The following is a 127749-nucleotide window of genomic DNA, read 5'->3' as shown; positions in this document are numbered from 1 at the left end:
TTGATTTGCCAGTTGCAAAACGATGTTACTACAAACATTCATGAAAGAAGAAATAGCAATTGCTCTTTACATGAGAAAATGAAGTAAGTTTGACAGTCTTAACATCTGTGAGACAAACAGATGTTTGGCAGGGAGGAGAGACTTGAGAAGTACCAAACGGTAGGTTATGGTATATACTCAATGGCCACTTTATTAGGTACACCTGTTCAATTGTTTGTTAACACAAATAGCTAACTAGCCAATCGCATGCCAGCAACTTAATGCATTTAGGCATGTAGACGTGGTCAAGACAACTTGCTGAAGTTCAAACTGAGCATCAGAATAGGGAAGAAAGGGGATTTAAGTGACTTTAAACGTGGCATGCTTGTTGGTGCCAGACGGGCTGGTCTGAGTATTTCAGAAACTGCTGATCTACTGGAATTTTCATGCACAACCATCTCTAGGGTTTACACAAATGGTCCAAAAAAGAAAAAATATCCAGTGAGCGGCAGTTGTGTAGTTGTGTGTGCCTTGTTGATATCAGAGGAGAATGGGCAGACTAGTTCGAGATGACAGAAAGGCAACAGTAACTCGAATAACCACTCATTACAACCAAGGTATGCAGATTACCATCTCTGAACGCACAACACATCGAACCTTGAAGCAGATGGGCTACAGCAGCAGTGGCATAGTGGCACTGTGGCTAGCCGGAGCTTAGCTACACAGTACTAATATTGTCCTAAAAAGGACAATAAGTTGTCATAGCAGCCCACCCCAATCATCAGGCAGAACTAATATTGAGGTAGAAAACACAAACTCAGTTTATTTGGAACAAGCAAAGCTATTTATACCGGTATATAATTTATACATAATAACACATATATAAATATATAATCCCATCACTTCCAGACAGCCCAGTGCCTCCATACAGTTCTATAGCCAGCAATACCGATACGACACTATTTTGGGGGGATTCCAATATAGCGGCTTCAATCCCGGGTACCATTGAAGAGATCGGGGTCCGATGATGTTATGTTCCAAAAAGTGACTTTATCCAAAGTAGACGGGCCAGAGTTTTATAGCCGCAGCTGGGTAAACCCTGATCCTAAAGATGGGTAATAAAACCAGGGTTTCCAAATGATTTCCTTCTCCATAACAACCTTTGAGTGTTGTCCACGAGCATAGTGTAACCCCAAAAGAGCGACGTGGTGGGAGAACAGGTGTCGGTAACAACACTGTTCTAATTGTTGGCGAGCATCGACGCAGATCCTAGCCGCACAGTTCCATGGTTTTGCGGCTAGGTCTCGGTCAGGTGCATGAAGTGTTTCCAGCTATGCAGAGCCTCCATAGCCGGCTAGTCCATGGGAGTCTGGTTAGGGCAGACCAGATGGGTTTCCCCCCCCCCAATGAGCACAGGGTGACTTTGACATGAGGGGACTTGGCAGGCAGGGAAGAAGTCACTCCATGAATCCGTCATGGCCCCCCTCCCAAACTCAAACATACCCTAATGTCTCCTCAGCCTCAAAGGGTTTCCATGACAAGCAACATCTTCTAATCCAACTGGCATCTTTAATACAAGGTGACAATATATATCAGCAATCTTAACAGCAATTACGCACTTTTTAATGCAGTGTATGGAGACTGTGCTGCGCCTGCTCAGTTTAAATGGGCTAGTTGGGGAGATCTCCCTTGTAACCGGCCCAGGAAGCAGCAGCACACTAAGGGGCCTAGTCGGCCTAGGCCAGGATACATCACAATTTGCAAAAAGAAGCAGTTTTATTTTTTGTATCATACATTAAATATGTACCTTTGGCACTTGTTAGCCTATGTACTGCGTGTACTTTTCTAGAGTGGTTTTAACACCTGTGAGGCCTCTATCTATCATACTAAATTTGAAAAGCTTCTACTACAAATTACACTCTCCTTCAACTGAAGACATAGAGAAAAAGTCATTGGAAGAATTGAGGAATGATGTAGGTATAGAAATCATAATAATCAAACCAGCAGTAAAGGGGGAAGAGTGGTCACCATGTCCAAAGAAAATTATTTAACCCCTTAAGGACAATGGGCGGTCCCTAAACCTATTGAAAACAATGCATTTTGAGCCCGTATATGTACGGGCTTTGTCATTAAGGGGTTAAAAGGAGCCTACAGACAGCTTAATAATATTAATGTGTATATAGATTGATAATAACCCTACAAAAGATCAAAAGAGAAAGCTCTAAATGTATCTTGAAAAAGTAAAATGTCTGGTCCAGCTCTGGTATATTCAAATATATATTCAGATAGATTTCAAAATAGAAGGAATCAGATTAATACATGAGAATATTTTTTTGTTCAATGATGGATTTTTCTACAGAAACAGGTTACAGCCATGGGGACCAGGTTTGGTTCTAGCTATGAAAATGTACTAATAGCAGAGTGGGAAAATATAGTTTTTTGGTTTGAACATAGCCGGGGGCAAACTTTGTGTGCCTTGGATACATTGTTTTTTGTGTGTAAAGGGGATAAATTTAAACACTGTGGGGGGGCGTGGCTTGCCTGGCTCGAAGATGGCTGCTTGAGTCTTTAGCTCCGCGGCCGACTCACTACAATCTGCTTCCATCCGACCCTACAGAACACGATGGGCAAGCAGAAACGCTCGTCCCAGCGTCCTGACACCCCAGACACTCAGTCCCGGCCGGCTGGATCCTCGCTGCGGGCTTATTTCCAGACCCCTGCGGTCCTGGATACGCAGCCTCCATCGCCCAACATGGCGCCCTCTCCGGCGAGCACGACGACCTCGGATGAGGCCCCGCACTCACCTCCACCGGCTGCTACCGCACACTCATCCGCGGACCTGCAGGAGTTGTTCCGCTCTCTTCCCACAAAGGCGGACTTCAGTAACCTCATCGTGGAGGTCAAACGGGCCCTGCACGAGGAGGTAGCGGCTCTCCGGGCGGATATCACGGGAGTGGAGCAGCGCACTTCCCGTCTGGAAGATTCGCATGCCCAGGCTGCTCGACAGCTGCAAGACCTGCACCACTCCACACAACGCCTGACGGGCCTTGCGGCTGAGCTCCGCCGCTCCGTGGAAGACCTCGAGAACAGAGGTAGGAGGAACAACGTGAGGGTGAGGGGGCTGCAGGAATCAGAGGGCCCTGAAGATCTGCGGGCCTTGCTGCAACGGCTTTTTAATACTCTGCTGGGCCGCGCACCTGACGCTCCGGTGCGCCTGGATAGAGCACACCGCGCGCTGCGGCCCCGCGGGAGGCCCACGGATCCGCCTAGGGACGTAATATGCTGCTTTCAAGATTTTATTTTGAAGGAGGAAGTTATGTTTGCGGCGCGCAATATGCGCACTATTACGTTTGAAGGCCATTCTCTGGCGCTTTACCAGGATCTCTCCCCCATTACGCTACGTAGCCGGCGGGCGTTGAGACCGCTTACTTCCTTGCTCCAGGAGCGCAACATCAGATACTGTTGGGGTTTTCCCTTTCAACTGACAATCACGCATGCTGGCTCCACCTTTTCTGTGCGTAAGCACAGCGATGTTGCAGGAGTGGCTTCGGCCCTCGGGTTGCCTGTGCCGCAGGTGCCGGACTGGTCCCTTATGGAGGATGATTCGCAGTTCCTGCCCCGGGCGGTTCCTGCCCCGGCTCCTCGTGATGCTCCGTTGCCACGGCGTCCCCACCTGCGACGTGGAAGATCCACGGATGACGGGAGAACCACCGCGCAAATACGTGAGGAGTAGAAGACCACGCCCATCGACCGTCACTTGGACGCTGTGCCGTCATACTGCGATCCGTGAGGAGAGTTTTTCTGTTTTTTGGTTTTAGGTTTTTTTTTTTTATTATTTATTTTTTTATTTTTTTTTTATTTTTTTTCCGGCTGCCTACAAGTGGGACGACAATGTACCACGACGCAAAACAGAAAGTCACTACGTTTCTTAGCCCTGGAGGGCATGCTGGTCGGCCTGAGAGTTCATTTTCTACAGGACCTACTTGCTCTGTGCATCGGATTGCCGCTATGTGGACATTTCTGTGCTTCTGCAAGTGGGTTTGGCACGCTGCTGCACTTGCTGCTTTTCCCGAATGTGCCTTACTCTTCCTGAACACTCGGCGTGCTCGGAATCGTTACATTTGTTATTCTTGTTGCGCCACTTTTTTTTTTTTTTTCTCTCTCTTATGCATTATTATTTTTCTTCCGTTGCGTGTGCGCACTAGGTCTCCATGCCTGACTGTTACATTCATACTTTGCCGTTATTGTTATATATTTTTCAGACTACACTACTGTATAACTGCTACCTGTTTGGTCTCTCTCCTACACCATGGCGGCTATCTACGTTTACTAGCCCGGAGAGGGCACGCTGGCTGGCCCGGGTGCTTACTTCCTAACAACACTTTATACTCTGTGCATCTGATTGCCTTTGTGTGCCAACTTATGTGTTTATGCAAGTGTGTATAACAAGCGGTTGAACATATTGATTTTCAAGCGTGTGCCTTACTCTTCCTGTACATTCAATATGATTGGAGGCTTCCAAAGGCCGCTTTCATCTAGTGGGCTCACATTTATTTCTCGCGCTGCAGCATTGCATTAACACCCCCCCCTTTTTTTTTTTTTTTTCTCTTATGTATTATTATTTTTCTTCCGTTGCGTGTGCGCACTAGGTCTCCGTGCCTGACTGTTACATTCATACTTTGCCGTTATTGTTACATATTTTTCAGACTACACTACTGTATAACTGCTACCTGTTTGGCCTATTTCCTACATCATGGCAGCTATCTACGTTTACTAGCCCGGAGAGGGCACGCTGGTTGGCCCGGGCGCTTACTTCCTAACAACACTTTATACTCTGTGCATCTGATTGCCTTTGTGTGCCAACTTATGTGTTTATGCAAGTGTGTATAACAAGCTGTTGAACATATTGATTTTCAAGCATGTGCCTTACTCTTCCTGTACATTCAATGTGATTGGAGGCTCCCAAGGGAGGCGCTGCAGCACTGCATTAACACCCCCCCCTTTTTTTTTTTTCTTTTTTTTTTTTTCTTTTCCCCACTGCCTAGGGGGGTACGTTCCCTATGGTTGGTAGCCCAGAGGGGGCAGGCTGGGCGATTGCTTTACAAGGGATCTGTCTACTCTGTTTACCGAATTGCCGTTGTGTACAACCTTATGTGCTCATGCACGCGGGTATAGCTAGCTGTTGAACTTCTTGCTTTTCGCGGATGTGCCTTAATCTTCCTGCACACTTAGTGCGCTCGACAACGCTACATGGTAGCTTTCATTTAGTAGGCTCATAATTGTTATTATTCTGTGGGGGTTTCTTTATTTATTTATTTATTATTTAATTATTATTATTATTTTATTTTCATCTTTGTTTTTTTTTTTTTTTTGTTTGTTTTTTTTATATTCCTTTCCTCTTTCTTTTTTGTTTCTGCTCTCTCCCCTCTCTTTTCTTTATGACCGAGTGGCGGGTCGGGTGGTGGGAGGTGCTTGTGGTGTTCTTCACTAATATAGCCTATATTGTGGTTTGTGTTCTGTTCTGTTTACGGTTGGTTCAGCTAATTGATTCTGATTATGTGAGTAGCGGCTGCGGGGTAATGTGGAGTTCTTGTTACCTCTAGTTTTTGGTTTCTTCCGACTCATATTGGCTCTCTCCACCTTGCTGCCACTTTGGGCGGGGCTTCTACTACCCCCCTAGCAGGTCGGACTCCGTCTTGCTGGACGCCTGGCCTTGTTGCCGCCGTCCTTTCCGACAACTGCTGTTACGCGCTGCTTGCGCGGGTTCACGTTGGTGTTTTGTGTGTTTCTCCTCCCTGTGTTTCCCTGTGTTTCTCCTCCCTGTGTTGTGTGTTCCTCCCTGGTCTTTCTCTTTTGTTACCTGTCGTCTACCCCTTTTCTTTTTCGCGTCTTGCTCCCCCTCTCCCTCTTTACCTCCCTTTCTCCCACCTCCTTGTTGTTTTATTTTGTCTTTTTCTTTATTTGTTGGTACATTTTTTTTTTTTTCCTCTTTAATTTATTTATTTATTTATTTTTCTCCTCTCCCCCTTCCTCTTCTCTCTCCTCTTCCTCTCTTTCTCTCCCTTTCGCGTTTTTCCACGCTCCCGCTCCCTTTGCTAGCTTCTCATCATGCCCCGTCTCGCCTCCGCCTTTCGGGCAGTGGATTTGGTTGCTCTTAGCCTCAATGTTAGGGGCCTTAACTCGCCGGAGAAGCGGTCTAGGGTTTTCCGGACTCTATGCAAAGCTGCCCCTTCGGTGGTGTTCCTCCAGGAAACTCACTTTCGTGGTGGACATGCCCCAGTGTTTCGTCACCCGGCCTTCCCGCAGATATATACGAGTAATTTTGTGGATTCTAAGTCCCGCGGCACGGCTATCCTGCTCTCCCGTCGCATTCCCTTCCTTATGACTGCTCAACAGGAGGACCCTGGGGGCAGGTTCACGTTTGTCAAGGGCACTGTCCATGACCAGGTGTTCACCTTCGCATCGATATATCTCCCCAACAGGGGTCAGTGCTCCGCCCTGTCTCGTATCCTTCGTGCTCTTATGGGCTTCAAGGAGGGCATATTAATTGCGGGAGGGGACTTTAATGTAACGCCCGACCACAGCTTGGATTCGACAACGCGCTCGTCCCCTACTCCACCATCCCATGTCAAGCAGTTTAACTCCATTCTGCGCCGATACAGGCTTGTTGATTGTTGGCGAGCGTTTCACCCAGGTGAGCGGGATTTCACTTGTTATTCTCCTCCGCACCGGTCGTATTCTCGGATTGATTTGTTCTTGATGGAATACTATCATTTGGGTCAAGCTGAAGGGTGTTCTATCGGTGTTGCTGAGATATCAGATCATTCCCCAGTGACCCTGCGACTCCGGGCTCCCCTTTATAAGCCTTCCACTACTTCCTGGCGCCTTAATGACTCTCTCCTGACTAATGACGACGTGGTTCAGGCTGCTTCGGAGCTGCTGTCCCACTTTTTCCTAGATCATGCCGCATCGGAGGTGAGCTGCCCTGCAGTTTGGGAGGCTCACAAGTGCACGGTCCGGGGGCTCTTTATCAGTAAGGCATCTTACTTTAAGAAACTCCGCTCCCAGGAAATCTCCGATCTTTCTCAGCGCATCGCGGATGTGGACGCTCTCCACAAACGCACCTGCGACGATCGCACGTATCTCGAGCTGCTCGCCTTGAGGCAACGCTTGAATACTCTTCTCAACCACGATGTTCAGAGGTCATTCCTCCGCACTCGTTCCCTCTTTTATGAGCATGGCAACAAAAGTGGCCGTCTCCTCGCTAGGGCGCTGCGCTCCAAGCAGCAATCTCTATATGTTAGTAAGGTTAAATCTCCTGGGGGCCTGGTTTCCTGCTCTCCCACTGACATAGCGGACGCCTTTTGCCATTACTATCGCTCTTTATATAATCTCCCTGTTGGCTCCTCGGGTTCTGGACGGGACTCTCTCATACATGAATACTTAGGAAAACATATCCGTCGTACACTGACTGCGGATCAGTCGGCGGCCTTGGAGGAGGAGATTGGTGAGGAGGAGGCGTGGGCGGCGGTGAAGTCAATGTCGGCGGGAAAGGCTCCAGGGCCAGACGGCCTCCCCTTGCGGTATTATCGCATTTTCTGGGAGCAGTTGAAGGTCCCGTTTGTGACTCTTCTTAACGCTGTGCGGAAGGGAGACCTCTTGCACCCCCATTCGTTGATGGCGACGATTGCTGTGTTGCCTAAGGAGGGGAAAGACCCTTTGCTGTGTCAAAGCTATCGGCCCATATCTCTCCTGAACGCGGATTAAAAAATTTTTGCTAAGGTCCTGGCTTCTAGACTGCAGGGTGTGTTAGGCTCCTTGATTCATCCTGATCAATCGGGTTTTATCATTGGCAGGGAGGGGCGCGACGGGACCTATAGGGCATTGAATTCGATTCACTTTGCCCAAGCGACGGGACAAAAAATACTTCTATTGTCCACGGACGCCGAAAAGGCGTTCGACAGGGTGGCCTGGGACTTTCTGTTCCAGACTCTCCGGACCACGGGTTTCGGACGGTTTTGGCTTCACTGGGTCATGTCGTTGTACTCTGCCCCTTCTGCGCGCATTTGCCTGAATGGAGCCCTCACAGATTCCTTTCTGATCCGCAATGGCACCAGGCAGGGATGTCCTCTGTCGCCCCTCCTTTTTGCCATCGCTCTGGAGCCTTTCTTACAGGCGGTTCGGGATGACCCTGGCATCCACGGCCTGACTTGTTCTGGCCGCGAACTGAAGGTGTCGGCGTACGCTGACGATTTGCTTTTTGCGATCTCGCAACCGGTTGTCTCCCTCCCGCATTTGCATGGCGCGCTCAGGCTGTTTGGCTCCCTCTCCAACTTCAAAATCAACACGGACAAATCTGAGGTGATGGATGTTTCTTTGTCAGCAGCTGAATCCCGTGCTGTTGGTGCTTCCTATCCGTACCGATGGTGCCGTGGTTGTCTCAAATATTTGGGGGTCTGGATCCCTACGGACCTCTCCTCTATCTACAGGGTCAATTTCCCCGGCCTCTTACTACGCTTACGTCGCGACCTCCGGCGCTGGGATCTCTCCCACGTGTCCTGGCATGGGCGTGTTAATGTCATCAAAATGAATGTCCTGCCACGGCTGTTGTATCTCTTTCAGACGCTGCCGGTGACAATTCCGGGTTCCTTTTTTTCTGAGTTACGCACGCTCGTTACGGGCTATGTTTGGCGGGGGTCCCGCCCTAGGCTACGCTATGCGGTGCTTACGCTCTTGAAAGAAAGCGGGGGACTTTCCTTGCCTGACTTTTTCAAGTACTACTGTGCTACCCACTTATTGCGCATGTTGGAGTGGAAGTTTCAGCCGTCTTCTAAACTCTGGGTTGCTATGGAGCAGGCTGATACGCCTTTCTCCCTGCCTGGTAGCATGGGGCTCCGCCCTGAGTCCCTCCGTCTCTCCTCTTGCCCGAATCCTTTTGTGCGGGCTACTCTGGGGACTTGGCGTAGACGTCAAGTCGGTGGGGCGCTTTCTTCCTTCCCGTCCCCGTTGACCCCCGTTGCTGGGAACCCGGATTTCCCTCCGGGACTGGAGAGGGGTTACCTCGATTCTCTTACGCTGTCTCCGGACACTGCTCTGTCCGCCGTGTGGGATGGCGCTGCTGTCCTGCCTTTCGAACGGGCTGCTCCTGCCGCTGAGGGCACTTTGATGCAGCGCTTCCGCTACGCGCAGATCTCTCGTTATGTTCGATCGGTTCCGGGCAAGCATCATCTTTCTCGACCTCTTACCCCTTTTGAGCAACTTGTCCGGCGACCTTGTGTCCCCAGGGGGGGGATCTCCATCCTCTACCGCATGCTGTTAGCAGAAGATTCTCTGGTCCCTCCGGTGTTCATGGGACGCTGGGAGGCTGACCTGGGGGAACCGCTCTCGGAACCCCAGTGGTTGAAGGTTTGCGTCTTGGCCCACAAGTGCTCTGTTGCAACTCGCTACCAGGAGACGGCTTACAAGCTATTATCCCGATGGTATAGGACTCCGGTGGCGGTTAGTCGGGTTGTACCGGGGAGTGATCCCACCTGTTGGAGATGCGGGGTGGATAGCGGCACTTACCTGCACATGTGGTGGAGTTGTAGCACACTTCAGCCCTTCTGGTCTGGGGTTTTCCGGTGTTTGGAGGAGGTCACGGGTGAGGAGATTCGACCTTCCCCAGGCTTTGGGCTCCTCCTCCACTCTGAGAGGTCGTTGGGTAGTATGAAACGCTCCGTTCTCCGTCATCTTCTTAATGCGGCCCGTAGCCTCATACCGCTGTATTGGAAGCGCTCTGTGGCACCGCCCCTGCGCTTGTGGGTTTCGCGGGTGGAGGAGATCCGGACTTTGGAGGAGCTGATCCACCTGGCTTCTGACAGGATGGAGGCGTACACGATGACGTGGGCCTGCTGGCTCTCCTTTCTCTCCTCTCCTGTGCTTGTGTCGTTGCTTCAGTGATGACACTTGGCTTCCTGATATCTGTTTCTGCCTTACTGGCTCTTGGCTCTTTGCTTTTTCTTCTCTTTCTCTTACTTCCCTTCCCGCAATTAATATTTTTATATATTTTTTTTTTCTTTCTCTTCTCTCGTCCTTTTCCTGTCTCTCCTTTCTTCTTTCCTCCGTCTCCCCTCTCTTCGTGTGTGTTTAGGTGTTTCCCTCTCCATCACATGGTCTCGCGATAATTAGACTAACGGGCTTTGACTTTTGGCCTCCATTGCCTCTTACTCCACATTGCCTCGCGTTGCTTGCCATCTTTTGTGCTCCTCCTGGAGGAGGTTGCATTTGGAATGTATCTATTACTGCCAATATCTGCCTTGTTGTGTGCCTGACTCTTGGCCATGTCGCTGACACTGCATTATTCATGTGATGTTTCCTACTGTTATTGTGTTGTCCGTGTCCCTCAATCAATAAAATATTATTTACCTAAATTTAAACACTGTATATAGTCCAGAGATGGTTTAATTTCTTGACCTGGAAATTTATATCAATAACAATATAATCACTTTTAGACAGTAGACTTGAATAGTTTAATCAGTAAAGACAGTCATCGTTACCCACCATGGTTGGATGGTGTTCTGGGAAGTCAGGCCCTAAGATTAAGAAGAAAGTGTTCGGAGGAAAAAGTCATCGTACACGGGACGTGTGAAGCCACAATTTAGTGCCACTAATTCTTTTTAATACAATTGCCCCCCAGCCCAACCCGCCCCTAGTTGTATGTATACCTATTTGCTACATAATTTATTTTAAATGGTGCGCTCGTGTTCTCTCTCCCCTATGACATTGAATTGTGTCCTTTTTTTCTGCCAGCAATTCTTCTATTGGACCTAGTTCCTGAAAGGTCACTTCTGGTTTAGAAGACCAGCAAAGTATTTTTAAAACCATTTACAGACATTTGGAGTTTCATTTGCACACATTAAAAAGTTGAAGATTTACAGACTAAACACGTTGAGTGGTAGCTTATTAATTCATTCTGAGGACTGCCCCTGTTTCCCACATGAAACAGGCGGTTTTATTCCATTTGGATGAGTTTCACAACTTCAGACTTTTGGGACACTGTGATTTTCGTCCATACAGCTTCCAAGACGGCTTCATCTTTGCACTGAAGATGGGAGATTAACGTACAGTTGTGCTCTAAAGTTTGCATACCCTTTCAGGCCTCTCCCGAGACGATGCTGCTACACCACACGTCCTCCAGTTTGGGCTCCTATAAGAGGTCATTATCCATCCATCTAATTACAGCTGCCAATCCCTCGATTTTGGAAGCAAGCTAAGTCCCCTCCTGTCTCTGCATGGCTTCGGGAAAGTCAACTTCATCTGTCAGATGGAGGATCTAGTTATGACTTCCAGGGGACTCGGATATAAAAATGGCCCGAAGTGGCTGCCTTGGAGGGAGTTTCTGGCTTCTCCTACTTTTCAGACCGTCTTGGGTAGCTTTGTAGACACCCCCCTGACTTTGACGTGTGACGACCAGGACCCTAGCCCCCACTTCCCGCACGCATCCAGCCACCTGACTTCTCTGTTCTCCCACCGCACCGACCCTCCTCATGTAACCAATTAAACAGCGCTCCATCCATCCACCCATTTCCGTGCAATGTTATTATTTTATTTTGTTTCAGTTCTGTTGTTAATTTTGGCAAGTCTCCAGATCAGACCTAAGTGCTGTCTTATCCTGTAAGATTGTATTCTTGATCCTGATTGCATTGTAACTTTTATTGCCGTTTGACATTTCTAGATGCACTAGCAGTACACTGTGTATGTACGCCATCCTCATGCGAACTGTCTTTCTCTTATGTGTATCTCTCCTGATGTACATTATTTTCTTACAATGCCTGCTGTACAATTTTCTATGATCTTTGCAGTATTCCTTTCAATAAAAGGAGATTTGAAAAAAAAGTTTGCATACCCTGGTGGAAATTGTGACATTATGGCACTGATTTTGAAAAAAAATATATATAGTGATAATATTTATTATCATTTATTATCAAATAGTTGTTTGGCTCCTTTTTCATCATAATCTTAACAGAGATCACCCTAATGGCCCTCATCAAATGTTTACATACCCTTGGTACAGACACACAAAGTGACATACACTGGTTAAAATGGCAATTCATTTCCCACACCTGTGGCTTTTTAAATTGCAATTAGTGTCTGTGTATAAATTGGCAGTGAGTCTGTTAGCTCTCATGTTGATGGACTGAAAAGGTTAGATACTGAGCCATGGGGAGCAGAAAAGAACTTTCAAAAGACCTGCGTAACAAGGTAATGGAACTTTATAAAGATGGAAAGGGGTATAAAAAGATATCCAAAGCATTGAAAATGCCAGTCAGTACTGTTCAATCATTTATTAAGTGAAAAAATCTGGGGATCTCTTGATACCAAGCCAAGCTCAGGTAGACCACAAAAGATTTCAGCCACAACTGCCAGAATTGTTTGGAAAAAGACTGTGTGGCCGTTTCAAGGAGCACAATACAGCAATACTTACCAGAAAGAAGCTTTTATTGCACCAATGCCACAAAAAAAGCCCAGTTAGAATATGCCAGACAACACCTGACACACCTCACAGCTTCTGACACACTGTAACTTGGAGTGACGAGACCAAAATAGAGCTTTATGGTCACAACCATAAGCACTGTGTTTGGAGAGGGGTCAGCAAGGCCTATAGCGAAAAGAATACCATCCCTGCTGTGAAGCATGGTGATGGCTCAAGGATGTTTTTTTGGGGGGTTGGGCTCTAAAGGCACAGGGAATCTTGTGAAAATTGATGGCAAGATGAATGTACAGAAAATACTGGCAGACAGTTTGCATTTTTCCGCACAAAAGCTGCGCATAGGACATTATTGGACTTTCCAAGGCCAACTTGACTCTACAGTGGTTATACCTGGAAAAAGGTGAAGGTTCTGGAGTGGCCATCAGTCTTCTGACCTTAATGTCATCAAGCCACTAATTAACATCCGGTTTATGCAAGTCGAACAAAGACTTTGCATGACCTGGAGGCAATTTGCCATGAAGAATGAGCAGCTATACCATCTGAAAGAATTCTGATCAGACCTCAAATAGGTCTGACTATGAGACTAAGATCCAGATCCCCCGCAGCGATGCAGGGGACCTGGATCCTCCTGTGTTATGCCCCACCTCAAGTTACCGGTGCTTAGTCCGGGCAGCGTGTAGTGCTCGACGCGATTCGCGTAGAAAACTTCCGCTGCAGCAGAAGTTGTCTACGTGAATCGCGTAGAGTTCTACACGCTGCCCGGACTAAGCACCGGGGACTCAGATGCAGGGGACCTGGATGCTCCTGTGTTATGCCCCCCCCCCCGCAACTTACCGGTGCTTCTGAGTCCTCGGTGCTTAGTCCGGACAGTGTGTAGAGTGGAAGTTGTGTACACAAATCGCGTAGAGCTCTACACTCTGCCCGGACTAAGCACTGGAGACTCAGAAGCACCGGTAAGTTTGGAGGAGGGAGGGGGAGGGAGTGTTAAATGGGGAGCATAAGGCATTTCTGGAGGCAGAGTGCTCTGTGAAATGCCTTTTAACCCCCTTAATGCCACTCTGCCTCCAGAAATGCCTTTTAACCCTCTATACGCCACTCTGCCTCCTGAAATGCCTTTTAACCCTCTATATGCCACTCTGCCTCCTGAAATGCCTTATACCTCCCTATATGCCACTCTGCCCCATAATATGCCTTTTAACCCCCTAAATGCCAGAGTGGCATAAAGGGGTATAAGGCATATCGTGGGGCACAGTTGCATATAGAGGGTTAAAAGGAGTATCATGGGGCACAGTGGCATATAGAGGGTTAAAAGGCATATGATGGGGCACAGTGGCATATATGTGGTATAAGGCATTTCTGCGGCAGAGTGGCAAGCCTGAGGGCAGATGTGCATAATTGGGGGGGGCAGGTTGAAAAAAAAGGAAATAAAAACAAAATATTTTTCTCAATCGTAGCTTTTATTAACAAACAATTGTTCACATAATTTACATGAATTAACTTTTACTGGTAAAACTTTTTTCCTATAGGGTCGTATTATATTCAGGCTTTTTCTTTTTTTTAATAAATTAATATTCAGAGTTTGGGGGGGTCGTCTTATCAGGGTCGGCTTATAATCGAGCAAATACAGTGTATGTATATATATATATATATATATATATATATATATATATATATATATATATATAATTGCTGTATTCCTCATGCAGGGGAGGCTTGCCATGTATTTTGAGCCTGGACTTCTCTGATGGGACCAGTCTGATATTCTTATTGAGAGGTCTCCTCTGTAATGGTGAGCAAATAAACGGTGATGTCCCTCACAAGTGGGTATCTTACTAAAGGGCAGGCTATTTCAGCACTGTCTGTTCTCAGTGTCATTTTCCTGCCATTATATCCACAAATAAAGTTGGTGATACATCAATTGGTAGGTAGTTTGATAGTTATAGCTAGAAACTGGAAGGCAAATCAGACTCCATTATGGGAACTGATAAAAACTCAATTAATCTACCAGCTAAAACTAGAACTTGGAAGACAGAATATCTTGTCTATAAAATCAGCTCACACGAATATTTATGGATTAAAAAATATGACCTTATGACACAATTTTGTGGTACTAGTGTTTTTTTTTTTTTTTTCTCCATTAGAAGTATTAGTGATGGTGGTGATGGTATAGGTGCCAGTGGATGTAGGTGAAACAGTGTCATAGCTACACTGCTGCTGCTTCTGCAGAGCGGAAGGAGCAAAACATGTAACTCCCCCTCAAAATCCAGGTCATTGTCATCAACACCGTCAATGACCATATCATTTGTGCACAAGGAGTAAGTACTATTTCTGCTGCAGGGGTTGGCCTTCCCTTTTCCTCCTCACCTTCTTCTAGCCCAAACACAGATCTGCTTTCTGACAGTGCCCAAAGTGTTAGAAAGCTTCATGTGATGACAGTAGTTCTGGTGGCACTGCTAGTTGTTTTATTATGTGTCATAGTTGTTTTATTATCACCATAGAATAGCTTATTTGTGGTGACAGGAGGTCATAAAAGCAAAAGGGTGCTCTTCTAAGTACTAAAGATGCTTGCCATAAAGGGGTTGAATAATTTTGAGACTGGCTAAGTCATTATAAGTGGCATTTTCAGAACTTGGGGAAACCACTTGAAGCATTTGTTGTGTTGAGCTATTTTAATTGCTTTTGTTTCATTGGCAATGTGGGGGTGTAGAATAACTGTAAATGTGACAAATAAGCAAAAATACAAGAAATCTGGAGGGGGCAAATACTTTTTCACAGCATTGTATATACACCACTAAGTAAATTTCGAGATTACAACTCATTACATGACCCTCTTTGATCTGGCTTGCTTTCTCAACATTCTACTGTAGTGACCAGCAATTTACTTACTTCTAAATCCAAGTGTCATTACTCTTTGTTAGGCCTTCTGGACCTTTGATACTGTGGACCACGCTTCTTGAAAGTTTTGATCTATGTGACACTGTTTTTTTTTGGTTCTTATCTTTTTGATAACACTTTCAGTGTTTCCTTTTCCAGTAACTCATCTTTGTCCCCTCTCAGTTGGCATAGTTCCAGGAAGCCTTCTCACTTTGCAGTACCTAATTTTTGGCTTAAAGTACCACTTCTGCCTCACTTCTAAGTAGACTCCTGCACAATTCCTAAACCCAGTTTCTCTGAACTTTTTATCTTTCTTCCTTCCTATGTTATCATTCTTCCTTCCTATGCTATCATTCCTTTGACGGTTACCATCAATGTCAAGGAGGCTTACAGTTTAACATCCCTCTTCACACCAAGCATAAGTCCTGCTGTTGAGTATCTCCCACCATACCTTATTACTCTTCAGTCATTCTATACACATGACTACAGATATTATTTATGTAAACAATGGTTACACTGAGATACAGCTGTGTGGATGGCCTGTTTTAAATGTTTAATATACTTCCAGCCAATGTTCCATCTAATTTTTCTTAGTTGGTGTGCGCAGAAATTTTCTCTTGTGCAAAAAGTTTCACAGAGCAAAAATTTTGTGCCCACAATATCCGCGCCGCATAAAGTTTAAAAAAAATAATTATTTTTTTCTTTTTTTGGGAAAAACTGTTGTGCGCACAATTTTTGAACGTGTGCGCTCTCTAAAAAAGCAATGTGCGCGCGCACAAGCGCACAGCTTAGAGGGAACACTGCTTCCAGCCTTCTTATAGATGAGGCTGGGGGTATATTACAGTACCCTTTTTTATCTTTTGTTTCTGTAAATTCATTTTGTTATCTGATGCAATACTTTTGTCCTGCTTACTCATTGTTCACAGCTGGGGATTATGCTGGTGCTATATATATATTATACATGTATAAATACAATTAAAAAAATTACTAAAAATACTAATCCTGCATTGCACCATTTTTTTCTAAAACTGTTTCTCAGAGACTGAATCTCAATCTTTTTCCTGTGCATATTTTATCCAATTCTTCTTTTAAGTATGCATATGTAAAAGTGAGTCTGATTTCATTTGACAACTTTGTCCTAGATTACAGATATATAAACATGGCGTTGAGTGTAGTCATCTCAGTTAGTGCTGGGAAGCTCTCGTGTAATGGGGTACAAAAACTTTACTATGCTTATCTTTAACTCTGCACAATATATGGCATAAAATAAACTTCTTGTGTATGCTGCATATATATGGGCATTAAACTTGTGCTACTTAGCTGATGCAGTTTTTTTTTTTGTTGAAAAAAATCATTACAGCACCATCTAGTGGTCAATGAGTTATGTAGCATTGATTATTGTAGAATAGGCACGCCTCCCAAAGAATAAAACATATTAGATGAATCAGAACATACTGCCCCAATGCTATCTGCGTTTGGTGCCAGTTTTGCTGCTTCAAGACTTTAATCACTATCCATTGTATTTAGCTAACCTCAAGAAAACTTAAGTCAGCCAATGCTCGAGCTGGCTGGCGGTGAATATACTGGAACAGGGAAACACTGCAGATGCAATAGTGAAGCAGTCTCATAGGAAAAGTAGGTTGTAGAGGGTAATACAGTGAGGGAATGTAAACATGAATGGGATAGGCATATGACAATCATGAATATAAGGAAAAAACAAAGCAATTAAGTTTGAGTCTTGACTGCTTAGGCCCAGTGCTGCCATCGAGGGGGGGGGGTTCAAAAATAAGCACCCAACCACTAATTAGAAGGGGCTCGAGGAGCCCTAACTAGGATGAAGGATGTCTCAGCAAAACAGGGGATGACTTCTCAACCCTCCTGATTTGCTGGGAGTTGAAAAGCTCCTGATTGGCTGAGTCTCTCCACAATGTAAGCTGCAGCCAGCACATGGTAAGATACCCAGTGTATGTCTGTTTGTGGGACTGTGTGTGTGTGTAATGGAGGGGATAATTGTCTAAAGCTGCACATGTCTGGTAACGGAAGGGATTAATTGTCTAAACATCTGGTAATTAATGTATGTATAATATAAATACACAATGGTTAGCCATAACATTATGACCACTGACAGATGAAGTGATAATCTTGTTATCATGGTGCCTGTCAGTGGAAATATTAGGGAGCAAGCGAACATTTTGCCATCAAAGTTGATGTGTTAGAAGCTTTGACAAGAGCCAAATTGTGATGGCTAGATGACTGGATCAGAGCATCTCCAGAACTGCAGCTTTTGTGGAGTGTTTTCCCGGTCTGCAGTGGTCAGTATGACAGGGTCATGGGCGGCCAAGGCTTATTGATGCACGTGAAGGGCGAGGGCAACTGTAACTCAAATTGCTAAATAAGTTAATGCTGGTTCTGTTAGAAAGGTGTCAGAACACACAGTGCATCACAGTTTGTTGTGTATGGGGTGCAATAGCCACAGACCGGTCAGGGTGCCCATGCTAACGCTTATAATAGGCACACGAGCATAAGGACCATGGAGCAATGGAATAAGGTGGCCTAGTCTGATGAATCACATTTTCATTTACATCACGTGGATGGCCGGGTGCGTGTGCGTTACCTGGAAAACACATGGCACCAGGATGCACTATGGGAAAAATGCAAGCCAGCAGAGGCAGTGTGATGTTTTGGGCAATGTTCTTCTTAGAAACCTTGTGCCCTGCCATTCCTGTGGAGGTTACTTTGACACGTACCACCTACCTAAGAATTGTTGCAGACCATGTACACCCAATCGTGGACACAGTATTCCCTGATGGCATTGGCCTCTTTCAGCAGGATAATGCACACTGCCACAAAGCAAAATGGTTCAGAAGGAACACAACAACGAGCTCAAGATGTTGACCTGGCCAACTTCCCCAGATCTCAATCCAATAGAGCATTTGTGGGACGTGCTGGACAAACAAGTCCAATCAATGGAGGCCCCATATCCCAACTTACAGGACTTAAAAGGATCTGCTACTAAAGTTTTGGTGCCAGATACCAAATTCAGGGGTCTTGTGGAGCCCATACCTTGAGGGGTCGGGCTGTGTTGGTGCCAAAAAGGGGACCTACACAATATTGGGCAGGTGGTGAATCTGTGCATAGTGTAGGGCTCGTTTTCATTCAGGCCCAAAGACATTCAAGGCTGCAAAGGTTGCTGCAAGGCTTGTGATTTAGTTTATTTCCTGTCACCCCACTTCATCCCACCAGGCTGCAACAATATTGAAAGTCACCCACCAATAGAAATACCTCTTACTAATGGTGTGCTAGGCCAGCAGTCATGCCCCCCCCCCTTGCAATGTGTCCAGAGACCTCCTTCACAGCATAAATAATAGGATGAGTAGATGGTCCAAATGGTTCAATATCTATGTCTATCAGGATTACTGTGTAGTAGAAGAGTTTATAGGAAAACAGCAACCATTTATGACTGCAGAAGCCCTTCCACACAAAGGCCAATGTTGCCTCAGTCCTTTTAACAAACAAATCAGGAGGGTATGAGGATAAAGACAAGGAGTGTTCAGAACTTTGTAAAAAATGACAATGTATATGTAGGGGTACCGATAAGCCTCTTCTTTTTACCTCCTGCATCTCCTACGTACGTTAATAAAGTTGGCAACAAATATATAAACATAATATAAATGAGAGGTTTTGGTTATATGAATTGGCCAAAGCATAATTAAGCTCACCCGCCACGTCAAGGCACACTCTCAATAGGGTGAGAACCTACTCTCACCTCCTACATAGTGGGCACACAAAGCAGTTTATACTGCTACCAAAACCTTATTAATGTGTTGGGGGAGGTGCAATTAATTCTCACCCTATTGAGAGTGTGCCTTGACGTGGCGGGTGAGCTTAATTATGCTTTGGCCAATTCATATAACCAAAACCTCTCATTTATATTATGTTTATATATTTGTTGCCAACTTTATTAGGGTAAGAAGCGCAGACAGTTTTTGTTTCTTGTATACATTGTACAGCCAATACACTGTTTCTTGCAGCATGCTTACACCTGTTTGGTAGGCCTCGTATTACACATTTGTATTATTTGAGCCTGTGACTAGCTTAGCGCACCGACATTTTTTCTTTTCCCTGTTTGCACATATTTGAGGTTGTTGGCTCCTCATCAGTCTGGTTGCAGCTTGCTGTCCAGGGGTTAATAGGGAGGAGGTTTAATTGCACCTCCCCCAACACATTAATAAGGTTTTGGTAGCAGTATAAACTGCTTTGTGTGCCCACTATGTAGGAGGTGAGAGTAGGTTCTCTACCTATTGAGAGTGTGCCTTGACGTGGCGGGTGAGCTTAATTATGCTTTGGCCAATTCATATAACCAAAACCTATCATTTATATTATGTTTATATATTTGTTGCCAACTTTATTAGGGTAAGAAGCGCAGACAGTTTTTGTTTCTTGTATACATTGTACAGCCAATACGCTGTTTCTTGCAGCATGCTTACACCTGTTTGGTAGGCCTCGTATTATACATTTGTATTATTTGAGCCTGTGACTAGCTTAGCGCACCGACATTTTTTCTTTTCCCTGTTTGCACATATTTGAGGTTGTTGGCTCCTCATCAGTCTGGTTGCAGCTTGCTGTCCAGGGGTTAATAGGGAGGAGGTTTAATTGCACCTCCCCCAACACATTAATAAGGTTTTGGTAGCAGTATAAACTGCTTTGTGTGCCCACTATGTAGGAGGTGAGAGTAGGTTCTCTACCTATTGAGAGTGTGCCTTGACGTGGCGGGTGAGCTTAATTATGCTTTGGCCAATTCATATAACCAAAACCTCTCATTTATATTATGTTTATATATTTGTTGCCAACTTTATTAGGGTAAGAAGCGCAGACAGTTTTTGTTTCTTGTATACATTGTACAGCCAATACACTGTTTCTTGCAGCATGCTTACACCTGTTTGGTAGGCCTCGTATTACACATTTGTATTATTTGAGCCTGTGACTAGCTTAGCGCACCGACATTTTTTCTTCTCCTACGTACGTACCTACCTACCGAAAAATCTGAACTAGACAGGAGACAAACAGGGCTCCTGTTAACCCTTGCACCAGGAGAAGACTGACAGCTCAGCCAGTGGTGGAAGCTGAATGCAGTAGTTGCCTAGATTTACAAAGTTCAAACTTGCTTTTAAGGTTATTGGATTAGTAGAAATGCAAAACAGAAATGTTTGCAATTTATATTGTTTAATAATGTTAAAGCAGTTAACTAGACATGCCAAGTATCGCTGGCAAACCATAGGTAAGCTTCAGCTGGGCCTCTCTTGCAATGGCTGCACATCTCAATGGAGTAGTACATCAATCAATTTGTATTTCAGACTTTATGGAGAAGTTAATGAGTTTGTATAATTACCGGTAAGTTTGAACTAACTGTTTACTACAGGTTTTTGAATACTTGTGATGCTTGGATAGAAAAAGGCCCTGGCACTAGTCAGGAAGGTGACCCTTCAGCTTTACTATTCATTTCTGTAGAGTCAGAGTATTACTGGGCAAACAGCCAGTTCCTTTCATGGTTAAATTGAAAGTGGATCCATACTGTAGGGTCAGTAGCTGACATCACTGCTCTGAAGTTAATATGAGGGCTTCTGTTTGATTAATCCTTGCATGAATTCTAACTCAAGCATGCATTATATAAACTATAAGCGTTCAAGTTGGCAGTCTATTACCTTATGTGGAGTCGTCCACATAAATTGAGAGGCTCATCCTTTCCATGACATTCGATTACAACATCACGAAAACGTGTGGTTGGGTATGTGAATATCAAATAAACAAAAGAAAAGGGTGATCTCAGCACACATTGGAACACACACTCAATAATCATTTTGTAAAGCCTGTGTATCTGTGTAGATTCAGAGTTTGCAGTGCCTACATTGACATCACCCTTCTTATGAACATTTTGTTTCAAATGGAAAAAATGTAGTTTCCACAGTTAATCTGTGGAACATTAAAAGAGCATGTAAAATCAATCACATGGCTCTTTTATTTTTCTTTCTTTCTTTTACTCCCCCTTTGTTTCTATTAGTATGACCTAACAATATGAGTTTTTAATTGTTAAGGACAATCACATTTTAGCTATTTCAAGCATGTTTAGTAATTTATGTCTCTTTCTGCTGTGATACAGTGATTGTTTGCAATAGACCATCGCAGGGTGATGTCTGGTTCTATTTAGGAAAGGTTTACAGATGTAGCAGTTTAAGGACAGTGGAGATTATTCACTAAAGCATAGCAGACCCACGTCTTTGATGAATTTGGTTCTTGGTTTGCCTTTATTACCAAGATCAAGCATATCATGCTTCTCATGTGTTTTTAAGAGGGCCAAATCTTTTTGTTTGGTGGGTATTACAGTGTCCTACAGTCCTAACACACACATATATACATGCAATGTGTTAATATTTTTAGTAAGTAAAACAGTGTTCTTCATGCAAATGCCACAAAACAGCCATTAATAAGTTACGGCCGCACACGAAAAGCCCTGTTAAAGCCTTCACCCTGCCAATGCCTCTAACCACACTCCTTATATAAAAGTGAAATTAATTTAAATTGTTGGGAGGTATGCGAGTATCTTTCTTTGTGACTCATATCCTGCTGTCCCTCCTTCCGCCACTGGTGTTACAGGAGCTCAGGAAAGACCTACGTAATCTAAAGCACAAGCTATAGTTTAATAAATGAGGTTTTTTTATGGGAAAAGTGCATTGTGGCACTTCCCTTTTTAAGACATTTTAGTTAAATATTTGTTTCCAGATTATTTCCCGTGTTGTTGGGTGCTTGTTATAATGAAAAATCTAGTAAATATATTTATGCATGTCACCTTCATCAGAACATGCAATAAAACATAATGTCATATTTGTTTCCCGCCCATCACACCCTGTCTGTGTTACCATTTTATAACTCTATTTGGGCCTTGCAAGGTTTACCGCAGTCTGTAGAATAGGGACCCTGGAGAGCTGGCACCAGGCTTGTGTCAGATTGTTGGACTGAATCAGTTACATAGTCAGGATATATACCGTATTGGCCCGATTATAGGCTGTCACGCCAACCTGTCTAGTACATACACAGACTTGCTACCCGGTAGAGATGGTATGGCCAATTTCAGTATGAGAGGGGTTAATTCGATTGTATAGGCATGTGGTGTCTTTTGAAGCTCAGACTGCAACCAGGGCCCTCTTCAAGGTGTGAAATCTTACAGTGGAGGTGACTCTATGTCTACTTGATCCACCATATGCCTGTATCCCCTCATAGATACTGGATTCTTTGATATGCTAAGTGAACACTAGCAGTCTGGAAAACCATTTCATATCCAGGTCATATCCAACACATACATCAATAATAACCCATAGATTCATAATCATACCTCCTTTTGTGCATATCTAGAACGGGAAAAGCACACCCTACAAAAAGAATACAAATATGGCGGCGCAACTTAAACTGTTTGGAAGGAATTGTGAAGTTTGTGATATTCAGTCATAAGTAGCAAGTGAGACATATCTATGTGGGGGTGGTCACTTATGGTACACCTTCCCTCCGCTTATACCACCTCTGGGCCGACTTGGAAACTCGAGATGAACTGGAAAAAGTATTAAGTTAATGAGAGGAAATTGGTCAGGGTGCTTACTAGGGGCCAAGATCTAATTTTGAGTAAGTCGCCATTTTTTCTTGCCGGAGCCCTTTATCTAGTTTGAATTATCCTCTGGGTGACCAATGCATTACGCTTAAGTGATGCACAATATTGTTCATGGACATGCCAAAATTCTGGGTGTGATATTATACCTTCCACACATTGAACTAAAGAAAACTTCTCTTTTCATTGTTACCATATTTGTAATTAGGCAAGATAATTTCAAATTGTATATGGAATTTCCATTTCAATGTTAAGATCTTTACAAAGCTTTTAAATGATGTGTTCCCAAGGGTAGGTGTGCATTATGAACACGGAGCACAGGATAAACCTGCATCCTGTCCCACGTTTTCAGCTCCTACTGTACACAGAATGTGTAAGGTCAGGACAAGTTTAACCCTGCAAGGTTTGAGCATGCATGCATGCATTGCACAAGCAGGGTAAGAAGGACCGATTAACCAACTAACCTTTCACCAAACCAAACTAATCTACATACATTTCTATACAATAATATTTAGTCCCTTACACTTTACCGTTATATGAACTCTGGCAAGAGAAGTATGAGTGCTTCCTTTAGTACATGTTCATAATTAGGGTATAGTATGCATAAAAATACAATACCATATAGAATATTACTGGTTACATTGAGGTCACTAGTTTATTGCTGGAAGTACCAGTTTCACCGTGACTGAAATGCAATACAAGTCTGTCAAATTGTGCTGCTTAAATTTGGTCTTACATTTTTTACGCCGTTTTTAACCATGGCATTAATTTTTCATTGTTTACAGTATGGAATATGCGTAACTTCTTTACTATTGTCATCACCGAGCTATGCGCTAATTTTACATTTCCTGTTTGGTTCTCTATGACCCTGTTCCTACGCCATTTCCTCTTCCTTCTTGTAATGTGATCATTTAACCTGTAGTTAGTAGAGGAAGTTCTTGCTTTAACATGCTTTACACATCTCATCAGATTACCAAAATTTTTAATTTGTATGAATTCGAATGCAGAAGTGTACTATATATATATAGAAACCTGTGTATGTACATATATATATGTATATTCAGTTTGTCCGAAAATTTGGGGACATTTTTAATTCAGGAATGAAATTCCTTACCCACATTCACTCTCACTCACTCTCTCACACTGTCGCTCACTCTCCTATTCTCCTTAACTCTCTGCCTTCTCTGTCAACAACTTCTGCCGAACATTACTGCATCTTCTTCTGCTTCTTCTTCTTTCTTCTCCCTTCTCTATTCTATCTTCAAACCTTAATCTGGTATCTTCTTTCTTCATCCGCATCGCCGGCGACATAACCCACCAACTTCTGCCAAAATGGCGGCATTGCAGTGGCCTCCTCCCGGTCCTCCAATCAGGGAAGAGGACCTCACCGGAAGCGCCAAGTGAGGGCAATATGACGTCCTCCCTTTGGTCCTCCAAATGGGAGAGTGGACGTCACGCAAGTGTCATCATTTTGCCCTCAGGTGAACTGAGGGCCTGCGAAGGTTGGCCCGTGTGGTGAAATCCAACAGATGAGCTACTGTACCTTAAATTGCTGAAAAAAGTTAAAAGTTCTGATAGAAAAGTGTAAGAACACTGGTGCTGCATAGTTGTAGACTATGTAGACAGTCAGAGTACCCGTGCTGAAAGCGCCTACAATGGGCACATTAGCATAAAAACTGGGCCAGGGAGCAATGGAATATTGTGGCGTGGTCTGATGAATCATGTTTTCTTTTACATTACGTGGATGGCTAGGTGCATGTGCGTCGCTTACTTAAAGATCACATGGCACCAGGAAACACTATGGAAAGAGGGAGCGTAATGCTTTAGGGAATGTTCTGCTGGGAAACCTTAGGTCCTGCCATTCATGTGGATGTTACTTTGACAAGTACCACCCACCTAAGCATTATCACATACCATGTACACCCATTCATGGACACCGTATTCCCTGATTGCATTGGCCGTTTTCAGCAGGGTAATGCGCCCTGCCACAAAGCAAAATGGTTCATGAATGGTTTGAGGAACACAACAACGATTTCAAGGTGTTGACTAAGCCTTCAAATTCCTCAGATCCAATTGAGCATCTGGACTTCCTGGACAAACACGGCTGATCCATGGAGTTTCTAGCTTGCAACTTACAGCACTTAAGGGATCTGCAGCTAATGTCTTGGTGCCAGACACCTTCAGAGGTCTAGCGGGGTCCATGCCTCGACGGGTCAGGGCTGTTTTGGTGGCAAAAGGGGAACATACACAATATTAGGCAGGTGGTCAAAATGTTATGGATGATCGTTTTATACACACTTTAATACACTTTGGGAAAAGAAATATGCAAGTTATACCTTAACTGAGATTCTGTTAGGGAAATCATTATACGTAGATGCCAATAACCATAGACAATATTTGTCAACAGCCTTCAATGTCAGCAGTTGCAAGGGCAAGTAAGATATTAGGGTTTATTCCATAAAGAACTTACAGGAGAGTTGTGGTTTCAACTCCCTCATTTATCATTCATTATGAAGGACCAACAGTAGCAAGTTGTCCAGCATAATGCTGAGCTGACCCTGCATGATGCATAAGTCAAAAGGTAAATTAATCTCGCTGATTTAACTATACATTATACAGGACCAAACAAACTTGCCTTCCAGCAGAGGCTCACTTGAATTGGACTTTCGTAATGTGAAATCAAGCAGTTGAAACACAACTCTCCTGACAAATCTCTCTTTAGCAAATAGACCCCATTGTCACATATAGAAAGGAGTATTGACTCACATGTAAATATACATTTCCCTTTGTATAAGTCAATGGTAAGAACCTGTACAGTGCAAAGGACATTGCAAAGGACATTATCAATCTTGAAAAGCACAGATGTGTGCTACAAAATTAAAACAACAAATGAAACATCCTAGTTATGAAGAAAGGCTAGAAAAATATACTTAAGCTAGAAAAAATGTCATAGAGGAGATATGATATAATTATACAAATACCTACGGGACAAGATAATGTCTGGTGACCAGTTCTTTAATAAAAATGTACCAAGAACAAAAGATCATTCATTCAGATTTAAAAGAAAACCCAAAACATTTGCACCTAAAGCACTGAAAAGAGTTCTTTACAGAAAGAACAATAAGTATGTGAAATTTACTACCTACGGAGGTTGTGTTATGAAGTTTAATTAACGCTTTAAATATGGGCTGGGTGATTTTGTTTAGCAAATAGGCATATACAGGGATATCATATAACCGATTATAAGTACATGATTTGTTATAGCTTGTTGATCTAGTGAGAAATCAGATAACCATCTTGGAGTCAAGAAAGTTTTTTGGTTTTTTTTGAGGCACAATTTGAAATCACTTCAGTGTGAGGTTTTTGCCTTCTTATGGAACAAAAGAAGGGTTGAACTGGATGGACTTCCGTTTCATTTAATTTTTTTTAACATAAATGACTGTTTTGTCCGGTGTGCACCACAGTACCAAACTCCTAAAGAACCTTAAACAGAGTAGCTGCTTTTTGAAGATTTCTTGCATGCAAAATAATTTTGGGGTTTTGGGGAGTATGGGGTCAGGGTGGAAGTTCCAGATTTCAGCGACAAGGAGGCAAGAACCAATTATGTTTAATGGGAGTTTTACTAACCAAAATCTTAAAGTGTTTTCAGCTTTTATTTTTTAATGAATACATTTGCCTGTGACAGAGCAATTGCTATCTAGAATGTCAGTGAAATGTGTTGTGTTTATAAACATCAAACTTCTGTGCAATGCTTGTGCAGAAGGAGAAATTAAACAAGCTCCATCCTTAGGCTTTATCATTGCTTGGGAAGTGGGACAGGGTACCTCTGTGTAGCAGTATGTCAGCAACTGGAAGATTGACTCTCCTCTAAAGCGACACACACCGACAGAGTTTACAACACTGTTTACAAACTTTACCTTTGTATTTACTTAAAAGGCAAACCGGGATGCAAGCTTCATTGCCTTTTTGTTGTGTTTTCTCCTTTAGTTCATTGGGAAATATCCTGCTTTACTACTTTTCTTGATTTTCTACAGCACCTTAGGGACAGATATCCCACTGGCATAGGCATGTGCCTAGATTGCCATATTTTTAAGGGAGACACATTTTAACCTGTAGAGTACCAGTGCTGTGGTACGTAACTCTAACCTTTAGTACTTGACTGACATCTTATTACATAATACATATAAATGTATAAAAGATTGAGTACCTATGGTTAACAAGAAAGGGAGTCCAAACCTACTAGTATTTGCCATTTTTGTAAGATATTGTTCCATTAACATCTAGTAAAAAAAGTACACCGCACCAATCCAGGCAGAAGCAAAATAAATTTTACACAGAAATTGCTATTCAGTAAGTGTACACCAGAGGGTGCTACAATTCATTGCCTGACAAACGAGGTACTGTGCCATTCACACCCAGGTTTGATTTAACAGTAGAAATTTTGAGGCCTTATGCTAATTTATATCCTTTATTTAATTGAAAGCATAATAAGTGGGGATATTTTGAAATGCTGCCTTTCTATCAGTTTCCAATATACCGTTCGATCAATCTTCTTGGTCTAGGTTATTTTGTACCACGTGTTTCTCTCTCTGACCTCTCTTCTGTCAATGTCCATTTTCTTCACTGCCTCATATCCATTTCCCTCTACCATTTCTCCATGCACACAACCCAATCTAGTACCTCAGCCTTGAAATCTTCAAAAATGGCATGGCTCCAAAGTGTCCCTCTTTGGGGTTTTCTAATGAGCAATTAGCCTTTTAAACTTAAGCTTGGATTAGCGAACACAATTGCCATTGGAACTCAGGAGTGATGGTTGCTGATAAAGGGCCTCCGTACGCCTATGAAGATATTCCTTTAAAAATCGTTTCCAGCTAAAATAGCCGTTTACAACATTAACAATGTATACACTGTATTCCTGATCCATTTGATTTTACTTCAATGGACAAGATTTGCTTTTGCTATTGTTTAATTTATTATATGTGTCCTCTTGGAACTCTAGTAGCTTTTGCAAGTCAGCATTTACCTTATATAGAAATGAATCAAACAGCGAAAGGCACTGGATCGCAGTAAAATAAAAACCATGCTTTCATTATCCACAAAGTACTAATCTTGAATGATAGCAGAAAGTCAAACTGTATAATACAAAAAATAATAAAACAAAGTTCCAGTTACATTTATTTTATACAAATGAGCATAATGTCACAGATTTATTCTCACCGCTATACCCTGCAGCTTCAGGGGAAGGTTGGCATCTTTTTGGCACTGATACAGCCAAGTGAATCTCACCCCCTCCCCCATTTTAAAACAGCTCCTATCTATTCTTTTGCCTTACACTTCCTCACTCAGTCACACTATTTCCCAATGACAGCTCCATACCTCCATTGGCTCTGCTTGCTCAAGGTACGAGATGCTACACGGCCACCACTGGACCACGTCATCTTGTCTGTCTACCATAGTGCAGTCCACCCCTGCTTGGTTATGACTGTTTTGGACATTGCACTGGTTGCCGGTTCTTGCCTCAGGTTTCACAAAATTTAACACCTAATACTTCATGTGTACTTCAAACAGAGATCCATGTCCCTTTGTCCTAGATTCTTCCTCAATTGTCCAGCTTCTCTAAGGCAACAGAGGAAAAACTAGGAGAAAATATTGAAATGGTTAGATATATCAGTGTTCCATGCATATTGCATATCCAGCTGGTATGGTGCTGACTTGTCTATCCTGAAGCATCCTGTTAAACGCTCCTTTGTACTTTTGTCATAGAGTTCCAGACCAGGTAATCTTCACTGGATCCCTTGGCTACATGACAAGATGATTATCTTCAAGACAACTCCATGGATGTTCTAGAGTACATAGTAAATAAGTGATTGGAGGCATCCTGGCAGCCTTCCTCAGATGCAGCAAACAGGCTCAGTGTTAGCTGAGTAACTATAGAAGTTGGGATTCAACAAACTAATGGTGTTCTGGTATGCTGGGCATCATAGTTTGTTGTGACCACAATTATATTTAATAAAAAGAGTCAGGAGTGCCTACATACCCAACAACCTTACAATAAGTTGAAAAATGTGATTTAGATCCAATCATCTTATACTGTATAAGATCTAGGTTTAAGCAATGATCTATGCAAAATCAAGAATAGGAAGGTTAGGTAGAAGGGTTGAACTTGATGGATTTAGGTCTTTTATTCAACCTTATGAACTGTGTAACTTTGTAACTACGTTAAATAAAACCTAGTTTGGACAGGCTTACTCCCCAAACAAATGTAAAAATATATGGAACCATTCGCTCCATGCTCCATACCATGTTGTTGGTCCAGAGGTGACACATTCACGTGCCTTCTATTCTAGTTAGAGCTTACTGGGACATCAGCGCTATGGCACAGGATAATAAATATGCTTTTAGCAAATGAGAAAAATCTGTAGTATGATTGCATATGATTCATATTTAAGGTGAACTGAACCCCCAGACCATAATTTTGTTGTCATAGAGTATTGTCACGCTCTTGATTCCCATATCCTTCTACGTTTCATACACATATATTTCCTTACCTCTGCCTTGATAAATCATAAACCTTCCGCATTCATAGTGGTTGATGGTGAAGGTTAGGAGAACTGAAGTACCTATACCATACCAAACATACCAGGGGCAGACTTGGGAAGCAGTAGAGAGTAGGAACACTTTAATGCATATGAAAGGTGAATGGTGCCTTTAAATTTTCTGCAGAATCCCAAATGATTTTTTTTCCTTTTCCCACCCTCAGCTCATTGCCCTGCAGGAGATCCTTTTGGCCGAATGCTCCCTGCATGTGATGTACTCACCTCCCGTCAGATCCAGTGCTGGCTCTGCTAAACACTGCATGTTATTTTAGCATGGTAGTTTTTATTGTTTTGGATAAATGCATATTAATGGGCTCACAGGGTATGTTTTAATATGCATTTTTCTATAATAGGGGTGTCAGGGACACAAAACGGTTCCTTTAACTATAGGGATAGATTTGAAAACTGGTAGATAATCAATAATACTGGGCTGATGGGTGTGCTTTTTAACTAAGATAGAAAATGCCAGATATCTGTTGTGCATGACCCTACAACCTGACAATGAATCTCTTCTCTGATGAGTTCGGTCATTTCCTATTGCCAGTTTATTGTGGGTATCTATTATCCTGCTCATTGTTCTATGTTTATTCCTGTTTACCAACCTGACTTGTGAGGGAATCCACAAATTCCCTATCCACAGAGACCAGCTTAACTCTGGTGCTGCTTCCTTATCCTTATAACCTGTAACTACTACTTCCTGCATTTATTCCTGGCTTGTTGGACTAAGCATGAGCCCATCACCCTAACCTAGGTTTTCAGTCGTAAGGAAAGAATATACCCCTGGGCACCTGGTCCATTTTACAGTAAAGAAACTTGTTTAAATATAAATGCAACGAAAAAAAAACAGATGGCTGTCTGAAAATAAATATAATGTAAATTAAGCCAATTGAAATCTAGAGAAATAATAGTAGGATAGTCAATCTAAATTTGTCATACGTATGTTCTTCGCTTCTCCACAGGACACCTGAAATCCCTGCCAGGAAAGAAAACATCCTCTCTACTTGTGTAAAAATCTCATGAGTAAACTGCAACCCTTTTAATCTCTGAACTAGTCATTATGAAGAACACAGCAAGGAAAAAACCACAGAAATAATGGGTTAAGTGTGGCCTTAGTGTCACATTTACAAACTTCGTTTTTGAGGTTTTTTTTACGAAAATTGCACAAGCAAGTTTCTTTCCAGCTATATAGTTATTACGTTCTGAAAATGTTTTAAATGGAAATGTTTGTTTTATTCGCAGTGCAACACAAAGTTAGGGAGGTTTGCAGAATAACATATATTAGACAGCTTTCAGGTTATGCGCTTCTGTTTTGGTGAATGTACGTTGGACATGCCCGGAAAATGAACATTGAATACATTGCCTGCCAAACATTTCTGGCTGCTACATTACTAAAGTCACTCGGTTGGGCTTTCTGCCGGAGCTGACGGATGGCATCCCTTCTCTGTCCATGCCACATCATCACCAGTATGGTCTATCCATCAAATGCTTTCTGAGGGCCTATTACACAGTCCTGCAATCCATTTTACCTGCACACTAGCTTTCCCTCCTTAAATTCATCTAGGTCCCCTTATAGATGTGGTTTGCCAGGTGATAGTTTTTCCACCTGCGGATTCTGATAAATACTACATTTCCCATAGCTTTCTTTTATATAATAAATGTCACCACTAAAGGGATGGACCTCCCACTCCAAAGCATCCTATACATGGTTACATTGTCAGTAGCATGGGTTGTGCTGAGGGCAGTGACTTTAAGCATGACTGTCATAGGATGCCACCTTCATATCATTATGACATTTCTTCTCTAATAGGTCAACCTTGGGCCACTTTAAGTGATATTAATGCAAACTGGAATGGTCTATGAGTAACAACTGCTTAACCACAAAACAGTATACCACACACATAGTCAGTGTGGAGCTGCTGAGTGTTGAAGCACACAGAGCATAAAAATTGTCTGTTCTCTGTAGCATTACTCACTACAGAGTTTCAAACTGCTTCTGGAAGCAACATCAGCACAAGTAGGGGGCCTTCATGAAATGGGTTTCACAATGCAATGCCAAGCGTCAGCTGGAGTGGTATACAGGACTACTGCTCCAGAGTTCCTACTGGACTCTGGAGCAGTGGAAACATGTTCTATGGAGTGATGAATCACACTTCAATCACAATTATCTGGAAGTTGGATGGAAGAATCTGGGTTTGGTGGATGCCAGTAGAACACTTCCTACTGGAATGCATGGTACCATGGTAGAGTATGGATATTGGGCTGGGGCTGTTTTAGCAGGTGGCAGGAAAATGGAAATCCGTGTGCAACAGGTTAATGGCACCAAATAACGAAGGTCAAACTGAGAATTGAAGTAACTAGACTATATGTAAGGGCATCGGCCGAAGAAAGCAGCCAATATGCCTGACTGTTTTGAGCCAAAATCGAGAAAAAAAGCGCTTATGCGGGTCCCAGGCCTAGCAAAGGAAATGGAGGAGGACTCTGATACTTCACTGGGCGGCAAATCTACCTCTTCCATGAGGACTGCACACGAATCTCAAGAATCACAAATTCTTACTTCGCAAACCATGAAATCTCTTCTGCAGGAAATGCGAGAACAGCTTAAACAGGACATCCAAGACATCACATCTTCCCCAAAACGTGTCATTGACAGCCTGAGAGATAGAACGGACAACCTGGAGCTCAGGATGGAAGATTTTGTAGAAGTCCATAACGCTACTGCAGGAGAGGATAATATGATCAAATTCAGGTAAAGAGGGAATCGGAGGTCAAGTTGCAGCCAGAAACTCAAACAGCTAAGCACCTTGAGAAAGGCGCCAGTTGTTTAAATAGTCCCAGCCCACCTTCCAGTATTTTATAAATTTCCTTGACGCGGTCGATTTAAGACTTTTGTCTATTTGCACGTTCCCAACGAGGGAGGCTTTGACCCGATGGTTGCCAGGTAAATTTGTGTCCCGACAGCTCCCAACTTTGTGGCACCAGTTTGTGGAAAGTCCATTCCTGTTCCAGCATGACTGTGCCCCTATGCAGATATGGCAGTCCATAACGTGTTTGGTAAGGAGGAACTCAAGTGGCCTTCAACAGTGGAATACATATACATAGATTACTTACTAAGTATGTAATCAGAACATTTATTTGCTTGAAAAACGAAATATAAAATGGTCACGTTTTGTGCAGCTCTATTTCCTTCTTTCTACCCATCCATCCATCCTTCCTTTCATTCATCCTGACATCATCACACCACTTGGTGCATGAGTAGAAGTATCCTTAAAAAGACACTCCTGCCATCATCTGAACTTTAATGCATATGATGCTTGAATGGTCTCTATATTTCCAGGTACTGCCCATTGCGAATGCGCCATATGCATTTGCCTCTTTCCACACACCCCCCATCTACAGTATATACCATGTAGACAACATGTTACCACCAGCCAACTCCAGTGCTGTCTCAACATAGTGTTCTAGTTGGCTGCTTCACGCAGACAATCAGTGATGCAAAACACCATACCACAAAGGAAGCCTTCTGCCAAATTTCTGGTATTACAGCTTCTCCATAACCATACATATCTTTTTAAACTTTTTCAAAAAATGTTTATTGAAGTACTGTGAGACTGTCTAAAACATCAAACTGTCCCTTTAATTCCCTTGGTGGGCTCCATGCATTACTAAAAATAAAAATGGATATAATATTGCTATGTACAGGGATGCTGTGTGTTCAGCACACGTAAAATGTAAATCACCTCTAATGCACAAGTAGGGGAGAGCAGCAGAATGGTTCCAGCTAATGGCTTCTCAGGCCATTCTCATTAATATTGATGTACAGAGCAGACAAAGACAAGTGTCTGGAAACAAAAATATCCCATTGTCAGGTGCACTCTAGATTTCTTGTGCTGCAGCTGCATTTCTAAATTCATTTTATTGCTGACTTTTGCCATAGTGACCGAACAATTCAAGTTGTACTTTACTAAATAAGTCATACTAAAGATAGATTAAAGTTAAACCTTCTCAGCCATGGACTTTTGCCATGGATGGAGAAGTAACATTATAGTATAAAGTCAAGGACTAAGGTGACAAATCTATAGCATGGGTATATATAAATATATCTTTGCTATGTTGTTGCAATATTAATCCTGCTCAGTATGAGAGGAACTATGCATTCAGACATTTGGTATATTTGTTTGGTTGAGGAGCCAAATAGGAGGCCACCATCTGAAAGATTATGATTAAGGGTGTCTAAGTCAGAATCCTTCCTAAACATGACGATACCACAGCACCGCACAGCCTTGGTTTGTCATGGATAGTTGCCGGCGAGCAGAGTCACTCGTCTTGTGGACACAACAATGACAAAAAGTGGTTGCCTCTCTAATGTAACACATCGCAGGTTTGCCGGAAACCCAGTGCTATTTTAATGTGTAGACTCGTTGAAAGCTATGCCATCACATCTCATAACAATTTAGTAGCTCTTTTCCCATACTTGTATATATTTGTAAACACGAGCTATGCCATAATAGCGGTGCAGTTTGGGTATGCTCATGTTCAGTAGTGGCTAGATTAATGTGTTCAAGGAAATTCAGTGATGAAATATTAACGAGACATTTGTCTGGAAGAATGTGGGATACGAAAACAGTAAGACTACATTATGAACAGAACGTAGTCCGCTAAGTAAAGGGTGAAATGAGTGGGTGGGAGTAGACAGTTGTGATATGCCTCTGCAGACATGGCGGTGATAGGGTTACCGGAAAAAGGGATATTGAATGCTATGCTGTTCCCGGCACTGCAGATTTCTGTGATGTAGTGGGAGGTTTTGCAGAGGTCTCACTGCTGGCTCAGCGTCTAAGCGTGTGTGGCTGCCACGTGTGTGCAGCATTCTACACGAACACTCACCCTCTGAACATACTACATTCTGTTGCAATTCCAGCTCTTAATAGGCATAAATACCCTGAATGTACCATAGACCTTTTTTTCTAGTAAGCACCAATGCAAGCTGCATCTTTTGGTCCTGTGATATTTATTTTTCTATGCAGAGGGACACACAGTATTACGGCGTATACTAATTAACCACACATACAACGGAGCCGGCCTTAAGTGTTCTGGCGCCCTGTGCGGACTACTCCTCTGGCGCCCCCCATCCCCCCAAAAAAGAGAGGAAAAAAATCTGCCCCTTCTCACTATCTACCCCCTCTCCCTACTTCTCATTATCCTAACTTACCTTGTTGAGTCCTGCGCTGGGAGCGGGAGGTGTCTGTCACGGAGAGTGAGGGGCACCGAGCGGTTGCTGGAAACTTCACATTATAGCATTATATAGAAAGCATTCACAAATTTCATAGCAATTCTACATACCATTATATGGCATATTTCCTTAAAAGACGGTAGGTAATTTTTAATTTAATTTTTATTATGTTTTGTTTATATAGTGCTAACGATAACTTACAATCTAGAGATACATTAAGAAACTACAAAAATAAAGTAAAATGGGGCACTGTTCTATAGCGGTATACTTGCTTTTTTATGTGTTTAATGAAACTCTACATGAAGTATGGGAAACAAGAGAAAGGTATTTAAATCTCTACCCAACTGGGGACAATTAAGTTATTAAAAAGTTTTAAAAACTTAAAAAAGCTGCGTCAAATTAACCCATCCTGATAAGAACTGCAGATTCTAGTGACCTATCTTCTCAGTAGAGATCCTGGTATGAACTAGTAAGTCCTTTAACATTTTGTACATTAAAAGTTACAACAAATTCATTGCAAAGTACCTGGAGCCAACAAATTATCGTGTCTTTAGTGCTGGTTAAAAATACAACAAAAGAAAATAATTATAGTTGAAATGGACACCGACATATTTATGGAGGTGGCCTAAAAATCTGTATCAGGTATTTAATACTCACAATTGTTTTATTTTTTCTTCTTTCTTGGCCCTTCTACAGTTTTTATGTACATACAGTGATCAGATTAGGTACTCTGCTCAATATTGCATTAGAAATACCACCCTATTACTAATGAATGTTGAAGAAGAAGATTTTATCAAGTCAAATGTTTGTCCCGTTGTACAGCGCTATGGAATTTGATGGCGCTATATAAAACAATAATAATAATAATTCAAAATAATATAGTCATGTGCAACAGAAAAAAATGGTAGTTTTTAAGGCTAAGCAGCCATATTCCTAAGTGAAAATGCTGTCAGGTACCACCGCTGGGATGCATGGACACAGCTTGACATGACTGTTTACATTACATTTAATTTGTAGAACCCCCGGGAAGCTTAGTAGGGGAGAATAAGCAGGAAAGTGTCTGACAGAACAGGGGAGCGAATTCCAGGGAACAGGCAAGTAAAATCCTGTATACATGAATGTTAAGAATTTATTAACGGTTGAAGAGAGACACGTCAAGGGCAGAGCAAAGAGGGCACTTGGGAGAGTATTGGAGAGACGAGGAAAAAAATGTTGGGGCACAGGAGTTTGAATTTTACTTTGGAGGGTATGGGGAGCCAATGCTGGAACAGTGAAGCAGCAGAATGATGGGATAATTAGTCTGGTAAAGGTTCCTTTACAACTTTTGATGAAATCCTAAAATGACAGGTCTGCTTAAATCCATTTTACATGCATATTCAACGTTTTCGTTGAATCGGAACAGCATGTTTAAATATTATTGTTAAGTAATAGTACACATTTATGGTATACAAATCAATAGCTTTGAAAGATCCACCATTCCATGGAGTATTCCAGCTCCTTGACTACAAACAAACAACATTCTGCACTGTTCTTACCTCCCCTTTACACAAATGCCCCATTGTGTACTAATCACATCACCCCATCCTAACCCCAGCTTTGCTTTTGGCCACGGAGTATCCTGTCGTAAGACAGATAGCTTCTCGGTTTAATTACATTTTCTGTCTCTCTACTTCTAAAGTTACAGACAGGCTACACATCCTTTCAGCTCATATTCCTGTTCCGATTCACGTTCTTCTACGTACATCTGCTCTGCTGTTGTATCCTGCATTCTGTGTTATTCTGTAATGTAGTCTGCCTTTCCTAGATGTTCCTGCCAGGGCCCACACAGACATTTCCTATTTAACCCTTTGCTCACATTAACAAGAACCTGATCCGCTCATTGTTTTGCTAAACCTCCATGTTTACACTGCTAGTCGAGTATGACCCCCCTACAGACATTGGTGTCCTTTAACATAGTTCTGCTTGGTACAATGGTTCATGCTGCCGTTATGTCTGAATGTGTGCAGTTCTTCTAGTTTAAGGACCAAAAATTAATCAAAACAAGATTTAGATTACAGGTAATTTGCAACACAATCCTGGCAAGCATATGAAGTTTCTACAATATATTTCCTTTTTTTTTACATTGGCAACCTGGCCTGGGCTCTTTGCATGGATGGATACTCTGCAGAGTGAGGATAACTCTCAAAGCACGTTTTAAAGAATACTTAATACAATTCTATGGCATTAACTGAATACATTCTTGATGCTTGTCCTCAAAAGTCACAGATTTGTGTAAAATGGTGGATATTCACAGGATCGCTCAAACGAAACACAAAAAGCCCAGAATTAATAAAAAGCTTTTGTGAAAAATAAGGTTTTAGTATGCAGATTTTCCAGACCATTGAACAAGCTGCAATGTATTATGGGAGTTGTAGTTCTATGCCTGTCAGGCCATGTGTCGTCAGAACACTCACCTGACCTGGAGCTGGCTCAGCATCTCTGGTCCACAGGAGTGAGTCTAGCAGTAGATGCTTGTTTCCATAGAAACGAGGGCTGCAGCTCTGCAGTGTAAGAGAGAGAGAGATTGCGGGAGGGTGAAAAGAAGGCAAAAATATGGTAGCACTATGGAAGGAGTGATTCTTAGAGAGTTTTGTAAAGAGAGGGGGAGAAAGAGAAAAACAGAATGGGTGGAAGGGAGTAGAAAAAAAACTGTATCCAGTTTTACATGCTACAATTATGATATATACTGACGTGAGAGATTATCTATCTAGCTGTAAAATCTAATTAGCCTATATATATATATATATATACACACACACACATTTATATATATATATATATATATATATATATATATATATACATGATGTTACATAGGTATTTCTTTCATGATCTCACTGAAGACCAGGGTTTAGGTCAGTGGTGGGACTCTGTATGGCCCCCAACTGTTCTGAAAAGTGCGTAGGTTCCATTTAATGACATCATTTATGGAGCAGTTTGCTGCTCTCAAGCTGAGTTCTATACAGTGCTCCATGTTAGAAGCTGGATAACGTTACACTTCACTAAGCATATCGGCATTTGTCAGAGGTATCTAATTATTATTAATATGATCTGATACCGTTTATTGTTCCTTTACGGCAAAACCTCTCGCCATAAGCACGCAAATTCAGGGTGACCTCTGCTTTTCCTGCAGCCCTTAACGGTTAGTATTAGCGGTCACATGTTTGTGCCCCCATCCCCCACCACATGTTGATCTCTGACTTATCGTTGTCTAAAATGAAGGTGTCACAAGACAACAAACAGAGATCGTTGCCGCTCCATATCTCCATCATGTTTGTACACACTATGCATTCATACACTAAACATATTATTATTATTTCCAAACACAAACTTTAAAAATGAATTCCCCATTATCTTGAAAACTATCGCTTTAAATTCAACTGAATTAATTTATTAAGCATACTGATTGCTTGTGCTTTTTATTTAGTGATCACTATAACTGTTTTGGAGATGTATAGTTTAAAACTAAGGTTATAATGTATGGTTTAAAACTGAGCGACTATTTTACCACTAGAAAACTGAGATGTATCATAAAACTAGCATATTAGGCTTTATTCTAATTATTTCTCCCTTTTCCAAAGCATATTTCTTACAAAGGAAGTTTAATGCGAATGACTCAAGTTCCTCTACAGACTTTCGTAAGTCCGAGTGTCAGACTGGGCAATTAAGACCGAGACTCTCTGTGTTTATGTATTAATTACTACAGGCAGTATGATAAACAATTAGGGTGTTTGTCAATAATTTAAAAAAAAAAATGTACATTCCAAGTTAACATGTTGGTCCCATGATATGAAACGGTGCATTTTTAATACAGATATATACGCTACTTTAGCCTAAACAACAGTAAAATGCAAACTTTGGGAAAGTGACTGATCCACTTTAAATATTTATTAAGCTGCCAACAAACACACATAATACTTATTACAGAGTCTGGAATTAAACCATCTATGAAAATCTACTTTTAGCCATGTGGCACCCGCTGGATGGATTAAAATATATAACTATAGGAAATATTATACTATATGGCAAAAAAAATAATGACAAAATCAGTGGCACATTCACCACAGGGAACAGAATGTAACCTTAGAATTTAAAGTGAAAGCAGATGGTGTATAACCGTGCTGACCATAGGACCTCACTAGGAATCAAAAAGTCTCAAAAACAGCTTTATGGGAATCCAATAAAATGTATAAAACGAAAGATACCTTTTTGGAAACGACGCGGTGGTTGGGAACAGACTTTTTAAATAGCATCTAATTCCTTATATGTATCTTAAATGTACTTTTGGTTATGAAGTTGTCGGGAGCATTTAACTGACATTTAATTGATATTCCAGATTTACCCCAAACATCCTTTAGCAGCTGTTTTTATTAGCCCAAACACCTGTTGATAACAACATTGTGTATTGTTTCTTTATAATTGCAGTGAGTGTAGATTTGTATAAGATTCGGATAATACAGAGTGTAAAAACACAATACATTGCAATTAATAACATGTATAGAAGATAAGCGTTCAGCTCATAATCACAGCTAATCGTGTTCAAAGGGGAAAACATATAAGGCAGGGCACATATAGCATCCATCAGAACATGTGTGTAAACATAATATATATACCGATATATATATATATTATATATATATATTATATCACACATACATGTTGTAGAAGAACAGGGGCATTGCGTGTAAACGTGTTCCTAAATGAATGTCATAAGATACTTAGTCCTCCTCTTCCCATATTTCTCCCTCCCTTTATCTGGCTTTTTCTCTGTAGCTCCCCCTCCTCCATGTTCAGTCTCTCTCTGGAGCTCCGTCTCCTTTTTCATAGCATTTTCTCTCGCACCGTCACGCGTCCTTCTCGTTTTCGGTCTGTCTCTCCTCCTTTCCTCGTTCCCCCTCCTCTACTGTGGCTGTCTCTCTTCGTGTCCCCTCCTTCCCTCCCTCCTCCTCCCTCTCTCGCTCTCTCAGCATCCTCCGGGAGGTAGAGGAAGCAGAAAGCTGAGGGAGTGCCTTGTGCTCATGCACCGCTAGGACCAAAAAGGGGACGCATATGCCCTCCGGTGAGGGTCGGCACAGATCCGCCGGGAGTCATCTCGTTTGGGACTGTATATATTTTCCGTTCCGAAGAATATCTTTCGTTGCTTTCGTTCTCTCCGCGTCCTCTGCCTCCTTTAGCCCGTTTTGCTCCCGTCAGGCTTTCTCTCCATACTATTGATGCTCCTGTGATTTTTTCTCTGTCATTTCCATTATTCTTTTTTTTTTCACTGCACACGCCTCTGCTTTCCTTTTCGTTTCACCTACTGGTATTCTTCTGCTTACCCTCTAGCCTTTTACCATTTGCATTTATTCTGTCCTCCATTTTTCTTCCTCCTTTTCTTGTTGTAGAATTGTCTGTTCTTCACTCCTCTTTCTCTCATGCAGATTCCTCATCTTAATTGATTCCCCTATTCTTTATCCTTCCATAATTCATTTCCTGAATCTTTTCCTACTATTCCCCTTCTCCCCAGTACATATGTTTTATTTATAATCTTCCCTCCTACCCTATACCTCCTTTCTTCAGGGAGGGGAGGTGTGATGATGCAGAGAAAGGTGAAGCCCCCCTCAGGGGCTGGTCCAGGCCGCTCTGCGGAGCTCCGTGTCTTCCGTGGCCCTACTACTGCCGTACACGAATCACGCCTGCCTGGAGCTCCTTTGCGACGCCAACGGTCCCTAACCAATCTTTCTGTTTTGACTGATGCTGAGAAGAAGTTACGCCTTTGTGGCCCTGACTGGTGTGATGACTTATCTACTGTGGCTCCCCCTAGGAGCCACAATGCAGCGCCTGCTTCACCTGCCATGTCGCGGGCTCTGTCTCGTTCAGAACACTCATTACTCCAGCCCAAAACACCTAGCCGTATACCCCGGGGCCCATATGCAGAGGTCAAGCCTCTCAGCAAAGCACCAGAGACTGCGCCCAGCGGCCCTGGAGTGGATGATTCCAGTAAAGAGTCTGCTGATGACAAGAAGACATTTCTGAAGGTGGACCCAGAATTAGTGGTGACTGTACTGGGCGATTTGGAGCAACTGCTCTTCAGCCAGATGTTGGGTGAGATGGCAGACCTCATGGGCTGGGAACTAGGGTTGGGATGGGAACTTGGGATGGGGGGGGGGGAGGGAAAGTTTTCTGCATGACACACTGCATGGGGCATTAGGTGGCCCGAATTAAAAACAGTACCGAAAATAATTGCAGCGATTAAACATGCAGGAAATCTCAGTGATGATAAAAAGATTGATTATAAGATATAAGAGGTGAATTAAATGGGAAATGTGTGTAGTGAAATTGTGTTTTAGGCATTAGGTAAATCAGTGGAACAGATGCATTAAAGCTCTCTCTGGTATAAGTGAGATTGGAAGAATGGAGGTAGATGAGAGAAGCCACACAAATGATACTGTCTACTATATTAAATTAAACGGCTAGGATATCCTCATGTGTTCTATGGGTCCTTGACTACTTGCATTTGGTGAGAACCTGTAACTTGCTAACTGTGTAATTATTATATATATATAGTATGGTAATGGTACGATTGGCAGAGAAAAAAGAGAGCGTATGAGACGGGATGATACGAATGTTACTTTTTTAACTTTAGGCCAACAGACCAAAAGCTTTTGTTCCTATTAGTATGCCTGAAACCTCCACATCATGACTGAATAGGCCCTGAAATATTTAATTCATAACTATACTCAAATAATAGTGTTACCTCTAGGAATTATGGACAAGGCAGACATAGAGAATGAACATTAGTGGTATGCATATTAATCACTGTGTGATATACATTACTCAAATGTTGCATAAGAAGAAAAGGCCACATGGTGACCTACAGCTTGGGGCTATTCATGCTAAAAGGGTGGCATTGAGTCCTATTGTGGCTTTTAGAGATATTTTGTGCTGAAATATAAGTGACAATTACCTCTTTCTATCAGATGATGTGAAGTACATTTGTGAAGGACCTGAAATTGTTTAGTGTAAGTGATAACATGTTGTTAAGTGGTGCAATAATGCCATTTTGCCCATGCACAACTTGTCTGGTGAGAAATGGTGTGAACTGAGGATATAGCTGTATGTTAATCTGGGTTAAGGTGTTTCTTGGGGCACCACTGAAGTTACCATATCGTGCTAATTAAAAACAACAAATGTCTGGTTCACAGGGATATAGAAAGGATAATAACTTTTTGTAGAGCATGGACTCTACTTTGACCTATTCAAGTTTACAAGTTTTAACCCCCTTGCACAGTGGGCTACTTAGAAAATGAAATACGGAACAAGCCCTCAATGGGGTTAATGGTAAAACACTGATGGCAGAGCTGGACTGGCAGAGGCAAAGGAAGAGCAGATAAAACAGTGTGGCACAGTCATGAGAAGTGTGTATAGGTGCATGAATAACACAGCACACACTGCATGATGGAGGTGCAGAGCCAATGCTGTATGTGTGGGAGTGGTACTTCGCTGCTTATGACTGTAAAATCTCTTTGTTCACACGCGCACACTGCATTGCTGCAGGCACAAAAAATACTATACATTGTGTGAAGCAGGTAAAATAAGATAAATAAATATATATATATATATATATAACAGTCGGCATACAGCAAGGCATATCACAGCTTCCATGTCTGTAGACATGCATCAATCTTTTTTTAATATAGCAGAGTGTAGGCACTCTATTGGTATTTGCCATACTTTAATAATGCAACATGTTCATCACCTTTATAGTGACACATTTTGTATTGGGTGTAACGTGATCATTTTCTCTACACATGCTATCAACATAATACTGTGCAGTATCGTTTGTAATCATTTTGCGTGTCTCCTAGACATACGCTGCTGTTCATACGCTTAGCATGTGGACACTCTACATTGTTGAACCGTACGGAATGATGCTGGTCAGGCCACTGAAATATGGTAGAGGGTGTCCATTATCAATGTATGGATGTCAAGGGATGTTGCACAGAGCACAGTTGTTTACAGGATGGTCCCAGGGTCTGTATGTCATTTGACAGAACATAGCCTCCATCCTACAAGTATTTTATACAGAAGGGCTATTCATTACATTCTCTAGGCTTGACCTACAGATTACAGATACATAGCTTCAACATTGGTGGGGGTAGAACTTGTTAAGGAATCCTCAATTTGGGTCACAGAGTCATTGAGTTCACCCCCCAGCAAAAACATATCACTCAGTGTCTGATCGGCTCCCTCGCATGACTGTGCTAATAATAACCTTCTCCAAAGAGCAGGCACTCACAATCACGGCAAAATACAATGGCTTTGTATAAATAAATATTATATACTGTAAGTGACTGCTACAATGTAGCTAGCACAATGTTTGCTGCCTTTGTGTGTGTGTTCTGCGCTATAGTGTCCTTCAAATTATCCTTTTACTATTTGGGCAGGGTAGAATAGCGGATGCCAGGTGCTGTTAATATTTGTTCTGCCCAGAACAGCAATTTTAATTGTGTTTACAGTGCACATAGAGCAGATCATTGGTTGAGGGCTATTTGTTAGCGGCCTGTAAATGGTTTGGTCCCGTGGAGCAAGGATCTGTATACTCATGTGTGCATGAAGTGCGTTGATATAACAAGCATGGTGTAAAAGAGATCCTGAATGACCTTCAAGCTCAAAGCAACAATGATAACAGCGTGAGATGGTTTGGGTGCATGTACCTGTGACCCAACAAACTGCCAATTCAAAGACATGGCCAAATAACCCAAAATCTTACATGCATAATGCTTCTTCTGTGAACGAATCCCATTATTTATGAAATTAAGGCAAATCCACATAAATAAAATGAGCAATGTCAACATGTGTCTGTGTAAATGCACAATGAATGGGATTTGCCAAACACATTGTGCCTAGAGGCCAATTACATGTAAATTAGGCCCTATTCACACTGAAAAGGTGCCAAATTTGTCATAGTACTCTCCTTGCCAGGCATAGTGAATGCCATTTATATAAGCATATCAGAATAAAGACCATAGTCTGTAAAGATTCTGTATAGTACCATTGCTAGCGGAGCATTAGTAAACACTAAACAAGTCCACAGACTTGCTGTTCTCCACTGCATGGGACTATGGCTAGGCGTGAGCAAATTAGGTTAAGAATGATCACCTTTTTACCTCTATAACCACTATATACATTGACCCCCTCGGAGCAAATGTTCACTGTACTGAACAGGCTTTAAACAGAGCTGAAGCAATAAGCCAGTATCACAACCTCATGCTGATGAGCCCCATTAAGGATGAAACAGCTGTCCATGAATGTGATCTGGCTTTTGCATCTCAGTCCCGCGTGCATTTGCTCCAAGGGTTCCATATATAAAGTGAATATAGAGGCGAGTCTCTGGGCTTATCTGGTGGTTGCCTCTGCGACCCCCTTCGTTTTAAAAGGAGGGGTTTTCCTATCATCTTTACCCCACTACTTGCCCTATCTCTGATCACACTCATAGAGCTTATATTCTCCTACAAATGTCCAGCACCGGCCTGCTTCAGAGTTGCCTCACTGCTGACAAACACAGTTGTAGTCAGTTTACTTTCACACATGGTGTGAAAGATGTACTAAGATGAGTTGGAAAACTCTCACTCCCAAGGGAGCTCTCCAATTTCCCTCTTACCCTGTTGAGCCTGTGTAAGAAACTGTAAAGTCTCACAGAAACACAGATGGCAGATAAGGATCAATTGCCCATACAGTTGAAACACCATACTTTTTCTTCAAGCTTTTACTACCCCCATTGCACGGACAGTTAAGGTTACCAACACATTATCTAGAACGTTGACGTGTGAACTCTCTGTTCTCCAATTCATGCACATTTTCTAGTCTCCTCTCTCCTTTTTTTCTAATGTGTACATGTTAACTTCTTAAGTCACAGGGGAATTCTAATTTTAATTGTCCAAAATCATTATGTCTTCATAAGACCATGTGGTCAGTTCACTCAGGGCTACATTTACCTGACATGACCTAATAACTGACAATGCCCCCAAAAATTCACAAGGTAATGACTAACTTTTCTGCAAGGCAAACAGGGCCCAAGCCTGAAACAAAACTCATCTTTTTATTAAGCTTAGTCTGACTAGACCCTGGGAGGGGTACTAGGCTGTCTTCATGGTGTTTCCCATTATGGACCTTGCTTCTCCTTTATGCCGACACACAATACAGCGCTGTGATTTGATATTGCATACCTCCTAGTGTCACGATTTTCATTGGACAGTTTTTGGATGCTGTATCCGGTAGCTTTTTCAGGCAGTGGGGACCATGGGCCAGTTGGGGCAAAATCTCCTGTCAAGGCCACGGAGGCCTCATTGTAATGCTTTGGAACTGAGTGCTGTGATGTGGCTGTTTGGGTAAGGTGGGTGGAGTGGCTCCTCGCTCCTTCCACTTCTCCCACTATTATTTATTGTTATATATAGAGCCATCATATTCCGCAGCGTTGTACAATGAATGAACAGGGCATAACAAGTAGTGTATAAGAGAACAATTTGACTTACAAAAACAAGGGATCAAGAAGGACCTGCTTATACAAGCTTACAATCTAGAGGCACTGTTCCTGCCTCTCACAGCCTCTTGCCACATGTCAAGAATACTGTATGGAGTATTCGTGTCCCAAATACTGTATGGAGATGCCTAAGACAGTGTAGTCAATAATGGGGTTAATTCGTAGAGATCCATACAAGAGGAGCACAGTTTTCTGCTAGGCCACCACAGGAGAACCCCTAAAAAAATACCGGTAATTGAGGATGTCTTTGCTGGTCGGGGATATCACCTTTGGAAGGACGGGCCACACAAATACAATGTGCAATTTTGAACCGTGGCTATTTTTAGTGAGAAACTCAGGAAGCTGGCCTTTCCCCAAGCTGAGCTCATGAGGTGAGACTTCATTTAACCCTTAGAGCACCGGATACAGGTCAACCGAGCTCAGAATGCCCGCTACATAGTGGCTCTCATGTGTGTTCATCAGTTAATAATGACTATAAGTGATCATTAAAATAGCTTTTCTTTAATGTTGTGGGTCTGCTGTGGTGCAAAATCGTTGGCATACTTGTGGAACTGTGTGTGTTTTCTACCTATTATGTTTCTTTAGCATAACTATGAAATTTAAACTCACCTTAAGCATGCCTAAGTTGTGGTATGTTGTGTACGATCACCAAGAACAGACCCGGGTTAAAAAATGTCCCTTTAAGGCCAGCAGATTAATCACGTGTGCGCGGCTGTACTGAGGATACACGATGCCACTTTCAACAGTTTTACACCACTCAGGTAGACCTTTGCAGCATGTGGTCGGGCACCAAAGTGTTCTATTGCCAACAGTCCTGGCTTGACTGTCACCTACATGTGTTCAGTCTGCATGTATGTACAACCACAATTATTAGATACGTTTACTACTCTCTACTTATGAACCCATAGTATATTTTCCCTTGTGGAGTGTACACATGTGTACAGATGTCGGTGGCCAAGGACAATGTGTCAGGGCAGTTACATTTTCTGAGAGTAAGTAGTCTTCTACTTGCCCATGTACACCAACATTTCTTGGATCAGTGAATCATCCTGATTAGAGAACAAAGGCTAACATGTTAACTTTCTGGGCCCCTGTTTCTGAAGGACACAGGAGCAAAGAGTAGCTGTACATATGGATGGATGCTTTAAATCATGCATAGGCACAGTGAAATGTGAAGATAAAACCGAGTCCATCCATTAAATGTTTGGAGGTATTGACCAATAATGATCCCTGTATATATATATTGCCATTAAGAAAATGTGAAGCATAATTCAAGGCTCCTTTGATGGACAAGTTGGAGCCCCATCAATCTGTCAAGTGTGTTATAGAAACCATCAATTAAAAAAAATCTATTTCAGGGTTCCAGGATGAAAACAGTTTATAAGTAGACCTTGGCTAGAGGAAGACTGAAGAGATTGAGAGACACAGAGGGTTAATGCACAACAGAGAAAGAGAATATTCTGACATAAGGAGAGTGATAGGGGAGGGAGGACTGTGCAGCTGGGCTGCTTGTTATGCAGACAGGATGTGAGACACACATAGAGCCTGCTGTTCTACACAAACAGCATTTTACATACTCCGCCGTGCCTCTGTCACACTGCTGTATCATACTTTATGAGATCTGCTCTGTATCGGGAGTGAAAATGAATCATCACTTTGTCTCATGCGCATCACCGCATTAAGCATAGAATGCCGTACTCATTTGCACTTCAAGTATGTCTAGCATAAGAGCAAATTACTATACAATATAGCTCTTTTTTTTTTTTCTTTTTTTTTTTACCGGTGATACAATGACCAGTACCTCTAGGACTAGTGCAGTGGTACAGAGCTTGGCACCTTAGCAGCGATTTGACTTGCTTATCTTTCTGATGACTATGAATTAAATGAAATTGCTATGGCAACAGAGTCAGCCCAGCCAGCCTCTCGTCTCTATGGCAACAAAAGCCAAACCACCATGTAAAGGCTGTGTGGTGTATTTCATTATATACCTGCATGCACTCTCGCAGAATGAAGAAAGTGCAGCCATAGTGATGAGTTAGCTTATTATATATTGCTTTTCTTGTGAATGGTTTTGTGGTTTGTATACAGTGTAATAATGTCACATTTGTTTTTGAATTCATACTGTATATGTTATTATAGAACAGCTATATTAAAAAAATATTTAGAACATTTGAATAGTATGTTTTTATTTATATGAGCCTATATATATATATATATATATATATATATATATATATATATATATGCAGTGAAAGAACGGAGATCGTGGTGCACATATCAAAAAGCAACGCTACAGCTATTTTATCTTATTCTTAGGTGTCGCCGTATTAATAACAAAACACACCAAATACTTCTGGAAATGTTTTAAAACTGACTCCAGTCCAAGCCGAGAATTAAACCTGACAGACAGTGATTTCAGATTTGGTAGGCCCACCAGCTCGGGGACCCCGTGCCTGCAAACTTCCAATATTCCAACATTTTAAGAAAGCAAAGAAAGTTTGATTTTTTTTTAAAGGGGATTTCTCTTCCTGTCCACATGAAATCTATTAGGCACATGAAATCTTCTTGTCCACATGAAGTCTATTAGACACGCTAGTGTTGCCACATATTACAGCGCCCTAGCATTTAAGCGAAGGTATTTCGAAACACTTCCACCGATTCAAAATCAGAAAGCACAAGCGTTGGGTTTGTTTTGATGAATGAATTCAGATGCTCGAAGCTGTGAAGGCGATAGTTCCCCTTCGAATAAACGGCTAGATTTCAAAATTTTGAGTTCAGCACCGTGAAACTATTAAATCCAGATTGCAGATTAATTTAGTATAACCACACTACCTCTTGGGATATGCTTGTTTGCATGACTTCACCGTGGGGGCGTAATTATGATTGAGTGCTTTGCCGATAAGCCACATACTTTGCCGTTGAACCAAGTGATAGGGTTGAGGGTGAGCTATATAGAACAAAAAACTGTTTTTTTTCCCTGGTGAAAATCTTGGTATATTGGGTGGAGACATCAGGTAGTTTGTTGTGGAACTGCAGATCCCATGATGCACTCGTGCTGATCAGCCAGCTAGAGCAGAACAACTCAGGCTGGCTGAGCATTGGGGAGTTGAAGTTCTAAAATAGAGCAAAGAGCTACCTGTTGTCTGCCTGTTGTCTTATTTACATGATTAAATACACAATCAAACCATGACATTTGGTTTATTCTGTCATGATGAGGTACTAGTTCTGTTAGAAGGAACAGATTAAAAAAGAAATTGCAACATGAGGATGCTTGGAAAATTCGCAAATCAAAGTCGCTTATTAGGATCCTTATAATTTATAAAACCAGTGATTCAGTAACAATATACTTAGAAGTCATTCAGCATAATAACATATCATTTGATGGACCACTTGGCCCATCTGGTCTGCCTATTTTCCTGATGTAAAGACCTTAATCAGTCCTTGGTCTCACCTTCATTCAGGATAGTCATATGCCTATCTCATGCACTGTATTAGCCTCTACCCCTTCTGCTCAGAGGCTATTCCACTTACCTACAACCCTCTCGGTAAAACCTCCTTACATTACATCAAAGCTTCTGATCCTCTAGTTTTAGAGCATTTTAAGTGTGTGCTTACGACTACAAACGTGTCTGGATATGTGCCCTAATCTTAAATGGTGTTAATAATAATACTAGTTATATACTATATACTAGTTATTAGCCTGTTATTGTCGATTTAAATAATAAACATTATTATAATAAACATTATTTCATTGTAACTTAGTAAGTAAAATATTTGTGTGTTACTCCTGAAAAAAAAAAGACTGGTTATTATATAATTCATTTTTGTGGAACGGTCTGAGCGTTTTGCAAAAGTTCCTGCTAAAAGGAAAAAAGTTTTATGCCAACTGGTGCTGTATGCTAAAAACGAAATAGCAACCCCACCTTGGAAAGTCTGAGTAGTACAATGTTATAGAATAACATGCTCATTATCAGTTATATATGGTATCATTATCATGACCGGTTATTTATGTATGCTGCTCTGGCTAAACCTTCTTCATCCAAGGCCAAATTGTCTTTTACTCTTTGTCTTTGATTTTGAAGTCCCAAAAGATAATATACACTTTTTTTTACCCCTTCCGACCCATAGAGCCATAGAATATAATGGAACTTGCCCTGGCACCAGGAGCACGTTGAGCACCACGCTTCAGTGAGCTGAGGAATTCTGTTCCGCACGGTGCTGGCAAATTATATGTTAGCCGGAGGAATTCAAACTGTTTCAATAAACATGCGTATATTAGAAAGGGGCCCTACTCGCCTTCTTGCTAAGTCCCGATTACCAAATGTACAGCGCTGCAGCATAGGTTGGCGCTATCTAATTCAATCACGGTACTTGTAATAGTAAATCTGGTGCCAACTTTACATTGGGCTTGGATACTATTTTGATTTTTGTAAAAATGTATCATTTCTAGTCAGTACTCCCATTTTTCAGATAGCCGGACCCTCTGCCCATATAAAATATAATGCCCATATGTTTTGGTGTCTTTTGATCAAGATTTTATACTGAATTAATGGTCTGTCTTTGAAGGTATGTGTTATGATTAGGAATCCGTGTGTTTGTCTAGTAGAATAAATACGGTAAAAGATCTGAAATACATACACATGACTACTATGCAGCTGCTTGAAAACGCTGTGTTCTGTAAAAAATAGAAATGTTTTAAACCAGAAAAAAACAACCTAATACTTCTAAAAACGTGTTTTTAACGTGATATTACTAATAAAAAAATGATGAGCGTTTCCATTTCAATTCTGGACTAAGTGTTTTGACAACAGCCAAACACAAGAGCCTGTGTATTTTATTTTGTTTGTCAATTCTTGAGAATATAGGCTCACCCCCCCCAATAAAAAACTTAAGGCACCACACCCAATGTTTCTAGTTTTCCTTCCCAGAATATTTGGCACAAACCCTAGTTTTTCCCTTCATTGTCTAATATCGATAGTAGTCACGTACTAGGACTAATACAAGCCTTTACATGCTGTGATGGAAAATGTTTTTCAATGAAAACCAAATTCATACAAGCATTGCTGCTGGTCCATACAGCGGACCTGATCAGCAGAGCCATGGCCGCCTTGTAACATTGGGTTCCTGGGTAGCCTGGGTTCCCACATCAGAGATCCTTGGGTCTATATAATATTTCCATTGTCAGTATAGAATCCAGGCTATAATGGAAAACGAATCAAAATCATATTATCCTAAAGTAACAATTATTTTCAAAAAAACAATTCATGTATTCGCCTATGGATGCAATATCTGTCCTTCATGGTCCCTACAACTTTAGAAATCAGATTTATATAAGAGCTGGGTAGATCTAGGTCATAAACAAAGAAAGAAATGGGGTGTCATTGTTCAGAGTTTTGTGTCCAAGGATGTAGGGACCTACTGTATGGTTTCACAAAGTGTGCCAATCACTGGTAAGAAATGGAAATCTTTCAATATTCATTATGGGTTACAGAAAAAAAACAGATCAAAACAGGAAAATGGTGTACTGGTAACGGAAGAAGACTCCATAAATGGAGAGTTGGTCTGCTAGATGAAGCCAAATGTAGTTAATAAAATTATGTTTGGGGGCATTTAATTGGGAGCGGTATCAATCAACATATCTAAGGTTTTATACTGTAGATTGCACAATTGTCTTAGTCTGTCAGTTCTTACTTTGTCATAGCCTTTAACCCCTTAATGACAAAATGCATTGTTTTGAATGGGTTTAGGGACCGCCCATTGTCCTTAAGGGGCTAACTTAGTTGTAAGTACTGGAATAATTTTGAAAATTGTTGGCACTGTATAAATGAAAGATAATAATAATAATATTAATATAGAGAAATAATATCAGAGCAGCATAGATGTGGAAACGACGCTGGTTTGCGATCCAGGTAACGGGGACCAGGAGAAAGCAGCAATGTGTAGGGAGCATGGAACAGACATAAGATAGTGAGAGATTCACTGAGATGTGGAGGGTGGAATTAAGTAAAGTTTAAAAAGCTGTTAAAACAGTTATTTAATATATTAAAATCTTCTCGGACTGGTTTGCCTTATATACTTGTATCTCATTAATAGTTCTTGTTCACTACAACATTTCTAAACGAGACCCTACTGATTCACATTGAGTCAGTCAAGACATCTTTAACGCAGTTAAGAGAAATATTGAGTCATATCAAGACTATTTTAAAATAGGCATGCAGAAGGGCTGGAGTGATACATTTTGCAAACATGTTTACAGAAAATAGCTTGCTTACATTAGTAAGGTTCTCAGACTTGTTCATCTATATGCAGACTAACCACGGTATGTATTTCGTAATTCTGGCCCACTGGACTCGTGTTCTGCTTACTTTATGGACATCCGTGTTAAGATAGCATACACGTGATTGCTTGTCATTACACCCATTGACTTCAGAGGGAGCTCAGTTCCCTTTGAATAGAATGGGGCACTACTATGCATGTAGAAGAAGTGTACCTAAAAAGTATCCCTGCCTTTATTTTTTTAAATCTAACCAATAAAATGGTAAAATGCACCAGTGGGTACCAGTATCCATTTAACAATAAAGTAGTGCTGGACCTCAAACAATCTGGACCCATGCTTATAGAGTCAAAGCTATTGCTCTTACGACTGATATGCAGAATAAACATGCAATTCAGAGGAGATGTGAAGGGTAAATTTGAAACACAACACATGAGAAAGCATAGAATCACGCCTAGCATTTAACCTTTAATATATTCTACAAGGGTCATATACCACCTCCACAGACCGACCCTGATCTTTCTAACATTGTGGAAATACCAAGCATGATAATGAGAATGAATGGACAGAATAAAATGCGTTCTGTTGATTCATTTTCATTTGTTTCCATGTTTGGCCATTTTTGCGTTGAGAATTGCAAATTCCATAGGTAATAGGTAATAGGTAACCCACAGAAACACAGATAAAGTTTGCCTGGGTATTGTAAAGGCAGGGACGTAAGCATATGGTAAAAGATTAGCACACTCATGAGCATTTATTAAAAATAAGAATGAATCTACTGTACTGGTCTTCTCTAACATGAGTGCTCTGATCCTTTAATATTTACTATTTATTAATAAATTGGATAGAAAATAGTATTATGTTTCTTAATAGATACTACTTTAGTGTTTAAAGTGTTTTAGATCCTCCACCAGTAAGCAAGTCAAAGTAAACCATATCATTCATTACCGTGTTCCTAGCATTAGCAATACTCCTAGGTTGTATTGTAACTATACAAGTTATAATATACAAGGTGTAATAATGGTGAGCTGTGTATAATAATGAAGTAATTCTGGAAATATATTACATGGTAATGAACTAGTATTTCTTTCTATGGTATTGGAGATCTACTCACTCTTAATGGGTATGTTGTAGCGACCAGTGGTGAAACACATTATTATTTATAATGCCATCATGTAAGTAGTACATCACATAACAGCTTTAATTTATAGAAACAAAATGTGAGAAGAAACAAGCTTACAATCTAGGAGGAAGGGGTATGTAGGGAAAGTACAAACGGTTGAGGTGGCCCAGCCACCCATTTTTGTCCCAATGAGAACATTGTGTAAATAAACCCATAGAAGAGTAAGGCATAGTGGGACACCCGAGAGCTGGAGTGAGACTAGGAAAGATAAAACAGTGTGAGATTTACTGGCTAGTTAATAGGCTTCCCTGAGAAAGTGGAAAGATTTTTGAAGGACTGGAGACAAGGAGAGAGTCTCATAATCTTGTGTAGGTTATTTCATTGGATAATGTGTCATAATTTGTTTCTAATTAGCGAATCAAGTTAACTTCATCCTTAATAAGAGTTATGAGATTCATGTTGCATGTTCTCTTACAGATCCAGAGACTCAGCGCAAACGGACTGTTCAGAATGTTCTGGATCTCAGGCAGAACCTTGAAGAGACTATGTCCAGTCTACGTGGGTCACAGGTCACGCACAGGTAACTGTTGATTCTAAACCATCGTCTTTTTTATTTTGCTTGCATACACAATGGCAGTTGGAGACACGACATGCCTGGAGACACGACATGCCTGGAGATCCAGTTTGTCGATCCATTTCCTCCATTTGGAAAAACAGTGTTCACAGGGCTTCTCAAATTAATAATAATTATTTTATACACTTTGTGAATTACCTGAGATTCACGCATCCTTTTTACTGAGAATGATAGCAAAATCTGTGTGGTTAAATAGGTGGGCACAGTAAGCAATGGAAACATTTTTTTTGCATGTATGTCATCTGAAGCACTTATAGTTAGGCAGTATCGCTTATTGCAGTGTGCCACAAGAACGCATTATAAAGGGATCACGTTAGGCAAGGAATTTGTACTGATTAATAATAGATTAAACCTTGTCACACTGTGCCTTTGAAGCAATTGGACCTACTTGAACAGAGAGGCTTGTTACTCTGTGCACTCCAGGAGATGTTGAGGTCTTCCTGCATAGCTGCTTAGAGTCAGACGGGTCTTAACCTCCCAAGATATAGTTTTATATTTATACCATAACATCCTCACTGCTAGAAACACATTCATGTGTTGTTGTTGATGATAACAGTGTTTTTTTGTATTTCCTGTGTCCTTTCAGCTCCTTGGACATGCCATGTTATGACAGCGATGATGCCAACCCTCGAAGTATCTCCAGCATGTCTAACCGGTCATCTCCAGTGTCCTGGCGCTATGGGCAGGCTAGCCCAAGGCTACAGGCTGGAGAGGCTCCATCACTTGGTGGATGCCGCTCAGAGGGTGGTGGTGGAAGCTGGCAATTTTCTCACACAATGCCACTTAGAGGAGGAACCCGAATTTGCAGCATTACCCAGCGCCTAGAGCTGATGGAGGCTGGTGACAGAGATTTGAAATCTGGGTATGGGAGTGACAGTGACTGCCAGCTGGGCAAAGAGAGCACACATGAGGATGATGATATCATTACTAGGTAAGCAGTGCCAGGCATAAAAATGTAATGCCATCTGTGGTGATTAAAAGTTTAAGAAAATGCTTACTTCTCACATTATAGTGAAGTTAGGATATAAACTTAAATATCATAAGACAGTAATGGTACAGAAGGAGAAGAGGGAACGGAGAGCATTTACTACAGGCCCCCTGCCGCAAAACTTGGGTGATTGGGCTGAATGTGCCGATTACAAGGTAGCCCATTTTCACCATGTTGAGCTGACACAGGCTCCATACACTGGTCATGTCCTGATGCTCTGCAGAGAGGATGGCGGCTGTGGCCGCTAGCCTGGGTCAGGGCTTTGTGTAAGGTAGGAAGACCATAATTTAGTTGTAGAACATTTTTTCTTATATGTGATTGAAATATATATATAATATATATCCAACAAATTATGTATTTATAATATGGGATGCCAGGAAGGTTTAGTTCTTTTGACCAGGATAAGGTTAACTTCTTTAAGTGGCTTCTCTTCGTATCGCCTTTTGTGCGCTTCATTTCCTCTTTATGGTTTGTATAAAGCCAAGAATGAGGTATACAGTTTATCAGTGGTGCATGGTCTTGTGCTTAGATGTCATCCATGGCAACAGTGTTATACACTATAATTTTCCTTCTTTGAGGTGGGTAAGATGATCTATGCTTCTTATGTTAATTGGCTAGTCTATGAAACACAGTTGGAACATTGCGTCCCACTTTTTTATTGTCTTTTTTTGTATTAAAACCAACACATACGCATTTGGAGATTGACGGTCTATGAGTTCAAATAGATTTCTTACAGCTGGGGGTGTAGTATTTACCAGGTTTTCCTCGGCAGGAGACCTGCAAAGTGTTGCCATAATAATCAGTCTGACAAAGGAATTTCTCTGTTTTGTTATTTTAATCTTAGCTTTAAGAACATTTTCACGTCCGTTGGGAATTGTTTTAATGACAAGCTGTAGTGGCAATACATTCTCTGGAAATGGCTTAATAACGAAACAATCTTCTCCTTCAATAGTTATACCGCTAAATTAGCATTTAGTGCAGAGTTGTTCTGTAGACTTGAGGTATTCTAGCTTTGTCATGTAGATAAATATCAAACAGGAGAGCTGGAAAGGGATGATACCTTTTGTCCAGAGGACAAGTACAACCAAGTGGACCTCTGACAAGGCACAAATTGGTTTGGTTAGCATTATCTACAGCCAACGGGTCTTCGAAGGTGACAGGTGAGTGTTCCTTTAAAGTGGCCAAAATATTCAAACCTGGACAGGTGGGACACAGGGGACCACATGGACATGTAGGTGATCATGTTGTCACCAAGGAGGTCATGACATTGTGTCATGTGTTATGTGTTGGTGTGGGGCATAACTATAATCAACTATACGAAAACATGGTAGCTTATGTATAAAAACATATTAATATAACATATGACTGTGAGGTGTGGACAACTGCACTGCTGCTGTAGGATGCAACATATTGTGGGACCAAACTAAGCACTCACCTCCAAGAGCCAGCCCTGTGTTAAAGGTCACAGTTGGGACTGTTTCACAGAATTTGGTCCGACTCCCTCCTGGGCTCAATCAGCCCCTACAGAGTAATTAATAAATGTTGTTAACATTAGTTCACCTTAGAGGGAGTTAATTCATTTTGGGTTCTTATACATGAACTGTACCTGGACACCTGTATAGCTATATCTAAAAGGCTGGGAATGTGTGGAGCACCTCAAGACAGCATGCATGATTTAATAATATCCAATTTAAATTGATTCTCAGTAGATCTATGGCACTTTCCAATGTTTATTGGGTGATTTTCTGTTTTTCAGTATTTTTTCAACAAAAACACATAGAGCTAGAACCTGCAGCCGTCTAGCTGTCATCCTCCTCTGTGGTCTGACAATTCTTGCCTCCGACCAGTGGCGTGAAAGTGCTTGCATTAAAACAAATCTGAGCTTTTTCTACGCACGTGCATGGAGGGGGTCTGAGTAGATCCCCGTCCCACAGCGTTCCCAGAGTCAGTGGAACTGACTGAAAATGAATATATCAAATTTTTGGAGAATTGTTCAGCTGAACACTTCCCCTGCACAGAAAATAGCACATACATATAGGGGAATTTTTGAGGGACCATGCAGTTATCATATGCATTAAAGTACATATGATGGCTGGAATATACATTTAATGCCATTTAAATTGTGGTTCTATTGAAAAATACTTTCAGGTACAACATTTTGATATGCAACCATACATGGAATCGTGTAGCTCAGTAACTGTAATGATAACCCCCACAGCTATTGCTGTTCCAAGTTGCTCTATGGACATATTTAGTCATACTAGCAAATGTTATTGAATTGTGTTGCAGTGTCTGTTGATATAAAGTTGGATACTATGGATGCATCCACAGAGTAAATACCGGTATAATATTAAGCATTAATATTAAGCATTACCCATTGCTAAGGAGTCAGAGTCACTCCTGGTGTTTGTCCATCAGACTTCCAGATAGGGAAGCATGATTTATCACTCTGGAGAACATGTTTTCACGGCTCTAGAGTCTATGTTTTCACTGCTTCGTAGCTAAGCTGCTGTTACTCTTAGACACTTCCACTTCGCAATCGTAGCACTGACTTGTGGTAAAGGTGGCATCTTAGTTCCACGTTTAAAGTCACTGAGCTCTTCACTATGACCTATTCTAGTGCCAATGTTTGCCTGTAACTGAAACACCTATAATTTGCATATGTGTCCGCATACATTTGGTCATATAGTGTATCCCCAACGCATTTCACTTGTCTTCTTATTTTGACACTTGTTATGTCTGTCCCTAAGATTGTTTAGCCCAGCGGTCCCCAACCTTTTTGGCACCAGGGTCTGGTTTTGTGGAAGACAATTTTTCCACGGACCGGGGACGGGGTGTTTTGGGTTTGATTCAAGTGCATTACATTTATTGCACATTTTACTTCTATTATTATTAATATATTTATTATCTATTATTATTATATTTATTATTATTTATAATACTCCACTTTCATTATCTCACTCATTCTCACTCTTTATTTATTTATTTCAGTATTCTTACTACCCCCTTCTCACTATCTACCCCTTCTCACCGTCTACCCTCTCCCCCTTCTCACCGTCTCACTATCTACCATCTCCCCCCTTTCTCACTATCTACACCCCCTTTGTCACTATCTATACCCCCTTTCCTCCCCTTCTCACTATCTACCCTCTCCCCCTTTGAAGCTCACTTACCATCCAGGAGTCCTACGGTGGGAGCGAGAGGCCTCTGTCTCACTGCTCTGCCGGTGACGTCATATTCCGGCGCTCAGCATGAAATGCCGGCACCGCGACCGAGCTAGAGGCCTCACGGAGGCCTTCATGCTGAAAACTTCATGAGCGACCGCTTGGCGCCTCTCTCTCACCTCCGCGGTCCCCGGCCTGGTGGTTGGGGACCCCTGGTATAGCCTATACATTTTTTTAGCTAAGGGTTCTTCTAAAAACAGATCCAACATAGCATCAATGATTCGCAGTGATTTTATGTGCATTTGCATCGGATGTGGAAATTAGGTCAACATTTTAAATGATGCCTTGTAAAGCAGTTGCAGATTTCCCCTTCTTTAAACAATGATTATATCTGAAAAGATAAGGGATCTCAAAGCTCAGTCTTGGTCACTTGGACAAATTTGATGTTTTGGTTGCTAATATGTTTACATCTAGACAAGATTGCCAACTGCAATCCCCAGCATTTAAGGTTTATGCTTAAAGGGACAGTTTGAAGCTGTCAGTCAGTGGCAGGAAACTGCTCCTGTTGAAACCAATGGGAAGACTTTTCTCACATGTAGTGTTCTGTGAGCCAACGCTGCAGCTGACTGGAGATGAGTATATCACCTGCAGGGACATGTGTTGAACAAATCCCCGGGGGGGGCATTTAGCTGGGGGATGTTTAACGGGGCAAAGTATGTGCAAAACGTTTACTGGTTAATTACAAGTCAATTAGAGAAGCCCTAAATCTCTGTAGTGATCATTGCCTCAAGGACTTAACTGAATGGCAATTTCCCATGATATTCTTTAATAAATAGCATATTTGGTTACAGGATGTCGGTTGCAGTTTATTTGGTATCAGGAAGCCCATGTCTGCAAATATGGGTAGTAGAAAAGGGAACCTCTTTTTAACACTTTTGTTCCTACTAAATCGCCAGACAGAGGGTAATTACTGATACCTGTAAGATTATTGTTACTGATGAAGTGCAATCATTGATTTGGAACCAAGATGAAAATGAATGGAAAATGTAACCTCCACTGGACTTTAGAGAGTACATTAGAGAGTTTTGGATTATAGCCGCTGCCCTCGGACTGGAAGACTCCCATGCAGAAGGGGAAGTGTCTGCAGCTGGTGGTTTTGATGCCACTGTTATTTTAACTCATTTAATTTGTATAGTGCCATCCTTCTCAAAATGTCTTAATGCTTCCATAAGTAGTCAAGATGGAAGCTAACCCATAGAAAGTGGCGGCAGATAAGAACCATTCGGTCCATCGTCTGCCCAACACTGGTGAGGAACTGTGTGGAGCAAAAGGGAGCAAAAATTTGCAATGATGCTATCAGATGTGGGGACAGAATTGGCTACCATTACGGCTAATGACTGGTAAAGGTAGCAAACTTGTTGTTAAAGAGTAAAGTAGTATTTATGTATAAAGAGCAATTCTAGTGAACCTCTTAATAGTTGCCCAGTAACCATAACAACCAATTGAATGTTTACGGAATGCTTCAGTTTAACCACTTTAATTATTCTTTTTTAGAAACATTTGACTGTAGATAAGAGCCATTCAACCCATCTAGTCTGCCCATTCAACCCATCTAGTCTGCCCATTCAACCCATCTAGTCTGCCCATTCAACCCATCTAGTCTGCCCATTTTTCCTGATGTAAAGACTGAACCCTTAATCGGTCCTTGGCCTCGTCATAGGTTTAGGATAGCTTTTTGAATGTCCAATGCATGTTTTAATACTCTCACCAGTTCTACTGGGAGGCTGTTTACTGCCCTTTCATTAAAGTGAAACGTCCTTACATTACAAATAAGCCTCTAACCTTATATCCGATTTTAGATTCAGACTTTTTGTTCTAATATTTTTCTTTCTATGTAAGTATTTTAAGATCTCCAAATGTTTTTCTTTGTTTTTCATTGAGACATGGGGCAAGAAGCTCCTCAACAGTAAGAGGAATCTAAAGCATTGGCAGTCTTGTAGGCGAGGAGAATGTTGTCTGTTGAATTGTGGTTTAATGGGAATCCACAATATCAGTATTAGATGAGCAAATTTGCTTTGAGTGCGAAAAGTCAGAGGAATAGAATATAAAATAAGTTGCTGGTAAAAAAGGGTAATCAGTAGAATGCGGTATTTCATATACGGTCGCTTACACTGTTACATTTAATAGTTTGCTTACTATACGGACAATAATGAACAAATTGAGGCTCTGGCAGTTTGGGTAGACACTGCTGGAGCCGCTACAATCGGTAAGTGGCCGTGGGCAGCCGGAAGCGATCGGTGGTGGGTAAGCAAAGTTGCTTTTTTTTACTCCGATGCTATTTTATATGAGTAAGATCATTTTATTTGTTAAAACGTTGGCTAGAATACTGGCTAGAATGAGCCAGATAGCCATGGCTTCCAGAAATATACTGCTCATTTGGTCTTTTTTGTTACATATATAAATAATAATAATAAAAATAATAATAAAAAAAATAATAAATTATATTAGAACAATTTAGAACAAAATGTACCGTATATGTGGGAATGATGTAGAGACGGGAGAGTTGACTAAGGGGCATTAAACCCCCTGTTCTATCCCAGGCTAATGATTTTATACTGTTTTTGTCCAAGCAGCTTTTCAGTTCTGGATAGTTCCTTTCTGGCATTTTTCGGGGAAGCAGTGATAGCTGAATGTAGAAGAAAAGTATGTTGGTATTAGATATGTGATGTAATAACTCTAGGTCTTGTGGATAATAATAAAGAGTATGGGCCAATAGTATAATTTGAAGCATGTTATATAGAACAGTGGGAATATATAGAATCAGGCATGGGCAGCATTTATATGGAGCTTATAGGTGTGGTTACTTGGGGTATTACCAAAGCATAACAAGATATTGGCGGGCTTCAGAGTATTATCTGCTGCGCCCCATAAGCTGGCAGCTTAGGAGTCTGTTCCATGCCAGGGCCTGTGTCCCAGGAGCTGCCTAATGCCAGCAATTCAGGGGAGAGGTAGGCCGTCTGACATTGTGGTTTTTACCCTTTTGTCCCTGCAGTTATTTGTGTTTTTAAAAAAACTATTTATCAAATATGTTCAACTTATTTGGATGTAGGATTAACTACATCTTTTTTGGGGTAACTCACTGTGAATTGAAGCAAAAAACCTCCAAAGGAATGCGGAAATTGAACTGACACAAATTTGCCAGTATTTGGGTCATTTGTTGCCAGTGAAATAAACGACAGGCGAAAGATTTGGGTCTGTACGTCGCTGGCAGTGAAACTGTTAATGGATCAGGTTCCGCTTTGCAGATCACAAAAAAAAGGGATATTATTCCGCGTTGCTCTTCGACTCTGTTTGATGGCCAGATGTGCACAGCCTCTGCCTGTTAAGGGTTAATCGAGGATTGTTTTACAAGTCTCTGACAGAGAGATGGTTAATTAGGAAGAAGGGGGGAGTGTCCCAATCATGTGCAGGGTGTGGGGGGGTAGTAATCTCTTGGCTGGGTGCCTGGGTGACAGCTGGAGATGCAGAGCATTTCACATCTGTGTGCTCCGCAGCTCTGCGCAGAGTCTCTTCCCTTGCAGTCTCCCTGACTACATCCCCATTACCGAGCAGTGAACAATGAGCAGTGAGATTGTGACAGAGCCGCGTGGGGGACAGAGAAAGGTATTGTGTGGCCAGACACACCCCTCTGTGACACTATGTATGTGTGTACGAGTGCGGCACACTTGTGCTGTGTGCATGAGTGTGTGCTTGTATAACGAAATCTTATTTGTGTAGCACAGATTGCCAAGGTCTTTGTATATCCCATTATCACAATGAGCGTCTTCGTGATTTCTAGTCTGCAGATTTCATGTTTTTTTTCTCTCTTGGATTTGCTGCTGCCACATTTGCTGGATTTTCTTTGTGTGTGTAGGCTTGTATTTCATTGTATGTGTGTATTAGATTGTGTCTGCGAACGTTACTGCAGTCAGACTGTCGCATCTCTGTGCTGGGTTTGGGGCGTTGTGTAAAGGGGGGTAAAGATCTGCAGCGCTGCAGGGTTGGGGGGTGTGAATGGTTGCCATGACAATACCTCCAAGCCCTTAATGAGACTGCCGAGTCGAACGTGTGCACATGTATGCCTGGAATAGTAAAGACTGCGGTGACAGCTGACATTTCATACACGCTTCATATGGGAGTAACAGAATGCACTAAAATCTATACAGGAGTAACCATTTGTTTGGAATGGGAATGGCATGCAAAATAACGTACATTCCTAATACAGGAATGGCATACATAGATAAAAAAATACAGTTTGATGAAATAACAATGTATCATTGGATTATCGTCACAAAGCTATATGTGTGTATATATGTGTGTATATATATATGTATATATATATATATATAATATTTATTTGTGGGAAAGCAAGGCGTATAGATAGATCTGGGCACAGAGTGTGTTGACAGGCCTGTTAACGTAGCCGTGCATGTTAACACCTTGCATAATTTGCACCGATTGCAGGGAAACTTGACAAAGGTCCATCTCGAGATCACAACATTGCCACTATTTTGCATGATAGAACATGCAGCTATTTGTATCAGTTTATTCCTGTGGCAGCTGTGTGTGTGAGGACATGATCTGGGGATAAACGAAGTAAAAGAATAGTGATGGATTCAATGGCGCAACTGTGAGTGTAAATGGAAATGAATGAAGCTAATGTTTTAGCCCCCTCATCTTTACATATTCAAGTGTCTGTGGGATACAATTGGATAGTTACTCCAAGTTTGAAGAAATCAGATTCCCTTCTGAGGCAAGAAGTCATTTACATTTTGTAGCCCAGTGATGTTGGCCAGTACAGGACATACACACATGGAATTACACTATTATTCTGATGACCATGGGAATGTATCTGAGGTATCTGAGAACATGGGACTATTTAAACCGCTGAGCCCGTACACACTATGCCGCTGTGAGTCCCTCACACACATGCCGATGCCTGTGTATACAAAACACGACTGTGCTTTAAGAAAGCAGAAAGTATTGTGTTATGACTGTCTACCAGCTCTATAAACAGAGAGAGGAGGATAAGGCAGCTGCATCCTCACATCCAGATGGAGAGTGTCAGACTTACAAGAGTCCTAGTGAGTCACTGACACGGTCTGACCCTGTGCACCACAGACACAGCAAGGAGGGTCACTGCCGTCCTTATACTCGCTGTCGTGACAATCCCTTCCAGTATATGTAAATTAGAAAACCCGCAAATCAGTATACAACTGGGGGTAGTCATCTTAACCTTCTGTTCACAGAATTTGTATGATTTCTCCCCATTAAGTAAGTAAACCCCACCCCCCATTTAAGTGACCAGTATTGAGGATGACTTGGTATGGATTGGGAAGGTGAATAGAGATAATATCGATACAGGTTTTTAATATCCTTGTCCGGCCGTGTTTCACCCCAATTGTTTTATTCTACTCTGCTTGACTTCAGTGCTGTTTTAAAATACCTTGAACGTGATGGATATTTGGGGTTTTTTTTATCCTTAATATGTAGCGGATGAGTTCGCGAAAGGTGGACTTTGTGGAAAAGTTTGCAGTGTCATCTTGTGATCTCATCACATTACAAAGAGACATCATTGAAAAATGATTAAGCAGGGCTGGCTCAGCCTCTCATGTAGACACGTTTGCTATGAATTAGTCTGTCAAAAAGAAAACTTTCATTGTATCGTGGCACTGGAGTATAAGAAAGTATGTACTAAGATTAAACTTTGTGGGAGGTGTCGTGTCATGGCAAATGTCCAGCAGGCAATGGGGGCTTAATTATAAATATTTAAGGCTACCTGTTTTTTTCTTTCTCCTTGCAATTCCACATATAGCCACCAGGGCCACCAGTTTTTATAATTGTGCTTTTTGGGGGGCCAGGACTGGCCATTAAGGGTTTTATATGCAGATGTGTGTTTCTGCTCTCTTTACTAGGCCACATAGCTGAAATTGCTCACCCCAAATTCTCAAATTTGGTTTTTTTTTTAAAAAAAAATAGATTTAGCCTGCTTTGTTTTTGTTAGATTTCAGGTTTTTTTAAAGGGGCAGTCATGCGTTGGCCTTAATAATGCCTTTGGTTCAGGTTCATTCAAAAGCCACTTGTTGGCAGCCAGCACAATGACAAAGGCTAAATTGTCATGGAGCTAAAAGGTGCGGGTGGAATGTACGTGGAATCCCTTGTAAAGCCAGGAGCGGTTAATGTCGTTGTTCGTGTATATAGACAATGGGGTTAATGAACCGCTCATACGTGTATATCAAGAAAGGACATTTCGGAAAGGTTGCCGATTTGGTTCGGTTTCGCTTCCGTTGTCTGTTTTAGTGGAATCCCCCAAAGTTCTCGCTGCTGTCTCTTTAAGAGGCCGGCCGGGGCGTGTCTGAGGTGGGCGCGGGGCCGGCCTTTGAAGTGAGACTTGCGGTGTGCCGTGTCGCTGTCATTAGCAGGATGAGCTCGTTGCCGCGGAGACCCCGTAGAGTCGCTCACCTCGCCTACAGGTAAGGGGGGATAGCGCTCGGCTATCGCCACCGCCCTCGGGTGTGAAACCTTATACTTTCAGCCGTTAGCGGTGGGGAGGTGGCTCTGCTTCAGCGTCCCGCTCACCCTCCAACTAGGTTAACCCTGACGCTGCTGAGGGGGGATCACACCGTGTACATTGCGCGTTAACAACCTGCACGTATTCTGGTGGCTGATCCCCTGGAGGTACTTAATTGACTTTCGTATCCCGGGGGGATCGAGACGTCCGTTCTCTGCAGCGTGACTGATTTTTATCTTTGAGGCTCAGACAGGTTTGCATGAACGCTAACCTCAAATATGTAAACGATGACAATCAGTCCGAAGCGCAGGAAGCCCCAGCCGCATGAGTTTGCAGAGCCAGGTCTAGCTAACAGTTCTGTGATTCTACTCGCACGTCAATCAGCGTTAGCGCATTGGCTCTGCATCGTGATGGGTATAGCTGGGCAGCCAATAGCATTGCGATCAGCAAGGTATCGCTGAATGGGTTAAACAGTACTTCATGCACATAGTTCTAGACAGCATGCACATCATCAGACCACGGGAACCCATTTTAACACGATACCACATGCCCATCAGATGCCAGATACCCATGTGCTAGGGATAACGTAACTAATGAAGGTCATCATGCCGCTTAGAATGTTCCTTATTAATTCCAGCTAAAACGCACGCTACTGATTTTCAAATCGTGTGTGTGTTTGGTATTGTTTTACAATGTAGACTGTTGGCGAATACATGGGTTCATTGTCGGTGGAGATTTGCTTCATGGTACTCATTATTGTTATTTATGCCATACTGCACTGAATCAGGTACTTACTAAGGCGGAACGACAAATAAGTCAATGTCGAAGCGACCCAACCACGAGTTTATAATGTTGTTGGCGCGAAGAAGTGGCATTCGTGGTCCTGCGAGTGAAATAAGCGAGTGTCTTGAGAAAGGGTGGGATTCAGGAGATGGAGAGGTGGGCTTCCCTGAACTGGAGGCCAGGGGAATGTCTGAGGGAGTGAGTCTGGGAATTCCATAGATACTTGCATCATTATTGTGATGGCCAGACCTCTGGCTTTAACACAGAATGCTTATTTTAAAAAATGCATTCCGTAGAATGTCCTCAGAAAAAGCCCTGCAATCTGTGTATTTTTAAATAAGGGTGGAATATGTAAACACACTTGTTTAAATTGCATTAGAAACTGGGTTCATGCTACTTGGAAGATACCAAACTGGATCAATGTGCAAATGATCTTTGTTATCTGGAAAGACATAATTAACAGCTAACGTGTAATCCACACATTCATGCACATTATAACAGAAAACATTGGACTTTTCATTAATATGCTTTTATGTGGAACGCAGGAGCATAGCTGCCAAATGTCCTGCTTCTTGCAAAAAAAATAAATATATATATATACCGTATTGGCTCGAATATAGGCCGCACTTTTTTCCCCCACTTTAAGTCTTTAAAGTGGGGGTGCGGCCTATATTCGGGGTCTAGCGCCCGACGCCCGGGACATGCAGTCCCGGGCGCCGGGCAGGCAGCGGGGTTCGGATACAGATCCCCCGCAGCGGTGCAGGGGACCTGCATCCTACTCCCCGATACGCTCAGACAGCCTCCCCTGCCAGCACTTCCCACGGGGGGGGGGGGTGCCGGCACGGGAGGTTGTCTAAGCGCATCGTGCGGACCGTCCGCACGATGCGTTTTACCTCTGCCCACCCCCGACTTACCGGAGCAGACTCCCGGGTGTCTTGCGGGGCCGGCGGGAGACATCTACGCAATACGCGTATGCAACTTCCGGTACCGGCACCGGAAGTTGCATACGCGTATTGCGTAGATGTCCCCCGCCGGCCCCGCAAGACACCCGGGAGTCTGCTCCAGTAAGTCGAGGAGGGGGGGCAGAGGAGGACAGTGGCAGCATATCTCGGGGGGGGAGGGAGGACAGTGGCAGCATATCTCGGGGGGGGGGCAGAGTGGCAGCATGTTTTTTTTGGTGCTTTTTTAAAGAAAAAAACTGTGAATATACAGTGTGTGTATGTATATATGTGTGTGTATGGAGACGGAGTACAGATATAGGTATGTGAAAGGGGTAGCTGTGTAGTTGGGGCCCCTGCGGGCATTGGGACATGTAAAAGTTACATACGTGGCTGGCCCCTGCTGTGTTCACACGCAGTTTTTAAAAACGGAAATGTATCTTTTTACCGATCGTATGTAGGGTTGATTAGGCTTTTGTTGGTGTACATAACGGAACATGATCAGTATCAGCGTTTAGATGCTCAGCGTATGTCAGCGCAGTTTATATGCCATTAAATGGGAGATTGTTTTATGATCTTTATTTTGAATTCTGGCTCATGTAGGCTTATTACTTGTATCAGATTAAAAATATGTTTCCAAAAATACTGTGCAGCTTCCTTTTTTGTTTGTTTTTTAAGTTTACATTTTTACGTAATGTTTTCATTACTGCTTATTCAGCGATGTATTTACCTTGGGCAGTGCCCTAGGCCTGACACAGGGTAGCAACCCTAGTCGATCCCTCCACGGCGGTTGCCCTTGCCGCAGAGCGCCGGTGTATGATGTATGATGTGCCATCTCAGCACAGACTATAAAGTGTAAATGGACGGCTAGGGAGGTCCAAGGTCTCCCTTGTAACAGGCCCGTTGAGAAGCCGAATGCCACCATGCTTTTTATTACGCTGTGCATAAACATCATTATAATACCGGCTCGTGGCAAACAATAGAATGTTTGATTTGAATCACCCAGTCAGACAATCTGACTAACAGAAGTTTATGGGGGAACAAGTTTCTCAGTATGACTTGTGAGCAGGGAAAGTCACCCAAAATATCCCATGACAACCATGGCAGCATTCAGGTCTTAAGACATTTTGGCATACAGCAATACAGTTAATGCTACAGTGAATAAATAAATGGGACTTCTCCCATTAATACTCTACCACAACATAGAATTCAAGTTCATGTTGTTAAATTAGCTGTCGGGGTACCTGTCGCTTTTTGCACAGGTCATTTCCACCACAAAACGCGAAACGCTCAAAAGAAGAAACTGAAGCATGCTGGCGGCATGCCGTTATTTATTATTATCTTTTATTTATATAGCGCCAACAATCTTCAAACAATACATATATTGAAGGGGTACGACAGGAAGAGAATTCACAGGCTAAGCCAAAGTTAGGTGTCCTTCATCACAAAAGGAGTGTACATGAACAGGGTAATGGTTGCTCCATTACTATGCCCTTCAAGTCAATGTCCTTAAAGCAGGGGTTCGTGCAGACACTGTCCAATCCAAGGGGATGCGGTTGAAGGAGAGCTGTAGGTAGTTTTAATTAGAATATATATGCTAAAAGCTAGACTGGTGATGGTGAGTTTTTATTTGTTTATATATTGTAGATTTGTCGTTTGACCTCTACACATCATTCTTCTGCATAATAAATGTTATAGAGCACAGACACAACGCTGTATTTATAGACACAAACGCTTCTCCCGGCTACTTCACTTTGTTTACTCTGGAACTTGTGTAAGTAGACACAAGAGTAGAACACATTCTGACATTCACAGACTGCCTTGCGCTCACGCGGCATATACACACAGACACACACACCCCTGCACAATGTTTGAAGCACAACAGGCTGCATTTGATTTACGACATTATTGTAATAGTCATTTGGTGTGGGAAGAGTTCTGTTTGGTAGTTTCAGAAGGAAGAGAAAAAGGGCTCTCCATCAATATGTATGTTATATATATATATATATATAAGCCCATTGGCTGTAGAGCAAAGCCATGATTATTTGCAAACGACAGGGACAGAGTTAAGAGTCCAAAAGACAGAAGTGGTCAACATGAAATCTTTAATTGCCTGTATACAGCTTTTAAGCTTTTTACAGAGCCCAGTCACTCTATAATTTTACTAACTTCCTGTCTTTACGACTTGGAGAAACATAAAATGAACGCTTTCTGAATAAACGTGCACATGTTGTAAAGTGCACATGCGTGTAAAATGACTGCATACTGGGAAGTGACCTGTTTCTATATAACTCCCAGTGTAATTAAAAAGCTGTTATACCGTAAAGTGATAAAAGTAGAAAACATTACTACGCCGTGTTTCTGCCAATTTCTCCGTTTTTAGTGTTCTCCACCTATAATGCGTTGTAAGAAGAGCTGGTTACCGCCTGAGTACATAGTGCGGTAAGAGACCCTTATGTGAGCTGAGCATATCTTCACTTTAAGTCTCACATTTTCTCTTGTTTTTCGACGCTTCTCTCTCTTTATTTTTCAGTCCTTTTTTCCTTTCCTCCTTCCAGTCGTTTTCCTTTTCTTTCCTAGCATCTTCATTTTATGTCCAGTTAACTGTGAGGTCACCAAGTGTTACAATTATGAAACGGGCCCAATAAAAATCCTCTTGTAGGCAAAATATACTTTAGTGCTAGAGCTACTTTATTTCCTCTTTTCTCGCAGTAAACTAGATAATCCACATTATCTATTCTTAATATAGCATTGTTCATAACAAAAGCTATGATTATAGCGCTTGACCTATGACCTGAAAAGCTTCGTTTCAGATTAACCCCTACACCTGTAGTACTGGAAAACAGCTCAGCAAATACTAGTCTTCCCTTCCAGGGCAGCAAAAATGTAAATGTACCGAAATGAAATGTCTGGGCCGACAATTCAGCATTCGTTTGGCTGAAAATGAATAAAAATATATAAAAATAAATAAAAATAAATAAAATAAATAAATAAAATAAAAAAAATAAAAAAAAAAAAAAAAATAACCACATTCTAATAAAAAATCAATAACATATATTTTATTTATTGCTAACAGCAATCACACCCCTATCATGCCCAGGCATACCCAGATTCCAGCATGTACTAAGCATGATAGGAGTATGATTACTCCTTTACCGTGGGGGGGCATGTTACCTGTTGACAACTCCCCCCGCTCCAGAGCTTCCGCATACACCATCCTGCTCCCTGCGATTTGCAACCATTTGGCTGCTAGAAGCACTTAATCGGTGGCAGCAAAGCAGTTTAAATTGATGGGTGAACTTTTTGTGCATACAGTCGAGGGTCTGGAAATCTCATGTGAGCCAGCATTGGAGCTTACTGGGACTGCTTGAAGAAAGGCATAGATACCTGAGGGACCCGGGAAAGCGAGCAAACGTATAGCATGATACTGATGAATGCAAAAAGCTAATATATAAAATGCATGATGACTGGAGTGTATTTTTATTATCTATTGGCAATCTTGTCTGTCATCTGTTACGCGATCACCGTATCTTTACCTTGTACGCTCAGCCTCTCTCAAACAAGAGTAACCTATTGGTTAACCACATGACTTCTTAACGACAAAAAACAAAGCCTTTGTGATGTTTTATTATTCAAAGCAAATATATCACTAGGGATCTATTTATTATATATAACATAGCAGATTGCGTTTTGTTTTCTTTTATAATGAGGTAAGTCTGTGTTTCTTTTACTTGGGGAAATTAATGCTTGTTTGCCACACTAACATTGCCTTTCTTTTTAGGGGGTTTAGTCAAATGATAGACTGCTTTCAGTCCGTAGAGTTCTCCAGATGCCATCTCCGGTTGTTTAGACTCCAGTAGCCAAGGACGTGTTTGGTTTTCTAAGTGAAAAGAAGTTAACACACAGCTTCTGCAGCAAACAAACCCAAACTTGACGTATTTCTGCAGAGTTGAATGCGCAGTTACTATTGATGTGATGAATTTAACGAATTGGGAAGAAAACAAAATGCGCCATGTGCAAAAAGTTTGAACAGTCTATCAGTCGGTGTTTAGAAAGACCTCCCATGGCAAACATCATAGCCTTCAAAAGTGTTCTTGTCCCCGGCTTACAGCCTTTCTACTTATTTTCTTCTTGCTCTTTCTCAAAGACACCTTATTTGTAGCCAGAGAGATTTGAATACATTCGTTTGACCACAGCACGTGGTTCCAAAACACTGCTGGTTTACCGAAGTATTGTGGTGTATATTTCACACGTTGACTTTCGTAGATTATATTGTAAGGTTTCCTTCTGGTGACTCTTCCATGCTGAACATGTTTGGGCAAGTAATGCTGTACAGTGGGCTAGTGCACTTTGGCTCCTGGGCCAGCTAAGCGTTCCTGCAGGTCTTTTGCCATCATCTGGGGGTTTTGTTCTGCATTCCTGCCCAGTTTTGCCATTCTCAGAGATTTGTTTCACTTGGTCTTCCAAATCGTGTCTTGGTTTTAACGTCATCTCCTAACTGCTGTTTTCTTAATGACTTTACAAGAGGTTAAAATAGCAGGAAGAGCTGCGATCTTTGTATAGCTTTCCCTTTGCTTTTTAAGAGTCCATTATCGTTACTTTCTGATCAATATTGCTAGGGTATTTTTTGATGAGGACGCTATTGCCATGTGACACAAACGCAGGCGCTGATAGGTTGCAATAGAAAGTTCCTGTTTTTATGTGACTAAACATAGAATAAAGGAATGAATAAAATGGGGTTATTAGCCAGACCTACAGTGCAGTTTATGTGATATGAAACGGTGTGAAAATTTGCAGAAATATGGCAGAGGTCATGTTAACCCCTTAAGGACAATGGGCGGTCCCTAAACCCATTGAAAACAATGCATTTTGAGCCCGTACATGTATGGGCTTTGTCATTAAGGGGTCAATGTCCTTTTAACTTAGTAAATCAACAATGCGTAATTTGACAAGGGGTGCTGGAAATTTTGCACATAGCACCGATCGCCATGAGTCCGTAAATATGAATTTGAGAAGTGTGGAGACTATTGATATCTGCAGGAAAAAATCCTTTGTATTGATTGCATTTGCCTTTTACTTGATTTGTCGATTTCTCCTACGGTCTTCCACTGAGTGAGCACTACAGTCAATATATGTTCTTCCATATAGATGTGACTTGTAGCAATGTAAATGTCTGAAGCACAATTCATTAGCATTCTTTTTCTTTTAAAAGGCACCTGACTTCTTTTATAGCCTTTTCTGTGAAATTATACTTGAAGGCAGGCAAATTACTTAACTGTCCATGCAAATGTGTCGCTCTACGCTTACAATAGAAATGCAGTTAAACGCAAAGTTAAACAAAAAAATGACCTGACTTTGCATTTTAACCCCTTGACTGCTAACGACGGCATGGTGCCGTCGCTAGCAGTCCCAGTCAGGTGCTAACGACGGCACCATGCCGTCGCTAGCACTCTCCTACCTTGATGGGGGTCTGTGGACCCCCATCACCACCTACCCCGGCGATCTGCCCCTCATTTTGAAGGGCATCACTGGGACCACCCGATCCGGCCGGTGACGTCGCGCGTAATGACGCGATGACGTCACCGCGCAACTTTATTGAAAACTGACAATTGTCAGTTTTCACGGTATGGGGGCATGCTGCTACAGACCCCCAACATATACCGTTGGAAAGGTAATCGCCTCACCTTTCCAACGGTATAATGCTTGTCAAAAAATAATAAAAAATATTATGTTAAAAAAATAAAAATGTACAAAAAAGTAAAAAAAATGATTTGGGGGTCTCTAAAGGCAGATAAATAAAGATCAAAATTGCCTAGAGACCCCCAAATTAAATTATCTAAACATAAACTGGTTTAACTTTAAAAAAAAAAAAAAAGTTTAAGTATTCTAGCTAAATGATCACTGTGGTAGCCAATGTTACCACAGTGATCATTCAGCTATAAAAAGTCACATTCCCTTTTCAAAAATAGCCGATACTAAATTTTAACCCCATGATCCCTTTGATCGTGGGGTTAAATTTAGCCAATGGTAGAGGAAGGCAATTTTTGAAATCCAGATGAACTGCAAAAATCAGCCGTATAGCCTGTAGTACGTAAGTTAACCATGTCATCCCTGGAGCCCCTTGCATTTTTACTGCAAAACTTATTTTTGCTGTAAAAGTGATTTTTTTCTCCCTTTACGATCATCTCTTTGGGATTGTAAGGGGAAAGAATGGTGTGTGTGCTTCTGCGAGTGAATGTTCGGAAAGTATGGTGTGTGCTTCTGCGAGTGAATGGAGATATGAAAAGCGTGTGAATGGTCAGTAATTAGGGTTGAAGCCTTGACGTGGCATTACTGCTCACGTAAGAAGTTAAATTATGGCACAAAAAGTACATATTTTCAAAAACTACACCCCTCGGCGCATCAAATGAGGGGCTGCGTGTGTTTCTAGGACAAACCTGGAGTGCGCAAGACACAAATGAACATGTCGCTATGGTTAGAAAAAACATATTTTCTAGCCAAAGCGACATATTCCATCATTATTTGTGCACTCAACTTTTGTCCTAGAAATACATGTAACCCCTCATTTGAAGCTCCAAGGGGTGTAGTTTCTTGAAATGTGTACTTTATGTACCCTAATTTAACTTCCCAGATGTCTAGACCACCTTAACTTCAGATATGGCAGATTGGAGAATCTTGTTAAAAAATTGTCTTAAAACATTTAGGGGTGATGGCTGCATTTAGACAGCTCTAGACAGCTGGGAAGTTAAATTATGGCACATAAAGTATATATTTTCAGAAACTACACCCCTTGGCGCATCAAATGAGGGGCTGCATGTGTTTCTAGGACAAACCTGGAGTGCGGAAGACATAAATGAACTTGTCGCTTTTAATTTTATTTATTTTTTATTTTTATTTGTGTGATATTCACTTATTTGTTGTGCAAGTCAGATTTGTGATACAAATACAAATAAGACCTCATTTGCTGCGGCTGGAGGTGTAGTTTCTAAAAATATATAGTTTTGTTGGCATATTTTAACATCCTGGGCAGCTAGAGCTGTTTAATTGACGCAGCCATGCATTAAATTTAAAGATGAATTTTGTGATAGTCTAATAAATTTAACTTTTAGCAATAAAATATTAGAAAAACACAGTCTACTGTTCTCAGTTTCTGTTTATTTTAGAACGGTTACCTACTACAAATATTTAGCAACACAGGTTTTGATATTAGAGTTTAGAAAAATAACATTACAAACTAGTTTTTATTGAGTTGGAAGTGAAAAATTACACTTTTTTCCCATTTTTGGTTGTATTTTGCAAACCTAATGAGACATACACATATAAAAATGGTATATTTGGAATCTGCTGGGTGTGCTGAAAAAAACAATATATGGTTTGTATAGTTTATTCCCAAGAAATTTACTTGAAACACGTTTAAACGTGAGATGCACCAAAATGCCGAAAAATAGCTTAGCACCAGGGTGTGAAATGGCTTAGCAGCCAAGGGGTTAAACAGTAGTATGCCTTTTGTATGCCCTTTCAATGCAGTGTTTGAGAACTGGCTTGTATTTTCCCTTCAGTTTCTGTTTCCAATGTTCATGGCCTTTCTGAACTGGTGCACGCTGACTGTCCGTAGAAATCAATGAGTGCGTTAGTATTGCTAAATGCTAAGACTTTTTTTATTTTTGTATTGTATTTTTTTCCATACCACTTTTGTTATTGGAATAGAAGATGTAATGGGGTTGATTTAGCCTTTTTTTACGTTTGATGGTGATGGGAGATTGTTCTAGTTACCGTATAAATTGTATTGCTATGGTACATGTTGTTTTAAAGTGTGCTAGATTGAAACATTGCTACTGCATTATTTGGATGTGGTTTCCAATTTAGCGTTTTAAAGAAAAAAATACACATTAGTGGAATGGTAAAACAGTATTTTATCTAATGAACAGGAATACATGTATTTTAACATTTTTGTTATGTATTATGCAGTTAGCATGTGGTATATACAAGTTCACCAGCTGCCAGAGGGGAGGATCCAGCAGTGAACGTCTGCACGATGTGTGTAGACAGCCTCCGCTGCTGCCGGCACGTCTGCTGGGGCTTCTATGGTGGAGCACCGGAAGGTCATGCCGGCGCTCGGTCATAGAAGCCCCGGCAGAAGTGCTGGGCGGCAGCAGCAGGGGTTGCATTCAACCGCTGCGGGGAAACTGGAACGTAACTAAATGAAAGAGGAAAAAACCCACCTGCACGGCACCTGGAACTGTATGTCCCGGACGTTGGGCGATACGGATTGCACATCCCTACGCTAAACCCCAATTATGCCGCACCCCGCTTTAAAGACTTAAAATAGGGGGGGGGGATATTAAAATATTACATGCACTCACTGGCCACGTTATTAGGTACAACTGTTCAATTCATTGTTGACACAAATAGCTAATCAGCCAATCACATAGCAGTGACTCAATGCATTTAGGCATGTAGATGTGGTCAAGACAACTTGCTGAAGTTCAGACCGAGCATCAAAATGGGGAAGACAGGGGATTTAAGTGACTTTGAACGTGCCATGGTTGTTGGTCCAGACGGGCTGGTCTGAATACTTCAGAAACTGCTGATCTACTGGGATTTTCACGCACAACCATCTCTAGGGTTTACAGAGAATGGTCAGAAAAAGAGAAAATATCCAGTGATATCCAGTTCTGTGGATGGAAACGCCTTATTGATGTCAGAGGAGAATGTGCAGACTGGTTCGAGATGACAGAAAGACAACTCTAACTCAAATAACAACTCGTTACAACCAAGGTATGCAGAATACCTTCTCTGAACGCACAACACGTCAAACCATGAAGCAGATGGGCTCCAGCAGCAGAAGACCCCACCGGGTGCCACTCTTGACTGCAAAGAACAGGAAACTGAGGCTGCAACACGAAAGTCTGGATCCATCCTGCCTTGTATCAATGGTTCAGGCTGGTGGTGGTGTAGTGGTGTAAGGGACATTTTCTTGGAACACCAACTGAATGTTTCCAGCACCTTGTAGAAAGTATGCCATAAAGAATGAAGGCAAAAGTGGGTCCAACCCGGTACTAGCAAGGTGTACCTAATAATGTGGTGTGTGTGTATAAATATATATATGTTCTCACACAGTATAAAAAGCTGCCCTCTCTATACCTTGTATTATTTTAAAGCAGTAAAAACATAAAATTTCACAGCAAATGAAAACATTTCAGCCCATCTAGTCTGGTTGTTTGTTTATTTCCTTCTTTAAAGATACAAACCTTTATCAGTCTTTTCTGGTCTCGTCTTACATTCAGGATATATGCCTATCCCACACGTGTTTAAATTCCCTTCCTCTACAGTCACGCCCTCAGTGAAGTAAAACTTCTTTATGTTACATCTAACCCATTGACCCTCTAGCATTTCTTGTCGTTTTGAAATAAACTATATTTAAATGTTTCCGTCGCATCCCTCGTCTCTTCTCTCCTCCATGACCGTGTTACATTATGAATGGAGTGGGTTTTTGTTGTTGTTGAAAGGGGATTTACGTACAGTCTTTTGTAGACCTAGAGTTTCTAACGCAAACATCCTGACTGTTTCCAATTTCATTGGGCCCCTGTGGAGTTCGTGTGCCACGCACATCAATAACTGCCCCTGGCCCCAAACCTTTCCATCCACTCAATGGGGAAAATCCTTCTGAATTGTGCTTTTGGAATTTGGCTTTTAAGGGATTATCCAATTTGATTGTTGCCTCAATCCTTCATGCATCCTTATTGAAATCCCACACTCTGTCCTGCTTAGCCACATAAGTCTGTCCGTGATGGGTATAGCTGATCAGCTGTTTAAGCAGTTTAGTCAAAAGGATAAATAGAATTATTTGTGTGCCGATTATGACAGGGCTGTGCTTTATGGTCGTGTTTTCATTCCAGTTATTAGCCTTACTCTTCTAATGAGATCTCGGAACGCTGTATTAGATCATTGGGCGTTGTGTTGCTCACAGTTGTGGTGTGTATGCCGCTGTTTGAGGCTTAGGAAGTCTGCAGGGCACGGTGGGAGTTGTATGCAGATGGTGTGAGCTCTACGACCCCCTACCAAGGAGGCCGCTGCGTGAATAATTGCAGTGTAAGGGATTCAGAGCGGAAACGTCAGGGGAGAATCTGAGGCCGCTTAAGACCCCAAGGAGAAGGCAGTGAAGTAAGAGTATAGAATATACTGTTAACTCTTGGAATTCTGGATTGATCTTCTTCAGATAGATATTTCTTTCCTGCAGACTTCAACATCAGCCATGGAATCTGTAATGGTTTAAAAACAAACAAAAAAAACCCAGTACTTATTATTCAATCTGTATGTAAGTCTGTCTGGTCATTAAAAAAAAAATAAAAAATACAACGTCACTGGTGTGACCTTAGGAAATCTTCCCTTGATAATTTTTTTTTTTAAACTTTTTATTTGAAACCCTGTATGACGTAACCAATCATCACGTAGCTTACCAACTTTTAAAAAAGAATCTTCCCATTATACCAGAAAACAGCAGCAATATAACAGCTGGCTGGACAGCTGGCTCCAACTGAGCCTGGAAACCGAGATTCCAATTAGTTGGACATGTGGCGCTTTCACATAATAGGGGGTGTTCTGAATGCTTTTTAACCCTGTAATCCATAACATGGAGAGCACAGCCACTTCTCTTTCAGTATGTCTGAGAAGTCATTTCTTTATGTAATGAATAATGGGAGAGGCTAGTAGAATCTTGAGTTGCTGCTATTGACCCAATAATGAATACGGTCTAAAATATATGCATGTTTATTACTGCAATGAAATTCTGATTTTTATTTTTTTTTCCATTGATGACCCTAGCTTAACGTATCATGTTAAAATAATTTGTGACTATATTTTATCTACAGTTGGGACGAAAGTAGTTCAATAAGCAGCGGACTGAGCGATGCTTCTGGAAATCTCAGCTCCGAGGAATGTAACGCAAGCTCCTCACTCACCTCCCTGCCCTCCACACCAACAGCATCCCGACGGAGCTCCGCTATTGCAGTAAGATGCCGAGGGGGGGGGGTTGCGTAACATTAGTGATCCAGTTTGGCAGTTCAAAAGCTGTTAAAGGAATTGCAGTAGGCTTAAGACAAACTTGATAGAGTCTAGGGCAGCTAGATCATTTTTTTTCCCACAAATGTGGGAAAAATGGAGGCCTTTTAGAAAAGTCTAAATAACTTTTAAATTATTATAGGTTTAAAAATAATCCAAAGGGTTTAGAAGTAATGACGTGGAGAAATTCTAAAACTCTGCTGGGGTCAAGGTTAGGATGAGAAATTGTGGTACCTCTGTCCAAACACAATTTAAAAAGCTTATATTACCAAATGTTACGTAATGTCGGTACTTGTTGTAAAGGCTATTAAACTTCAAAAGGCTATCATACTTCTCTGTAGCTCCGGACAGACTCAGAAAAACGTTCACTGGCTGAGAGTGGGCTGAGCTGGCATAGCGAGCCAGAGGAAAGGCCACCCCGCAGAATGGAGTATGACAGTGGCAGCCTAAAGTCAGAACATGGGACATCTCGATGGCGGCGAGAGAGGAGTGATGAGCCCCCAAAATCAGAGGCCAAAAAACCTGTTACACTCGGGCAGCCCCTACGCAAGGGAAAAAACCCACCAGTTGGCATTACTTCTCCTATTACCCAGTCTGGATCGATAAACCTGAAGGGAGGAGGTATGGAATTGTCGTGAACTATACAGTGAATATAGATTTTATCAAGCATTTTCCTCATAATTGTATCCTGTTTTATTTGTAGGCAAATCTGAGCAGAAAGCAACTGACAAAGCCAAGCTTACCTTGAAGACAGCTGGGCTTCAGCGATCATCTTCTGATGCAAGCAGAGACCCACGTTCACCTGATGCAAAGAAGCCTCCCTCGGGTATTGCCCGTCCAGCTTCTTCTTTTGGCTACAAAAAACCTGCTGCTCCCTCTTCTCCGCTCACTGGGAACTCTGCCACACTAGGCAAAACTCCTAAGTCCTCAGGGATACCTGTCAAGCCCACATCTGGTCCGGCAGGAGGTAACCGCAAGACTAGCCTAGATGTTTCAGGATCAGCAGACCCTGGCTTCCTCTCTCCCTCTGCCCGCACTAACATTCAGTACCGTAGTCTCCCACGGCCTGCCAAATCTAGCTCCATGAGTGTAACTGGAAGTAGGAGTGCCGGCCGACCTCTAAGCAGCACTATTGATGTTAGCTTGGTACCTGTGCAAGGGAAAGCTGCAACACCCACGTCCCGTCTAAAGGAACCTTCCAAGGTAGGGTTAGGTCGATTAGGTGTCAACCAAACTGATCGTGAAAAGGAGAAGGCTCGTGCCAAAGCTGTGGCCCTGGACACAGAGGACAGAACAAATACTTCAAATCAATTGGAATCCCAAGTGGGCAAAGGCAAAGAAGGGACACCAACAACACCACACAGGTATGAGAATACATCCCCTTTATTACGTTAACATGCAGCAATGACATACACCATTTATCTAATGTATCCAGTTTTAATAGTTAGCACTTTCTTCTTGCTTTCCTCCCTATGTTTAGGGCAGTAACAAAGCAATTTACGAAGACTCCAACCCTGTCTAATTTGGATAAAGTTAATTCCAATAGCTTGGACTTTACTCCCTCCGTTCCAGAAGTGATACAGAGCAAACAACTAGACCTGCCACCAAGTGGTTCCTGTCTTACTCCAAGTCCAGCACCCATCTTGAACATCAACTCTGCCAGTTTCTCACAGGGACTAGGGGGTTTCAGGATGTACCCAAAATTGTCAGGGTTGCACCGCAGCATGGAGTCTCTTCCATTGTCTATCAGTGTCCCCCCTACACCCCCAATAGGGGGTGGCGAAAAGCACACACCAGACACCGGTTGGAATGATGTCACCCTTAAATCCCCTGCAATTGAAAAGTGAGATTTTTTTTTAAAATGGATGCATATGTATTTGTAGTGAATTGTAAACATGATTAGGGCTGAAACAACTAATCGATAAAATCGATAATGAAAATCGTTGTCAACGATTTTCATTATCTATTAGTCGAATCGATTTTTATATCAAACAGAGATCGGATTATAACACTAGAATCCAGATCCCCCGCAACGCTGCAGGGCACCTGGATTCCCCTCACTGTCGGCCGGTCTCTTACTTCCGTCTCTCACCCCCCTTCCATACACCCCTCTGACTCCTCCCCCCTCCCATACACCGCTCTGCCTCTCTCCCGACTCCCTGGTGTTTTGTGAACCTCCGTTGCTGACAGGCACTTTCACTGCAGCTTCATAGAAGCCTCAGCGTAAGTGAAGGTGAGTAACTGAGGCTGTCTGTGCGCATCGTGCAGACCCCCACCGGCTGACAGAGAATCGAGGTCTCCTGCAGAGGATCATCCTCTCTGTCAGCTGGTGGGGGTCTGCATCGCACAGACAGCCTCTGTTACTGCCCTTCACTTACGCTGAGGCTTCTATGAAGCTGCAGTGAAAGTGCCTGTCAGCAACGGAGGTTCACAAAATACCAGGGAGTCGGGAGAGAGGCAGAGTGGTGTATGGGAGGGGGGAGTCAGAGGGGTGTATGGGAGGGGGAGGAGACAGAGTGGAGTATGGGAGGGGGAGGAGGCAGAGTGGAGTATGGGAGGGGGGGAGGAGGCAGAGTGGAGTATGGGAGGGGGGGAGGAGGCAGAGTGGAGTATGGGGGGGGGGGAGGCAGAGTGGTGTATGGGAGGGGGGAGGAGGTGTATGGGTGAGTTATAGTGGTGTATGGGGGTATAATGAATTTCAGGGAGGCAGAATGGAATATCTGGGGGAGTTAAAGTGGTGTATAGGGGAGGTAGAGTGGTGTATGGGGGGGTATAATGAATTTCAGAGTGGCATATCTGGGGGAGGCAGAGTGGTGAATCGGGGAGAATTTCAGGGTGGTGCAGGGCATTTATGGGGAGCGGAGTGGCATATCAGGTTGCACAGTGGCATATAGGGAGGTATAAGGCATAAATGGGGGCGAGTGGCATATTTGAAGTTATAAGGCATATCAGGGGGGCATAAGACATATCTGGGGGTAAAAGGTATATCAGGGGGCTCAGTTGGATATCACTGGCATATAAGGAGTATAAGGCATATCAGGGGCACAGTGGAATCTCTGGCATATAAGAGGTACAAGGCATATATGGGGCAGAGTGGCAAGCTGGTGGTCAGATGTGCATAACTGGGGGCAGTTTGGTAAATAAAAGAAAATATAAACAAGGCTTTTTTCTCAGTTTTTATTAAATATGAAAAATAGTTAACATGAATTAATATTTACTAATAACTTTTTATTAAAACCTAGTTTGAGAAACACTGTGTTTGGGTTTTTGTAGCTTTTATTATTATGTCAGTAAAATAAGAAGGTGAATAGCGAGAGGCCATTGCAATAAAGAGATGAAAGTGTAAATTGTATGTTTTTTATTACATTATTTTAAATAAAAAAAGAAATTGCATTTTTATCCGATTAATCGAAAAAATAATCGGCCAACTAATCGATTATTAAAATAATCGTTAGTTGCAGCCCTAAACATGATATTTACAAGACCTTAATGTTTTTTTTTCCTTGTCCAACAGCACTATCCAGGACAGAAACACACTGCCAAAAAAAGGATTGAGGTATGTAACTGTAATTATTTCTTGGTATAGAATACACGTAAAAGATATGCTGTGTTTATTGAGGAATAATCTTTTTAGTATCCGTCTGTGATCCGGATTAAATGTGTAATTTATATAGTGATTAAAATGCACTAATCATTGTATGTTATTCTGCATAGTTCATACTTTTATAACCAATGCAGAATCATGGAAGCAATAGTAGAAAGCATGTCACAAAAAATGTATTTGAAGCAGAAGATGAGAAATATTTCTATATGCTGAAGAAGCAACAAAGTCATTCTATAATGTAAATTGTCTTGGTGCAGACAATTTCACGATAATTGATAACACATATGAGATGATTCAGAACTGTAAACCAGTAATAATAAACGCTAAAAAAAATGCAGGATAAAACAGTAGATGGTGTCGTATGTTTCCGATTTTAAAAGTCCTACTTCAAAACACAATCTCATCAGAACTTCCACAGATGGTTAATGTGGTTTGTGTACTACCTATACTGTAACTGTTCATCCAAGGTATCAGTCACATTCTCAGGATGAACCCAAGGAGAGGCGTCACTCACACACAATAGGAGGACTACAGGATGCGGAGGACCTGTCTCCTCTTCCCCCTCCGCTGCCTCTTACCAATGTGGGAAAGCCACCGCTGACCAACCTGGGTAAGCGTACCATTTCTTTCCTTCTGTGCTGTTCCTTTTCCCTTTTTTTACTACTGCGGTATATATCGTAAATAAAATTATTCTTTTTTTTTATTATTATTTAAATAACTTGTTGAGAACATTTCAGTGGGGTCTCTTAATCCTGTCTGTCTTCACTGCTCAGCCTGCCCATCCATGAGATCACAGAACGGACGTTACCAGGACCGGACTGGGATAGCTTATCTCGCGGTCAAGCTCTTGTACCCACATGTACCCCTTATACATACCCGAATCACATTATTTGCCATATAAATAACTATAAAACATTCTTTTTATCACGTTATTTGTATTAAAATGCCAGAAAGCAAAAGTGTTACAAGGCCCTAATAAATTAAATACATTACACATAATGGAATCAACATTTTGCTACTGCAAAGAAACTTTTTTTTCTTTATTAATTCATGTAAACAATTTTTTTTATATTTAAGAAAAAAGCTATGATTTGAGAAAAATATATATATTTATTTCCTTTTATTTGCCAACCTGCCCCCCCCAGTTATGCACATCTGCCCCCAGAAATGCCTTATTCCCCCCTATATGCCACGCTGCCTCCCTGATATGCCTTATACCCTCCTATATGCCACTCTGCCCCATGATATGCCTTCTACCCCCTATATGCCACTCTGCCTCCAGAAATGCCTTTTAACCCCCTATATGCCACTCTGCCTCCAGAAATGCCTTGCAAGTTGCAAGTGTCAACAAATCAACCTGTGCGTTATGGGTTCCAAAATAAATCCACATTCTTTGGAAAGTGAACAGCCCAGGTTATTTTACTTGCTACGTTTTAAACTCGTTTAACAGTGCCATTTTCTTTTTCTTTCGTTTTACTAATGCAGCAATTGTTCATGCAGTATATGTGCAGAAAAACACCCTAACATCTTCACAGCTACCTTACTATTTATTTCAGGTAGCCCATATACATATGCTTTTAGTTATAGGGCTTCTGTAAGAACACACCCATTCCACTTTGTAAAGTTGTCTTATTATTTGGTGATTAGGCATAAAAAGCTGGGTGAAACAATGGCCAGCAAGGAAGCAGAGCAGGGTAGATCTGTGCCTTCAATTCCTAGACTTCATCTTGGTCATCTAGACATTACATTTTGTTTCCTGTGTTTGGGATGAGGGCTATTTTTCTTGTGGTAGGCCCTTGTGTTGCTTTATCTTGTCAACAAAGCCCATTATCGCAAACTTTTCAACTTAAGGGTTTTTTGCCCTTATTTTCTTCTTTCACCTTTGAAAGAATTCTGTTTTTTAATCTGTCTTTTGCCTTTTCAGTGAGCCCGTCCTCTGCTCCCCGCATTGCTCGTTCTAGCAGCATTCCAGCTCAGGACACAACCTTTGAACTATTTGGCTCTACAAACCTGGGAAGTTCCTTGTCACTTGCTGACCGTCCAAAGGGAACCATGACCAGATCTGGCTCCTTCAGAGACCCTTCTGATGATGGTTAGTGTAGCAGTGTATGCTAAGCAAGGTTGGCGACTAATTCCTTGTGATTTGTTAATGGCTTTTTATTTTTAGTATTATATTAAAATCGAACAATGCATTTGAACTAGAAATCATCGTTTATGCTTAAAAAAAATCCAGCAATCACCAAGTCAGTGTGCAATATTTGGAAAAAAAGTTGCAACGTGGCTGCTTCTGATTATTTTTTCCTGACATTCATTTGGATGGTGTTTTTGCTTTGTGGTGTATTTCTAAGCTTTTGGTACAGCCACCAGACTTCTCCCCCCTTTTTAATAATCTGGTTTTATTTTGCATTGTCTTCAAATCATTGCATTCCATAAAAGTTCTCTTTTCCAGCTAATTAATACTCGGTCTCGAGTTCAAGTCTTTATCGAGCTCTTTGTTTGTTTTGCAGTTCATGGGTCCGTCCTGTCTCTTGCATCGAGTGCGTCGTCAACATATTCCTCTGTAAGAACCGATTATTTGGCGGGAAGGCTAGCATGGCTGTTTCATGTGCTGCATACATGATGTCTTTATGTAGCAGTGAGATTACTGAAACTGTGCTCTTGTGTATATATACTATGAAATTATTCTGTTTAAAAAAAAAAAAAAAAAAAAAAAAGGCAACCACTTCAGCTGCTTTCTCTGTAACCCTATTTTTTCTCTTTCTCTGGCATGCTACATTTTGTGTCTCAGGCTGAGGAGAGGATGCAGTCTGAGGTACTTTTCTCTCCTTTTTTTGCCTCTGTGTAAGGATGTTTCGTTGATCCAGCCCTTTTCTAAATTTGTAGTTATGACTAAACAGTCCAATGTGTTTTTTTTTTTTGTTTCCACACAGCAAATTCGTAAATTACGCCGTGAACTTGAGTCCTCCCAGGAGAAGGTAGCAGCTCTGACTTCGCAGTTATCAGCCAACGTGAGTGTGCGTAAATGATCAAACTCTAAAAACCCTACTTTAATAAAAGTTTTATGAATTGTATTAAATAAAGTGGCATTGTGGCCTGATGTCTAGAACCATTTATTTAGGCCGTGTTGTTGGATTTATCAAGAAACTACCATTTTAAATATGTTGCCTTTCTGAGCTCTCTGCACATTGACTCTGGGAAATCTATTTTAAAACACCCCCTGCTGTAAATCCAGATTCATCTGTAATTGTTCAGCCAAGCAGGAGCTGATATTGCATGGTTTGGTAACACCGGCGCATTGAAAGAAATGTTTTCTTTCTTTTTTTTCAATTCTGCTTGCTACTACTCCTCACTACTGCACTGGTTACTTGCAAAAAGCAGTTGTAAAGTGGTGCAATCAGTGGGAACATTTCATTGGTTGGCATGGCAACTGCTTTGTTCTTTAAGTAGCACCAAATATCTCTCCATGATATTTTCCATTTTTTATATTATGGGATCCATGCAAGAGAGGCCAGAGACATAGGCAGAACGCATAACATGACTCTTCCTTCAAAGTGGTGCTATAATCTGTATTTTAAATATCCAAACTTGGTTCCTTTGTTGCTTTGGTGCAATTTCCTGTTTTTATCCATGTCTATGGTTACTGAATGTCTTAGTACTGTTAAGAATATGCCAGTGATACATAGATACAGTGCTGTGCTAAATACAGTATTTTCCCCTTCCCGATTTTGTCTCTTTGTGCACATTTGTCACAATTAAATGTTGCAGTTCATCAAACTAAAACAAATATTAGACAAAAATTATTTGAAAACATAATTGCCCCCTTAGTATTAAATCAACCGTTTAATCAATCAATTAGTTCAATTTTACTAGACACACCAAGGATTGAATACTGCCAGCCCTGATGAATCTAAACATCAATAAAATAAAACCTGTCTAGCAAAGTGAAAGGTCTCCAAAAAGCAGCATCTGATGCAGCGAGCCAAATACATTCAAGTACAGATGAGAAACATTGACAAATATCTGTCTGGAAAGAGTTTTTAAGGCAACTGCGAGAGCGAATGGAGAAAATCTGGGACATTGGTGAGCATTCCCAGCAGTGGCCAGCCTACCACAATTCCTCCAAGAGCTCATTGAGTACTCTTCCAGGAGGTCACAAAAGAACCCAGACTAATATATAAAACACTACAGACCTCAGTTAAGGTCACAGTTCATGATTCAGCAATAAGAAAGACTGCAAAAATGGCATCCATGGGAGAGTTGCATGTCAAAATCCCCTACTGACCAAAAAGAACACAAAGGCTTGTCTTAGATTTGCCAAAACATCTAGATAACACCCAAGACTTTTAGCATAATATTATGTGAACTGTTGAGTCAGAAGTGGAACTTTTGTTGAAGACATGGGTTACAGTTTACATCTGGTGTAAAGCGAACACAGCATTCCACAATAAGAACATCATACCAACACGGTGGTAGTATGACGGTCCGGGGTTGTTTTGCTGCCTCAGGACTTGTCATAATTGCTGGAACCATGAATTCTACTCTCTGCCAGAAAATCATGAATGAGAATGTCCAGCCATCAGTTGACCTAAAGCTCAAGCACAGTTAGGTTATGCAGCAGGAGACAATGATCTGAAGCCCACAAACATGTCCGCCTCTGGGTGGCTCAAAAGAAACAAAATTATGTTTTGGCACGGCCTAGTTAAAGTTCTGACCTGAATTTGATTGTGATGCTGTGGGATGACTTTAAAAAGGCAGTTCCTGCTTGAAAACGCTAAACTCCAATGTGGCAGAATGAAAACAATTCTGCCAAGAAGAGTGGGCCAAACTTCTTCCCCAGCGATTGCCAGTTATCACAAACATTTGATTGCGGCTGCAGCCAAGGATGGCGCAAACAATTGTTAGGCTCAGGGGGGCAATTACTTTTTCACATGGGTGTAGATTTCAATGAACTCTTTACCTTTGATAAATGAAATTGTAATTTAAAAGCTGCATTTTGTGTTTATTCACATTCTCATATTAAATTTAGTTGGAGGATCTTAAGTATTTTGTGACAAATGAGCAAAAAATAGAAGAAATTGTAAAGGGGCAAGAACTTTTTCACTGCACTCTATACTCCATCATTGGTATGGTAGACAGCGGGCTGCATGCATAGCCCTTCATATTGCATAGTTCGGATAGAAAATCTTTCCCTCGTGGTTGACAAACTGCTGGCACCCAAAAGAAATGTATGCCACATGTACAAACTTATCTTCCTCAGACTTTTATAAATACTACTTGTTCAAGGTAAAAGGTCTGTAACTACACCTGAAAACTTGTTGTACCTTTGCAATACACTGGAAGACTAGTTTTTGAGTACCCAAAAGGGGAATGCCTTTCTTCTTTCATAACGTATCTAGCAATATGTACTTTGTTACTTGATGCTGGAGAGAACGAAAACTTTCAGATTTTGCAGAATCCTTGAATGCATTTGCAAATGAGTAAACAAAATCAACATTTATATCATATAAAACCCCTTTAAGGCATTGTTAAATTTCACTCTGTGAGAGTAATTTTTCTACACTCATGTTATCTTTTGTAAAATCTCCCTCACATGCCTATATTGGATTTGTAGTAGTGAATATACCCCTATATGTGATGAAACAACCAGTAGAACTTGATTTTCGGTAACAGAAGAAAAATGAGTGATTTATAAAACCGGTTTGTTCACCGAAACAGGTGGGTAAAAAGACTGGAGAGTGCTTTGGAAATTGATTAGGTAATACTAGATATACCACGTTTAGACTGATCTCGGTTTCCATTTTGTAAGCATTTAAACCGCATGCTTCCCAACAATTACATTTGATTGAAAAACAAAAAGCCCTTTTCAGTTAAAGAAGGAGGTTTTTGTGCAGGAAAACTTTGCGTGGTGCTCTTTAGTCCATGCTTTTCAAAGTGCGATTTATATGTAGTAACTCCGTTGTTTGCTACATAAAATGTTGCCTTTCCTAGCTGGACTTTGGACACTAAGAGGGGATATTACCATGAGCAGACCTCAGACGTGCTAGAGAATTGTTGCAAATAAAGATGCACCATTAATATTTTTGCAACAATTTGTAGCTTGTGTAGGGTTGCTTGGCACCATTTGCAACACAAATATTTTAATTTTATTGCACTCTGCATCACGTGTGACACAATCCTGTGCTATATTCTGATATGTTTTAAATGCTTGTTGCTTGCAACCACAGGACAAAATTATGGTGGGAGTTCCCCTTTAAGGTGCCATTAGTATTAGTATAGGGCACCCTACACACAGGGTAGATAAGTTACCCAGTTGGTACATGACCCAACAGTAGAAGTATGGCAGGCGACACACACGGTGTGATTTGCGCTGAAGATAAAGACTGTGCTCCAAAGTAAGGAGGGTGAGAGGAAGAACTGAAAGAGGGGGAGCAGACAGTGAGTGTGTGTATGTCTATGTGGAATAGTATGGTGTTAATATGAATGTGTGTGATTGTATGGTACTACCATGTGTGTTGGTGTCTGTTGTTAGCTATAGTCTGAGCATGTGGGTATTGGCATGGGTGTGTGCATCAGCATATGGTGAGTGTCAAGGATGAGCCTAGGGTTACTGGAGCCTGGGAGAGTGTGTGTGTATTTGTAAGTGTATGGTTAGAGCATCTAAGATCTGTGTAGGGGTTATAGAGCACTATGTGGACAAAATTCATTCTGATGCCTCACCATTACACCAACAGAGACTTTTATGACATATATTCTAAAAACATAGACGTTAAAATAAAGCTATAACCGCGTCTGCTTTTCTGGGAAGGGTTTCTATAAGATTTTGGAGTGTTTCTGTGGGAATTTTGCCTATTTATCCAGTAGCACATTTGTGAGATCATGCCAGTCAAGTTCTTTCACACCTAACTCATCCAACCATGTCTCTATGGACCTTGCTGGAATAGAAAAGGGCCTTCCCTAAGCTGTTCCCACAAAGCTGGAAGCATACAATTGTCAAACAAAATATGTTTGTATGCTGTAGCATTAACATTACCCATTACCGAAACTAAGTGGCCTAGCCCAAACCCTGAATAAAACAGAGTATTAGCCTTCATCCAGCAAAGTTTGCAGTAGGCACTATGCATTCCATTAGGTAGTGTTCTCCTGGCATCTGTCAAACCCAGATTCGTCCATTAGACTTCCAGAACATTTCCACTGCTCCAGAGCCCACATGGTGATCTTCAACTTGTGTGCAGCTGCTCAGCCATGGAAACCCATTTCATGAAGCTCCACACAGTGCTTGTGCTAATGTTGCTTCCGAAGGCAGTTTGGAACTCGGTGAGTGATGCTACAGATGATGGCACTTGGCAGAACTGCTCTGCGAGTGTGCGTGGTTTACCGTTTTGTGGCTGCGCTACGAGACACTTTACAATAGTAGCACTTGCAGTGGACTGGGGTGGATCTAGCAGGACAGAAATTTCACAAACTGACTTGTGGCAAAGGTGGCATCCTTTAGTATGACCTATTCTGCCAATGTTTGTATATGAAGAGGGCATGGCTGAAACTCTTAATTTTAATAATTAGAAAGTTTGTCCCAGAACTTTTGTCCATATAGCATAGGAGAGAAAACACAGAGCTCTTGCGTTCTCAGCATTTTCTATCACGGCAGTTACATGATGTCATCATGCAAAAGTCAAGTCACCCTGGGCCCTGCAGGGTGATGATTACAGAAATATTAAAATCTTTATGTCCTTCTATGTAGCATAGTTCTTTATGGATATATTATGTCTTGGAAGATGAGTTTTTATTTGTGTTTATAGCGTAAATAACAAGTCCTATGTGACAGGATTGAGGTCTAGATGACCGTAACAACATTTCCATTGTGAATTGTGGAAGCAATTTGAACTTATTTTAAAGTAACATGATTTTAAGATTTATTGTCTTCTGACAAATAGACTGTTTGCATTACAAACTTTGTGTTTTTAGGGTATGGGTGAAATTGTGTGAGGCTTCATGGATATGCATTTCCCATTTAAATTGGCTGTACATTTTAAACTTGTTGTTACACTCATTGTATTACTCTAGTCAACCAATTTATTTTTTAGGGTCATCCCTTCGCATGCAGTAGTAGAGTGCTCCGCTTTTGCTGTATGTGTGTAATTACAACGCCACCTTGAGGATCATCATCCCAATTACCTTATGTGTTTCTTTTGGCACAGGCAAATCTAGTGGCAGCGTTTGAACAGTCCTTGGTGAACATGACGTCTAGATTACGGCACTTGGCAGATACTGCACAAGAAAAGGTACGTGACTGGGGAGAGTGAGGTTGTTGCTAAAGGTTATATTCATTGTAGTCTACCCTGGCTCTTAACTGGTAATAATCTCAGACCCCTTTGTGTGACCTTGCGTTTCATGCTCTGTATTTTAGGACACTGAACTTCTGGATTTGAGGGAGACAATCGAATTACTAAAATCTAAGAACTCAGAGGCTCAAGCTGTCATTCATGGGGCCTTGAATCCACCTGATGTTGCACCACGGGGTATGTTAATACCCAGCTACTGTTTACTTTGTTTTTCATGCTATCCCACTTTGTATTCACTACAAATGAACCGTTTTACTTGTATTCCTAGCTACGTTTCTCATTTGATTGCCTATCCTCCTGAGCATTCCCATAAATAATGGTGTGTGCAAGCCTTTATTTGCGTGTGCTCAGCCATTCTGGTTTCTATGCTGTTACAGAGTTGCGCATCAGACGCCAGAATTCATCAGACAGCATATGCAGCCTAAACAGCATTTCTAGTCATTGTAGTGCCGGCAGCGTCAAGGACAGCGAGAGTAAGAAGAAGAAAAAGAAGAGTTGGGTAAGTTGGCTCCTGTGAAGCATGGCAAATATTGTCCACTGTGGAACAGCTAAATCAGCATATATGTGTATATATGTGTATATATATATATATATATATATATATATATATATATAATATACTACTCTGTTTATTAACTGCCTTTAAATGTTTGTCTTCTTTGTTAACAAAACAGTTGCGCAGTTCCTTTAACAAGGCATTCAATATGAAGAAAGGACCCAAGTCCACTTCTTCCTACGCTGATATTGAGGAAATGGCTACCCCTGATTCCTCTGCACCAACTTCCCCCAAGCAACAACATGGACCCACAGGACCACCCTCCCCCTCCCTGCACTCTTCCCCCTCCTCGTCTGTGTGAGTTTTTTTCATTCTTGTATTTCCTATTTCGAATCGCTAGAATGATATCAGCGCACTATATATTTAATTCGTACCAGTAAGATATATTTAATGATTCTTGGTATATTAATATATTAATATTCCTAATATACATACAGTACTTAAGAAAATGTGGTTAAGTGACATATCTAATCTTTCAATTAACATGACCATAAATAACGTGTTGATATGATAAGAGTATTTGTGCCTCTTTAGAATATTTGAAGCACAGGAGGGAGAAGAGCCAGAGAAAAGGGAAGTGTCGGAACTGCGCTCAGAATTGTGGGAGAAGGAAATGAAGCTAACAGATATTCGTTTGGAAGCTTTAAATTCTGCACATCAGTTGGAGCAGCTGCGGGAGACCATGCACAATATGCAGGTAACCAGAAACGATACACTTATCCAAATAGCAATGTACATATTTTATGCTAGGATGCAGATAGATGGATTCACTTTTCGGCAGAGGTGGTGCAGTCTAGTACTACTGCTAAGATTTCCTGGTAGAGATACGGTGGTTCTGGGCAGGGAATGATATTACAGATTTGAGGTATTTAAATGGAGGTTGCTCATACTTTCTCATGTTTTACGTTTATTTGACCTCCTATGAAACATCTCACTTTGATTTTTCACTGTTTTGCACTTTTTTTGTATTACTCTATGCTTCTATGTGTCGCTTTTATTCCTTACGTTTCAGTTGGAAGTAGACCTTCTAAAGGCAGAAAATGACCGGCTTAAAGTGGTTCCACCATCCTCATTACCTGCAAGCACTCCTTCCTCCTGTGCCTCCCCTCGACGTTCCTTGGCTTTAACTCTCACGCAGTCCTTGGGGATCCCTGCATCAGCAGACTCAGGTAGCAATATGATGTTGCTCAGCATTTATACACCATTCTGTTCACGCGGCAAATGCTTCTGAATCAGAGTTCCCTGCTGCTGTTCCTGAACTGCAAAATGTTCAGCAAATACACAATTGTCATGGGAACAAAAGGAAAAGAGGTCTAACTTTATTGCAGATGCAGACAGTACTGGTTAAAACCGAAGACATCATAAGCATAAAGATCAGTTATTCAGCATTTTCAATCTGCTCTATAATAGCAATGAAGGCAAAAACATGTTTGTTGAGAAATCTATAATTAGTTCATTGCATGTGTAATATAATACAATACATACATATAATAAAACAATTTCTTTTGCAGACCTCTCACCCATGGATGGAGTAAATGGCTCTCTGCAGAGAGAGGTCACGCTGCGTACAGTTATAAGAGTGCCCCCTCAGCATATCATAAAAGGGGTGAGTGTTAACTTTTTTTTTGCTTTTTTTTCCCCTTCACATTCTAGGAGTTTGAACTGTAAAATGATGCTATGTTAGGCTTACTGCAGACTTCCTAATAGAGAGGTCAAACTGGACTGGCATTCACCTTACCTATATATATGTCTGCAGGACCTGAAGCAACAAGAGTTTCTACTGGGTTATGTGAAAATAAGCAACAAGGCGGACTGGCAAACTTTAGATGAAGCAGTATGCCAAACGTTTCAGGTACAAATATCCTGTTTTCCATATAATGATTTATATTCTTTATTATTCTACTCTAACCCTTTATAGTCACGCCTTCTCTATCACCTCAAACCTTCACATATTTCAGTTTTTATATTGTTTTTGATTTTTAGGCCCCCTATTTGAGTTGTGTTCCTTAGTGTTTATTTTCCCATACTGATTTCACTTTTTTGACAGTATTTTGTACGTCTTCTTGTCTAGGATTATGTCAGTCAGGTGGATCCGGGCTCTACATTGGGACTAAGCAGAGAGTCTGTGAGTGGATACAGTCTAGGGCATGTAAAAAGAATGTTGGACGCAGAGATCCCTGAAGCAACACCGTCCTGGAACATCCGCAGCGGCACAAATATTATCTTGCAGCTCAAAGGTAGGAACGGTGATTAGTAGAATAATTGCCAACAGTCCTTTTGGCCAGAGATTTCAGTAAATGCTCTTTCAGTAAAAATCACTTCCAGCAATGTCAGACACTGGTGTCTTTGTAGGGACACATTACCTGTAGCTGGGTAGTAGACTACACAACACAGGGTGAAGGCACTTATAAAGTGGTTTATAAGGATCAAGACTCCCTTATCTTCCAAGATAAGATAAGAGCCAGTGATTTAGTAGTATGCAACAGTTCTTTATTATACTTTCCCAAAGATCACTATATGTCAGAAACACAATGCCTTTAGCAAGTCTTGTGGGGTTTATATGCTCCATTTTGGAAAGAAGTGTAACTTGTTATTTTTGTGACTTTTACCCTCCAGACTTACAGTATATTTCTTTTTAACCTCTCCTAGGTCTGAAAGAGAGATGTGTTGATCTTCTGGTGTTTGAGTCTCTTATTCCGAAGCCTATGTTGCAGCATTATGTCAGCTTGCTCCTGAAACATCGCCGGCTGCTGCTATCTGGTCCCAGTGGTACCGGAAAGAGTTTTCTCGCTCACCGACTTGCTGAGTATCTTGTGGAGAGATCCGGCCGGGAGGTCAGTGAAGGCATTGTTACTGCCTTCAACATGCACCAGCAGAGTTGCAAGGTCAGTGAGTCCTTCTTGGTATTGTTTGATTCTTGGTATTGTTTGATAAATCAAGAGAGTTGCAGAATTCTTATACATCTGAACAAATATATGACGTTACATCATGTAAACACATTTATTAACCCTTAATAACAACAGCATTTCTACACTTGTGGACAACTGCATCTTCAAAATTTCTGCTGTGTGTGCCCACACAAAATATATTATATCATAATAAATAAATATTTTCAGGACAAGAAGGGCTTTATTTTAAAACCGCACTTATCTATATAATCAATCATGGGGAAAAAAAGTAAAACCTTTGTGGGGGGAAAAGAATTGTAAATTGTACTGCAAGTCTGAGGAAAAAAAAAACATTTTCACGTTTGGTGCCTCAGAACTGCTACATAAAATGTATGTTTCTTAAAAAAAAAAAAAAAAAAAAACAGGATATAGCACTATGCTCAATTTGACATATTCAGTGTGTCCTTTTCCAGACCAATTTCATCTAAGGGTAGCGGTAAAAGAGAGTTTTCACTTCCACTTTGCATACTGCTTTGGATTTGTTGCCCAGGATATATGCAAGTAAAGTAACAAATGCCAATTTGTTTTTAGCAACATTCCCCGAGTACAGCGATGCCCCGCATGCATAGGTTTGGAATGCTTTGGGAAAGCTATGAGCCCAAACTGGAATATGTGCATTTAAAATAAATAAATAAATTGTAGTGGAGAGGCATTATTTTAATAGCGTTTTTATAGAGGTAATTTTGTGTGTTTTTGTTTACTTTTTACAAATATTTTAAAATATAATTTTTTTCTTTTTTTTCTTTTTTTTTTTTTTTGCACAGCTCTGTAGAAGAGCACAGTGCACCATAACTAGAGATCCCACATGGGATCTTTTCATGGAAAAGCCCTGCTGATGTCATCCTTCAGCAATGCTAGACTTTTGTGGTAATATGTGCATTATCTGACACGATAAGCACAGAAGACCGCCCTGTCTGGAAGTCTTGTGAGATTACATGTAGATGTAATACTTTAAGTATGGAAACTTTGTGTTATCAGTGAACTAGATCATGGAATTCCAGGGCAACGAGTGTTGCTGATCAGACAGTAACTGACCAGCAACCTAACAGAACACATAAGCATATAAAAAAATAAAATCTGATTGCGGTGATTGATGCATGGACTAGGAAAACAAGAAAAGAAAACTATGTGCATGTTGCCAACTGTTCTGACCCTAGCTATCTTACCATACCATATGCTCTGCCATATAAAGTGATCTCTCTATCTGTTTGGGCTGCAACTTACGATTATTTTCATAATCGATTAGTTGGCCGATTATTTTTGTGATCAGATAAGCGAAAATTTTGCATTTTTTTTTTTTATTTAATTGAGCTAATGTAATGAACAAACTGGGTGTTAAAAACAAATACCAGAATGAAAAACTTAAAATTTACATTAACATGTTATTAACCCTTTTATCTCTATCACAATGGCATTTCTCTTGCTTTCTTATTTTACTGACGTAATAAAAGCTATATTTTACAAGAACCCAAACACAATATTTCTCAAACTAGGTTTTAATACCTAAAAAAGTTTTAGTAGTAAATATTAATTCACATGTAAACTATATTTTCATATTTAATAAAAACTATAATTGAGAAAAATGCATTTCTTGTTTTTATTTCCTTTTATTTGCCAACCTGCCCCCTAGTTATGCACATCTAGACCCCAGGCGTGCCACTCTGCCACCCAGATATGCCTTATACATCCTATATGCCACTCTGCCTCCCTGATATGCCACTGTGCCCCGCTGAAATGCCTTATATCCGCGAAATGTCACTGCCCCCAGATATGCCTTATACCGAAATGCCTTATACCCCCTGATATTCCACTCTGCCCCCCAGATATGCCGTATACCTCCCTATAGGCCATTGTGCACCCTGATATGCCTTACACACTACCCTGATACACCACTCTGCCCCTCTTATATTCCTTATGCCTCCCTGATACTCCACACTGCCGGTGCACCGTCATAGAAGGCCCAGGGGAAGTGAAGAGCAGTAGCGGAGGTTGTCTGCGTGCATCGTGCAGCCTGTGGGCGTCTGTGCGATGCGCACAGACAACCTCTGCTTCCGCCGGTGCTTCTATGATGGAGCACCGGAAGGTCATGCCGGCGCTCAGTCATAGAAGCCCCAGAGGAAGTGGAGGGCAGAGGTGGAGGCTGTCTGTGCGCATCACACAGACGTCAACCGGCTGCCAGAGAAGAAGATCCATGTTCTCTGCAGTGCTGCGGAGGATCTTGATCTTAGTGTTCTAAATTGACCTCTGTTTGAGGTCAGATTATAAAACGATGGTTATTTTTCATAGCATTTTTTGTGACAAATGGGTAAAATTTTCCAAGTGTTATCAAAGTTAATATTACTCTGAAACCTTACTGGTTGCATACCCTTTTTACTTTTTGACTAATTCTCTGTAGTGGTTGAATTACTAAAGCACAAGCATAATACACGAGTGTAATTGTTCTGACAATTTGAATAATGTGATTTGTCCCATGACACTCACAGGATCTGCAGTTGTACCTCTCCAACTTGGCTAACCAGATTGACAGAGAGACTGGGCCATGTGAGGTCCCTTTAGTCATCTTATTGGACGATGTGACCGAAGCCGGAGCCATTAGCGAGCTGGTGAATGGGGCCCTGACGTGCAAGTACCACAAGTGGTGAGACATATAGCGTCATTTATATACCATGTTTTTCTATCGAGAAATAAGTAAACCTTCTCGAAATTCCACACCTCTCTATCGAGTGCAGTAATGCTCGGTTTTTCCAAGCAATTTTTTTTTTTTTTCGTTCTCTGATGCCCTCCATTCACTTGAATGAGTTTTTTTTTTTTTTTTTTTTTTTCCACTCAAAATTATTGCTTGGTCACATTAACGATGGTTGCTGTCCACCTCCTTGCATGTCCTTCAGACATCCATCAGGTGCAATGGCATGTTTGCCTGTTTATTAAGAATGTAGCACTAAGCACAAAAAAACACTAAGTGTGGGGTGGGATGACCAATTCTTTTTTATTTTTTTAACTGCATTGTTCCTTTAACAAACAATTATACATTGGAAAATAAATTGGTAATGTTTAGCCGCGCAACATTTTTGAGTGAACTTTTCAGTCATTTTTTAGCAGTTGATGTAAAATGGAACAGTGTTGCACTTAGATCCCCATTAACAAATCTATAAGCGGTGAGAGATGAAACTAAACATTTGTGAAGGACTAAGATTGTCCCGCCAAGTTCAGAACCTTCTAGGATGACACTTCAGTTTCTTTAAATTTGCCAGCCTAGTCATATAACCATTGTTTGTTTTTATTATGTATATTATATGAAGAATAAGCAAAATGGATTGGGTTAGAGGAAAGGGAAAACAGGGGTGAAAAGGAGAAACTGAAATTAGATATGCTTGGAAACATGTAGGCTCCACACGGCACCCACTTGGCGCACCTCTGTGGCTGTAATCCTTATTGCTTAGTTTTGGGGTATGACTCTGTGTGCTTGTGCTGTTTTTCTTAAAAAGGTTCTGTTCCACATAGAAGTTTCCTTCCTAGGTTTTCTAAATACTAAAATTATTATGTAGTACTCCTGTTTTTTTTTTTAAAAAATAATGTACCCTTTTCTGCAGTTTCTTGTTCAGTGGCTCGTCTTCTTTTTGTTCCCTTTTCACTGCTCTGCATCGACTCCCTGTGACTTCTGACATCACATATGCTTGAAGGTTTTCTAGTGTGAGAGGGACTGGTAATGTTGTATGATCAGACTGCTGTGATTGAATACATAAAGGAGGACTTTTGAAGAATGACAGGGCTATTACTAAGCAAATCTGGTATCTTTCAATGCAGGTTTTAAGTGATCGAGATCTTTGAGGAGAAAAATAAAATGGCACTCTAGGTGAAAAAGCACCCTTTAAGGATACATGGGGCTGGGTACAGCAGGCTATGGAAGCTGTGCTGGCTAGGCACAATCTTCCATAGTGTATATGGGCTGGTTGGGGAGATCTCCACTGTAACTGGCCTTTTGAGCAGTGTCACAACAGAGAGAATGTCCCTTTGCAGCCTAGTGGCCCTAGGCCAGAGTACATCACTGGGGCCAAATGAAAAGCCCTGTTAAATAATATTTACCTTTTTATAACATTAAAACACTATTATGTCTGTGTATTTAATTTTATGAAAACATTTTATTTTGTTCACAATAGACGCAAATTAAAATTCACTTACAATGCTTTGTGCACTATAAACGGGTGAAAAACCTTCTTCATAGTCTAAACGGTGTAATCTTGCTTTCAATGCCATGCTAACATATTATAGGTGAACTTTTTCCATATGAAATGTGATGCAGCAGTGTTTGCAATTAAAGTATATTTATCTCTCTCTTGCAGCCCTTATATCATTGGGACAACAAATCAGCCAGTGAAGATGACACCAAATCATGGACTACACTTAAGCTTCAGGTATTGTGCCTTTTAGGAAAACATATATGTTCTATATATGACACCTGACCATCACACCTATATGAGCTTGTTGGGCAAAAGATCAAGTCCCCCTTTTCTGCCCGTAGTTTTGGAGCTATTGCAGCTTCCAATTTTGGGAATTTGTGCCCATTTAGCTAAAAGAAGACATTGGACATTCCTCCCATAGGTGTTTGGGGTGGGCTTTGTGCGGACCCTCCACACCAAACTAGGGCAACCTTTGTTATGGACCTTGCATTGTTTTACAGGGCGCAGTCTTGCTGTGTTTACAGGAAAGGACCATCCCCCAATGTTGAAAGCATACAATTGTCTAAAATGACTTTTAATGCTTTATCATTAACATTACCTTTCCCTGGAATTAAGGGGCACTTGCCCAGAAAAGCAGCCCCTTGCCATTATCTCTCTTCCACCAAACTTTACAGTAGGCATAATGCATTCTGATATGTAGCATTCTCCTTGCATCAACCAAACCTAAAGTGGTCCATCAGACTTCCAGATAGTAATACATTATTCATCACCCCAGAGGTCAATAGCTTTGTGCTTTACACCACTCCAGATAGTGCTTGGCATTGCGCATAGTAATCTTGCTTGCAGCTGCTTGGCCGAGGAAAACCATTTCATAAAGCTCACAATGCACGGTTCTTGTACTCATGCTACTTCTACAGACCATATAGAACTGTAGTTAAGTGATGCTAAGTGCGACCCATTCTACTGCCAATGTTTGTCTATGGAGATGGCTGGCCATGTGCTCAATATTATACACCCGTTACCAATGGTTACAGCTGAAACACTTTAACTCAATGATTAGAAGGGGTGTCCTCATACTTTTGGCCATTTAGTATATTAGTATTAGTGTGTTATATTGTTACTGCCGCATTTACTGTTGGTATACATTTGCTCCAAAACATTTCTTAATTCCCTTGGGAAATGCGATCCACCTTTCTAACAGACAGGACTACTCTGACGAGTAGAAATCATGCATGTAGTACAGTAGAGCTGACATGTTTTTAAACTGGAGGACAGCCAGGTTTTAAACTGGTGTATGGTATTTTTATCTTTTTTTTCTTCTGTCCACAGGATGCTCACCTTTTCTAACAACGTAGAACCAGCTAATGGGTTCCTGGGCAGGTATCTACGACGGAAGCTGTTAGAGTCTGAAGGCAGCATTGGAACTGGACATGGAGAGCTACTGCGGATATTGGACTGGGTTCCCAGACTTTGGTACCATCTACACACTTTCCTAGAGAAGCACAGCACCCCTGACTTTCTTATAGGTTTGCAAAACTTCATATAGTGTGTGTGTGTGTGTGTGTGTGTGTGTGTGTGTGTGTGTGTGTGTGTATATATATATATATGTGTATATATATGTATATGTTATTTGTATGAAACACACTGTAAATTACTGTTGTGAAGTGCATGTGTAAATGATTGTGTTGCCCACTACACCGTTTTACACCCGATACGTTTTGTGACCTTAAGTCGTGAAACAAATACATAGAAACGAAATTTTATTTTAAACGTGTATCTCAGATCTTTTAAAATGTCTTAATAACTGCTCTTTATTTAGGCCCCTGCTTTTTTTTGTCCTGTCCAATTGGTATTGAGGATTTTCGTGTTTGGTTTATTGATCTTTGGAACAACTCGATCATCCCGTACCTACAAGAGGGAGCCAAAGATGGAATTAAGGTAACTAACTCTCTATACCCTGCTAACTGTGTTACAATTTTACTGTAAGTGTATGTGTAACGATTACATTTAAGTAAAGGTGCCTCTCCAGAGCTGCAGACCACCACCCCATCTGTTGTGTGATTTCCATGCCAGCTTCCCTGGCAGGAAATCATTCCTAGGTGATCTCTATGTATCTAGCAGAGAGAGAGGAGATATGATAGAAATTTAAGTACATAAAGGGATATAACTTTTATTTAATAATAAGGTAGAAGTAACAATAGCAATGATATGTTGGTCAAGTGACTCTTTTCATTTCATACTTAATATTACATTAATACTGTATGTTCCTTTCCATTTTTGCAGGTCCATGGACACAAGGCTTCATGGGAGGATCCTGTCGAGTGGGTTAGGGACACACTTCCATGGCCCCTGGCGCAGCAAGACCAATCCAAGTTATTACATCTACCACAGCCCAGTATAGGGACCCACTTATCAGTGTCACCTCCCCGAGAGCACAGTGTGAAGGACTCTCCTCCGTCATCCTTGGAAAATGATCCACTGGTATGGTTTACAATGTTATTGTCTCTTACTGGGTTTTTTCAGTGAACAGTGAAAGTAGCCTTGCTACTGAATGAATGTGGAACTGTACTATCTAGCGAATACTGCATGATCTGAGTGTGTGATAGTGATGGACAGATTTAGACTGAAAACTTGGGGTTTGCTGGTAGGTTAATATAAATGCTACCCTCAGCTGAAATTTGTCTGTGAATTTGTTCCTCAGATGGCGATGCTTTTAAAACTTCAAGAAGCTGCAAACTTTATTGAGTCACCAGACAGAGAGACCATGTGCGACAGTGACCTTACTTCTACAATTTGAAAATTGCTGAGCCTGGAATTCTATCACCCTACAAATTGAACTACCTTGCACACGTCCTTCTCATTTTCCCCTTGTAGATATTGACTCTTTAGTCCTGCAGAGCAAGGTGGTTGGCCCTGCTGCTCTTATGCGTTGGACAGAGGATAGTTATCATCATGAATACTCCTAACTCACACCAGTCTAATTAGAGAGTGGTAGAGGAAGCATGAAACAGACAGACTTTTTTTTTTTTTAAGATTGTAGAATTTCAGAATGAAGAATCCACTGTAATTCTCACCTTCAACCGATCTCTGGCTACCTGTAATCTCATCCTGGTGTGGCCTCTTTGGCAAGGCTACAATGGGAGGATGCTTCAGAACTTGGTGAACAATTGTGTGTTGTTGAAAAAGCGAGCGGTTTAATTCCCGAGACTGTTAGTAATATAATTGTACTTCCTAAACAGGTATTGCTTGAATGCCACTACAGGTTTCTCCACAGTATTGAAGCTTTAGGTTGGAAGGAAATAGGACACCCCACCGTGTGTGCACCATTTTTTTTTTCCTCTCATCCAAATGCCTTTTTGGGGTGAGGTTTAATTCTGGCAAATACATTCCTCTAAGAGTCATCCAGTAAAGCCCCACTCTATTCTGAGCCCATAAACACAATTCCAGTCCTGTACGTGGTCTATAAATGGGTATTGTTTTTTTGGGGGGTACTTTATGCACCATTCTTTTTTATGATTTTTATTGTTTTAAAGCTTTGGGGGCTTATTGCCAGAGACCACAGTACTTCACTGTGGAGCTTAAAACTACAACACAGAACATTAGTAATAATATACAGAGCCAAATGACTGTTTAGGCATACTAAGTAAAGCATAGCTTTGGATCAGTATCTGTGACTGTCATTTTACTTGGGAGAGGAGTTATGGACATTGTGGTTCCTGTAAGTAAGTGGGGGAGGGGATTTACTATATGGGTAGCAGCATTTTTGTATATATGTGTGTATTAAACCATAGTGTCCACTTCTAAATATTAGAGGTATACACCTTACTCCTGGAGCTTCTCCTTATACATCTACAAAGTTTAGAATACATTCATTTAAATGGCCAAAGCCCCCCCCCCTGCAACTGTGCTAATGATCTGTATGTTTTAACAAATAACATAGAATTTGACTGTAGATATGGACGAACTGGCCCACCTAGTCTCCCCAATTCTACTAGATTGCAGTGATTATGTATTATTTATGTGTTGCACTTTATAATTCTCCGCATTGCTGGTCTCTGTGGTAGAGCATAGATGAAGCACACTCCTGCGTGGGTGACATTCCTTTTTGTTCCACTTGATGCAATGTGGGGCAACACATAACCTCCTCTGGGCTATGCTAGCATATTATGGATCATTGGTGCTGAAATTTGGTGCTCCGTGTTGGGCAGGAGGGAAGGGGAGATGCCTTCAGAGCAATGCTGTGTGTGTGATGCATCAAAAATGCAGGGCAGTGTTTTGCAAGGATCTGTTCCATCCTCCAGCCTGGCAAAAAAAGGGGTAACGTATCCCATGGTGCTCACTGCAGGGTCACTCTGTGTGTGAAAACGACCCGAGCAGCCTGAGTGGAGCAGTAACACAATGCAGGGCATTGTACATTTTTAGGTGCCTCCCTGTACTGGGTCTGAATTGTTAAGGAACCGAGATTACAATTGGCAGTGGAGTAAGGGCATGCCTCTTAATAAGCACCTTATTCAGAATTCAGTTTAATGCTATCCTTCTTTAGAAACCCTTCTTACTTTTGGACATACATCATCACAAAGTAATTCATCTTAGCATGATAAACACAGCTACCATGTTGGACAAAAGCCGTAGTGTTTAATCTGTTCATGTATTTTTTTTTTTTCTGTTCACAAATTGCACCAAATTGGACCATTTGTGTAATAACATAGACCATATTATTGTCCTCTGTTATGGCTGTGATGTTTCAAATATAAAATAGGGTGCCATTTTTAAAAATAGTGTCTCATTACAAAACCATTTTTTGTGCCATTGCTACTTTTCACGCAGGCAGAAACCTCTCTCTATACCTTTTTTGTGTCCTTAGTTTCTGCCTCAACAGTTTGTTTTTTTTTATGATTCTTTTTTTAATAAATTTTATGAGATCCAGGAGCAAAAAAAAAAAATCACAATGCTGACAGATGGCAGGGAGTAACAGGACTGCACCTGACCTTCCACTTATGCAAATCTCCTTCTCTGCAGACACACCAGTCAGTTGGGGAGAACAGATTAACCACTTAATGACAAAGCCCGTACATGTACGGGCTCAAAATGCATTGTTTTCAATTGGTTTAGGGACTTCCCATTGTCCTTAAGGGGTTAAAATCTGAGCAGAATTCAGCAAAACTGAAATTCCAAGAGACCTGCTGCTATAAGCAATGCTTTATGTGAGGGTTCTAGAGAGATGCTTAGAATAAAGGTACCTTTTCTAGCGAGTGGACCGTGTGACTCTTCCCAGTATTGACCATGTAACATCATATTGCAGTTCTCTTCTAGTGACTAATTGCTGCTTGCGATCATTGTCAGAGAAGATTGCGGAAATGGGTATGGAATATTTAGGATGTTTTAAGGAATTTTGTAATTTCAAGCATTTCTCACTGGTGTGGAACATTTTAACCCCTTAAGGACAATGGGCAGTCCCTAAACCCATTGAAAACCATGCATTTTGAGTTATTTGTCATTGAGGGGTTAACACTGTCATTTACCGTGTGTTTTCAAAAGAGCAATAAGTTGAATTTGAAGAAGCGGCTATTTTGGGCAGAGCGAGAAATGACCCCGCTATTTTAATAGTTAGCAGAGCACTCACAATTTGAGCCGGCAATAAACCGGTACATTTCAAGACATGCGGAGATTAAATTACTCAAGTTAAATTAGTAGAAAAAAAACAAAACATTTTGCTGAACTCTGTAAACCTACTCAGAATTTTTTTTTTCTCCCCAGGTTAAAAAATAAATAAAAAAATTGGTGTTGCTGCAGGAGAATTTTAAACCTTTCAATGCCAAATTATAGGGTTTCCTGTCCTTTGGGCATTGGAGATTTAAATATGGTGCTGTACATACAACCACTTTTAGAACAACAGCGGCCTTAACTGGGGGGGTGGCCTCCTCCATATCATCCCCCTCCCTGCTTCTGCGCAGTCGCATCCATTTTGGTCATTTTTTTGTGATCCTCTTCCCGGGTCTCTGATGTCTGTATGTCAGGGTTTGGGTGGGGGGGTTGGGATATTTGGTGAGATGTAGCACGTTGGCATTTTTTAGATGTATTTATAAAGTTGTACCGTTGAAAACGTTTTGTTTTTTTTGTTCTTTTTTTGGGGGGTAGTGAGGCTACATGTATGTATCTTTAAGAAATGGAAACTACACTATATATATATATATATATATATATATATAATATGTAGGAAAAGTAAAATGGAAATCGATCATTTGGGAATATGAAAAACTGTAACAAAGAGCAAAATGTGCTTATGAAAATCTGAATCAATACATTGCAACCGATGAATGGTCCATTGTGATAAAACCACTTTTAAAGCATTTTTGTACTTAATTCCTAAAGATGCTGTTTCATATTGTACACATAAACTGTGGCAAGTAGCCATATCTACAAATATTTCAAGATTCCTGCGAAAAATCATAACTGGACAGAGCAATGACCAGTACTGGGCTATTGGAAAGTTAATTCATATTAAAGAATTGGCTGCATTGTAATGAGTAACTATATTCAGTTATTCTGTTTCTGCACATAACTGCGCTGCAATCCCTTTTTTTATTTAGAGATTCCCACCTGATTCCATAGTGCTATTACTATAATAACATGAAAACATTAAAATACATTAAGACATACGGTTACAGAAGGTGGTAGTCAACACAAGCACCTGAGGTATAAGGTTGGTATCCTTTTCACGAATATCCCCAGGTTCCAGATTGAAAAAAACATACCAGAGTGGAGGTATCATACGTCAAAATGTACAAAATAACAGAATGTTGGTAAAAATGCGTGCTCTTAAACAGTCCATCATACTCAAGACTAGTATTTGACTGATCACCTTGAGAAGTTAAAATATACATGTAAATATTATGGAGCTTTGGCATGTTTTAGGTTATTGATCCATCCTAAATTATTGGCAAAGTTGGCTGTTTTAACTCTAATTCAGCCACACTTACAATATGTAATATAAAAATTAAACTGTATTTAGATGTCTCCTGAGGTTAGGGAATGTTTTATGACTGGCAAGTTTAACAGAACTTTGCCTCTGAACAAGCTTAAGCCCAACAAAAACGCACTGGGTGATATGGGATGCCTATAATGTAAAGAGCATGCCTTAATAAAAAAAGCCAGTAAGATCTCTTGAATGGATAACCGTTGCCGGATTATTCATTAGATACATTAGGAATGTGCATAAGAGTGTGGGGGGGTCCCCATGATTTTAATGGATAATCCGGATGTTGAGGGTGTATTGCGGCATTAGCCATCCATGGTTAGTGTAGGGAGATATAATGTGACCCTACAGTACTATTGTGACAGATGTCTGAAAGGTAAGTGTAAGTCAAGTAGTGTGGCTCAGGCCCTTAATGAGATGCTTTGCATGCCATCTTGTTTTAGGTTTCCCTACATAAAACGCATTATGCGCTTTTTTCCTATAAAAGTTACGTGCATAAGTATAAAATAATGCAAGCATCTCATACTGATAATGCTACTCTAAAATATCTCATAAGATATACACTTGTAGCAGGTAATTTCACATACAGGTCATGTTATTTTGTAATTTATATGCATATACAGTGCCCTCCACTAATATTGGCACCCTTGGGAAATATGAATGCTGTGGAAAATTGTCTTCCTTGTTTAACACTTTGATCTTCAAAAAAAAAAATACACAAAAATACTCTGTTCTCATGGATAGCAAACAATTGCAAACACAAAGCAGGTTCATCCAAAAAAAAAAAGTTAAATGTATGTGTACCACAATTATTAACACCCTTTAGTCAATACTGCCTCCCTTTGTTAAGATAACAGCTCTGAGTCTTCTCCTACAATGCCGGATGAGGTTGGAGAATACATGGCAAGGGATCTGAGACCCTTCCTCCATGTAGAATCTCTCCAGATCCTTCAAATTCCAAGGGTGATTCTGGTGGACTCTCCACTTCAGTGTTTCCCACAGGTTTTCTATGGGGTTCAAGACAGGGGACTGGGATGGCTCAAAGATCAAAGGCTTACACAACAAATACAAATCTTCACAGCATTCTTTGCTCATTTTTACCTAGGGTGCCAATATCAGTGGAGGGCACCGTGTGTGTATATGTATATGTGTGTATGTATGTATGTATGTGTGTATATATATATATATATATATATATATATATATATATATATATACATATACATACATAGATACATACATACATAGATACATACATACAATGATATGCTATTGCACTCCAAACCTTTGTAGCCCGGTGCAAGATAACAAGGCAAAGTAATATACACATGGCTAGTTACCAGCACTCTAGGTCTTCCAATAAATACAATAAATACAAATTCCTCTTTTGCAGGTCAACATTTCAGTCTTTATTTGACTTTCATCAGAACACAAAAAACTGATGATTACTGCGCTTATTAGCATTCAAATATATATATATATATATATATAATAAATATGTGTATATATATAAAATGCAAACATTCAATCATAAAAAGAAGGGGGACATTTCAATTTTAATGGACATAACACCATCGACCTAGAAGGCTGTGTGTGCAAATCTAGCACTTTATATCCATATCCTAATAATACTGATATTTTCTGTTTTGTCAATTCACTTTGGTGTACATAGAATTATAACCCTGGTATTCTATGCCTATTGGAAAATGTTTTGCAATTTATGTGCCAAAACGTATTTTGGTTAACCCCTTAAGGACAATGGGCGGTCCCTAAACCCATTGAAAACAATGCATTTTGAGCCCGTACATGTACGGGCTTTGTCATTAAGGGGTTAAAAGAACAAGGTGCAAAATACATTTTAAAAAAAAATATTTTCACGAACATTTTTGCTACGTCTGCATCATTTTGCATAACTTTAAGAGAATTTTCTGGAAAAAAGTACATACTGATAGTAATAGCATTGCTCAGTATTTTACTTAAGATTTGAGCGAAAAAGCACAGCAGGCTCTTGCAGAGTCATTTTTTTAAATCGATAATATAATTTGAGAAAATAATTATGATAGAGAGAGAACTGGCAAGAGAATTGTGGTTTAAAATCCCTCATTCACCATTCATTACAAAGAGCCACCACTATAAGTTTCACCAGCAAGAAGGGCTCAGCTGGCCCTGTATAATGTATTGGGTAAGGAGATTGAGGAAATTCCAATGACTTCACTGCAATTTATGACCAAAACCATGTGGACACCTGACCATCACACCTATATGAGTTTGACATCCCTTTCCAAAGTCAGTATTAAAATGGAGATAACCCCCCCCCCATCCCTTTGTGGCTAAAACATCATCCACTCTTCTGGGAAGGATATTGGAGTGTGCCTGTGGCAATTTGTGTCCATATCGATAAAATAGCATTTTTGAGGTCAGACCCTTGTTGGATGAGAAGGTCTGGTTTGCAATTAGCTTTCTAATTAATCCCAAAGGTGTTTGAGAAAGCGAAGGTCAGGGCTCTGTTCAGGCCACTCGAGTTTCTCCATACCAAACTCATCAAACCATGTCTTCATGGACCTTGCTTTATGTGTAGGGAGTCTCTAGAACAGGAAATCTGCTGCCGCCAACCTGGAAGCATCCAATTTGTCTTTGAATGCTGTAGTGTTGTTATCCTTCACTGGAATTGAATGAACCCTAAGAAACAGTCCCAGACCATTATCTCTCCTCCACCAAACTTTACAGTAGGCACTATGGATTCTGATAAGTAGAATTCTCCTGGCATCAGCCAAAAATCAATTCATGAAGGGTGATTTGTTACTCCGGAGAACACATTTCTTCTGTCTTCTTTCATCTGTCTTTTTTTTGTCCGTCTGCTTCTCCGTTAACCAGGCTTCCTGGATTGCAAACAAGAGGCCAGAATAATGCAAACATATTCAAAGAGAAAAAGAAGTACAGAAACTAGTGATTTATAATTGTGTTTGTGGATATCATTTTTATCTTGCACCCACAATTTACGCAGTTCTCATTGACAAAATAAGACAAAAAAGTTACATTAGGTAAGGCGGGCCCTGCCTGCAAGCCTACATTATAGAGGATGGCACTCTTGTGCTCATGAAAGTTCTGTTCGTTTTAGGTAGCCTATTACATTCCATCAAACTGCTGCAATTGTAGCACCAAGATCTATCGTATAAAAAAAAAAATTAGACCATTGTCTTCTTTGGTAGCAATCCACTGCTCGTGTGTGTGTGTGTGTGTGTGTGTGTGTGTGTGTGTTTACGAGACCTCTGTGCCTGAATATGGTCGTTAGTTCTTGGTGACCAGGTAGAGATATAGACAGGAAAGAGATGGCTAGGTAAAACGCTGTTTATTTAACAAGAATACAAACGTAATATCTGCTTACATAAAGTGCCAGTACATTAGAGTAGTAATGTCTCAGGAGAAGATCAGCCTCACACAATCCGTGTGGCGATCGGTATACAGTCCACTCTTCTGAGCTCCTATTTGGGAATTGTGCACTACGTGTTTCACCTGAATTGGCTTCCTCAAGGTGCTTCAAGTTTTGGATGGCCATCTCTCTGCTTAAATACCCTGTGTAGTTAACTCATAATCAACCGTTATGTTAATGTGTTATGTGTGTGTGTTGGGTATATTAGTGTGTGTGTCTAGGTAGGTATATGTGTCTGAGTATGTTAGTATATGTGCGTGAAGAAATTGTATATGTTTGAGTCTGTGTGGGTTAGTGTCTGAGCATGTGTCTCCAGGTATGTTAGCGTGTGTGCCTGGGTATATTAGTGTGTAAATAAGAGGGTATGTTTTTGTCTGGTTATCTTAGTGTGAGCGCCTGTGTGTGTTACTGTGTGTATGTTGGTATTTTAGTGTGTAAACGTGTCTTTGGGTACGTTAGTATATGTCTGTGAAGGAAAGTCAATGTGTGAACATGTCTATGGTATGTTTGTGTGTGTGTGGGTGTGGGTTTGATAGTGTATGTGGGTATTTTAGTGTGAGAACATGTCTTGGGTCTGTATGCTAATGTGTGTCTTTGGGTATGTTAGTATGGGTGTCTGGGTATGTAACCATGGGTATCTGGGTATGTTAATGAAATTGTGTGTGTATGTTTGGGTATGTTAGAGAAAGTGTGTCCGGGTATGTTGTGTGTGTGTGGCTGTATGTGGGGGAGGTTAGGGTGTAAACATGTCTTTGGGTATGTTTGTGAGTAGGGGTCTTTGCAGGGCCGGCCCTACCATGAAGCAGAGTGGGGCAATTGCTCCAGGTGGCACTTTTGAAGGGCGGCACTTTGTCGCCCCAAGCCCTTAAAGTGGAAGAGACAGAGAGGGCGCCGAGTGGTTTTCGCTTACCAAGTTGTCAGTACCCGCTCGGCGCCCCTCTTTCCTCTGCGAGCCCTCTAGCTCGGCCTCGGTGCCGGCTTGTAATGCTGAGCGCCGGAAGATGACGTCATTTCCGGAGCTCAGCATTACAAGCCGGCACCGAGACTGAGGACTGCTGAAAGGTAAGTACAAAGGGGGGGGATAGGGTAGATAATAGGGAGGGAGAGTAAGGGTAGATAATGGTGGGGGGGGGCATTTTAAACTTCGCCCCAGGCAGCATTGTCTTGGGCCGGCCCTGGGTCTTTGGTTCTGTTAATATGGTTGTTAGTGTGTGAACATTTATCTTTGTCCGGGTATGTTAGTATGTGTGTGTCTGGTTTGTGATAGTTTGAGTATGTTTGTGGGTGGTTATGTTGATGTGTCTGTGTGTGTTAGTGTGAGAACTTTGGATCCGCCTCCAAATGGAAGGCAATGTGTCTGGGTAAGTTGTACGTGGATTTGTGTGTGTGTGTGTGTATCTATGTATGTCAGCATGTTTGTGTGTCTGGGTAAGCGTTTTTGTTTCTGTGTGTGTGTGTTAGTGTTGAATGTCTAGTTATGTTAGTGTAAATGTCTGGACATGTTAGTGATTGGGTGTGCGTGTGATGATGTGTCACAACTGCTGGCACTGGGTCAGGTAAGACTGAGCAAAAGTTTCAGACTTAGAACTCAGTATAGAGCAGGCAGGTGTAGAAGTACCTGCTTGCAGAGGGCTATCTGCTGCATCCTTGGCCTTCTTCTTAGGAGCAGAAACAGAGAAGGGAACTGGTGGAGGATCGGAGATTGGCAGGTGGCAGCGCAGTCTGGGGAGACTGGCAGGTCCGCAGCAGAATATGGGGAGACCAGCAGATGGAAGTGGACAAACTGGGGAAATGGCAAACAAGGTCAGGAATACCAAGGTCATACACAGATGGAACAACTGCATGGTACGGAAGAATAATCCAAAAAAATAACAGTCCAATGAGGTCAAAATGGTCAAAATCAGGAATACACAGGTCAAGCAACAAACTCACAGTATTGCAGAACCAAGAAGTACAATGCTTCAGGAAGGGAGTCTGGGAGCACCAATGGTATATAAAGGTCATTAATTGCCTGACAGGCCTCAGGTGTGTCAGGAGCTAGCAATAACTGTACATCTACATACAGGAGACAGGGTTCACCACAGGTCCTATGGTTTCTGACATTCTATGAGAGTGCCTGTGTTAGTGTGTTAGTGTTTGAATGTGTGTTAATATGAGTGTTTGGGCATGTTAGCGTGAGTGTGCGTGTTTTACTGTTTTACTGTTAGTGTTGTATGTTTTTTTTTTTTTGAACTTGGTAGATATTCGTAAGATCAACTGATTTTTTTGTTAGATCTATCATGCAGGAGGCAATATCCACAATCTTATTTTGTATGCGGGGGATGAGAATACATACGGGTTGGCCCCACTCAACAGAAATTTTGATTTTTTTTTTTTTATTGATTTTGGTAGATATTCGTTAGATCAGGTAAGATCAACTGATTTTTTGTTAGATCTATCACGTAGGAGGCGGTATTCACAATCCTATTTTGTGTGCGAGGGGTGGGAATATATACGGGTTGGCCCCCCTCAACTGAAATGTGGAAATGTTTTTGTTGATTTTTATAGATTTTTTTTCGTTAGATCTATCACGCAGGTATTCACAATCCTATTTTGTGTGCGGAGGGGGGGGGGTTGGTTTTATTTCTCTATATGCTTTTTTCCTATCTTAGCTTTGTATAGCCTTTCCAGGGGCGTCCTCAGGTGTTCAGGCGCCCTGTGCGGACCACCCCCGAATTCCACGGAACAGAGGTAGAGCTTAGCGGGACAAAAACTATAAATTTCAGTTGAGGTGGTGGCAAACCCATATGTATTCCCATCCCCCGCACACAAAATAGGATTGTGAATACCGCCTCCTGTGTGATAGATCTAATGAAAAAAGCAGTTGATCTTACTGGATCTGAAGAATATCTTCCAAAGTCAATTAAAAAAATCCAAATTTTCAGTTTAGGGGGGGCAACCCATATGTATTCCCATCCCCTGCACACAAAATAGGATTGTGAATACCGCCTCCTGTGTGATAGATCTAATGAAAAAACCAGTTGATCTTACTGGATCTGAAGAATATCTTCCAAAGTCAATTAAAAAAATCCAAATTTTCAGTTTAGGGGGGGCAACCCATATGTATTCCCATCCCCTGCACACAAAATAGGATTGTGAATACCACCTCCTGCGTGATGGATCTAATGCAAAAAACGGTTGCTCTTACCGGATCTGAAGAATATCTACCAAAATCAATTAAAAAAAAAAAAAAGCCAAATTTGAGTTGAGGGGGGTCAGTAATTAGACTAGATCTAACAAAAATATTGTCTGATCAAACCTGATCTAACGCGGAGCTATCACAATAAATAACAGTTTGAATTTTTTGTTGAGGGAGGCTGGCTACGGGTTAGTCCCCCCCTGAAAAAGATTGTTAATATTGCATATTTTAGAGTTGATCTAACAAATTGAATGATCATTTGTCAAAATTCTTAATATGTGGGGGCTAACCCAGGGGAGGTGTCCCAGTGTGGGACCCTGGAACAAATACGAGGCATTAATCCATCAATGATGGAGGACATAAATTATGTCCACACCAAACCTGCACTTTACTCGATGAAGTGTAATTATCTGATCTACTTTTGCGGTTTATTCATTAAAAAGAAAGTTTCAATTTAGATTATAAAGGGCCAGTTCCCGATAGTGTCTGCTTTAAGGAGAACTTGGCTGGCACTTTACAATGCACTAGGTAAATCAATGAGATTTCTTTAGTCTCCTCCCCCATTGAGTTATGCATTATACAGGGCTAGTTCAGTTTGATAATATTGCCAGTTTTGGCCCTATAACATGCAAAATAAATTTGAGGCAATAAACCAAGAACGGGCAGCTGCTTCATAGGCTGTCGTACAGCGAACATCTCAAGGGTTAACTCTTGTACCATTACAGAGGAAAAATCTTCAATATACCAGACTGATCCTGCCCCAAGGGCAGTCCAGAATTGAAATGTAAGGCAATGAGGGAGCCAACAACACCAGATGTACGTTTCCGGCCTTCATTGGCCTTGTCGGTGGGTTACGGTTGGTATCCCTCTGCCTTTGTCTCTGCAATCTGTCTCTTTCCTTCACAGTGTGATAGTAAGCGGGAGAGAGACAGAATACAGAAAGAAACAATGATTCCGTAGGTCCTTAAAAAAAATTTAACCTGTAAGTTAAATGTATCTTGAGTAGTAACTGTGGTGGGGATTAGTTAGTGGGAATTGATTAGAATTAAGGTTAGGTAGGGGTTAAAAATCCTCAAACCCATCTGAAAATGAAATGATAAAGGTTGGTTTTCATATCAGGGCAAATTAACAAATACATTTTTGATATTAATACTTGCTGTGTAAAATTTATATACCTGTAAAACTGTGAACAAAGGCGTTTTGTTTTTTTAATCCAATTTTAAAAATTGTATTTGTGACAGAATGACCTGTCATACAGGGGCCCAAGGTACTCAGAGATGGCTCCAGCCTGGCTGCCAAACAGGCAGGAACTCCATTGTTTAATTAATCCCATCAATAGGATTGCTGATTGGGGATTAAAGGTTGGGTGGAATACATGTATCTGTTAATTTATGTTAATGAAGTTCTGTGGCTATATCAGTCTATGTTTTACTACAATAAACTGTTCATTCCTGCTGTACTCAGTTCAAGGTAGTTGTGTCTACTTATTGGGTACACATAGCAGGGTTCCAAGGTGCGCATGCTGACTGGTGCTGGAAGTGATTCCGGGGACAACAGGAGGATACATGTGGGTGATCTCTGGGAGTTACTACAGCTCTCTTGGTGAACCCGTTACATTGGTGGCAGGGAACGGCATCCGCAACTTCCGCTGGAGCCAAAACCTTTCCTCAAAGGTTGGGAGGCTTTTCCCCTTGTACTTAATTTCCAAGTGGAGAACCTCCCTCCAGAGCTTCAAGCGTTTACAATTCCTCTTGATCAGCTCTGCGTAGCTGACTTCCATTCTCTTTCCTGGAGATAGATCCTGGTGCAAAGGACGTGTCCCTCAGACTAGGAGGCAATCCCGCCGCTTGCCACCAATGTAACGGGTTCACCAAGAGAGCTGTAGTAACTCCCAGAGATCACCCACATGTATCCTCCTGTTGTCCCCGGAATCACTTCCAGCACCAGTCAGCATGCGCACCTTAGAACCCTGCTATGTGTACCCAATAAGTAGACACAACTACCTTGAACTGAGTACAGCAGGAATGAACTGTTTATTGTAGTAAAACATAGACTGATATAGCCACAGAACTTCATTAACATAAATTAACAGATACATGTATTAAACCCAACCTTTAATCCCCAGTCAGCAATCCTATTGATGGGATTAATTAAACAATGGAGTTCCTGCCTGTTTGACAGCCAGGCTGGAGCCATCTCTGAGTACCTTGGGCCCCTGTATGACAGGTCATTCTGTCACAGTATTCATAAACAATAATGTCTTATATATGAATATGGTTTAAAAAAAATAGTGAGAATTTGTATGGGTACACTAAATGAGAACGAGGGAAATAACGGCTGGAGAAAACCGTAGCAAAAACACTAATGTTTATCTGGTGCTATAGTGTAGCTTGGTCCTCATGGGGTTAAGGGACACTGTAGCCTGCATACACACTGTGATGGAGAGCCATACTTGGACTGAGTAACTGTGCTGTAGAGATCTTCCTTGCTGCTGAAAGCTCAATTGCTCGAGGGATTAACCCTTCATATGTCCCCAAGCACTAGCCGAGACTGAGTGTAGGGGTAAAACAGAACTCAGTTTATTGAAGACAGCACAGATACAGTATTTACACACAACACATGATAGGATTAGGGGTATAATCTCCTCAACCACCAGCCAGCCCGCTGCCGCCACACAGTTCTATGGCCAACAATGCCCACCTGCCAAAGAGTCACTATTTTGGGGTGATCCCGAGGGAGCAGCGTCAATCCTGGGATATCAATGAAGAGCGCTGGGTCCGAAGATGTTATGGTTCAAAAAGCAACGTGTTCTGACATCGGGACCTTAAGCGTCAACGTCCGAAACTTCCCCGGGAATAGCCTGTGCAGTAGCTGGGCCAGAGTTCCATAGCTGTGGCCGCGTAAACCCTGGTCCTAAAGATTGTTAATAAAACCAGGCTTCCCAAGCGAGCTCCCTCTCTGTAAGCACCATTGAGTGTTGCCCACCACAAGCTTAATATAACCTCGAAAGAGCGGCGTGGTGGGGCATATGGTGTCCGTTTGATCTTTTCTTAATAAAAATACTCTGCTCTCATGGTTATCAAACATTTGCAAACACAACACAAGTTTATCCCACCAAAAATGTTAACTATATGGTGGCACAATTATCGGCACCCTTTTAGTCAATATTTTGCGTTACCTCTCTTTGCCAAGATAACAGATCTACTCCTATAATGCCTAATGAGGTTGGAGAATACATAGCAAGTGATCTTAGATCATTCCTCCATACAGAAGTTCTCAAGATCTTTCAAATTTCAAAGACGATGCTTGATTTTGTGGTCAGTAAACCATTTTTTAGTTCATGATGCCATGTATTCTAATAAAATATCTAGGTCCTCTGCCAGAAAAATAGCCCCAAAATGTTAAGGCGCCATCACTATATTTAACTGTGGGCATGAGGTACTTTTTCATATGGCTGCCTCCCTGGTTGCGCCAAACCCACCTCTGGTGTTTATTGCCAAAAAGCTTGGTTTATCTGACCATAGAACCTGATCTCATTGAAAGTTTCAGTAGTATCTTGAGTTAAGTTGAGTTTGTTTTTGGATGAGAGTAGAGGCTTTTTTCTGGAAACCCTTCCAAACAATTTGTGGTGATGTAGGTGACATTGGATTGTAGCATACCTCCCAACATTTCAAAATGTGAAAGAGGGACACTTTTACATTTTTTTTAAAATTTCGCGGAACTCACCGATACAAGCAATTGCACTTTAAAATGTTGCGCTTGCATCACCACTTCATTTTTGTAAGCAGTCATGCATATTAAAAATAGCCAACACATTGAATTGAATTCCTATAAGGTTCCCCCAGGCACACTACTTCCATGATGTTGGCTGAGCATCATGGGAAGTGCAGCAACAGTAAAGCTGCAGATGCTAGCTGTGAACTAAAATGCCTATGATTCTCAGCCAGCCAGGTGTCCACCATAATGCTAATGTTAGCTTCCGTCCCAGGGCCCCTACACACTGCCTTTACACACACCTGCCCATAAACACACATATACACGTACACTGTCTTTACACACACACACACATACACGTACACTGCCCTTAAAGAAAAATATAGACACCTACACTAGCCTTACACACACACATATAGATGGACACTGCCCTTACACACACACACACACACATACACATATACGTGTATACTGCCCTTTGATTTTGGAATCAAAATATTTGCTACTGCAAAAATTTTTTGATGAAAAAGTTCTATTTTATTACATGGAACAAAACAGTGATCACATTATTCTTCACGATATTCTTGTAAGAAACTTTTATTTCTTTATTAATTCATGTAAACTATTTTTTCATATTTAATAAAAGCTATGATTGAGATTTTTTTTCCTTTTGTTTGCCAACCTGCCCCCAGGCTTGCCACTCTGCCAACAGAAATGACTTATAACCCCCTATATGACACTCTGCCTCCCTGATATGCCTTATACCCTCCTATATGCCACTCTGCCTGATTATATGACTTTTAACCCCCCTATATGCCACTCTGGCATATAGAGGGTTAAAAAGGTATACCATGGGACGGAAATGCCTTATACCCCCCTATATGGCACTATATGCCTCCAATATTCATTTTAACCCCATATATGCCACTCTGCCTCCCTGATATTTCTTTTAACCCTCTATTTGCCACTCTGCCTCCCTGATATTCCTTTTACCCCCGATATGCCACTTTACCTCCCTGATATTCCTTTTAACCCATATATGACACTCTGCTTTCCTGACATTCCTTTTAACTGCTATATGCCACTCTGCCTCCCTGATATTCCTTTTAACCCCCTATATGACACTCTGCCTCCCTGATATTCTTTTTAACCCCAACATGCTACTCTGCCTCCAGAAAGCCCTTTAAAGCCCCCCATATGCCACTGTTACCCTCCCCCAACTTACCAGTGCTTCTTTAGACTTCTCCCTGTGCTCAGACAACCTGAGCTGCTGCTGCCGGCACTTCCGCCGGGGCTTCCATGAGAAGGTCATGTGATGCCAGTGCTCTGTCATAGAAGCCTCAGCAGAAGTGGAGGTTGCAGACGCCCACTGGCAGCTGGAGAGGAGGATTCAGGTCCCCTGCAGTGCTGCGGGGGATCTGGATCTTAGTCTTGTAGTCAGACCTGATTTCAGGTCTGATTAGAACACGACCTTGAATATAAGACGATGGTTATTTTTCAGAGCATATATATATATATATATACATCTGTGTGTGTGATCTCACGCACTTCATAGTGTGTCCCTGAAGGGCAGCAATAAAATGTGGTCACCTTAGGTTCAGGCCAAGGTGGAACACAGTCTCCCTGAACAAAATGAGCAAATTACCCTTCCATCGCACAATGGGCTATTTACGACCGACTTATTTACGATATAGATGCTTTGCCACCTCAGCACAGTCTTCATAGACTTTATTAAAAGAGAGATTGCGTGCCAGGATATGACATTGTATCCTGGTTCTCCGTTTCTTCAAGGCGTGCTTTTCCCTTTAGTGTACTGGAGATGCAAACCTGTTATTTCGGGCAGGTATATATATATATATATATATATATATATATATATATATATATATGTATATATATATATATATATATATATATATACCGTATTTGCTTGATTATAAGACAAGGTTTTTTTCAGAGCAAATGATCTGAAAAATACCCCTTGTCTTATAATCGGGGTCATCTTATAATCATACCTCAAATAGAGGTCTGACTATGAGACCAAGATCCAGATCCCCCGCAGCGCTTTGGGGAATTCTCTCTGACAGTCGGAGGGTGTATGCGCGATGGACGCTAACCGCACCTCCTTCCGGCTGCAGCGGAAGTTGCCTACGTGAATCGCGTAGACGTCTACCCGCTGCCCGGACAACACACTGGGGAGTCAGAAGCACCGGTAAGTTTGAGGCAGGGGTGTTAAGTGGGGGGCATAAGGCATTTCTGTAGGCAGAGTGCTCTATGGTATGCCTTATAACCCCCTTAATGCCACTCTGCCTCCAGATATGCATTTTAACCCCCTTTATGCCACTCTGCCTCCAGAAATGCCTTTTAACCCTCTATACCTCACTCTGCCTCCTGAAATGCCTAATACCTCCCTATATGCTACTCTGCCCCATAATATGCCTTTTAACCCCCTAAATACCAGAGTAGCATATGGGAGTATAAGGCATTTCTGGAGGCAGAGTGGCACATAGGGGCTCAAAAGGCATATCATGGGGCACAGCGGCATATAGAGAGTTAAAATGCATATCATGGGGCACAATGGCATTTAGAGGGTTAAAAGGCATATCATGGGGCACAGTGCCATATAAGGGGTGTAAGGCATTTCTGGGGCAGAGTGGCAATAAAAGGAAATAAAAACAAAAAAAAAACATTTTTCTCAATCATAGCTTTTAGTTTTTTAAAAAATATAGTTTACATGAATTAACATTTACTAATAAAACTTTTTCCTATAGGATTGTCTTATATTCAGGCTTTTTCTTTTTTCCCTAAATTAATATTCAGATTTTGGGGGGTCTTATAATCAGGGTCGTCTTATAATCGAGCAAATACAGATCCCCCAGAGAGTGCTTTAACAGTATGTGTGAGGCATCTGGACATCTCCCATCTAGTCTTTAGCTGCTGGGGTAGGTAGCTACACTACAAAAAAAAAAAAACCTCGGACTGCAACAATGTATGAGATGCGTTGATGGCTGCCTGAGCTTACTTTTTAAGCTATGTTGCTGTTAAGCGTAGGGGTTAAAGAAAGAGAATGCATAGAATGCCTGTAAAGAGAGCACAAAGAGGATCCAGTCATAGTTTAAATATATCTGTAGACTAGACTACCCAGTGGCTGTATGTGAATTGCAAGTGGAACACGTAGTAGCCCAAATTCTTTCAATCAGTGCAGCCTAGGGGGCATTTCCCCTCATGTCCTCCCCTAGGTAAAAGTAAAACTAGTATGGAGGCTCAGGGAAGATTGATGTACGAGTAACATTTTAGGCACATGCTGCAATAGTGGCAACCTGCATGTAACATTTCAAAGCATATTAGTATAACTGCAAAATCACTTGTGTACCAAAGATTTCCCATCAATTTTAGCCCATGCAAATTTAGCCCATACGCTTGTTCCTAGTATAGTGGCAACACACCTCGAACCATGGAGATTACAGTCACGTCCTGGTCCTCACACAAATCTGTCTTCGATCACACTCGCGCTTTCTGCTGTGTAAGCTGCAAACTGCAAAAGTCAGCAATTTTAACCACGGAACGGTAGAAGAGAGACAGAGATACAACACATTTTTTTCATCCTCAAATGCCCTGCTAATATTAATATTTCAGATGCGAGGTGTACTAATGCAGAGTACGTCGCTAATGATGACCCATAAAGGCACACTTAATTGTTCGCTGTACAGTATACTGACACGCACACAATGAGATACATAATAGTCAGGCTGAAAGGAGACTATAAAAATAAATGTCCTGCAGACAGTAAGGATGAAGAATAAAGTACCTGCACAAGAAATGCTGCAGTACAATGTTCCTTTTCACTCTATACTAGAATGGGTCTTTGCATGATATGAATGCATGTGTGTATACGGTATATTATATATATATATATATATATATATATATATATATATATGTATTTGTGTATATATATATTTATATATACATGTAATATATGTATGTGTGTGTGTGTATATATATATATATATATATATATATATATATTAGTGGCTCTGCGGTTAGGTGCTCTGCTCCCTAAACTTACAGCCAAGAGAGACCACTCCTTTTCTGCAGCAAAAATACCATAAATGAGATACAGTATTGAGAAAACGTTCAGCCAATGAGATCACGAGAGAGGAAGGGAGAGAGGGAGAGGGAGAGAGAGACAGAGAAGGAGAGAGCGAGGGATAAGGGAAGAGGTGACAGTGTATAAGGGAGTAGAGTGACTGATTCTTGTTACCGGACAGCATAAAGGGGTAAGTGCGATTTACTATACATTTTACTCTATATAAACTACTCATAGGGTTTTAAGTTGTCTGTTAATAAATACAGGTCAGGTTGACTAATAGATGAAGAGTAGACGGTATACATCACATTGAGCTTTGCAGATTTGTTATACCATCCCAATCATAAAGAGTAATTGTACATCATGCTTCATATAATGTTTCCTATAGTGACCCATTGTTCACTTGTTTTTTTGCTGATTTGTCTGTAACCCCTGCATTCACCACCCCGTTTCATTCCGTCTGCCGACCCCTCCTTTCCACTCTCTCGCTATTAACAAGAGAGTATGAGTTTAAACTGCACCAAATGAGGCAGAAAATGAACTTTCAGGCACCAGAGAGCTGCTGGATGAAAAAGATTGAATAGCGATTCAGTAAAAGCGCTATTTCTTTTTTCTTTTCTTTTTTCATTTAAACTACGACCCAGGAGGGGGTTAACACGAAAACCTCTGCTTTGATTAAAAGCAGCGGGTTAACACATTGTTTCACAAACTGACTTTAGCCTTCCAACTGCCAACAGAGCTTATATACAGTATATATATATATATACAGTATATATATATATAGATAGATAGATAGATATAGACATATAGATATGTGTGATAGTGCCGCTTTCATGTACAGTATAAGGATACTCATTTACGGGATACATTTTGGAGGGAAAAAAAAGATGCTTGAAGCTTTGTTTCTGTGAATTTGAGGTTATATGTATCATGATAAAGGAAACATGTTGAATAGATACAGGGAACCCATAATATATAGTTTTAATTCCCAGGTTGGGCAGGTAACGCGCGCGTTCGTGGATGTTCTGTGCAATTGTCGCAGTCCCCTTGCCCCTGTAGGCAAAGGCATGGAAGGATTTTGTGCAGGTGATCTAATATCCCTATACCGAACAAGGGCAACTCCAGTGCCAGCTACCCATTGCCAACAAATGCCAATGAGAGCGTCTCTTAATATAAAAATTAGAAGAAACATGAATTTGACAAAGAAAATGCAAGTTTGTCACATCGGGGTATAATCAGCGCACCTGTGCAAAGTGCTTAATGTTGGCCAACTGGCCGTACAGACATCTGCTCTATGACACTTTTGCATCCGTCTTTTTTCCCTATTGCCTTAGATGGTTAATGACACTGAGATGTCGACTGGACACATGTCATTGTAATTTATCTCCTTCTCTAACAAGGTGAACACAGATCTGTCACTGTTCCTAAATCCTACACTTTACAGTTTTATACAGTAAATAAGACTATTGCAACAGTGTTTATGTATTAAAGTTTATACAGTAACTGTATGGAAAGCCCACCCTATAAGTATTCAGTCTGGAAAGGTTTTTGATTTTCCGTTTCTCAGGAAGTACATAACTTAAGAAGTTAAAGTGAAAAAGTCTTTCATAGCGTGCATCTTTTGGCAGAGATAGATAATGTTGAGGAATAATTAGTAGAGGTGTATTTAGTTTACAGGCATTATGCACTATAATACAAGACATATACAATAGATTATTATAGATTTTTTATTATTATTATTATGTGTTCAAATACTTTTACGCATTTTTTACGCTTGTATTTTAGATACACAGAATAAGGTGTTTGTTTTGCTTGTATGACATTGCTCCCCCAAGACCTAAGAAAATTAAAAACTCACTTTTGTAGAAAGCATTATTATACAGATACACATATTGAAAAAAACAAACAAAAAAACATTTTGTAAGCACTTCTCCTTCACCGGGATGATTTTCTAAAGAAAAGGTGCCAGGTCCATAGCTTGTCATTGTGTAGGTCATGTTGTTTACTTTATCAGTGATGCCTGACAAAGAACATACAGGTCATGAACCTCAAGGTTGTCCTTAAAATGCCTACAGTGGTAACTATCTTGTTTTATTATATAGTGCCTTCCGTTTGTTCGCTATATCCCCTCATATTGGGAAGGTTAGTGTAACGCTGCTGCTTGCTTGCAGCAGATAGATCTCTAAAAATGAAGGTTTATTACTATAGATATAGAGAGCTTGGCAGTTGTTTTCCAGTTTTCTGGGGCAAAAACCTCCTTAAAACATGCTTCTCAAAAAAGAATAACAGAAGAAACTAACTGTTTATCCTTAACATCTCCTTAGGCAAGATCATACACATATATATAAATTTATATGACATTCTCTACAGCCAACCCTCATTTTACAGTGTATGGAGAATCTTACAATATGTCCCTATTTTATACATGATCTCAAGGTTCCTCAAGGCAGCCAGCCACCACATTGCCTTTTCACTGTTTTTTAACAAAGAAAACTACCAAACTGTGTTACTGTGGATTTGCACCTTAAAATACATAAATCCCCTCATGTTTCACTGTGTTATGTAAGTAACTTCATACTGTTGCATATAAAGAAGTATGAGAACCTCAATGAGTCCAGAACTGAAATGTGAGGAACATTTCCCCTGCACGAGAGAACCAGCAACCCTGGACATCTGTTTCGGCCTTCATGGGCCTTGTCAGCATAATATATAGGCACAAGTGAGCGAGGAGATCCATGTCTGGACTCAACTTTACACTTGAGGTGAACCTTAAGTGATCCCCAAAAGAAGAAATTCTATACAATGGAGTTAGAGAACCACTCGACTGAGTTGAGTAATGGCACAAGTAAGAGTTGTTCTCTTGTGTGAATGCACAATATATACAACTATTCAAGGCTGATGTAATGCTCTCTCAGGGAAAATCTTTACCCGGTATTGAATATTTAATACCTGCACATGTACCTGCACATGTGCTGCCCTGGGTCAGGCCTACTGTAGAGCAGTGTCCAGCCTAAAGTCAACAGTGGTAGTAATCCAGGGCCTGGCAGCAGCTGACTCAGTAGCCTGGCACAAAGACTATTCCTGAACTAAACTACTTTACTACAATATAAATGAAAGACAATTCATATTGTATTGTATAATTGTTTATTTTAAAGATACAGTCAGTGAGGCAAATGCAAATAATAGCACTATGTACTCATGTTGGGAACCATAGTGTGACCCTGCTGAAAATCAGCACTTCTAGCAGAAGATAGATCTCTGAAAATGAAGGGACAGCCTATTGTCCCATATAGCCCCACCAACACGTACTTATTTATTTTTTTGTGCCCCAAATTTCAAACACTTACCTGATGAGCAGAATGTTCTCTCTGCTATAGTGATTTTGGCTGTTTAAAGCGTGGATGAGTCTTGTTGGACCACCTGGTGATAATGAAGCACTTATAATGGCTCAAGTGTCCCTTTAAGTGTACATGGTTGTGCTTTTCTAAACCAGGAAATTATTTCCAGCTGCTACTACAAACAGAAATAGTGTAATATAAGCCACCATAAACCACTTAACTTTCACAGACGGTATCCTCTGCGAGTGTTGATAATATAAATGTGTGCGTATTGTTTTGAAGTCATGTTTCCCGTTAGGGTTCAAAACTGGGCATATTTCTTCTTAACTTTGGAGGCAACATATGTTTAGCCAAAGAGAAAAATGTATGTAAAGAATATATATTATCAAAAAATATATATAATAATTATGCATGCGTTATGTATGCTTTTCCCAGCAGAATTTTAGATGCTTATTGGCATTTGTATAGCCTGGTCTACTGGAACGCTGCATCAGGGATCTACTAGCCTTCCTGTACAAGAGAAAATGCCCTGTCCTTTATAACCTTAAAACCAGTTACTATTAATTAATTTATTAATAGAAATATTACCATCTGAATTTTCTATGGCAATATAACCGGACATATCTGGTAATAATATTTATGCTGAATATATTGTCTCGTAATAATATTTAAATATTACTGTTTGGATTTTAGCTGTTAAGATATTTTCTTGACTTTTGAGGAGACCCATGGTTGTTTTTCCATGTCATTCAGTTGACTTAACAACAATATATAATCTATTTCTGCATTTCTAATTAACTGCTTTGTTTTCCTATTTCTTTTAAACTCTCTGAACAAAGCATCGCCATATACACCGCTGACTAAGTAAAATGCAGAACTGTATGTTGAATTCATTCAGTTATGGATCAGGTGCAATTCACTTATTTTATTGTTATATACCTGCAAACTCTTAGGCATGTAAGTATAAATTACATATGCACGGTGTATATATTTGAGTATATATATATATATATATATATATATATATATTTGTATCTGTGCCTCAATGCTTGAGTCTAATAGGGTCACAAACTGATGATATTTGGAATAAATTTAAACTTCCCTAGATGAGAAATAGTCAGATCAGCTCTAAATAATTGGATATAGTAGTTGACGTTAAGCATGTGCGCACATATAGACACCAGAGTGGATTATGTATATGGGGAATCGTGCGTATAATTATGTATATACAATGGAGGTATCATTTGCATTACACTGGCCGAATGTTGGTAACAAATAATGTAGTTTGCATCAGTGAGTGTCCTTTGCACATGTAGATATCAGCGTGTATGTGATGTCCGCAATGCTCTGCCAGCTGCCGTCTGCCTCTTCCACAGTAGGGAGTGTTCTATGCTGCAATGCTGCAATGCAGCAGAAGCTTGCAGCCTGGTTAGAGGAGAATACACTTGTATGTGAATAGACACCAGTACATACTTTTTGGTGCATACGAGGCAGTACACAGCCATGACACTGTACGACACAAACATACTTTCATGTATGGGTAGTTTTATTTTTAAATAAACGCACTGCTTACAACACCACCGTTTCCCAACTCTTTATAACAGTACTTTTAGATGGAAACACGATTGCCTGCACAGCTTTGTAGACACTACTATTTCAGTACCATGGAGAGAAGCAGAAGTTGATTCATAAAATAGGGATGTGGTTTCAAATGCTCTGTCTCTGCAGTGTTATAAGAGAAGGATGCAAACATAGATATATATGGCTTGTATATCACATGTTACGCCATCTGGTCAGGTGCATGAATAATTTGTGCTGATCAGGAAATGTGAGTGAGTGTCCAAAAGTAGTGTGGGTGGTGGGTGGTGTGCGGTGGTTAAAACATGGGGGGCCGGAGAAAAAAATGTTCTGGTGGTGGAGTCATAAGCTTCTGTGAAAGGTGGTTTAACGGGAGTTATTTGAGCATGTATGTTAAATGTAGCTAAGATGACTGGGCTCATTGTGTATACTTAACAGAGGTGTAAGGTTAGGTACATTTGAAATTAACATTAATCCCTCTGTTTGGATATGAATGATTATACGCCTTGAGTTTGAATCAACGTTAACAAGGCAGTAGATAAAAGAAGGCTTCAATGGAACATATATATACTAGGAATACAATTAATAGGAATACTCTGAATATATATATATATGTATATATATATATTTATATATATATATATATATGCTAGGAATACAATTAATAGGAATACTCTGAATATATATATATATATATATATATATGCTAGACCACCACTTAATCCCTGATAGAATGGCGTTGGCCTAGTTGCTCATGACATTTTCACAATGGATCGTTTCTTTTACTTGTTAAAGGTAGCCACCAAATGACAGCCAGTAAAAAAATTCAGTGTTTAATTATGTTGTAAACAATTAACCAACCTAGTTCTGTTAACTAAACTTGCTGAACATCTAAACTGAGACTTTGTTTTGTCCCCTCAGTGCATCCTTTTTACACACACCCTACCCCCTTGCATCTCAAACAATCAGAAGGACAGAAATCAATAGAAATCAATGTGCCATTTTCCTAATCAAACTGCCCACCAAGCCATCTTACTTCCTCCTCCCCCCACACAAGTCACTCGTGCATCCAATCTTCTGCGTGTAGCTGGGAACAATCCAAATGGCATATAACCAACACGATATTCAAATGCCTATTTAGTAACATGGATATTTTATGGACATTGTGCACAGGGCTCTACCTGAAATAATCCTAAAATTAGATTAAATGACACCGGATCTTTACATTAATTGTCAGAGTGGCCTGTGTGCATGCGCGTATACGCTTTATATACACAGCTGTCAATAACTGGATGGAAGCCAGAGCTTTTAAGGAAATTGAAGTTATTTCCATGTACAAAGCATATTGCCCGATTATCATAATGCATACAAAGTCGGAGTCTGATGGTTCATTGGTTGCTTCATTTGGCCGAACTGAGACACGCGAACTGATATTTGCCACCATGTAAAATTAAGATATTGTCAAAGCTGTGATAAAACCATAGCCAAATTCAGCGCTGAAAGTTATTTTCAGTTATTATTGATTTTGCGTTCAAGTTATTCCAGTGTATATTTTTGAGCTCCGACCTTACACCTACCTCCATCAAAAAACCTAATAAAGTATATTTTATGCATATTGTTAATGTCAGTATGAAAAAATATTTTAACCCCTTAATGACAAAGCCCGTACATGTACGGGTTCAAAATGCATTGTTTTCAATGGGTTTAGGGACTGCCCATTGTCCTTAAGGGGTTAATAATGTAGGCCTTGGTACATACAGGCCATTAGCAACAGAGATGCTTGTGTATTTTTATTAGTGCTGTTTGTATTTGTTGTATATGTATGTTTTTAACCACAGATACAAACACAATTACAGAAGTGCTGTAGGGACAAGCAGTCTTGGCACAAACTGTAAAATTAGATAGTAGTCACTTTAGATTTCATTTTTTACACATCTCAGTATAGTGTTCAGTTGGGAGAAAAACCAATCATAGCTGCACAGCGGTAGCCAAATGAACTCCTGCTCATATGGTTCTCTTACCACACAGAATATCCAAGATGTCTATAAATCAACTTTATTCTATATAAATGCATACAGTAAATCAGACCTTTTCAGCTAGACCGGCCTAGCATGAATATCGTTTAAAATCAAATCTTCCAGTGGCTGTGTGCTATGACAAACCTAATATTTAGTGAACAAAAATATATAAAATAATAATAATAATGAAACATTTTATTGTGATAATACAACCTGACAAAAATATACACTGTTATATATTGAAGTTGTCAAGGACAGTGTCAGTATGAATTTTAATATTGTTTCACATAGTAGTACCAAATACATCACATTTATGTTTTTCGATACCCTTTTTAAATATAATTGGATACAATGATTATTTTCGTGCTGTCCGTTACCATCACCGGCAGCCCCAGTGGGACATAGACTTTGGCAAATTAGGGGTTCAAGACTAGCCAATCCAGGCTGGGATGCAGGGAGACGTGGGAGGAATAGGAATAAGGGAGAAGGAGGGGAGGAGAAAGAAGGAGAGGAGCACGCGTGTCTCTGTACTACTGCAGACAGAGTTGCAGATAACCGGGCGATAGACAGACCTGGAGGGAGGAGAACCCACACGCAGGTAAAAACCTATAACCTATATTTATTTGGATAGCTAAGGGGCTAGCGGGGAGCGTTATTTCAATTCTCTAGAGTAGGTAATAGGTTAACAGGGCATTGATGTGACTTCATGCCTTTCTGGTACCGAAGAAGCTCATTGTAAGAAAATATTTGAGGTTTTTCACATGAAGAGTTAATAGTAATCAGTAATGATATTAAAAGGGTTGTCTTGTGTCATGGCACTTACGGTGTCAAAGTAGGAGATATCTCTGCCAATGCTTATGCCTGATAATGAAGGTGTTAATGGGAACAGATGCCCCTGACTCAGCAGGTCTCTGGTAATGAAAGTGTTACAGATGAAGGAGGTGGTATGACTCTGCAGGTCTTCTCTCCTTTTTAATATCTCAAAAATTCTGTAGTGTTTTTTTTTTTTTTCTCTCTCTGCAGAAAATTTGCAACATCAGCGATCTGTTTTTGCCCTCCTGCCTGTATATTTTATTTGCTGATCAATTGAAGTGTATATATATATTATGCACTATTGTGTAACAATAAATAACCTGTCCTGTTATGAACAGCAAAGCAGATTATAATACACTATATTAATCATGTTACAGTATATTGCTGTGCATTCAAAGTGCCAGTGTGTGAATGTTCTGTTCCGAAACCCATGTAGCACAGCCCATTTGCCTTGAGATGCGTTTGGTCTATACATTAAAATACTATACTGCCGGGTTTTGCCAGATTATCTTTTTCACATTACTGAGTCTTGGCCTCTAGACAGAACTGATGACAATAATCCATAACGCTAATATACACAGTACTGTCTATTATGTATAGCGTTTGTTAGGAGTGCTATATGTATCGCTTCTGAAAGTCACACAATGCAAGGTTATTGTCCAGCTTGTGTCTGGTCACTCAGGTTTACATTCATGTGCTATATAGAAAGACTTGATAGGCATTATAATCTGCTCATATCTGTATTACTCATTAGGAGTGTTTACCTATAATAGGCACAAAGCAGCGTGTTTTTCGCTTGGTTTATGATATGCAAATCATACCAGGAAACCCTAGGTTGACAATCCAAGGGAACTGAGCTTTTGTCTAACAAGGGAGCATTCCTCGCTAGGCTACATGCCTATTAGTCCTGAACATCCATCACAACCCCTGTCATCAAAGGAATATATTTTGTATCTCCTTGGTTAAAAAAAAATCATCTGCCCTACCAATTGTTACAGTTTAAAACACTCCACTGAGCTGCTTGGCTTCTTCCCCTTCCATAATCTGAACCCACCTGGAGCATGTGGATTCTTGATTCCTGTGCCCAAATAGTTGGTGTTTCTATATCAGTTTCCTCCTTCAAGACCATGTATGACTAGCTGCTATACCACTGATTGTATACATTTAATGGAGGACTTCATTGGCTTTATCACAACATTAACAACATCCTAGGGCTCACTTGATAATGTGGTTTCTCCCAAGGTGGTCTTATGATGCTGCCATTTATATTCTCCAATATTCTTTTTCTTTTTAACCTCCAACAGTTGGTTCTGACAAAGTTGCTTACTCATTATTATACACAATAGACAAAAGTCTATGTTTCTACCCATCTTTACCAAAAAAAAACAAAAAACCTGTACCCTACTTCTTGTCTTGTTCATGACACATATATTTATTTACAATGATCAAAATTGTAGTTTTTCCGCTTCACTTTGGCCAAATGTCTTCCTCCTGTTCTGTTCTCAGGTACAGTTTGGTAGATTTATGTAGATTGTTGCACCCAAAAAGGGTGTCATTAATAGAGATCAACTTGTCTGTAGTATTTATTTAACAAAAAATGGATAATTGTATAACCAAATAATAATAGTAATTTCCAAACTGATACATACAGTCGTATTGGATTTAGAGCAATACCCCTGCAACTTGTGACCTCATACTGCTATATGTTTAATGTAATCTTGAAATTTAAGTTTTTAGATGTTCCTGGGGCATGGGGAAATGTGTTATTTCACAAATTGGTATGAGATACTCATTTAATCTACAAAGACTCCAGATACCTCCTAAGAAACCAGAGCAAAATAGGGTAAAGGGACCACAGAGCTGTAGGTATCTTTCACATGTTTAAAATACTTTATACCTTACGTGCTAATAATGTTAATTGGTTTATTAAACAAGGAAGATATAATGTGATTTCCCACTCAAGGGCACACGGTGACTTAATTAGGTTGTGGTTAATGAGATGTGCTGGGCTAGAGGTTCTTTGCTTTAAATGTAGATCCATGTAGTACTCAAATAATTAGCGGGTGCCCAGGGTGATTCTGCAGCAAGACGTTTGCCAAAAAAAGTAACAGCAA

At 40.9% G+C, this 127749-nt stretch overlaps 2 protein-coding genes across 7 annotated transcripts in view; both read left to right on the top strand.

The window, feature by feature from the left end:
• The first annotated feature begins 39817 nt into the window (after positions 1-39817).
• On the top strand, positions 39818-99947 carry NAV1 (neuron navigator 1). 5 transcript variants are annotated; one of them, XM_053457800.1, is made up of 29 exons: positions 39818-40922; positions 53235-53337; positions 53978-54322; positions 76686-76824; positions 77217-77496; positions 77579-78239; positions 78356-78718; positions 80390-80431; positions 80947-81089; positions 82404-82571; positions 82987-83039; positions 83268-83291; positions 83410-83487; positions 88675-88758; positions 88884-88995; positions 89196-89317; positions 89493-89671; positions 89909-90071; positions 90387-90543; positions 90886-90980; positions 91131-91226; positions 91446-91611; positions 92024-92259; positions 94806-94960; positions 96663-96734; positions 97830-98026; positions 98320-98438; positions 98784-98981; positions 99202-99947. In XM_053457800.1, the coding sequence occupies exons 1-29, from the start codon at positions 40412-40414 to the stop codon at positions 99295-99297; spliced, it is 5157 nt and encodes a 1718-aa protein (XP_053313775.1). In that variant the 5' UTR covers positions 39818-40411; the 3' UTR covers positions 99298-99947. The 5 variants fall into 5 exon arrangements, with proteins under 5 accessions (XP_053313775.1, XP_053313774.1, XP_053313779.1 ...); XM_053457799.1 differs by having other exon boundaries at positions 83410-83493; XM_053457804.1 differs by lacking the exon at positions 83268-83291.
• Positions 99948-117959: 18012 nt separating this feature from the next.
• SYT2 (synaptotagmin 2) overlaps positions 117960-127749 on the top strand; it is a 23121-nt gene continuing 13331 nt past the window's right edge. Inside the window, exon 1 of one of the 2 annotated variants that reach the window (XM_053457792.1) lies at positions 117960-118078. The gene's annotated coding sequence lies outside the window, so the exon portion shown is untranslated. Of the gene's footprint in view, positions 118079-125314; positions 125421-127749 lie in introns of those variants that run through there. The other variant, XM_053457793.1, reaches the window with a different exon arrangement.

This window comes from Spea bombifrons, chromosome 2, assembly GCF_027358695.1.
Source record: "Spea bombifrons isolate aSpeBom1 chromosome 2, aSpeBom1.2.pri, whole genome shotgun sequence".
NCBI classification, from domain to species: Eukaryota; Metazoa; Chordata; class Amphibia; order Anura; family Pelobatidae; genus Spea; species Spea bombifrons.
This window is presented reverse-complemented; position numbering and strand designations above follow the sequence as displayed.

Bases quoted from the DNA above. Each gene is read 5' to 3' on its own strand.
- NAV1 (XM_053457799.1), top strand. From the start codon at position 40,412: ATGATGCAGAGAAAGGTGAAGCCCCCCTCAGGGGCTGGTCCAGGCCGC. The intron at 54,323-76,685 runs GTAAGCAGTGCC...TTTTATCTACAG, and splicing joins GATGATGATATCATTACTAG to TTGGGACGAAAGTAGTTCAA. The intron at 88,996-89,195 runs GTATGTTAATAC...ATGCTGTTACAG, and splicing joins ACCTGATGTTGCACCACGGG to AGTTGCGCATCAGACGCCAG.